This window comes from Furipterus horrens, unplaced genomic scaffold, assembly GCF_987537825.1.
Source record: "Furipterus horrens unplaced genomic scaffold, mFurHor1.1.pri manual_scaffold_2, whole genome shotgun sequence".
Taxonomy (NCBI): Eukaryota; Metazoa; Chordata; class Mammalia; order Chiroptera; family Furipteridae; genus Furipterus; species Furipterus horrens.
The window spans coordinates 29280663-29424841 of record NW_028327172.1 but is presented as its reverse complement, the minus strand read 5'-3'; the positions used below and the strand labels follow the sequence as shown (position 1 = coordinate 29424841).

Here is a 144179-nt window from a genome sequence, read left to right as displayed (position 1 = left end):
GAGAGGAGATCCATGCGGTTTCCAGGAAGAAGGCAGTTTACAAGGAGCCTGAGAATCCAGGCAGTTCTGCATTGAGAGCTGGAGGGCACCACAGCACAGAAAGGACCTCCCCAATCCGAACTGAGTTATTGGCGGCTGCTGGTAAAGCTGAACTGTGCCTAGGAAGTAGGGAGACAGTGTTTCTGACTTTCCTAAGACTGGCGGGGTCTGGGAGGGGGAGGCAGGACTATGTGTAAATAAACAGTTCTTTTTCTTTTCACTAAACTCTGGTATTGAGAGTTATAATTCTGGCAGCGGGCAATCGGGCCCTTAACTAAACAGTCTGTGGGTTCTGTTTCAATCGGAGCATCCCAGGGGTTCTGTTACAACATGGGCATGTAACGTGTAAAACAAATAAAAATGGCTCAGAGGTAATGCCAGTGTGAATGTACAGTAACGACCTCCAAAAATTTGCCCTTTTATAAAAGCAGCAAAATAAATGACAAAATTTATCAGAATGAACTTATAAGAATACTGGAAATTAAGCAAAGGTTTGCAGCAACATAGAAAGCATTTATTTATTCAAAAGAGACAACTGAATCCTGATTTTAAAAACCAACAAGAACGAGAAACAGCTTTGCGGTATTTTAACTTGCTCTGGTTCCATCCCTTGCTCCTTCGCATAGCTTTGAAAAATACCAAGTGAGCATTCCTGATGCTAGAAGAAGCAGAATAAAGCCAGAGCTCTTTTGAAGCCTCATTCCCAAAAATTATCATTATTTTACTTGTCAGTAATTGCCGGGAAGATCCCACTTGAAAGGCTTTTTGTATTTGAACTGACACAGAGTTTACCCAGCCTAGAAGACCCATCCTAGGGGGCATTTACGTGCAAGTGCTTTAACATTGTATCTGCCTTTGGTGATGCTAAAACTTAGGGCAAACAATAGAATAGTCCAGAAACTTAAAAGGAAAAGCTGAGGGTGAATGAGAAGCTCTTACAGACTTGTAAATCTCCAATTACTCCAGGGAATCTAGAAGGCCTTGTACATTCTTGAGACTATACACACATGCAAGGATGACCTGGAAGGGCCTGAATTCTTAACTCTGGCTGTCCTTGGGGCTTTTTGAAAGCAGAAACTGAAGGCTAAGGCAGCATTTAAACTGCCTGGCTAATTTTTTTTTTAACTGTACTTTTTGTTCCAATCCCATTTAGCTCCCTTATACCCCCGCCCCTGCAGTCATCACACAGTTGTCCGTGTCCATGAGTGCTTTTTCCTTTTTGCTTGACCCCTCCACTCCCTCACGTCCCCCCTCCAGACCTGTCATCCTGCTCTTCATCTATAAGTCTGTCTCTATTTTGCTTGTTAGTTCAGTTTGTTCATTAGATTCAACAAACGAGTGAAATCCTATGGGATTTGTCTTTCTCTGACTGGCTTATTTCACTCAGCATAATGTTCTCCAGGTTCATCGATGCTGTTGCAAAGGGTAAAAATTTCTTCTTTTTTCATGGCCGAGTAGTATTTCTTTGTGTAAACTGCCTGGCTAATTGGTGAAGGCTTGTCTCAACACATACCCAAAACCCCTCAGCAAGAACTACAAGATTTATTAGTTTAAAGCATTTAAGGTAAAGGAAAGCAGAGTTTTTGCAACCCCAGAACATGCCTCTGGGGTATCTGAATTAGTATTTTAGTTACCTATTGCTCACAATGGATCATGCAATTTAATGCCTTAAAGCAACAAAAATTATTTATCATTCTTCACAGTTTCTAAATGTCAGGAACACAGGCAGCTCAAATGGAACATGCTGACTCAGAGTCTCCCATAATATTGTCTTTAGATGTCAGCTGGTTACTACAGTCATATTACCACTTGACTGAAATGGAGAATCCTTTTCTAAGCTGACTCACTCACAAGGCAGACAAGTTGATCCTGGCTGTTAGTTAGGCGTCCCAGTTTCTTTCTATAAGGGCCTTTCCACAGGGTTTCTTGAGTGTCCTCACAATATGGTAGCTGGCTTTCCCCAGAGTTAGCTACCCAAGAGCCCAAGGCCAAGGATGCAATGACTTTTAAAACCTAATCAATAAACCTTAGAGGTTGAAGAGGAGTAGAGTTAACCACCTCAAAATATGACTCCTTGGGATACTGATTATTATAAACTGGTTGTTTTGAAGAAACCAAAGACTCGGGAAAGCCTTTGACCATCCTTCTAACTGCCTAAAAAAATTTAGATAGAGGATCTGCTCCAAAAAAAGAAGAGATCATCACAGATAACTATAGTTTAATATAAACTAGTGTGTGATAAATAGGGACATTAGCAAGGACATTTGATCTATGTCCCCTCTGTGCCCCATTGTTAAAGATGGCAAACAAATGTTTGTTACCAAACATTTTGCTTTTACAACTCCAAGTGGATTGCCTTCCTGACCTTTGAAGTCCTAAACTACAACCCCCACGCCCCACCTTCTCCTTAGCTCCAGAATGGCAGGGAAACTTCAACTGCCCAATGCCTCCTTGGGTCTCATTCTTCTGGCAACCTTGAATGTACCTCTGTAATAAATTATAGACATTTTCTTCTGTTAATCTGGCTCATGTTAATTTGACTATTAGCCCAGCCAAAAGAACTTAGAAAGGTAGAAGGAAAATTATTTTTATGCCCCCACAAAACCACACACACCATCACTTCTTCCATATTTTATAGGTCACACAGGTTCATCCCTAATTCAGTGTGGGAGAGAACCATTTAAGGAGATAAGTACCAGAAGGCGAAAACACTTGGGAGCCATCTAGAAGGTGGACTGCCACAGTTGGGTTTCTGTTATTGCATATAGAGTCCTGTCTAAATTCACAAGTTGCCTGATTATAATATAAATTGTCATATGTACTCTAATAAAACATCTGAAAAAAAAAAAAACCAAAAACACATCTGAAGATCTATGAGAGAACAGAGTATAACCAACCAGCTCCATTAAAGAAGGCTCTAGGGAAGAAGCATACCTGAACACGGGCTTAAAAATTGTTTACCTTATTCATTCTTTGGGTAAAGAAGGCATTTCAGGTAGAGTTAGGGAGGGGCAATGGGAAGTCTGTTATGGCTGATGTGGGCAGAGGGATGCCAACGGAAGGAAATTCAGTCAACAACTGATAGAACCAGCTTGTGGAAGGGCTCTCTACGTCTATTTAAAAGAACTTACATTTAATTCAGTAGCAGTTTATCCTTAAGAATATAAGCAGTATTTAAATAAAGAAAAAAAGAAAGAGTGGGTCCAGCCCCTGCTATCTGTACCCACATTGCTAAACTCAGACTTACCAATTTTCCAGTAAAAAGGTTGTTGGCATTTTACATATTTTTTTGCAAAGTCTCCATGGGCCTAAGACCTGATCCTCATCTTCTTAATGTCAAAAGTTATCTTTTATTAATTTATTCAAGGTTGATCAGATTCTAGAGGACTAGCTGATGCCAATCAAACTCACTAGAGATTGATTAGTAACTTGAGAACTATTTTTTTAATTTATAATGAAAAACGTTACTGCTTCTTCACAGACCAAAATTTTGAAGTCAAATAAATTTTTTTTTCTAGTAGGCATGCTTTCTCGGGAACTGAATTAATATGTAAAAGTTGCCTGGTAAGTATAGAGATAAAGAAAAATAAATATGATAATCTTAATGAATTCATAAGCAATTGCTTTCTCTTTTGTATGTTTATAGCATTTGACTGACTTGTTCATTCTACGGACATTTACTATCTCCTGTGTGTCTCGCTTCATCTTAGCTGCTGAGGACTTTAAAATGCATCTAACCTAGCCTCTGCTATGAGTCGAAGGAATAATGTGAAATCAACATTAATCAAGGTCTTGGTATGTGCCAGACCTTATACTGGGTGATTTATATGCGTATCTCATTGGATCACTATAATTTCTCCATAAGGAATTTAAATTTTATTTCTTCCCTCAAAGATGAAAAATCTTAAAAATAAAAAATGAAGGGCTAAGTGGAGAAGGCAACATTGCCTGCCATCCTGGAGTTGATGGGCTTTTTAAATACATCATGTAGTGGGAAGAAAGATGTAAGTCATTTTGAAAGATTTTATATTGGCTATAGATAAAGAGAACTAGTTCTGGGAGAGGTGTGTTGTCTGTAAGGTAGTAGTGTTTGCTCTTTTGGATGAGTTGTGAGCCATAGCCTGGAAGGTTCATGCGTCAGTAGGATGCAGTGATATCTAGTGGATGGTGGTGCATTGTGGTTGGTGGTGCTTGGCTAGTCCCTTTAGATAATTGCAGAAATTGCCACCTGGAACTTAATTCAGAGTTTCGACATATATTCAGGAATGTAAGCAATCTTTTCTTGATTTTGCCCTGCAGTTGTTAACTGATTAACCTCTCGTCTCTTCCTTCCACCCTCCAACCTACTCTAATTTGATTTAGGACACCTCAGAATTTTCTCCCAGAAAACTGATACATCTGCCAAGATCATAACTGTTGAAGAAAGGTCCCTACTACTAGGAAACATCCAATAAACCTAAGGAAGCATATCACTGAATTCAATCTAAAAATATCTGTTGAGTTGCTAGATGGTGTTAAGTACTATTTTAGGTGCTGGGAATACATCCTTACACAAGGAAGACATAAATCATTGCCTCATAGAATTTTCATGCTAGTAGGGATAAGAGGGTCACAGATGATAAACATAAAAACAAAAGACAGAACAAGTAGGATCAGGAACACTGGAGTAGACCAGGTAGGCATCATTTATAAGAGAACAATCTCAGCAAAAATATGAAGGAAGTAATGAAGTAAGTCACGAAGATATGAGCAAGGCAGGAAAAGAGCACTCCAAGTAGAGGAAGCAGTCAATGCAAAGTCCCAAGAGATGGAAATTTTCCTAGCATGTTTAAGGAACAAGAAAAAGGTCAATGTGTTTGTTGCTAAGTTAGTAGGAAAAAATTAACAAAAGAGATAATGGGACTAGATTAGGTTGGGCCATCGGGGAAGATATTGTAACAACTTGGCTTTTGCTGTGAGTAGGTAGAACAGTCATTTCAGGGCTTTGAACTAAGATCACACTGGCTGCTCATTAAAAACAAAGGATGGAGAGTAGAGTGGAGGCAACTGATAAGAAGCAATATTCTAGGTGAAAGAAGATAAAGGCTTGGGGTTCCTTAGTAACAGTACATATGAAGAATTCTGGAGGCATAATTAGTAGTACCAAAGGATTTTCTGACCAATCAGCTATGTGAGTAAAAAGAATCAAGAATAACCCCACAGATTTTTGGCTTTAACAATTGGAATGTTGATTTTCTGAGGGGGGGGTTGATTGCAAATAGATGCTTTGGGGAAAATATTTAGTTCATGTTGGCATCTCAAATTTAAGATGAATATTAGAAATCCAAGAGGGTATATTGAATAGGCAACTGGAAATAAAATTCTAGAGATTATGAGAGAAATTCAAGCCAGTCATACAAATTTAGGGTTCATTACCATAAATCTGATTTCACACAAAGGTATCATGTGTTTTAAGACTGCCCTATGTCCTCAACTTCTCTTTCTACCCCTCCCCACTGTTGTATAAAAAACAAAGAGGTAAGTGAAATAAAGGACCAAAAGCTCACTATACACCCATTCCCATACTATAGCTTTTATTTGGGGGGCATGGGCAGGCGAAGGGGGAATCTCACCTTTGAAGCAAGATTGAAACGTTCAATTACTAGCTTGGACAGGACAATCTAATTTCTAAATTAGAGCTGCATTTGCAACTTTAAGGAGTTATAAATCTAATTTATTACCTGAGTGTAAGGAGTAAAGTGATGGGAAATGTGCAAGTTTCGATCCAAGGTCATGGGATTATTTCCCTCGGTGAGTACGGTTGGAAAGGACATTGAGACAAAAAACCAAGTTGCTAGTCACTATTACAAGCACAGCAATTACATTAACAATTAGTATTATCATTTATGTCATGTATCCAATTAAGTTAATACTTCTTTCCACAACCATATAAAGACAGACCCTATTAGTGTTTTATTGCAAAATGTTTCCAATTATGAAGGAGTTTGCTAAAAGATAAAACTTTTATGAATGTGTGAATGGGTGAAGTTTAAGATTCCTGCAAACTTCTTGCTTTACACTGAGCAAATTCTAATAACCAATTGCTCTCTATTGATAGTTTCAGTTTTACTGCAACCATGGGAAATAAATGCTCTTGATTAGTTGTTGGAAAAGTAGATTCTGATAAGGCAAGCTGCTTAGAAAGGTATTTGACTAGCTTTGATTCGTACTCTTGTGCAGCTCATCAGCTCAACTGATAAGTTTCAGCACCAAGCTGTGGGTTGAAATGTCACGATGCTATACAGCTTACCCGATGGCTTGAAAGCTCCTGGACTTCAGTTACTCAGTTTTCTCTTTCTGTAGCAGAGCTCTCTTCTGAAAACACATATCACGCTTTTATGAAAACTGTATTAGAGAGGGCAATTATGCATTTACAAACCATTCAGAGAAAGAAAGCATCAGGTGTTGAGATTTTTAAAGGGCTGTCGGGATGATTTTGCATTAACTAGTGTTGTGGCTGCTTGAAGGAGCCTAAAAATATTCACCAGCACGTAAGTCCAACTGCCCAGACACACATAAAAGGATAAAGCAGAGCCAGGGGCCAGCTATTTGTTATTTAAATAGAACATTAATGTAATAGAAGGTATTTGCTTGTTTCAGCAAGATTAGTATCATAAACTTTACAGAGTAATACCTTTCCTTTAATAGCACAGTCCAGAAGTCATTAAGGGCAGCAGCAACAATATATATGTCCAGTACAGCAATGGATGACAGTTCAGGCAAGAATTTCCCACCCCACATTACCACTTCTAGAAGTTTTTAAAGGTGATCTGAAATGCTAAAAGCCTCAGATATCAGGCACTATACTATAGCACTTTGAGCGGCTCAAAAATAGATTGAGAGCAGCAGAAGTGATGTATGTACTTATCCAGGATACTGTCCAACTGCTAAACCAGCCAAAGTTCCCAGGGGCTGGCCAGGATTTAGCTGTTCAGCCCCGTCTCTCTTTGGTCTCTGATTATAGAAGGTGAGGCAAGCCATTTCTTTCAAGAGACCTTAATTTTTGCTTATTGTAAATCAAAGGTAAACATGTGCAGGTGTAGAAGTCTCAAACAGGAAGTCAGCCTGGATAACACTGTATTCTGAAAGGCACACTGACTGTTATGCCAACTTGGTCCACTAGAATTTTTCTCTCTCTTTTTCTCTCTGTTTAATTCTTTACATTTTAAATTAGCACATTTTCCTTGTAGACAACATAAAGAAAAAAAATTAAGTTTCCCATAATGTCTCCAACACAAAAAGATGTTGGCATATTTTCCCAGTATATAAATGAGAGCATATGATACTGTGAATATGTACATATATTTGTATGTGTATATATATGTAGATATATGAATATATATGTAATAAAATTAAGACAGCACTGTGGATTTTTTCTAACTTATCCACATTAAATATTAAACATAATAATTTTAAATGTTTATATGACATTACATTATATCATGTTTTTGTCCAGCCAATCTTTAAATGTTGCACATTTATATTTCTCTCAATTTTTTACAGTAAAAATAATGTAATAAATATCCTTGTATGTATATAAACTATTGTTCAAATTTCTGATGATTCCCTCACAGTCCTATAAATTAAATCTTACATCATAAAGTACAAGTTATCTTAATCACATAGACATATATTCCTGACTTGCTTTCCAGCAGTACTTTAATAATCTTTCTAATAGCAATATATAAGAGGAGTTACAACATCACCTCTCAACTAGCAATGAGTGTCATCTTAAAAAAAATTTTTTTGTAAAGTTAATAAATTAACAAGGCATATTGTTTTCTTTTAAAATATATTTATTTGATTACTAATAAGTTGACTTTTTAATAATATATTTAATATAGATAAGCACCAGAATTTTTGACTGTTAATAGTTATATAAGGTCCATTCAGTCAAATATATCTCTATGACAATATGTGGAAGGTTTCTTTCATTTGGAACTTTATGAAAAGAAAAATAGTAAATGAAGAACAAATTAATCTGCACTATGTAGTATGAATTATATTTATATGATTGTACAATAGCTAATGAAAACTACTAAAAATAAAATCTGAAGTCTATGAGTGGGTGTAACTATAAAATTCTATTAAGAAAGAAGTTGGGCGTGTTTGAGGAATTAAAATACTTATATCCAATATGAAGTTTAGTCCCCTCCCTTGTTCTACTACTTATCTGATGTTCTCAGTCTTTGATTATGAATTGCTTAATTTCTTTACCTAGTTATGATGTTGAAAATTGGTCTTTGTGGAATGTTACTCTTCCAACTTTGGTCTTCTGCTTTTTCAGATAGTTTTACAAAACTGCCATTCTCTCTCTAACCTGATAAAGCTTTCTGGTCTGTACACCTGAATCCTGTAAATGTTCTGTAGTATTTGATGACAGGAGGGCCATTTTAGATCTTAAACGTCATTCCTTTACTGTATTGGAATCCTAAGTGAGAAGGTCTTTTGATCATTATGTAGCACCACAATACTTTTCTATATCATGTTCTATAAGTAACCACTCAAGAATATTTCTCCTTCATTCCTCTATGCCTTGTGACTGGCTACCTAGGTTCTGCTTTTAAACAAATATGAAATGTAATAACATTTTTACAAATGAGAAAACTTAGATTTGTAAGTTTCCAAGGTCATATTGCTAGGTAAATGGTAGACCTAAGTTTATGGACACAAATATGTCTTACTTTAAGATACATGCTTTTAGTTACTATGTTTTATTATCTCTTTGTGAGGTATGTTTAATTACCAATTTAGAGCACAGAAACTGAGGATCAGATTTATTAAATAACATAGACAAGGACATTCAAACCCAGATCTTTTTTGTGTCAAAGCTCTATTTTACCCAGTCTCAATGGAAGAGAATAAACATTCAGTTGTTAAGAATAAATTTCTTGGGTCTGAAAATATGGATGGCTACAGAAAAAGTTATTAAGCAATGTTAATTAATTAAATAGAAAAGGAGCCTCTGATTACTCTTCCAGTTAAGAAAAGCAAAGGTCCTCATCAATTTGAAATTGTAAAAAGTACGTTTCTCTATTCAAAAAGACCAGTTCTGTAAAACACCTACTCTTTAGGTCAGGATGTTAAATGTAATTGATTCTCTCTGCTTCAGTGTGAACAATTAGAATACACACTCACCAGCGGGGCAAGCCACTTCAAACAAATAAGTTGTAAATGTCAACAAAACGAGGAGGAATTTCTGCTCAGAAATATCAAACCCTATTACAAGTGGTGGCTTCACAATGGAAATTCTGATTTACAGATTTTAGGACAGCTCAGTGTAAATATATGCCAAACTATCTCTTTTGATTCAAAAAATACTCTGTCAAAAGGACTTTACAAAGAACAATAATATTGTTATCCCACTTCGACACCTTTCACAGAGTTCTGTATGTAGTCATTTTGCAATATACATTTCTTAAATCATAACTGTCATAATGTTATTTAAATGTATTTTGTGCTAAGTTAATTTAAATGTTACAGTTTTAAAATAATGATCCTAGCTAGAAATAAGGTAATGAGTCACATTAAAAAAAAAAATTCATTCTTATTACCTAAAACATTAGCCCACTCCAAAAAAAAAATCCAAAAAAAAAAACCAAAAAAACAAAACCAAAACAAACAAACAAAAAATACACAAAGAAAGAAAGAAAAGCAAAAGAAAGAGTTATGGCTATAAGATTGAGAAACACTGATATAAGTTTATCTAGCAAGTCATATCTTGCTTTTCAGGATTCATAACAGCTAAAGTGTTCATGCATGGGGAAGAAAAGGCAATTGCTCTACTGAAATGCTTTATTTAAATAAATAAAATATATATTGCTTTCTGAGATTTAAACCTATAACTTATATGGTCTACATCATCGGTATAGAGATGAAAATATAAGAATAGCTTCCGTGATTGCTTTATTCCCTTTTTTTAGCTGGCCCTCTTCCCCTTCTCTTTTATCTTCTCATTCTCTTTTGTCTCTTCACTTCCTTCGTCCCTCCCTCCCTCCCTTCCTCCCTCCCACCCTTCTTTCCTTCCCTCTTTTTCTTTCTTTTATTTGAATCAGAAAAATTGTGACTATGAATAAAATCACTATAGGAACTCGCTTTTGTAAAGTTGAGATCATTACAATTTGTGCATTAAATCAAAGAAATTGGAGTGACAAAGCCGCTTATCAACTGATTGTTAAGTAAAATGGCAACAAATGAATTACTGCATCTGCTCATCCTTCTTAGAAGTCTTGCCAAGAATGAATCACGGATGCTGATGCTGAACCTCCTGGTGAGACATAACGAAGTATTCCGTGCAGGAAGTGAATTCACTGCCAGCAAAGCCAGAGTAGAGGCAACATATTGGAGGAAGAAAACACAGACAAATGACATTGCTCAGAGAATCACCTGGGAATGGCCTTACTCTTCCTTCCTTCCATGGACATCACAATGTCATGATCCTTTCATAATGACAACAATCACCTTTATTTTTCTGTATGTTCGTGAAAAAGAAGTTCTAATAGGAAATTATGATGAAATTTAGTTTTACCTTGAAATGAGTTAGCTTGAAGTGATTTTAGGATGTGTACTAAAATGGCTGTGTTACAATTAGAGAATTATCTTTCCCTGGAAGTCTTCTAAGGCAGACACAGTGTAGATATAATTACAGATTGTCAGGACCAAGTTTTGCTACAATTTAACATAATTAAAAGTAGGTCTCCCAAATTTAATGTCATCTTATGTAGCAAGAATAATTTAATGCCTTCCTCCTGTGGTTACAAAACTACAAATCTAATGGGACATTTCTGTCTGCGAATTTAAATGCCATGTTTGTCAAAGATATATGTAAATTCAATTCCAAGGCTTTCATTAGCTGTGCCATGACAATTAAATAACAGCTTCACAATTTAGGAGGCAAGCAAATTACCACATTTTGAATGGAATTTCTAAATAATTGAAATCTTAAAAGACATGACCTACATAGTTGCTCATGTACTGTGTAGGATTATATCACCTGAAAGATTTTATCACCCTAAGAAATTTCAGTTCAACTTTACAACAGTTCCAGTAATGGTTATAAAACCAGGGTTCAAAAATTTGTTGGAAGGTATTTCATTCTATTTTTGGAAAGTTCAGATGTAATTCTTCCCTCTCTGTGTCCCCACATTCTTTATTTTTTTTCTTTCTTATCACAGTATTTATTAAATGTTAATAAATGATAAGTTCTGTGTTAGATCTATGGATATGATAAGGAAAAAGATGCAGCCCCTAACTTCAAGTAGCTTACAGTCTAGCTTACAGTAAGGTAAAAAGATAATACAGTATGAAAGTGCCGAGACAGATAAACTCAGGCACACTGAGAGGAGAAATCAGCAAATCTTACCTAGCATGTGCTATGTTTAGAGCCAGGGAGCTCACAATATAAATCTTACTTACAGTAAGGCAAAATCTGCATCTTTGTAATTTAATTCAGTTGATCTAGTTCTGCCCTCTAAAAATATGCATAATAATTCTAATCCTTTTGCCATGTTCAATAGTCTTGTCAAAGAATAGTTTTTCTTCTCCTTTCCTTGGCAGGCACTCAAGATCAAACTCAGATTGTGTATGATTATTACTGAAGTGACTCTCCAAAATTTTCCTATTATGGAAAAATATAGAGGGAGAGCTTGCTTGGAAATTTCCACCTTTGTTAATGTCAGTGGTGAAAACAAAGCACTAAAAACCGTGGTCCTTCCCAATTTCACTTTCCCAGAGTGTGTCCTACAAACAGTGGCACTGATGAGTCATCCTCACCATCACTGCCACAGTGGAAAGTGCTCAGATCAGTATTCCAGTCTGCACTGGCACTTCAAATGGTAGAAAATGCCAGGTCCATAGAGGACCAATGTTAACAAAGTTGAATTTTCTAGATGCTGTATAATGGAGACTTTAGTTTATCATCATTTTCTTTCTTTTGGTAAACTATTTTTAAAGCATGATAAGGAATTTAGGATTTGGTATATAAATTGTTAAGAAATGTGAATTTACTGAATAAGCCATGGCTTAAATCAAAAGCCATAAATTCTTTTCCTAGTTCTACCACTAATTAGCCATGTGACCTTGAGAAAGTCATTTAATTATTCCAAGTCTGATATCTTCAACTGACTATTGATAAGGGGAACCTAACATTCCCTAGCACCACTTTCTATGACTTTGAACTTCTCAGATTTTGAAAGAATTTTATCAAAGGTATAGGTAGGAAGTCTGAGAATCAAATGAAAAATGATCCGGGATCTACCATGTAGAGTTGTGAATCTTAGTTTCTGAGAACCCATCTTCTTATCTGAAATAATAATGATAGCTAATATTAAATATTTAATATTTCAAGCACTCCTCTAAATACTTTATATCTCGTCGGCAGCCGTCCATCTCGAGAGACGATGGTGTAGCTTCTTAAGAGTCTATCTGCACCGCCGAGAATGGCTGTGCAGTCCGACTCGGGAGTGACACGGTATCTGTCTCCTCCCATGTTCCGTCTCGAGAGACGATGGTGTAGCTTCTTAAGAGTCTATCTGCACCGCCGAGAATGGCTGTGCAGTCCGACTCGGGAGTGACACGGTATCTGTCTCCTCCCATGTTCCGTCTCGAGAGACGATGGTGTAGCTTCTTAAGAGTCTATCTGCACCGCCGAGAATGGCTGTGCAGTCCGACTCGGGAGTGACACGGTATCTGTCTCCTCCCATGTTCCGTCTCGAGAGACGATGGTGTAGCTTCTTAAGAGTCTATCTGCACCGCCGAGAATGGCTGTGCAGTCCGACTCGGGAGTGACACGGTATCTGTCTCCTCCCATGTTCCGTCTCGAGAGACGATGGTGTAGCTTCTTAAGAGTCTATCTGCACCGCCGAGAATGGCTGTGCAGTCCGACTCGGGAGTGACACGGTATCTGTCTCCTCCCATGTTCCGTCTCGAGAGACGATGGTGTAGCTTCTTAAGAGTCTATCTGCACCGCCGAGAATGGCTGTGCAGTCCGACTCGGGAGTGACACGGTATCTGTCTCCTCCCATGTTCCGTCTCGAGAGACGATGGTGTAGCTTCTTAAGAGTCTATCTGCACCGCCGAGAATGGCTGTGCAGTCCGACTCGGGAGTGACACGGTATCTGTCTCCTCCCATGTTCCGTCTCGAGAGACGATGGTGTAGCTTCTTAAGAGTCTATCTGCACCGCCGAGAATGGCTGTGCAGTCCGACTCGGGAGTGACACGGTATCTGTCTCCTCCCGTGTTGAATCGACATCTTGCGATGACGCTGGAGTGTCCTCTCCAGTGAAGCTGAAGCTACAGAGCCTGGGCAGGGTGATATGGAGGGTCTGCTGTTGCCCATGCAGCAGACCCCCCCTCTCTTCGCAGCTGAAGGGTCCAAGGGAAAGACGAAGTCAATACAGCTTGGCTTCAGGTGCGCCGCAGGAGTTGCCGGTGTTGACTACAACGTCAAACCGCCTTAGGGACTCCGGCTCCGGATTTTCTGTCGGGGTTTACTCCCTTAGCCTTTCCCCTGAAGAGGTATGCCGCAAGGCAGCGGAGGTTTTTTGGGGTCAGAGTTTTCCTTCTCTGATGTGCCCTGACTGGAAGATCGAACCAGCGACACTTAGCTCGCAGGCCGATGCTCAATCCACTGAGCCAAACCAGCCAGGGACTTTATATCTATTAACTCAATAATCACCACAACAGCCCCATGCTAGATACTCTCTTCCCCATTTAATCTGAGTTGAGAGAAACAGAAACATAGACGTGAAGAATAAGATTAAGTAAAATTCCAAGATCACAGCTAATATGAAATAGAGTCAGAATTGGAACACAGGCAATCTTTGCCCAGAGTTCACACTCATAATTGCAATGACACGGGAATAATATAGCACCTATCAGAGGGTCCCAAGTGGTGGTGACAGTGGTCAGAGAAGTTGTATCCGTTTTCACTTCAAAAAAATAACTTCAGTTCTCTGGTGTTCAGTTTTCCTACCCTACTCATTTCACTGGAGTTATTGGGATATACAAATGAAATAATTCAAAAAATGTAAGTGTACTCTATAAATTATTGTTGTTTTATTAACATTGTTATATGGTGAAGGACTTCTCAGTCTTTCTACTCCTAATAAATATTTGCACTTTTAATTTCTGCATGAACCACTATAATCAATGTCAACAAATCCTGACCAGGATTTTAAACCTGCCACAGATAACAGACATTGCAAACAATTCAGCAGATAGAATCCCAGGCCAAAACAAACAAAGAAAAAAAAAACATGTTTTTTTTAAGTTATAGAGTTATCATTATGAAAAAAACTGCAATTTCTACTAGATTTTTAAAAATTGAAGGAGAGTAGACAAAACCCACATTATTGTCTTATGGATCCCAGCTTGAGAATTATTATGTGGTTTGGTAGAGAGACTCAGCTGAGAGGAACTTACCCCCACCCATCCTCCCCATAGACTCAAAGATACCAAATAGCCTTTAATTCACCCAGGAAAGGTTTTACTTCCTGCTTTCTAAGTTTTCTGCAATCAGTACTTATATTTGTTTTTGTCAATCACTCCTATAATGGCTGCTTTCTCCTTTGACTCAGGAGTTATAAAATCTTGCTGTGGATCTATCTTGACTGATGACCCAAAACAAATGAGTGACATTCTTCAAGTGGGAAGTTTGAAGGCTGCTGGCACAAACAGTCCAAGGCAGAGAATTAAATATGGTAAAGCTCTCTTCTGAAAGGCAAATACTATTATGACCTTGTATAGAGAGTGGTTTAGGGGCCATGGGGAGAGATATCACTCAAATAAAATTTAAAATAGACTGTAGGAACATGCTCAGGAGTTTCTTTGTTACAACAATGAGGACTATCACTCTGGTATCTATGAGCTCTAGAGTCTTGAACGTATTCTAAGGACTGCCAGCCACCTTGACCAGTGTGGTTCAGTGGGTTGAGCACTGTCCCACTAACCAAAAGATGGCTTGTTTGATTCCTGCTCAGGGCACATGCCTGGGTTGCAGGCCAGGTCCTTAGTTGGGGGACTGCAAGAGGCAATCAGTCAATGTTTCTCACACAGATTGATGCTTCTCTCCTTCTCTCACCTTCTCCCTTCCCCTCTCTCTAAAAATAAATAAAACTTGTTTAAAAAAAAAAAAGAAAGAAAAGAAAAAGACTGCCAGCCACTGTTTGCTTGGGAGAATATTGGAAAATTGCATTGATCTTATAGTATTCCCCACACTTTAGGGAGTGAATCAGTATCTTCTTGGATCCAGCCTAACTCAGACAAAAGTATTATTAAAGATTTTATAATTTTTAAAATTACAACAAATTTCCAAGTCCCTTCTAGTTAATATTCCCTTCTCAACATAATCACAGATGTAGTTGGGGCAGGGGGTGTGAGAGCAAGGGGTGTGAGTGAAGAAACACTAGTTACTATAACAATTACCCTTATTCTAAGAGGCTTTATCTCACCTTGTAAAATCCCAACTAAGCTATTACCTGAACTCTTTGCAGCTTGTGCTAAACATCGAAAACCCAATGTTCTATATTTTTGTTTTCCAAATTGTGGCAAAGAGATAGTCTTCACCTTTCTACCTCTAATTTTGTTTATAGAGGGTTGTGTCTCAGTTCAAAGTGTGAAGGCCTATTTGTTTAATAGTTGAAATATAACGTGATTTTCAGTGAAGGAGAGGAACAAAGGAAAGCCAGTACTCAACAATGTAATCATTTAATGCTGTGCGGCATAAAGATAAAAATTTCATTCCCCTCTAAGTTCACTAATAACTCTATCATTAGGAAAAGTCAGAGACTTCCGGCCAAGATGGAGGCTTAGACGGACACGCTCTTTCTCCCTCTACAACTAAGTAGGAATACAACTACCTGAAAACCAAAGATAACCAGAAATTCCAGAAAATAAAACTACATGGAAGCGCAACGTATGAAGTTATAAAACAGTGGTGCTCATCTGGATGGGTAGGAGGGGCGAAATCGGAATTGGGACGGAAAGGTTGGGCTGTGCTGTTCGTGGTAGCAGCAAGGATAGTGGCGGGACTATGAGAAATGCCAGGGGAGCAATTCTGGCTGCAGTTGAGACCCGGCAGCTCGCGATTCCAATGCTGGGGAAGGCAGACCCCCCCCATTGCCTTGGATGGTGAGGCCGTGGGGTAGGAGCCTCCCGGTCTCTCAGCGGAGAGTAACGGCAGGGATCCATCTTGGACCCCCACCCCCACACAAAGCGCCACAGAGCAGTGAAAAAGGTCGCTGGTCACCGGGTAGTGACGAGTGCACAGGGCTCTGCCCCCTACAGCCTGCCCAGAAAGCAAAGGTAAACAGAAAACTGTCAGAATGAAGAAGACCATGATTGAAATCCCAGTGACACAGCTCATCAGGCAGCAGATGAGGGACCTAACCGATGAGCAAATAAGAAATCTTTCTGAGGCTCAGTTCAGAGCTATAGTCATAAGCCTATGGAACTAACAAAAGATTTGGAACAAGACGGGGAAGGAATGAAAGATAGTCATACTGAAATGAACAAAAACACATAGGAGACTAGTGGTGAGGAAATGAAAACCAGAGATCAAATCGACAAATTGGAACATAGGGAAGGAACAAACAGTCAACCACTGCAGAAAGAGGAAACAGAAAGGGAGGAACATGAAGAGAGGCTCAGAAACCTCTGGGACAGCTATAAGCGAACAAACATTCGGATTATAGGATTGTCAGAGGGCGAAGAAGAAGAACTAGAAATAGAAAAATTATGTGAAAAAATAATGAAGCAGAACTTCTCGAACTTGGGGAAGGAAATAGGCTTACAGGTCCAGGAAACACAGAGAGTTCCAGAAAAACTGGACCCAGGGAGAACCACACCAAGGCACATTATAATCAAATTGTCAAAAATTAAAGATAAAGAGAAAATCTTAAAAGCAGCAAGAGAAAAGAAAAGAATCATGTACAAAGGGGTCCCAATAAGACTCTCAGCTGATTTCTCAAAGGAGACCCTGCAGGCAAGAAGGGACTGGCAAGAAATATTCAAAGTAATGAAAATCAAAAACCTACAGCCACAAATACTTTATCCAGCAAAACTGTCATTCAGAATAGAAGGGCAGAGAAAGTGCTTCCAGGACAAAGTAAAAGTGAAGGAGTTCATTAGATCCAAACCACTGTTATATGAAATGTTAAAAGGACTGGTTTAGAAGAAGGAGAATCAAAACTATGAACGTTAAAATGAAAACTGCATCACAACAACCAACAACAGAAGCTAAGGAATTGAAACAAAGGTAGGCTAAGTAGGCAACAAGAGTGGGAAAAGAATTATAGGTATGGGGAACATATTGAGGGGAGGTCAGCAGGGACGGGGGAAAGGGGGAAGGGAGGGAGATGGTACAGGAATTAAGAAGCATAATAGGAGGGAATGGAGTAGACAGGAAGATGTTGAGAAGAACTATATGCACAACCAATGGACATGGACTAAAAGGGGGTGACAATTGGAGGGAGGGGGGCCACTGGGTGGAGGGGAGCAGAAGGAAAAGAAAGTGGGACAACTGTAACAGTATAATCAATAAAACATATTAAAAAATAATAATAACTCTATCATTAGATTTCAATATGCTTAACTATAACTAAACAATAGTCTATTCCAAAATAGTAGCTGCCCATTTTTTTTTCTAAAAGAACCAACTGTGAATATGGAAGTTGATGGCACAGAGGGGGGTGGTTATTAGACTTCTGTTTAGAAATAATAATAACATCAACAATGGCTTCTTTTTTTCTTTCTTGCTTGCAGAACTCTCTCTTCCTCCAAACAACAGTAAAACCAAAGGTCAATGAGCCAAACAAGGTTAAACCAGCTTTGCCATAAGATCGACACATACTTGGATAAAAATGTCATTCTTTCTAAGGATAGGATGCATCATTCTCAAAATTTTGGAAAAGGATAGAAGGTTTCTGAAGAACCAAATCTTTAATTTTATCCTGTATTTTCAAAGTGAAGGAAAAAAATGACAAAGAAAAAGTTAATTTATTTTTGGCAAATGCTGATGAGCAATAACTGAACCAACTAGGAAAAAATGAGAAGGGGAAGGGAAATCAGACCTAAAGTTGCCTCTATTTTCATCTCCGCTCTCTTTACATTTCTGAAGCAGAGCTTCCCAAACCAGTGTTCCCTAGACCTCTGCAGTGCCACCACCGCTGGCTGAGGTCTGCCCTGATACTGGTGATCCTCACAGCCTTCTTCATGGCCATGCGAGGCCTGGGCCAGTCAGAGCTGTTCATTTCTTATACAATCATATTCATTAATTTTCCCCAATGTGTCTACATATATTATCTTTTACAAATGCCATTGTGAAATAAAAGTTAAAATGTACTTGCTTATGGGAATCCTACTAAGCCTTTTCCATAGAACAGACATACTAAGCTATTTCTGTGTACGTGTGTATTTATTAGTTTCCAGAATTAGTCTAAACATCCTTAACATTTATTGAGGGCAGCAAATCAACATTATAAAATTTTGCAATGGCATGGTGCATAGTAATTGCTCCACTCATAGTAAGACTGGAATAATAAAATTTTGGTTGACGTAAGTCCATTTTGTGTAAAAATGATTATGGCAGACCACATGACCCACTCACTCACTGAGTAATCATTCAGACAAATCCAGCTGAGGGAGTGATTCTTACTTTCAGCATTTAAGCTACTCTATATGCTGATTTAAGTTCCAGAAACGACTTTGCATTCAGTGTTTCCAATGGTATACATGATGATTGGCATCACAATATTTTATTAGACAAGAAAAAGCAAGGGTTGGTACATAAGATAAACTCAAATTGTTAGCCAGACAGCTGGAAGCTGGTTGCTGAACCTCAAAATTGCTTTATATTTTTTTCCATGTATAAATGTTTAAAAATCTAGTCCTTTAGTTTTAAGCCACACAGTCTGTGAGTTCCCCCTGCTGGTTCTTTAACTGTTAGAATCAGAAGCAAAAAACACTTATGATACCTGTACACTGAAAGCCACCTTCAGATAGAGGGGAAGTATCAGAAGGGTACCTGGCACTGAAAGATCCTCCTGTGGAAGGACAGAGAGATATAAAGATCAGGCTAAGTCTCTTTAAGCCAAGAACCAGTGAAGCTTAGCCCATTCTGTTTGACATGTTCATCCCCTTAATATTTTTATGAATTGATTTACTGTATTTAAAATCTAGGTTTATAGTTTCCCTTGAAAGGCTGACAATAGGGAGCCTTATGTGGAGCATCCCCACTAGAGTCTGCCATAGTTACCACTGGTATTTCCTCATCAACACTGACCAGATGTCAGCTGCCTGTTATCATCAGGTATGAGCAGGGTTGTTTTGTATATTTGGTCCATTTCACTTATCGCTCTTTTGGGCCCTAATTCTACAGGGTATTTGAGTCATAGAATTTTGCTTTGACATATAATTCAAGAACTATTTCTCTAAAATCTACAGTTTATTGCTCCACATCCTCTCACATCAACAACCCCTTTCAAGCTCAGATTTTGTTGTTATTTTGACATAAAAAGGATTAGCTTACCTGGGGAAATGTATTCTATAAAAACTGTAGTTCAGCACTTAACTGCTTATAATGAGAGAGCTCTTGAGTTTAAACATGAGAAGTGTACATATAGAGAATTCCCTTAATGAAGAAAAACTATCAAAAGAATATAGTTTAGAATTATTGTTTCATTTCTGAATCCATTTCTACGTTTATAGCAAGGGAGAAAAGAAAGGGCAATATTCAGAAAACTTTATCCGTTAAATAGCAGAACTAAGAATGCACTATGACTGAGAAAGGGATGAAAGGAATATTTGAGGACTTTCAAGAAAAGACCATATAATCTTATCAAGACCTGCCCAAGACAGGCTGGAATTTAAGAAACCCAAACCTCCTTCTACACTGCATTTGGATAAAAAAACAAATCTTTTTTGCTCTGTTATTATGTGCCCTCAGGAAACTTGAACTGGCCATCTGGGCTCACTGCTCCTCCAGGTGGTTCACCAAAGCTGTCACTGTTTACTCTGTTTATATATTTGACATAAAAAGAGCTGAATTTTTTAATTTTTTTTTGTCTTTTGTTTTTCTTAACTGGAACAGTTAAGTAATGGTTTTCTGGGGACTTTCTGTTATAATGTCCTATCAAGTTCAGTTTCTTTCTTTCATCTACATTTCACTGCAAATACCTAGTTTCCCACATCTCAGTAGTTCTTTTGTTAAGAAATAACAACATGTAGCAATATACAGATTCCTGCCCTGGCTTTAGGATATCTGGGTCCAAATCACAGCTCTGTCACTTAACAGTTTCTGGGCTGGTTTCTCCCATTGGCAAAATACAGAATGTAGGATATAAGACAATGCATTTTGCTTTTCTTGGTGACTACTATATAATTAGACAATTATGCTCATGTGCTCATCTAGTTTAAGAGTTTTATTTGAAAACAGAGGTGTGTCAAAAGGCCCACAGTTAATGTACGAAAATTATATATGACCCAAATATGAGTAAAGTGCTTATGGAAGCCTTATTCACATCTATTTTCCCTTTGGCAGGAATCTTTCATAAGGATCCCTGTTGTTTTATGATGAAATGTTAGTAAAATGAAATCTGAACAGCTCACACTATATAATGAATTACTATCAGCATCAAATAAAATAGCTCGCTTATCCAAGCCACTCAGCCTGATTCCTGGGTAGTTAGTCTCCCAGTTGGTTAGGTCCCAATGGCTCCAAAGATCATGAGTGATAATCATATTTGAAATAAAAACTCTACAAGTCCCCAGAGCCAAGTAGGCCATATTTGGCTCTCAGGTGAATTGTGGATGCCAGATATTTGGTGATTATTAGTATTGCTTCACATGCTAATATTCCTTCTGGCCCTTCTTGCTAAAGCAATATTTTTCAAAAGGTAGTCCATGGGGATTTCACTTGGTGTTCTAAGAAAAACTAGGCAAGGGAATAGGAAAAGTGGGGGGATTCTATATCTATTTCAGACAAGCTGAATAGAACAAAAATATTTTTAAAAAGGAATTCTTCTCAGAGTCTTACTATACCAACATACAATATGCCTTTTAATTTGCATAAGGAGATAGCTATATTTGTTCTGCATGAGATTTGGGACCTCCCATAAAGGGTCATTTAAAAATGTATTTAATTATTAAGAAGGCTGAGAATCTCCACTTACATTTAAAGGCCAGGTAGCATGGATGCTAAATGTCCTGCAATGCTTGGGATGATCCCACATGATGAAGAATTGTTTGGGCCTAAATGCTAGTAGCTTCTCATTGACATTGGCAGAGAGTTTCCCAAAGGAATTTGACCACACAGCCTTTAATTTAGAAAGCAACTTGTGAGACTAGTATTTTCTGGGATCTATTTTGGGCTAGTCAGTCTAAGATATATACTTAGACTTAGATTATAGCACTAACCAGACCTCCCACACCCTCACTCCATTTATGAATTTTCTCTCCTTTTAAAAAATGGAAGTATAATTGATATATAACATCGCATTTAGTTTCAGGTGTATGACATAACGAGAGGATATTTGTATATATTGCAAAATGATCACCACAATAAGTCTAGTAAACATCGGTCACCAAACACAGCTACTTTTTTTTTTTCTTGTGATGAGAACTTTCAAGTATGCAACACAGAATTTCTCTTTTTAACTGGGACTTGGGTAAGGCAAGTTATTTCAGCCCCTTTAAGCAGGGCGAAATGGAGGTCATGGGTGGGAGATGGATATTTATGGGTAGAAATCTTGTCTTGAATCCATGGAGTCAGGAAGCCAGTCTGGGCTCTGGAGTATTCATGGCCCACTCCTTTTTCCCTCAGCTGTTGGGATGGCTTTATAATCAAAGCCTTTCCCCACTGCAGGGCAAATTGCTGAAGTGGAAAAGAACCGCTGTCTACTTGCTGGAACTGATGTCAGGACTTCCACCAAGTAAGAGAAGATACAGAATTAGAAATGTGCTGGGAAAAAAACAAGCAAACAAAAACTGAGTCTTTTAAGTCCCTACACAATCAGCTGTAGCTCTTCCCTTCCTCTGCCCCCATACACTTCCACACAAACCTTCTCAAGTTATCACCCCTTTTTAGATTTTCCTCCACCCTAACTGCTGCTTGCATAGTGTTCTTCAATTGACTTCATTTTTAAAAGTTGAAAGAACTTCCAGGAGAGTAGCAGTGGAGATAAACTAGAGATATGATGGCTATTTTCTTTATACTTCCTTCTAAAATAATGGCCATTAGCTTCCTTACTCACTACAAAAACACTTAGGTGGGTCATCTTGGGCAAATCATTAATACTTCCGGAGTCTTGCTTTCTCTGTTTCTGAAATACAGTGACTAAAAATACCTACTTCACAAGGATGTTGTATAAACGAAATGAGATCATGTAGCAGAAGTCCTTTGCCTTGGCGTATAGTTAAATGCTCGATAGATGGCAAAACTGTTACTTTAATTATTCATAAAAATAAAGCAGGTCTTGGGACTCTTGGGCCACAGGCATCTGGTGCTGCACCCCTAGAGAGCTGCTCCTGCTCCCGGATACAGCTAAGAAGGAGCTTCATGCAGCTGGGGCAGTGCTGGTGCAGGCAGACAGCAGGTGCAGCCCACAAGCCCAGCTTCTCGCTCACCTGCCCAGGCTCCCTTTCCTCATTCCCTTACCATCATCTACAAATACAGTCAGGAAGGCACACAGCAGCAGGAGCCACCACATTAACAACTTCAGTATTCAGTTCTGTGGGATTTACTACTCCCTTTTCCATCTGAACTGATCCCCAGGGCAATTTCTAAGTGCCATTTTATTTTTTAATCTTTATTAGCTGACCCATTTGGCAGCCTGTGGGTAATTTTGGCATTACAGGCCTCCGTATGGGAGAATAAAGGGATCCACAGTCAGCAGAATGGACTGGCGCTATATCACTGTCCACATTTTTACAAAGGGGAAATCAAGGCCTGGAGGGTCAGTCACATGCCTGGGCCTCACAGCGGGTACAATGCAGAATACAAACTGGAATCTGGTCCTCCTAGTTCCTTCAAACACAGAGAATACCATTTTAGCTTAATGCCTCCCACAGCCATAAACCAAAAAAGAAGAACACTTCAGTTGTAGGACTCTTAATAAACAGCAATGTATGTAGCTTAAATTCATAATGCAATTATGTCACATCAGGGATCCTAAGAGCACTGTATTAAATAATGTTATCTCAACAAAATAAAATTTAGACCCACCAAGAGTGTTCCTCAGAAGAACATCCAGAAGAGGAATTTGTCTAAGAGGTCCTGTGGCTCATCTTCCCCTTGGAATGGGATGGGGAGAATGTTTCTTAATCAGATCCCCACAGGGATCCTGCCCTCAAGCTCTGCTCTGTCTCTTACATCACCTCCTGTTGAACAATTTAGTTTAAAAAGGCAAAGATTATCCTTTGCTATATATGGAGATGGGGGCAAAAAATCGGAATTATCTTCTGGAGGGTGGGCCCCTTGTAGTACAGATTTCCCCTACTGAGTGAGTAGTCTAGGAATCCATCTGTATCAGTGTACCAGCTGGCATTGTTGTGAGAGGCTACATTCAGCTTCAGTGAATATTTTTTATGACTCTTTCAAAGCATTTGCCCATCCCATGATGTGTGATTTACAAGTATCCCTGCCCACACTGCACTGAGTGTTCAGCAGTTTTGATAAAAAATGACATGACCCCCATGCCCCACCTTCCTTATTCACCCTGTCTCATCCTGAGCAATTTGTCTTGGTTTCCCCAGATGAAAAAAGTCCTCAAAGGGCAATGTTTTGCTGATGTGGAAGAGGTGAAAACAAACAAACAAACAAACAAAATGGCAGAAGCACTAAAAAACATCAACATTGATGAGTTCAAAAATTGTTTTGAGCAGTGGAAAAACATGTGTCAATAGGCGTAGTGCATCAAATGGAGAGTATTTTGAAGGTGACTGAAGCTTAAACATATAAGGATAAATACACAATTTTTTATGAGTAAATTCTTGTTTTGCCCCCCCCGCCCCCCACGTACCTAACACAAGGGAGACATGGGGAGGAAGTTTTCAGGTCCTTAACTACACAGAGGAAAGGAAAGAACAGCGAGTCTCCCCTGGGCCTTGTCACACACCCTGCTCCTGAGGGCTTTGTTGCCTCTCCAGGGTGCTTCCGGGGACTGGATCACCACAGCCTCAGTACCCACTCATATTCCTGTTTGTTTTGTTTTTGCTTTAGGCAATGAAATCATACCCAGAGACTGATTTTATCTTTTCCAGCCCCTTATTTAACACAGGTTTGCTCTGGGAATTATAATAATTTTACAAGCCAAGAGCATATAAGCAGATATATCTTAATAAGCCAAATAAAGAAAAAAAAAATACCCCAAACAAATGACAGATTAACCATAATGTTATTCCAGGCAGGGGGAAATGAAAGGACTAAAGTCCAAATTTAACAGAGGTTTATCTTTTATTATGAATTTGATTTCTAAGGGGAGAGGTCTTGACCAACTGCAGGCTGACTTCCAGGTATCAGCGCCAAAAAACAAATAAAAATTCTTGTTGCTAGAACACATTGCTAGGAATGAAGGAGCCAGTGCAGGCAGGCAGACCGAGGCTGCTCTGAGGGTCGTCACTCAGGGACTGTTGCAAGGATTAGCACCACTGCCCAGCCAAGAATCACCTTGGCCCCAGCAAGACTAAATATCTCAAGATCTTTGGAGAGTTGGTCAGCAAAGGGTGCCTTGCCCAGAATGAAACTCTTCAACAGGTCTCACAAACTCTCAGTATTTATAGTCTAAATATCTTCATGCCATCATCGCTTCTCCACAAGTTCTTGCAGAAAAGCCTGCAGCAGGGCACCCCCCACCCCCATCAGCTAAACTACTAAGTGTTGATCAGTGACAACAGATGAGATGATGATATCCTGGCACACCTGACTTCATGCTTACATCAGAACAACTTTACTTCTAAAAGCCACATTTTTTCTTTGTTATATACAAGCAGATTAAAACAACTTCACTTAAGTCATAAACAAATGAATTTGAAATCACATGAAATCAATTTGCAAGGCACTACCTTCCTTTTAGCCTGGGACTAAGGGAATCCTATCCCTGTATTCCATTTCTCCCATTCTCTTTGCCTTTCATCAGATTCTAGCCCTTCTATTCATTTTTCTCAACTGACTTTGGTGGCTCATTAAACTCAGATCCTAATTTATTCCTCTTTCTTTGAGGGAAGAGGTGATTTAATCTTCAAACCATCCAGGGGGTACAGAGAAAAAATTTACATTCAATTCTTGTAGGTTAGCAAACAAAGGCAAGAAAAGCAAACCAATTAAATTTCTATTTTAAGATTATCTGAATATTTATAGTCTGTTCCAATTGCAAGTGCTAGGAAGGTGGAGGGGGGCATGAATTCTAATCCAAATTTCTCACTCTGCCAAAGCTAAGTAGCTCTCTGCTCCTGATACCTGATATCTTTGATGGGGTTTCTAACCGGTAAAAGCCTTCCTCTTGTTTAATATTTAGTCTATTGGTTTTTGTATTCCTTCTTCAATTATCAATTCCAATTCTGGGGAGGTTACAGTAGGAAAAAATGGGGAAATGGGGAACAATCCCTGATGTAATCTAGGGCAATACAATAATCAGAGCATTATCTTCTGTAATAATAGGTTAAATGTATAGATAATTATGAAGATTAAAAGGAGATACTTCATATGAAGTAGTTAGCACAGCCCTTGGCACATAAATGTGTCCAATAGCTATTTACTATTATTATATTTTTATAATAGAATTTCCCCCAGAAAGTAACCGTATGGTTCCTCCCAGTGAAAAAGCTAACCTCCAAAGTACATGCCCCTCCTGGTTTCATTAGGTATTTGCTTTGGTCCCACAATAGGACAAAGTAAGCAAAGTTCTTGAGATCAGAAATTGACAATATCACTAGAAAACTAATCACCCTTACGCTGGTATTTTTTGGGGAGAGGGGGGTTAATGGAAGTTTACTTTCCCCCTTCATTTATATTTGTATTTAGCGAACTTCTAGGGAAAGTATTATTTATAAGACTTACTTCCTTAGTGTCTTTTGCCAAGAATGTGGCTTCCTGTTATTTCACTGATTCAGGAAATAATCACCAAATAGTGATTCATGTTCTTACTGATTCTCAAATGCTCTCATCTGAATGGAAATACCCTAAACTATAAGGTTCCTGAACCATTGGACATTTCCCCCAAAATGTGTTTTTACTAAAAACTTGTATCAGACAATTGCTCCCCAAAATATCACTATACTAAGAAGGCCATTCAAGCAAAACTTTCTGAATATCACTGAGCACTTGCATATCCTTCAGGAGATTTATATGCATAATCATTATATAAAGTTTTATGTAAAATAGCTATGTAAAATTTATATTTTATTAAATGGTCATTGCCCATGTAAATAAGAAAAATAATGATGAAATATATCTCCAAACACTCAGCTATAGCTACAGTACCATGGTAAAGGAAGCTCCAAAAGAAAACAATAAATTCAAAGAGAGTTCATAGAAAGAAAATCCTCACTATATATATACTATATTATGAGGAAGAAACAAGGGAGGTGTCCAGAAAACCCAGCTGAGGTTTACACAGAGCATTCTAATGAGTTCTCATTTTGCAAACAAGTACAGAAAAGAGGAATCTTAAAGGAAATAATCAGAAGTTGTTCTTATTCAATACCATTACCGGCAATAAGGGAGACACCACAGACCAAATCTGGGCATCCAACTTCTAGAAGAAAAAGAGCTACAGAATTTTTAAGAGCTAGGTGGGGACTAGGCTATCTGTCTTTGCTAACTGGCCTTAGTCAAAGGAAAAGTAAACTTTCTTGCACCTTCACGGCAGAAGATAGTTTTACAGTTTGGAGCAAGGGATCAGCTGAAGTAAGTCTCCTCCCATCTTACAGAAGTGGGGAGATGGAAGTCTTTTCTTCCTTGTAAGTACATTTGGAAGAGATGATTCCCAAGACCTTGAGAAAATCATTGTTTGGGTTACAAAGCGAGCAATAAGCTTTTTAAAAGATTTACATGTCAAAGGGTCAGGGAGTTGGGATTACACGTTTTCTAAAGTAAATACTCCAAGAAATTAAAGGTCAGGGACCTAGAGGCAGGAAGAAGCGTGTCTGAAGTTGAGTCAAGCTGAGGGAACTCTAAGACTTTCTTGGCCAGGGGTCAGTCTTTTGCACTTAGGAAAACACATGTGAGGAAGCTGAGCATAGTGTTTGAAGGGCTAAATCCCAGACAGAGACACCATATGTCCACCACAGAAAGACAGCGAATATAGTGGAAATACGTTTGACAAGTTGCAACAGGAACAGGGTAACATCCTGTACTTAGATCTGAAAAATGAACACACAGTGTCATGAATATAGAAATTTTACCTAACATTATTTCAGGTAAATAAAACTTAGACTTTCAGTGGACTCAAACTCACTATAAGCCAAGAGTTACACTTGCCTCCTGAAATAACTAAATCCTCATTAAGTGAATGGAGAGATAAAGTGAAACCTACCCTAAACTGCAGCTGAATTCTGTGGCCATGCCTGAAGCGGCACCAAATCCTAGGGGAAGCAGACTTGCTGAAGTTCCCTCAAACACAATGAGCAAAACCACAGAAAGGAAAGACATGTTTGGGATTCCTCAACAATGTTTTAAGTAATCGGTGCTTACATCTGACTCAGTGTCACCCACAGTTCAGCTGGTAGCATCCATCTACCAAGTGATGACGGAGCAACCAGTATATCCAGACTCTTCTTATTTATAGAACTTTATTTTCTCGAGATGCTTACATGTATTGGGTGGACACAAACAAAAACCAAGTATATGAGGATATATGAAACATTTCTAAGTGCTCAATTAAGGGAGGACAAAGAAAAAGAGAAGGACAGAGATAAAAATGACAGGGAGCGGGCAGAACCCCACTAGGCTCTTTTCCACAGTTCGCCCAAGGTGGATGCTCCATACTGCCTTCATCACAATAAACATACACGTGTCATATTCCATTTGCTCTCTTGACAAGTGAATTTTTTTGCCATAATAATAAAAGGTGTACTTAGACTGAAAGGTTAATTGAGTAGATAATTTAAAAGTGATCAATAGTCTGCTATTTAGCAGTGAAACTGATGAAGCCTTAGGCAAATTTAAAAACAAAGACAATGACTTTTCACTCCTGTAATGCTGATTCGTAACAATTTTTATTACATACTTTGTGGATTTGCCTTTAATGCCGCTTTCTTTGGAAGTCAGCTCTTTCAAAAACTGAGTTTTTTGCTTGAAAGTAGAAGCTCTACTCAAAGCTTGCATTTATCTAGGAATTTTCCTTTGAGATAATATAAACAATAATACTTATATTGCTTTTCTATATTAGTATAGCTATACTCACTTTTATTTATACGAATATGTAATACTACATATTTTGAAACTACTTTTCTAGTTATTAATTTTCTAGTTATTGATTCATTCTTATAACAACCCTATAAAGAATTACTATCCCAATTTTACAAAGGAGATAAATAAAAGTCACTGAAAATAATGCCTGAAATCCGATCCCTAGCAACTGACAGAGCTACTAAGAGCAAAATAGAAAAATCATTTTGAGTCTTGGATTGGAGAGACGTCCATCTTTACAGTACTCTCTTTTCCAATTTAGAAATGAGGAGTTAATTGATGTTTAGGTTCCTTTTAGCTCTATATTCGTGGTTTTGCTTTGGTGGTTTTTGTAATTACAACTCCAGCTCTGTGTCCATATGTTACACGGTATTGTGTGATATTGTTTATGTGATCAAAAGTCTTTCTGAAGGCAGAGTTGTCTATCAGATGAAAAACTTAACTCCTGTGTTCCCCTTTTGTGAAATTAGAAGGCTGGATGGTGGTAATACATCTAAGATTTTTTTTCATTTCTAGTATTCTACAAAGTGTTTTGTATAACTGCATTTTTTTGCAGAATTTTGTAATTTTCATTGTACAGTGTTTTGTTTTCCTCATCTCTTTCTACTGTAAGTATGCTTATTGATATTTGTGTAATTTTTTCTGTAAATTCACAAGAAAATCTGTTTGCATCCCTCAAGTACACATGCACAGATCACTTCAGAGGCTCAGAAGCAGCCCATCTGAGTCCCCAACTAACAATGAAGATCTGCCTTTACTGGACAGGCTGACTTAAATAGAGCTGATTCAAGAATATTAAAGTGTTCCTTGCCCAACTTCAAGTGACATTTCATTCATCTCACTGAAAATGTATTTTCTAACCAAGGTCACAAATAAAACCACATTTACGTGGTTATGCTCTATGGAAGGTGTTGTACCTATTCTGCATGTACCCTGAAGAACTTGACAAAATTTCCAGACCCTTCAGCACTGAGAATTGATTTGTGGTGGGATTATATAACACCACAGTGATTGGTCAAACTTCGTACCCTGCTCTTACTTACTTTCAATAGAAAAATAAATTTATAATACACAGCTAAAGAAGCAAGGCAAAACGGAGAGAAGAAACTCTACAACTCAGCTGAATTGATGTCCTATAGATTAGGATCTTGGTGTGGAAGCCCTGGAGCAGAGGAGGAGAGTGCATTTCACACAGTCCCTTTGTGCTGTGGGGCAAGTCACAGCTGCTCTCTGGGACCCCAGTTTCTCATCTGTAAAAGGGGCGGGGTGGTCATGCTAGCTCGGTGGTTCCTAAACCCAGCCAGGAAGGGGAAGATTAACACACACTGATATATCCCCACAGTTTACCACAATTCATTGGATCAGACACAGGGAAAGGAAGTAATTAGCTGTGAAAGAGGCATTAGTCAACTGTAAACGCATCCTGCTTCCTGCAGTTCCACCCCAACCCACTGCCCTTCACCTTCTGCCCCGCTGCCAAGAATCAGTGTTCTCTCAAAGCATACTGGTCTACAACCCCTCCACCACTCACCCCCACCCCTTCACAGGCAAAAGCAGCAGCCCACCCACACTGGTGTATCTTTGGCTTTACAGTTGTCTCTCCCTTCCATAATTGCTCTGTAATTATCTCTTTCCTTCTAATCCTAGGAACACTCCCATTCCACTCAGGTAAGAATTTCTTGGCGGTAATTAATAAAGCATTTGATTCAGTTAGCATAACGGTTAAGAGCCAGGTTTGGGAATCAGACAAACTACTCTGCCACTTACTGTCTGACATTAAATAAATCACTTCCCCTACCTAAGTCTTACTTTCTTTGTTTGTAAAATGAGTATAATATTACATTTTTTCACTGGGGTTTTGTGAGTACATAGTTTCTACCCAATAAATATTGCTTTTGCTTTTCTTGCTCGAACTTTAAAAAGAGAAAATTCTCCCAGAACAAAATAATCTGTAGGGAAAAAAATCACACCCAATGATTTTCAGTTGGATGAAACCATGATAAAAAATATATGAGTTCATCCAACTGAGTATTGGAAGGAACCTGATGTCAGCTTATAGCTTATTGTGTAACCTTTGGCAAGTCCCTTAACCTTTCAGATAGTAAAATAACCTATCATGCAGCTTTAAGCGTTTGCCAGTTATCAACCTATTTCTTCTCAGATCTAAATGCATAATTTAGTATTGCCTGCTATGTGAAAATGGAACTGGGACCTTGAAGCGTCTTTTCTCTGCCAGCTGGCACAACACGAAGCTGCATCAATAGAGGGCGCTGGAGAAACACTGCTGAGGGAAGGGATTTCCCTCCTGGTTACGCTGCGCTTGCTTAGCGGGTTTCTGCAGCCCATGGGGCTTCACCAGCACCTGCTCCTGCAGCCGGTGTGGCTTCCCCAGATCCCGGTTCCAGCAGGGAAGGGTGCAGAGCAGCACCCCGTGGGCAGCAGCTTCCCCCAGAACCCTCTCACCCAGACGTTTGGCCCGTAAGTGCTTCAGGTAACATAACTTTCTGTGAATGGCCAGCTCCTAGAGGATGCGTCCCCACTAAGTTCCACTCGTGAGACACCACAGTCACTTCTCTACCATCCAGTGAGTCACAGCAGAGCCTTCAACAAGGTCTGGATCTCAGCTCCAGGGTCGAGGGGATGATCTCCTTTGTTGCTGTTTCAACAGGAGACATGCCAGCTACTCCTCTAATCTGCTTTTTCTGTACTCCCAGACCTCTCTTTACTACTTAGTCACCAAACCCCTCATTGCTCCAATTCTGTTACAGGTAATTATTCATTAAATCAAATTTTTCCTATTAAATACTGTGTAGTTTTTGTCTTCTGATTGGGCATTGACTGATACATGGCTCTAAGACTTTTAAACCTGGAAATACTGATTTCAGAGGTGATGTTATTAGGTACGAGGTCTTCTAATCTCACTGCTCAGCCTCCCCGAGGGGCACTGGTCCTGAAATGAGCTGTCAGCAGAGAGATACAAGGTTTTTCATAAGAGGAGAACTACATTTGAAGGACAGACAAACCTTCATTTAGGATACAGAGGAAATAAGCCTTCTAAGAGTCCAAAATCATCTGAATAATCAAGAGGGGACATTCAAGAGCTTTGATTTAGTTCTGCACAGCCAGGGGTTAGCCACACTGTGAGGTTAAAGCACAGTTCTCCAGACTGCCAAGTCTGCCTGAGACTTCTGACACCAACTGCAGGTTTGGGGGTTCCCCAAACCACCCTTGGGTTAGATAATACACTAGAAAGAGTCACAGAACTCACTATTATACTTAAGCTCACATTTATTACAGAGAAATGATACAAATTAGAACCAGCCAAAGGAGTGGAAGCACGGGGTAAAGTCTACAAGGGGCAGACATAGAGCTTCCGGTCATCCTATCCCCATTGACTTGTGGCCGTGATGTATGGCCATATGCACAGGTATTGCTGACCGGGGCAACTTACACCAACTTTGACATCCAGAGTTTTTATTGGGATTCATTACGTAGGCCTGATTGATTGAATCATTGCCTTATGTGATTGAACTGTCTCCAGTACCCACATCCTCCTTGGAGATTGGGCTAACATTCCATGGGCCAGAGGGGCCCAGGAGCCTACCGTGAATGACAAAGATACTGCTTTCACTCAGAAAATTCCAAGGGTTTAGAAATTACCTCCCAGAAATCTGGAATGAAGACCAGACCTCTCTTGAAGCAGGTCAAATTCCTTACCACACATACATCAACTACACAGAAGAGCTGAAATAAAAGAAGCTATAGTAATTATTACACCAAAGACAGATTTTATTGCTTATATAAGGCCAGTCTCATGAAAAGGATAACACATTGCAGATAAAAAAGAAGAGGGAACAGCAAAATGCTGTAAGATTTGCTACATCATTTTTCACCTGTTCTTTCAGCTTTAAAATCCAAGATTTCATGCAATGGCATAAAAAATTGATTTAGAAGTGAAATTAGTCACATTAAATCCCTTTTCCTTCCTTTTACATAACAACATTTTCATTTATATACACGAGCATGATTCATCTTGTAGGTTTGCTCCTGAAAGCATGAAGAAGCCATTCTATCCATTTTTCATCCCTCCCCAACCCCAGAAAGGGTTAATATGCAAATCAGAATGTCACTGCCCCATTAAATTCTGTGGTCCTGTAGTCTTGTCTGTCTTACTTTTTTTTTCCCTAAGTGTTTTTACAGTCCACATGACTAGATCACTGTTTTACATTTGTACTTATCTGATTATATCCAGGGTTCTAGGGAATTTCAAAAGGTTATTATATATAGTCAGAGAAGGAAAACTCTGATTCCAAAAAACCTCCGCTGCCTTGCGGCATACCTCTTCAGGGGAAAGGCTAAGGGAGTAAACCCCGACAGAAAATCCGGAGCCGGAGTCCCTAAGGCGGTTTGACGTTGTAGTCAACACCGGCAACTCCTGCGGCGCACCTGAAGCCAAGCTGTATGGACTCCGTCTTTCCCTTGGACCCTTCAGCTGCGAAGAGAGGGGGGGTCTGCTGCATGGGCAACAGCAGACCCTCCATATCACCCTGCCCAGGCTCTGTAGCTTCAGCTCCACTGGAGAGCACACTCCAGCGTCATCGCAAGATGTCGATTCAACACGGGAGGAGACAGATACTGCGTCACTCCCGAGTCGGACTGCACAGCCATTCTCGGCGGTGCAGATAGACTCTTGGGAAGCTACACCATCGTCTCTCGAGACGGACGGCTGCCGACGACGACGATATTATATATAGTGAATGGGCAGAACACCATGCAGACTGTTTGAAATAGACATATAATTTATTTTCATGGTTGCCTTCTTATTACATTTGTGCCAGCTAAACTGTCTGTGGTAAAAGGCAATATAAAATTAAGGTGAGTCAGGCAAGGAAAGCAGATTGGCTACCCATAAATTTATGGTACCCTACCTTGACATACACTCAACTCTGCCAGTCCAACCTTCTAGATTTGTCTGGTCAACTCAGTTCTCTTCTATTATCCTGATCTACTAATTTTACCTTAAATCTCAACCTCACCCCTTCTCATTCTTAAAATTAAGCAGATGGTATCACCATTTACTTTACAGATAGAGTACAAGAATGATGCATATATATGCACACACACACACACACACACACACACACACACACAAATGTCTCCTTCACTTGCCACCAAATACTCGGACTCACTTTATATAATAAATTTGCTAACACTGCTTCTCTTTGGTTAAAACGAGTGGAAAGGCCCTTTGCCTGTCTAAGGGTAGCATCTCCCTAAATGTTCTCAATTTCATCACCTTTACGTATCTCCAGAAAATTGCATTATTGATTATTCCTTTTCTTTCTTATATATTGCAACACTTTTTCTGAATTATTCCACTGGTGTTCAAACATACTCAAGTGTTGCCTGTTTAAAAATTTTAAATCTTTCCCTCAATGCTACATCCTACATTAATCAGCAGCCTATCTCTAAGGCCAAACTTAAATTAAAAAAAAATAAGTTTCAACTCACCTTGAACTCACTCCTCCAACTACACTACTCTAGGGTTTGTCCTCTATCATTTTACTGAAACCGGGCACTCAAAACCTCTTGTTGCTAAATCCAGTGGATATTCACAGGAATCACTTACTTAACTTCTCAGCATTGTTTGAGTATGCTGAGCACTCCTTCCTTCTTGAAATAGTTTCTTTCCCATCATCCCAGGACATAATCATAATACTCTCTTGCTTTGGTTACAGCAATGGCTGCTTACTTTAAATTCTTTTGCCTTCTTTATTTAGCTTTTTAATGTTGAAGTTCCTGAAAGTTTTATCAAAGACATTATATTGTCACTTTTCACTTTCTTTCTTGGAACCATCACCTATGTTAATCTCTCCGTTGCTCTTAAACACAAATGATTCCCAAATCTATACCTCCTGCTCAGATAGTTCTTTGTGCCTTAAGTATAAATTTGTAATAGTCAACTTGACAAATTGTCTCAAAACTCTTCAGATATAACACAGCCAAATCACACTCATGACTCCCCCTCTTTCACCAAGAGTTTTATCCTGTCATAATCCACATCTCATCCACTCAATTAAATAAGACAGAAATCAGGGGGGGTTATTCCTTCCTCTCCAATATACCATATATTTAATCCATCAGCAAGTTAAGACAGCTTTATCCCTTAAGAATTTTTATCTCCATAGACACATCCAAGTTCCAGGGATCATATTCTCTCTACCAGACATCAACAAGTCACACATGTATCCCTGTCCATGTTTCTACTTCTCACCCACCCCATCCTAATACACTCACCATGCTATAGGCAGAGTGCTCTGCTACTGCTTCTCCTTAAAACAGTTTAATAGCTTTCTATTTCTCTTAAGATATAGATCAAAATGTTGGAACACTTTACAAGGCTCTTTGCCCTGACCCCTACTGATTCCATTCCTCCCCTGCACCTTGCTTCCTTTACTTTAGCCCCACTGACCATTTTCAAATATTTGAATTGCTATGCTGCTTCTTGCCCTGTGTTCTGCATGAAATACTTCTTTGCTTTACCCAGGTAATTCCTAACCTATCATTCAATCTCTCTTCTCTCATCACCTCGCCTAGAAAGCCTTCCTGATTTTCCTGTCTAGACCAAATTTTCCTATCATATGTTCTCATGCTAACATGTAGATCCCCCTCATTACATGTATAACTGTCACAATGTTATATTTACTTATGTAATTATTTCCTTATGTAATTATTTCCTTTTTCTCCCCTACAGGATTTATGGAGGACAGGAAATAATTTAATTTTTTGTACCCCTAGAATCTAGCATATTATCTGGTTATCATTAAGTATTTCTGAAGTACATAAATAAATGAAAGAGATTTTACTAGTTTTTGAAATACAAAATCACACAGAGCAGACTTTCTGCATTTGGGGGTAACATTTAACCACTTATGGGGAAGAGATATTTTGTAAATTTCCTTTTTGCTGCCCTTATTGATCAAAATGTGTTCTTCAAGAACTTGGGAAGCATCAGAGATGATCCGGATGTGAATGAGGAGGTCAACAGGAGGGGAGATTAAATGGCAGGGAACTGAAACCCCTCCCAAGCTCTTTGCTCCACTTGAAGCAGATTAACTTTGATTTCCCTGCATTTACATTAGATTCCATGGAGTATTTTGTTTGAAGAAGGGCCTACTCCTCCTCTTCTCCCTCAGAATGGTTTGAAAATTGATACTAACAATGCATACTAAAGAAAAATGAAGCCCGCATTAAATGAGTGAAATAACACCCGAACTGCAGAAATGGCTAGTACAGAATCTCTATATTAGATTAAAAAATGAGAGATTCTCAAGAGGAGGAAAATTCCCAGGAAAAAATGCAGTAATCCTCTGAAAACAAAGAGAAATTGTCCCTTTCCCTCTGCTCTTTTCTCCTCGCTGGGCATTCCTTTTTCCTCTTACTGCTATTATTCTCACAAGTTTTTCCACATTACTAAAAAACTGACTTCATAGGTTGAACGTGAATATTTCATTTTGTGACTTTGTAAAGGAGAGCCACTGGTAACTAAGTTTTCCAGGCAATTTTCATTTTCATTTGCCAGATGGAAATACCGGGTATTTTCAAATGTCAGAACTCTCCCAAAGTAACTATAGATTGTAAGTTATTTTTATTTCTGAAGTAAATTTGAATGTATTCAAACATTATCTCAATCTGTATAGATACAATTCATCAGTGCCAAGGAAGTCCAGTAAGCAGAAGTTATCCCTTTCTTGCAACCACTGGAGGGCAGTAACTACTGAAATAGAAGTCAGGAATTTTACAATGTGTACTTAAATAGATTTTCTCACTAGAGGGAGCAAAGGGAAAGTTAAGTTGAAATAATATACTAAATACACTCCAGAAAGAGAATCTCTGAATAGAATATATATACTTCCTTAAGAGAAGGGAACACATTATTTTAAACTAAAGAAACACATTACTATCAGGATGATTATAATAAAAATCAACCAGAAAATATAATATCTCAGGAATCTTAAAGTGATGGAAAACATGTGTCTATAGCATATATATATAAAATATATAACTTATATATTACATACATCACTGCTATCCTCTCTCTCCTGTCTCTCTCCTCCCTTCCTTCTTCCATCCCTCTATTTATATTTCCATCTCTAGCTTTCTACCTTTAGATATGTAATATTTATATCAATTAAATATAGATATATATTATATAAAGCAAATAATATAAACTCTAACATTTCAATAGAAAATTCAGAAAGGCATAAAAATAGAATTCACAGAAGTAACATGGCAAAAAATGTCTAGGAAAAAATGTTCATCTATAATAAGAATTCAACAATGTAATATAAAACAAAAACAAAATTATAGTGTTCAATGCTACTAAGTATATAGCAAAATAGCACTCATACAACACCATTGTAGAAGTAACAACTGGTTAAAAAATATCTTCCAGAAAGCAATGTGGAAATGCATGTTTGTAGGTAGGTAGGTAGACAGATAGATAGATTTTTAACCTCTTTTAATTTACCTTAATAAAATCATGGGGTATGTAAAATATAAATGTACGATAACATTTGTCAGAGGAGTATAATAGTAAAAAAGCATAAATAAACTTAATGTAAAGAGAAAGGTAAAATATAGCTTTCATTTCATTTTAAAAATATAATGCTTAAATTAAAATTTAGGTCTTCAAAAATTATTAAATAAAATTTGATAGCATCATGCTATATTGGTAAATTATTTTTAAAAAATAAAATAAAATTATATACACAGCATGTTCCTAATGCATTTTTTAAGGTTCCTTTATTAATGGTGGTTAGATTACATAGCAGGGTTACAGATATTTTAAATTTTCTTTTTAAATTTTCCATGCATTCTAAATTTTCTAGAATGGGCAACATACCAATCTTCTAAAAATAATATATTTATTGATTTTAGAGAGCGGAAGGAAGATCGATGTGAGAGAGTAACACCAATTGGTTGCCTCCCTTATGCACCCTGACCAGGGATCCAACCTGCAACCTTTCAGTGTACAGGATGATGCTCCAACCATCTGAGCCACACCGGCCAGGGCATAACACACCAATCTTATGGTTACAGGGTAAAAACATTTTTTAATTTTATGTTGAAAAAAATAAAAGTTTCTAAAAAGATGCAAAAATAGTAAAAACATCTCTTAATAGGGTAAGTTTAAAGAGCTAATACTTTTCAGGTTAAAGGATATTTTGCTATTTATCTATCTGCCCATCCATTTATCCAGACACACACATGTGAATGTATGAGAGAACCGATTCTACTATGTATTTACCAGCATCCTTATTTTGAAAACTATAAGCCAGTTATTTTGTAGAGTGCCTCTTAACAATCTGTAGGGTTTTTCCTTATAATTCAGTTCTGGTTATACATTTTTGTCTGGAATATGAATGAAGTAATGTTTTTTTTCCTCAATAAGTCACATCAGATGTCCTGTTTGTAGTGACTAAGGAGTTATTTCTGGGAAGATGCTTTGAGATAATGTACATATCCTGTATCTCATCAAAATTTATACTAGAGTGTCATCATCCTTTGATTATTCATGCCTGAATCACAAGATGGTGACTTCCTAAGCATCATTTCATCTACTTTCAATGGTTGGCTTTCTATTTTTTTAAGTTTTCTTTTCTTCCCAATTTACTCATTAGCAGTATGGGCACAAGGACTTTTCTTTTAGTTAATGAGTTACAAGCCACTATTATTTTTTATTTTGGTATTGCAGTGCTCCCACATTTGGTCATGGGAAATCACTTCAGGCTATCCCCTTTGTCCTTTTGCTGTGCCCCCATTATTATTATTATCATCATCATCATTATTTTGAGCACTTCCTTACTTTGTGACACCATATAATGTTTTAAGATCATCTTGTACTTTTCCTGTCTCAACTCTGGAAAATTCCAATCTAACACGACAGGGTTTTTTCTGGACTTCCTCTATTCCATTTTTGTATCTTTCTTCTCTAAGAGTGAAAACACTAGCTCTGAACATCATTGGTGTCTTTACTCATGCACTCCATCCTGTAATACACAGAAAGTAGTTTCAGAATTGCTCCATGCATGCTACTGTGAAATGCAAACTTACCAGGTAGAATTCAAGATTAGTTCACAGTCTTTTTGTCTTTAGAATAAGATATAGCTTGAGTTATTTGGTTTTAAAAATATTTTAAAAAGATATTTGGTTAGCTCTTTTATTCTTCTTAGTGTGGTGCTGTTATTTCAAAAATTAATTTTAAATTAAATTAAGCTTACATGAATAAGCTAATTTGAAGATTCTGCTGGATTTATTAATGCATTTCAATTCAATGTGAAATTAAAAATATTTTCACTTGCTTCGTTTTTTACAACATTTATTTTTTCTGAGGATGAAAAGCATCATATAACCAAAAGTATAAAATAAATATCATTGAGGCCACTGTTACAAGTAAATGAGTAAGTAAATAAATGTGGGCAAGAGACAAACCTCCCAAGCAGAAGGATTTTAAGTAATTTATGTATTTTGACCTCAAGGAGGTGGAGCTCAGCCCCTTACTCCTTACGTGTGTGTTGTATATCATGACCTTCTTAAAAAGTACAGTGTGAAAAGGAGGCAAAAAGAGTAACTTTACAGTAAAGCAATCTACCAAACACTCTCATGCAGGTTCTCAAGGTGAACATCAAGGATGATGTCATATTAATAGTGCTTAGCCTTGAAATGATGGAATGAAAATGACATTTTACCTTTGTGGTCTTCCTCCTCAAAATATATTACCCCAATCTAATCATAAGAAAAACATCAGAAAAATCCCATTTGAGTAACATTCTAATAAATACTTGACCACCACTCCTCAAAATGCTTTAGGTCTTTGTAAAGAAGAAAAAAATGAGAAAATACCATAGCCAAAAAGGAGCTTATGGGAACATGATCTACTAAAGATAATATGGAATTCTGGGTGTGATCTTGGAACTGAAATAGTATATTAGGTAAAAAATAGGGAAATTTGAACCAGTATGAACTTTAGTTAATGACAATGTATCAATGTAATGTAATAAATGTCCTATTCTAATGTAATATGTTAATAACAGAGGAAATTGCTTCTGGGTATAATGTGAACTCTCCCTACTATCTTTATAATACTTCTGTATATCTAAAGATTTTCTAAAATAAAAGGTTTACTTTAAAAATTGGTACAGAATATTTAGAAAATGTAAGACATATAAAGAGAAAAACTTAATCCTTTGTATCATTCCTACATAAATACCTTTAATATTTTAAGCATATTTCTCTCTCACTTTTTCAATCCCTGTCATTGTCTTTCTCTCACTCTTTCTTTCTTTCCCCCCTTTTCCTCTCTCCTGTCTTTCTTCCCTCCTTAGTTATCCCTCTGTTTCTATCTTGATCTCTTTCAATATTTTTAGTATACTTTTCTTTTTCTCTCTCACTTGCACTGACTCTCTTTGGGTAAGTGTATGTGTGATTTGGCCAGGACCCCCAAATAAAATAGATGTGGAATTTTAATTGGCTCTTGAGGGCCTCAATCAAATCGAGCACACGGAAGGGTTGGCGAGTAGGTGGAAGAAGCGGTAAAAAGCTGTGTTTGTAGTGTGAGTTCTCACTTCACCCCAGGTAAAACTTTATTTGAAGCTTCTCAAGGCAGGTGAGTTCTCATTGGACCACCCACAAGACTTAAAATGGGTTTCTGCAACTAAGAAGCCTTGAGGACCAGTAACTAATGTGTGTGTCTGAGAATGCCAGTGTAGCCTGGCAGCAAAGCACAGGTTTGGCCTCTCAGGCTTTGCTGAAGCAAGGGAAATGAGAAATAGTTCCCATGAACCAGAAGCAAACCATGCAGGATCAAAGGGCAGTAATGGGTTAACTAGGTCCTGGCTAACAAAGCTGTCTAGGAGGGCAGAGGAACCCTAGATGCTAAAAGCTGGATATGGCCAGTAGATTCTTGGAGGCTAATGAAATGAGCTATAAGCAACCAGTTGGAAACTGGAAGCATCTACCCAGGTCAAGGGAGTTTCAGTAGAGAGATGCTCATCAATGCCTCTGTGTCTGTTATGGGCTAAGTGTTTGTGTCCTCTGAAATTCATATGCTGAAGCTCTAACTCCCAGTGTGACTGTGTGGGAAGGGGAGACCTTTGGGAGGTGATTAGTTTTAAATTAGGTCATGAGAGTGACCTTATATGAAGAGGAGGATCCCTCCCCTCCCCTCTCCCCTCTTCTCTGTCTTCTTCCCTTTGTCCCTCCCTCTCTCCACTGCACACATTGAGGAAAGGCTATATGAGGACACAGTGAGAAGGCAGCTACCTACACTCAGGAAGAGAGCCTGCACCAAGAGTTGAACTGTCTGGGACCTTTATCCTGGACTTCCCAGTCTCCAGAACTATGAGAAATAAATATCTGCTTTTAAGCCACCTGTCTATGGCATTTTTAAAAATAGCAGCCCAAGCTAAGACAGTGCCTTTCCTACTTTTACTTCCTTTCTTCTCTCTTTGCCTCTAGGAGCCAGAAACATCAGCTAGCAAGCGGGTACTAAGGAAGTCCTTATTCTGATAAACCATCTAGTGTCTGGGAAAGAGATAAAAAAGCAGGTCAACAAATTTAAATGACCATTTTAAAGGGTTACAAGAACAACAATAAAGTGAAGTGATACAGAATTATTGAGTTGAAGGCATGAGAGAGGTTACTTGGTATGTGTTTACATAGGGATGTCTAGGAAGGCTTCTTTGGGAAGCTGATCTTTAAGCCAAGGACTGAATGATAAGGACAAACTACTTGCAAAGAATTAAAGATGTATTCAAGCCCAGGAGAGAGACCAGTGCAAAGGGAACATAGCGAGACGGGTGTGAATAACAGGAAAGGGGGTTTGAGGGGGAAGTAGGGGTTCTCCTGTTAGTGTGTAATGTGTCACTTGCAGATGTTTGAATTTTCTCTTTTACTTTTCATGGAATGTCTTCCCCCACTCCTTTCTGTGTCTCTGGATTTCAACCTTCTTAATTAGGAAGAATCTAGTTGAATAGATTACTTATCACCTTAGTTGCTTGTGTTAATTAATAGCATGTTTACTCCTCTGACAGCCCTCAAAATCTCAGTGACTTAACACTGGGTAGCAGAGAAGTGTTTCTTACTCTATTGATGAGTGTTGGACAGCAAGCTTGAAGATGTCAGAGGCAAACAGCCCTACTCCCGAGGCTGATGAGCCATTAAAGACTTGGAATTCGTATTCCAGTTTTTGCGTGACTTGTTACTGTTTCCAATGCCATAAGGAAGGAAGTTCACGTCTCCCTGTCTTGGTGGGATATTAGTTAATGGAAACTTTAAAAGGTGTAGCTACTGGGATTTGGCTCAGTTCAACCACAGTGTTTGGGTTGATAATGGAAAGGGTGTGATTTGGTGGTTGCATCAGCCCTGTAAAGGAGGTCTCAGGAAAGTGCCAGCATCCACTTACATCATTGTTTGTTTTACACAGGTAGAGGCTAAAAGCAGGCCTAATGCAAAAGGGAAGAGGCCAATTGCAGGTAAGGAAGGAAGCCAAGGATAATGACAGAGGAAATAAAGAGTGAATTAGATTTGAGAGATGAATTCAAGGTTAGAAACAGAGAACAAAATGGTATTGGAAATTAAGTGTGGTATGTCAGATATATAGGTGACAGTGTATTTGTTTGCTAGAGCTTCTATAACGGAACATCGCTGACTGGGTGGTTTAACAGAAATTTATTTTTTTCCCAGTTCTGGAGGCTGGAAGTCCAAGATCAAGGTGTCAGCAATTTCAGTTCAGTTTCTCCTGAGGCCCTCCTCCTTGGCTTGCAGATGGCCTTTTTTTTTTTTTTTTCCCTCTGTCCTTATACGGTCCTCCCTCTGAGTGTGCATACCCTGGTGTTTCTTTGTGTATCCAAAGTTCCTGTTCCTATTGGCTTAGGAACCACTTAACAGCCTCATTTAAACTTAATTTCTTTAAAAACCCTATCTTTAAATGCAGTCACATCATGACATACTGAGGGTTAGGGCTTTAATGTGAATTTGGAGGCAGAAACAACTCAGCCAACAACAGATATACAGGGTGGGGAAAAAGTAGGCTTATAGTTCTGTGTATAGAAAATGATACCATAATAAATAATAATACAAGAAAAATTCTTAGAAAAATGCCTGCCAATCAACACTGAAGATGCTCATTGATATTTGTTGAATAAATGAATGAAGGAGGAGAGAAAAAAGGGAGAGAAAAGAGAAAAAGAGAGAAATGGTTAAATGCCCAAGAAAATCACTAATATAATTAAAATAAACTTTCCTAAGTCCTTAGTATATCTCTTCTTTGTTTTAGTAAAGAATCTAATATATACTATACTGTGCTGTACTATACTATACTATTAAAGAATAATACTCTTTCAAATTAGTTATTTGTATTTTTTAATGTATCTCATACAGTAACTGGCACATTTCACAAGAGAATATTTAATTCACATCGAGGATACCAGAAAATGCTTGAGAAGATTTCACAGTTTGAGGGCAGAGACTGGACAATTAACCGTTTTTGGGTTGCAGCGACAGAAGCGGAATTAGTGAAAGACTATCAAGGCTCAGAGAGCCAACATTACACGGGAGGGTGAGACTTAGGAATGAGACAGAAATCAAAGTAATTTCAAAGGGCCCAGGAACAGGAAAAACAATAACCATCATATGGCAGGAATGGTATAGCTAGAACACTGTGCCAATCTAAATACTGTCACTGCTATCACGGCAAGCCTGAGCATGGTCCCTCTGTTATACTCCACGTACCACCATAGTGAATGAGTTAGGATCTTCATTTTTGTTTCATTTGCTCACAGTTCAAAGAACTCAATGCGCGTTATCTGATTGGCAAAGTCTAGGTCATGTGACTGCCCCTTAGCTGCTACTCCATCAGTCACTGTATTAGGAGGTGGGGAATACCCCGAACGAGAGACACATTCCAGCAAACAGTACTTATCAAGACACCAAAGCTTGAGCCTACATAGTGAGTAGTTGTATGTTCTCAACTGAGGTCAAAGTGAGGGGAAGGGCAGAGTTGTGAGCACAGTAAAAAAGGCTATGGTCCAGTGTGCCAGTCTCAGAAATTTGAGCTTTAGCCACCAGAAATGTGCATGTTATTTTTCTAACCGGATCATAAGTTTCTTGAAGGTTTAAAGGAGAAAACAGTTGTCTTACTACCCAAGCTCCGCTCCACACTGCCAAATACATACACAGCAGCAAGCATAGTGCTTTGTACATCACAACTAATAAAGTTTTTTTTTTTTCAAGTAAAGCAGAGTATAGGGGATAACAAGTTAACGTGAATTCATAATAAAAGAATATAAATAAAAAGTAAAGGAGCAGGGCAACCTTATAAAATTGGAAAGAGGACTATTTTTCTCCATTCTCTCCTAGTTCCCTTTTCAGGACCCTGGATACACATCTTCCCATTCTTTTCCCCTTCCCTAAAAGGTACCCAGGTTAATGGAGGGAATAGCTCTTAAACTTGGGATCATTTAAGCACAATTTCTGATCCACGCTCTACTGTTTACCAGCAATGTGACCATGGGCAAGTCCTTAACCTCTGATGTTCGGTTTCCTCATTCACAAACTGGAACTCATGGTTAACAACCTCGCTGTTGTGACAGTTTAACCTAACAGGAAAGCTTCTTTCCTTCTCCAACACCTTCCTCTTACAGAGGCACCAAATCCTGGCCAGACCTCTCAGCACTTCTCCAGTACTCCAGGATCCATTTCTCTCCTTCTCCTCTCCCCATGCTCAGCTTTATGTTCTCATCCACCATAAACATCTTAAAGAAGGTAACTTGTGATGCAAATAAATGAAACTTTAATGGTGCAATTAGAGGCAGTTGAAGCGCTATCAATGTCAGGGCATCCCCCAGGGGCATTCCATAACAATAATTGGTCATCACTTTTGCCTGCATACACCTGCGAGGTAGTAGGTTTTCAGCTAATGTATACAATTAATAAACCATTAGGACTTAGAATAGCACAGAGAGTAACAGCATGATCTCTAGAACTTGTCTCCTTGAAAATCCTGGCTCCCCCACTTACCTGATGTGTGGCTTTGGGCAAGTTACTAAAACCCCCTGTCCTCTGTGCCTTGATTTTGTCATCTGAAAGAGAGGGAGAATAGCATCTGTTGTATGAGGTTGTTATAATGATTGAATGAATTAATGTGTGTGAAGTCCTTAGAACAGTGCCAGTGTTGAAACTCTAATCAGTTGATTAAAATAACTAAAAGGAAGACCCCTAAAGAAAACGATACATATTCCTGTGCTATAAATTATCTTTTATTCAAATAGCTAAACCTGTAGTATGTGTAGACTTGCAAACTCTGACTCAGAGATAAACACCTCATGCTTCACCAAATGAAGGCTAGGTACACAAAGATTTATGAAGTGTGACACATACTAGTGACTTATTCATCCATTAACAAGAAAAATAGATAACCCAAGCCAGATACAGACAGCTTTAGCCACCCCCTTTACACACACATACAACTTAGGTGTGCATGCACATGCATGCACACACATTTTTTTTTCTGTCTCATACACTAACTCCATATTTTAGTGTCCGGAGGACTATTATTTTTTATACAAGTTGAATTTAAAGTCTAAATTTAAAAAAACTGTCGTATAGTATAGTAGTTATGAGCATTAGCTCTGAGCCATACTTAATTTCTTTATCTGTTTTGCAGATAAGCAGATTGAGAAAAGAAGACGTTAATATACTTGCACAAGATGATTGGGAGCTACTTTTACTAAGTATCTGTAATGGGCTAGAGACTTAAGTTCTCAGCTCACCTAATCTCCACAATGACCCTCCAAAAAGGGCAGGATGTTCAGTTCACAACTGAGGAAACTGAGATCCAAGAAGAATTAGAAGCTTATGAAGTCGTAAGTAGCAGAGCTATGATTTAAACTTGTTTCCCCCACACAAAAAGCTAAGGATTTTCTTGGTTTCTCACCCCTTATTACTCTCCAATAGTTAGATGGAACTGTATAAAATTAATGTGAAATTTATAGGACAAATATAGTCAAATTTGTGAATTTCATATAATTCAGTGTATACTTAAAGATGTGCTGTGCAGAAGTAATCACAAATCCTTATTACCACTCTTGCTTCCCTATCTTTCCCTTTACTTTCTCGAATTTACATGTTACCGTCCTATAGCTATTGACACTGATTTGAATGGAACATCACTGGGAAAGATTTTGGAGGAATATAAGATACCGTCTCTGCTACCAGATGACACAAGTTAGTTGGCAAGATAACAGAATCACAAAAGAAGCTATCAGAGAGTAAAACAACAGAGAGATAACTGGCTGTCAGTCAGTGAATATTCATATGTCAAGCCCTGTACTTGCTCTGGCTGATACAGTGATGAGTAAGAAACATGGTATGAGACATGGTTCATGTCTTCATGGAGCAATAAAGGGGAGAATGGTGAACAAATAATTAAATAATCACAAATGTATAGGGTTGGGCAGAAAGTCCATATGTTTTTTTTTTTCCCCACAAAAGACACATTTTTCATTTTCTCCAATAACTTTATTGATTTGGATATTTTGAGTATGTCAGCTATCTCCTCCATGGAATAACATTGACTTTTCTCAATTAATGTCTCAATTTGATCGCTATTAACTACCCGACCATGGGACATCATCCAGTGAGAAATCTCAAGCACAAAACTCCACAAACCACTTTTGACACATTCGATCAGTCACAGGACCTTCCCCGTACATCGCACAAATCTTTTTTGTGTGTGTTTCAGTTATGTTTTTACCTTTCTTGAAATAATGAAATATGCCAAAATGTTGCTTATTTTCTTCCATCTTCAGTATTAAAATGGCTACACAAAAATTCACCAATTTTGATGGTTTTTTTAAATGCACGCTTATATAACAGCTGTCATAATACAATCTAACAAAATTGTTTCGAATGAAGTTAAAGACAACTAAGTGCTATTAGTGCCATCTTACGGAAAAAAACTGAGTGAACTTTTTGGCCCATTCAATAAAATATTCTCAGTGGCCATCAGGTATTTTCTCTTCTGGCTAAACTCCCTACTTGGATAAGCCTGGGTTCTGCAGACCCTGCCCTGGGGCTCATCTGCAGGGTCTTCTCTAACTTCAATGGAGTGGATGTTGATCAGTTCATTTTGGAAATGGTCTGTTTTTATTTTACAGACTCCCATTTCTTCGTCTTTGAAGCTGACTTTTCTGGCAATTCAAGATTAGAGCCATCCCTTAATGTAAAATAAAGCAACTATGTAATTAAGCAGGGTGGGCTCCTTTTTCTCTGAGTGACTGCTTGCAACTACAAATAAGTTTTTAGCTTGGGGGAACTAAATAAAGAATGTGATTAACAACTTTCTCCTTAAAACATGACATTACACACCACAGCAGGCTTAGATACAAGTATGCTCATGAGTTAGGGGGAGTCAAATATGTTCTTGATGCTTCTTATGCTACTGGTGGAAACCATGGAGCCACTGGGTGGAGTACAGGGAAGAGGATTTAATTAGGTAGAGAAAACCCCAGATGTAACTACTGAGGCACTGGAACTCTCTAATTGCATTTTCTTTGTATTCGTGGTTGAAATTATAACCAAATTAGATACTCTGAAAATAGACTATATTTTCATAAACATATTTTATAAAAGGCTTGACCAATTTTAGTGTACATAATTGTATGCTTTCACTAACTTGAAGCTTCTGTATTTCAATTTTTTGGTTTTGTATTTAACCCAAGTTTTAAGGTCTTTTAGAATTTCAGTAATGGGTATATTTTAGGCAACATAAATTGGCAGACAGCATGTCTGAATCCAAATGTTAAATCATCTTTTAACGGGAACCTACTATTTCTCGGAAGCTTTTATTTCATTGCCACAGACCTAAAAAAATCTGAATGTATATAATGGAGCTCTTTAATCAATATGTGAATCCATTGGGACTTAAGAGTTCCTTCCATTACTTCAAGCAATATTTGTATTGACATTTTTATGCATCGTGTACTTGATTTCAAAGTTGACTAGAATTATTACAGACTAATAAATATATATTCTGTCATGAAAATTAAAGGAATGAATATAGTTGACCATAAAAGGCTTCTTTACCACTTAAAATCAATTCAACAACAATAACAACAAATGCAATAAAATTAAAATAGCATCTTATGGTTTAATATTTGAACAAGTAAAAACATAGGAGTTCTTAAATTTATTGTACCAAACAATACATAAGGAAACTGAGGCTCAGAAAGGGTGAGCCTCACCAAATACCATACAGTTAGGAACTAAGAGAGCTCAAAATTGAAATCAGTTTCATCATATTCCAAAACCAACATACTCATCTATAAACGATATTGCCTGATGGGAAGGAAGAAAATCAACTACAAGGTGGTTGTAGGAATCAAAGAGGGAGGTGGTAAAGTGACAACTGCAGGCAATTACCCATCATGGCTTCCAGCTACAGGAAATCACATTCAATAACTGATGAGTGAGACATTTCAAAAGAAGAAATGACAGAAAACTGGACACTTAGATCTATTTATAAAAATATTGAACAAAATCAAAGCTGATTTTAATTTGCATATTGCAAACTCATATGGTGATTAAGAATATGAAGTGAAGATACAGCTCTTCAGGATCCAAGGTTTTGCTCTGTCTTTGAATAGCTGTACAATTCAGGACATTAATCAGTTTAGCCTTAGTTTCCTAAATGATTTTTTAATGTACATAAATGATAAATTTTAATGTATACATTAGGAACATTAAGAGATTAACAATAACTAATAAGATAGAACAATTATAATGATACACTGTAATGAAGTTATGTGAATGTGGTCTCTCTCTCTCTGAAAAAAAACCTTACTGTCACCAACCCTCACTTGCAGTAAATGTCTTGGTGTCACTTGTCTCAGGGGATCCCTTGTTGAAGGGGATCCCTTCTAGGCTCAACGCTTTCTAATGCAGCATGTTGCCATCAATCAGAACACATTTTACATTCGGATCTTCCACTCACAAATGTAATGCCTTTTCCATTTAATCTAGGGCACTTATCACGCACCTATAGCCGTAACATTTGCATTGTGAGGTGCGACAGTAAAGCTAGCATTACTTTCTTTTTCTTTCTTCACAATTTCACAGATAAAAGATTTGTTTTTTACCAGAGATCTAAGTTCATTTCAGCATACAGTTTTCTTCTTTCATTACTACGTCCAGAACATACACCTTTTCACTCACAGGACACATGTTCTGACTTCTCTTTAGCATGTTTGAATTGCCAACATCACTGACCTTGAGCTTTGGGGACATTTTTTTTTAACACTACTCCCAAGAGACTTAGTTAGGTATTCATTTTTTTAAATTAATTAATTTGTTTGTCTATTTATTTTATTTTTAGAGAGAGGGGAAAGGAGAAAGGGAGAGAAACATCATTGTGTGGTTGCCTCTCACTCACACTCCCAGCTGGGAACCTGACGTGCAACCTAGTAATGTGCCCTGACTGGGAATCGAACCAGCGACGCTTGGCTCGCAGGCTGACGCTCAGTCCACTGAGCCACAGCAGCCAGGGCTTGGGGACATTCTTAAGTAGCATAAGGGTGACTTGAACCCAGCACTGCCATACCACTTGAGTCTACCCAGATGACCAAGATGGCTGCTAAGTGACTAACAGGCAGGTGTTGGGCAGTCAGGCAATTCACGTCCCACGAGAGAAGGTGCAAGATTTCTTCATGCTGCTCAGAACAGCTTGCAGTTTAAAACTTAGTAATTGTTTATTTTGGAAAATTTATATTTAATATTCTTGAACCCTGGTTGATGGTGGTAACTGAAACTGGGGAAAGCAAAACTACAGATAAGAGGGACCGCCGCACTTAACCATGTGTTCAATTACATTAAGAGAATGTGTATTCATTACTTAGAATATAATTCTCAAAATGTGTAGTTGAAGGTTGTGTCTAAAGAGGCAGGGTGTAGTGATAAAGAACATGAAGAGGTCCTAAAATTATAAATGGATAAGCAACATAAAATAGTACAGTGATAAGACTACAGAGAAAGTTTCTAAAGGGTTGTGGATAAAAATACAGACCTTTATCTAAAGCACACAGGGAGTGTTCAACTTTTTGTTAAAAAAGTTTACAGAAAGTTGATAAACTATCAGCCAATTCAGCATCAAAATATTTCATTTAATTCTGTGCAGAATCAAGAGCATTAAATGTCTTCTCATATATGTCACTTCAAATATGGTGCAGAATCAAGAAATATAAAACTGATAGTCATATAAAACTGATAGTCATATAAAACTATAGAAGAATAATTTTGTTGTGTTTGCTTTTATTTAATTTATGCAAAGAAAAGATTGCCCTCATCTGTTGAATCACAATATGCACAGCACCTAGCAGAGTACCCCATATACAGGAAGAACACGAAACAAATCTTGTTATAAACATTTTATTAGAATCAAACAATGCTTAGTAATCAGGAGGGAAAAAACTAAAAACTTGCATCATAACTAGAAATTTATTGTAATTATATGTACGTCCATTGTTTGATTTCAAACACAATTCAAAAATGCTTCAAGTAGGGAACTGCTTGTCACAAATCACTTGACCAGAACTAATATATTCCTAGAGTTTTAAAAGAGTTCAGCAGCAAGATATAGGGGGAAAAAAAACGTGATTTCCAGTTCCACAGTTAACCATGACCTTCACCAAAACACTACTGCCTAGGCCTTTTTCCTTATCTGTTAATGGTAATTCTTAGTTCTAAACAGTCAATAGAAAAGGGGGAAAATAGAAACAAGTAAGAAAAAAAGGGCAAGTCTTCCTTGGTCATCTCCTCCTTATTCTTAAATCATTCCATCTCTGCCCCAAACTAAAAAGTCACAGTAATCCTCAATACCCTCAAGGCCTTCCAGATCTCACCTCTACTTCACGCTGAGTTAATCATTGCTCATGTATTTTTCACCCATTAGACAGTAATTCTGCATATCTCCCAGTTACTGGGGAGCTGGCAGCTGTTAGGGTCCCAACAACATAGAACAAATTCAGAGGAGCCTGTGAAAAGTGGGACCCATTCACTCTGCTTGAGGCTGAAGTGCTGAAGGCGCTGAGACACTTTGAGTTGGGGCAGACCTCAAAATAATAGGAGTTAGTTTTGATAGAGGCTAATTTTTAACACATTATGCCGGCACTCTACACTGTACTCCTCACAACATCCTTAGGAGATGGGCCTGTTACCATTCCGTTTTAAAGATAGGGATGCTGAAGCTTTCAGAAAGTTGGCCAACGCCACTCAACTTTTAGGGGCTGAGCATGAATGCGAATTCAGGACAAAAAAATGTGTGACCTTTCCCCAACCTCATTTGGCAGAGATCCGAGAGGTTCCCTGTCCAGAAGTCGCACCTGCTAGAAGCAAAGTTAATAGCCACGCACGGGGAGGTGGGGGTGGGGGGCAGGAGGCAGGGGATGCTGGAATCTTGGAGGGTGCTGGCCTTAATGGGAAGGGTCACCTTAAGAAAAGGGGGCTTTCAACCGACAAAATAAATAAACGGGGAGGGGGTTCTCTCCGAGTGCCATCACTTAAGGCAGAGGGCTAGGCGGATGGAAGAGGACCAAGACAACTGGCTAAGGGAGCAGCTGGCCAGTCGGCGGGGATCCGAGGAGGAGGGTTGGGAGAGAGGAGGGGTGTCAACCCCGAAGAACCGGGAGTCCTGGACGTGGACCGACCCGGTGGGATGGGACAATCAAGGCCCGTTGAGAATGGAGCCGACAGGGCAAGAGGCAGTGGACTCCGAGGGGGGACGGGGGACGGTGGTCACCAACGAGGGAGAGGAAGTGACCATACCCGAGGAGAGGGCAGAGCCAGGGCCAAGCGCCCCAGTCTGCCCGAGCGGGGAGGAGGTCAGCCCCCCGCCCATGCGGTCCGGGGGCGGGGAGATGGAGGCCCCAGAGGGCGGGGCGACGGTGGGTCTTGAGGTTGCGGGGAGGAGTGAGAGGCTGGGAAAGAAGGACGGAGCAGGCGGGCCAGAGGAAGGGCAGCAGGAGAGCGAGAGTGGAAAGGCCCCGGGGAAGCTCAAGGGCGAGGAGAGGGAGCCCGGAGACTGGCACCCCGCCACGTCCCGGGAGAGGTCCCAGGAGCGCTACAGGGAGAGGGCGGCGAAGCGGCCGGCCCCGATCACGGGGCAGGTCGAGTGGCAGTATCCGTTGAAGAAGAAGAAGCCCAACTGGCTGGCTATCCCGGGGACCGCGAAGAGGCAGAAGCACGAGATCCGCGTAGAAGAGAGGAAGGAAACCGCCCCCTCTACGGAGCTCCCAGTCCAGCGGCCCACGTTAAAATTCAGTTTCTGCCCGAGCACTGGCCACCGTTCGCTGTGTTCTGTCCCTTCGTTTAGTGTCATTAACGAGCTGGCGAAGATGGGTGACCCGAACGTCCTGGAAATGGTGCAGGAGGAAGGTAGGAGCCCGCGGAATGGCGCGGCAGAAGTGTCGGGCTCCGCGCTCATACCCGGGCACCGCAGGCGCAGGGATCCCGGGGGACGTTGGCGGCCCTGCGTCCTGAAGCCTGGGGACGTTCGCCGGGTGGCATGCCCTGCACGAGGCAGGGGCGGCAAGAGGAACAGACCCTCCCCGGGTGGGTGGGGGCAGGCGCCCCATGATTTTCTCTGCTGGTGCGGCAAGCCCCCAGCCTCGGTCCTGTGATCCCCTGCTCTGCCGAGACCAACCTCCTTTGTTTCTGCGTCGGCAGCGGAGCCCGGGAACCAAAAGGCTGGGAGGCGAGGCGAGCGCGCTGGGCGTGTGAGTTTCAGTGCCCAGGCAGGCGGAACACAGTCTCCTACAGAGGGCTGAGCTTAGGATGCACGGCAGCGGACCCACGAGTGGGAGCTGCAGTTTGAACGCTTTGGCCTCTCTTTGTTCGCCAATTACTGCTCAAGCTCTGAGATCGTGGTTAATTAGGGGACCCTAAGGGTTCATTCTTGTGCACTTGGGAACGAACGCTGCTGTACTGCCAGTTTTCACTGAATCTTAAGTTGAGACATATTTGCTCATTCTTTGTTAAGGCCTTTTCACAGACTATATACTCTGTGGATTTATTTTAGTACACGCATTTTTTTAAATGCACCTGTTTTTCTCTGGCTGTCTCCAGGACCCTCAGTGACGCTCAGTTCCATGAATAACACTTTTCTTGGCTTGTTAGTATTAGATTTAAACCTGGAAACAATTCTTTTAAGTGATAAAAGATCTAGGCAGCCTGAGTAGTCAATCTTCAAAGGCATCAAGAAATGCAGTACATTATTTCATGCTCCTCTTTTATTCTCTTAACCGTTTTATTGCTATAATTTGCATACTATAAAAGTCACCCATTTAAAGTGTACAATTAAGTGGTTTTCAGTATACTTAGACTTTTGCAGTCATCACCACAATCTAATTTTAGAACATTTTCATCACCCCAAATAGAAACCTCTTAGTAATCACTTCCCATCCACCTTCCTCCTAGTCCCTACTCCCAGCTGTGAGCAGCCAGTCATTTGTTTACTACATAAAATACCTGTTTTGGACACTTCATATAAACAGACTCCTATAATATGTGGTCGTTTGTAACTGACTTCTTTCTCTTAGCATAATGATTTTGAAGTTCACCCATGTTATAACTTGTATCAGTGCATTATTCCTTTTTAGTGCCATATAATATTTCATTATATTATACACACACACACACCACACTTTATGCATTTAGGTTGCTTCCACACTTTTTTTTTTTTTTTTTTTTTTTTGCTTTCATGGATGCTGCTGCTATCAATATTCATGTACAGGTTTTTGTGTGAAATTATGTTTCTACTTTTCTTGGGTATATGCCTAGGAGTGGGATTGCTGGATCAGATTGTAGCTCTACAGTGAAAATTTTGAAAAACTGCCAAACTGTTTTCCAAGTGTCTGCATTTTGTAGTCCCACTAGCACTTTATAGGAGTTTTAATTTTTCCACATCTTCACTAACATTTTTTATTATCTGTCCTAGTTATCACCATCAAAGTGTTTATTAAGTGGTATCTCAATGTGGTTTAGATTTGCATTTTACCAGTGACTGTTCCCTGTCATGGCTATTGTAAATAATGCTGCAATGAACACAGGGATGCATATATTCTTTTAAATAGTGTTTTGGATTTCTTTGGCTATATACTCAGAAGTGGAATCACTGACCAGGTCATAAGTCAGTTCCATTTTTAAGTTTTTGAGGAACCTATACTATCTTCCACAGTGGCTACAACACTTACACTCCCACCAACAGTGCACTAGGATTCCCTTTCCTCCACATTCTTGTCACACTTGTTATTTGCTAATTTATTGATGATAGCCTTTCTGACAGGTGTGAAGTGATATCTCACTGTGGTTTTAAATTTGCATTTCTCTGATGATTAGTGACATTGAGCATCTTTTCAATGTCTACTGGCCACTGTATGTCCTCTTTGGAGAAGTGTCTATTCAGGTCCTTTGCCAATGTTTTAATTGAAAAAAAAATTTTTTTTGATGTTGAGTTCTATGAGTTCTTTGTAAATTTTGGATATTAAGCACTTTTCAGATGTATCACTGGCGAATATGTTCTCCCATTCAGTGGGTTGTCTTTTCATGTTGTTGGTGGTTTCTTTATTGTACAAAAACTTTAGTTCTCTGTAGTCTCATTTGTTTATTTTTTCTTTTGTTTCCCTTACACAAGGAGATATATCAGAAAATAAATATTGCTACGAGCAACGTCCAAGATTTTACCTCCTATGTTTTCTTCTAGGAGTTTTATGGTTTCAAGTCTTACGTTTAAGTCTAATCCATTTTGAATTTATTCCCGAAAAGCTACTAGAACTGATAAATTCAGTAAAGTAGCAGGGTACAAAATAAACATCCAGAAATCAGTTGAATTTTTATACACCAAAAATGAACTCTCAGAAAGGGAAACTAATAAAACAATCCCACTTATAATTGCGTCAGAAAAAGATAAAATAAAAGACCTATGAATAAATTTAACCGAGGAGGATGTGATTTTAACATCAACAATTCAGTGGGTTTTTGGAAGACTTGTATTAAATATATAGTTTCTTCTTGGCGTTTGATGACGCAGTTATGAAAACAAAAGTGTTGGGACTTCTGGTCAAGATGGCGGCACAGGCAGACATGGCTCACCTCTTTACACAACGACATCAAAATTACAACTAAAATATAGAACAATCGTCACTCAGAACTGTCCAAAATTAAGTTGAATGGAAGTCTGGTAACTGTGGAATTAAAGAAACCACGTCCATCCAGACTGGTAGGAGGGGCCCAGATGCAGAACCGGCCAGTCCCACACACACGTGTGGTGGATAAAAATTTGGAAGGGATGTCTCAGGAGTGAGAAGTCCCAGCCCCACACCAGGCCCCCAGCCCAGGGGTCCAGAGCCAGGAAGTTAAGTCCCCACAACTTCTGGCTGCAAAAACCAGCAAGGACTGAGAGAGTGGAAGACACTGCTGGAGACTCAAACAATTCCTCTTAAAGAACCCACACATAGACTCACCTACTCATATTCACCCCCTCTGAGCTCCAGCACCAGGCTAGCAGCTTGAAAAGGGCACCAGTAAGATACTGGAAGAAATCAAAGTGTCTGGCATCAAAGTGAGCAGAGGCCATTGTCCCTTTTCTAAACCCTCCCCTCACAGAGCCACACAGCCAGCAAGCTGGTGCATATCTGAGGCTTTATCAAGCTGGCTAACAGTGTCTGACTCACCTTGGAGATTCCCAGAGACTCTGCACCACCCAACTTACCTGCCCACCCAAGCTGCTTTTCCATATGAATGGCTGGTCTTGGCTCCTGCTTCACAACTTCCGGAATCTTCTCAAACAAGCAACAGCTGGCTTCAGTGAGCCCCAGGCCTAGCACTAGCAGCAGCTAGCCTAAATTCACAGCTTGGCTTTGCCTGGGAATCTCCAAGCCCAGCACATATAGCAGCCAGATTGCTTTATAGTTCTGTCAGGGTGGCCCTGGGCAAAACACTGGTGGGGGCTGACCTTGACCTGCACCACCTAGGAAACCCCAGAGCCTGTACACCCAGGGGACAGCTACAGATCACGTTGGAGCACCACCACCCTGCCCCTGCACAGCTGATCCTCCATGGAGGGCGGAACTTGGTTAGTGGTTATAGCCAATCCTTGCAGTTGACTGGCCTGGGTAAATTCCTCCCATTGATCTACCAACAGCAACCAAGGCTCAACTACAAGAGGAGAGTGTACTCAGTCCACACAAAGGTTCATCAAGGACCCAGCTTGGGTGATAGGGAAGCTGTGCCATTGGATCCTATAGAACACCTACTACAATAGGCCACACTCCAAGACAGGGAGTCATAGCAGTTCTACCTAATACATAGAAACAAACACATTTTGGAGGCTGCCAAAATGAGGAGACAAACAAACATGGCCCAACTGAAAGAACAGATCAAAACTCCAAAAAAAGACCTAAACAAAAAGGAGATAAGCAGTCTATCAGATGCAGAGTTCAAACACTTCAAACACTGGTTATAAGGATGTTGAAGGGTCTTAGTGAGAACCTCAACAGCATAAAAAAGATCCAATCAGAAATGAAGGATTCACTAACTGAAATACAGAACAATTTACAGGGAAACAACAGTAAAGTGGATGAAGCTGAGAATCAAATCAATGATATGTAACATAAGGAAGCAAATGATAGGCAATCAAAACAGCAAGAAGAAAAAAGAATCCCAAAATATGAGAATAGTGTAAGCAGCCTCTGCGACAACTTCAAGAGGTCCAACATTCTCAATAGAGGTGCCAGAAGGAGAAGAAAAAAAGAAAGAGATTGGAAATCTATTTGAAAAAATAATGAAAGAAAACTTCCCTAATTTGGTGCAGGAAATAGACATGCAAGTCCAAGAAGCACAGAGTCGCAAACAAGATGGATGCAAAGAGGTCCACTCCATGACACATCATAATTAAATAGCCAAAGGTTAAAAATAAAGAGAGAATCTTAAAAACAGCAAGAGGAAAGAGGTTAGTTACCTATAGCGTAGTTCCCGTAAGATTATCGGGTGATTTCTTAAAAGAAACTTTGCAGGCTAGAATGGATTGCCAAGAAATATTCAATGTCATGAAAAACAGGGGCCTACAGCCAAGATTGCTCTATCCAGCACACTTATCATTTAGAATTGGAGGGCAGATAAAGAGCTTCCCAGACATGTAAAAACTAAAGGAGGTCATCATCAAACCATTATTATGTGGAATGTTAAAGGGACTCATCAAGAAAAAGAAGAAGATAAAAACTGTGAACAACAAAATGACACAAAATACAAATCTATCAACAATTGAATCTAAAAAACAAACTAAGCAAATAAGATAAAAGGATGCAGAATCATAGACACAGAGTGATATGATGGTTGCCAGATGGGAGGGGCTATGGGAGGATGGGTAGAGAGGCGAGGGGATTAAGAAGTACAAGTGGGTAGTTACAGAATAGCCCTGGGAATGTAAAGTACAGTACAGGAAATGGAGTAGCCAAAGAAGTTATACACATGACCCATGGACATGAACAATGGTGGGGGGAATTGTCTGAGGGAGTCGGGGGGTACTGGGTAGAAGGAAGCAAAAGGGGAAATATCAGGACAACTGTAATAGCATAATCAATAAAATGTAATTTAAAAAAGGAAGAAAAGAAAGCAAAAGTGTTGGTTGGCCCTGGCCGGTGTGCCTCAGTTAGTTGGAGTGTCGTCTAGTAACCGAAAGATTGTGGGTTCAATTCCTGGTGAGGGCCCATACAGGAGTGGCAACCAGTAGATGCTACTCTCTCTCATCAATGTTTCTCTATTCTTCTCTCTCTCAAAGCAATGAAGAAACTGTCTGAGGGTGAGGGTAAAAAAAAATTGTTGGTTGAAGAAGGCTGAAAAATACTGGGTTACACGGTATCAAATTTTAGAAGCTACTCCTATTTCTGTGTTTTAAAATATAAACAGATTTCGTAGAGAAAATTTACTGAAACAGGAAAGCCTGGATCTTATGTATTGTATTTCCTAAATCACATTCAAAAAGTAAATATGAGAAAGGCAGACAATTGATTTACATGTGATAAGATTTCTTCCCAATAGAGAACGTTAACATTTTGTCTGTTGACATCATAGTTAATATTTCTTGGCTATGTTACATTTTCTGTTTGTCTTGATAATTGAACACATTAAGCAATAGTAATCTCCAATTGCTGTTTTCACACTATCTAATCATTTTTTAAATGAAATTCCAAGAGCAAAAGGTTATAGAGCACTTAAATGGTTATGGAAACAAATACTGCCATTAAAACATCAGTGTTGCTGAAATTGAACTGTGGACTGGTTGACAAAGAAAGAATGTTCTGATTTGAAACATTTATTCTTCAGCTGATGTACCGTACTTTCAGCATCGGAAAAGTCAGTTTAAGTGTTTAACAATGGAAAAAGGCAGTTTTGAAGTTGAATATAAAGTTGTTAGCATCTTTACAACCATGTTAAGCACCGTATTAACCAAACCACCTACCCTTTGGTAATACGAATATTTGATTGCATATACATTTGATTCTTGAACCACACAGGTTCAAACTTGTGCGTACACTTATACGTGGATTTTTTTTCAATAAATATTGTGAATGTTATTTTCCTTCTGAGTTTCCTAATAAATATAACATGCAAAGTATGTGTTGATATGTGTCGATAGACTTCCTATCAACAGTAGGCTATTAGTAGAAGAGCTCTTGGTCAGTCAAAAGTTATATGAAGACTTTTGATTGTGGGGGGCGGGTGGGTGTCAGTGCCCCTAGTCCCTGCATTGTTTAAGGGTCAAGTGTACTTTCATTTTATGCTGCTTGGAAGAGTGTAAACTGAGAAGGTCATTTGGTAAATGCAGGGGCTATTTTGGGGCTCTGGGTTTACTAGTGTGTATTCTTAGTAATGTGCTTCCAGTGAAAACTTAAAGCTCAGTCTTTGGGCTGACTTTACTTTTAGTTGATATTTTATGATTCTCCACCATGATTGTCATTAAGCCCTTCATATGTGAAAATTAGCAAGAGTTGGCCTAGGAAGAACATAATTGTTAGTTTAGGCAAGGGAGGCAGCAAAGCATAAGAGAACTGGTAGGCAGAGGAGATAATCTGGAGGGAAAATGCCCCTTTTCCACATTCTGATATAAACACCTTGCATCAAGTTCCAATAGCAATTTCAAAATATTTTTTAACTATATGTTAAATTTTGCACACACAAAAAATATATATATATGGAGGTTCTTGAAACACTTTCTCTTCTAAAAAAGAAATATAAAATACTGTTTGTCAGCTGATGGCGGTTGGCACCAGTTTGGTGCCAATAGGAATCTCCAGTTTGGGGTGCCGTAAAGAAGGAAACTTGATTCAGTGACACAGCATGGCTATGGAATAGCTCAATAGTGTTACAGCTCAATTACGAAGCAGCCCTGCTGTGGAACAGCGTGGCTGCAAGGTGGCCCGGGGGCCAAGCGACCTTGGGGCCAGGACCCTCTGCTCTGCTCTGCTCCACCTGCTTCCGTGTCATTCACACCACTCTGCTCCAAGAGACACCATTTGTGTCTCATCTTTGGTGTTTCAACTCCAGCCAGGGAATGCAGTCTTCAGTCTGTGCTGGAAAGGGCAAGTGCAGTCTCTGAGCCAGATGGGAGCTGGCTTATATAGACAAAAGTCTCCGCCCTTGGTCCCTGATTGGTCCATCATGCAAATGAGGTCTCCAAATCCTCACAGTCTGATGCAAAACACACTGTCCTGATTGGTCAGAATGGAGGTGCTCTGATTGGTTGGTGAAGATACTGATGGGGTATGACTACACAGTTCCACTTGGACGGAGAAAGTTTCAGTCCTATTGGTTGAAATACATTTCCAGAAACTCCTTTAAAAGGGCTGCTTCTGATGGCAGAAACACAATTCAGGAAGGCAGTTTGGTGTAGGAGGTGGGCAGCTTAGTGCAGGGTTTTCCGAAAGTGCAATTTTCGTGGGAGTCCAATATACAGAAATGGCTGGGTTTTTTGTTGTTGTTATTGTTTGTTTAATGTGCCAGAAGCCTTTATTTGTAGGCATCATTTTTCTCACTGTCAGTATCTATAAGCCCTAACCTAAGACTTGAACTTGTTAGCTCTGTACGTGGAACTCTATGTAGTTATTCTGTGTAATAGTGACTGTTTTTGTCCTGGAGAATAATGAAAACCTCCTTTAAGTCAGTTCTCAAGTACCATACATTGAGAGACAAAGCATGTATTTTTTAGAATCCAATTTTGTTTTCCTCATTATAAGAGTTTGCTAGGTTGGTGTCTCTTTCACTGAGCTGTCCAGTGAGTGATATAGCAGTAGGCACAGTCTGTTTTTATAACTATTAACTTTTAAAATAACAGATCCTGTAACAAAAAGATCTATGAAAGAAATCCTTTTATCTTTATTCTGACACTCTAAAATTTATCCCAAAGAATTTAAAAGTTTTAAAAATCAACGGAATATACCATATCCTGATAATAAGAACAATATCAACCAGAATAGCTAACATTCATTGACCTCCTCTGTGACCCTGACTATGTGAAGCACTTTGCATGCATTATTTCAGACTTTATGAGGTGTACATTAATGCCACTTAAATGATATTTGATAATTTTTAATTTACGTTGTATTCTTAAGTTGATTTACTAGCAAACAGTTTGGGTCAACTTCAGAAAACATGCTGATAGGATATTAAATCTCACAGTAAGTACTAAGACATAGCGAAGGACATCACCACTGGATATTTTCCTCTCAGCCACAGTTTTGTGGCTATGTATTTAATAACTGCATTTATCTGAATTATTTGTTTCTTGTTGCGATTTATATCCTACATATTAGTAGTTGATACTTTTCTTCTAATTATGGACAGTTTTGGTACTGACTTCTTTTGGAGGCTTTTTTGAACAGCTTAGCTCCAGGAAGATCTTGGGCATTCTCTTCCAGTATATTTTTCCTTTGAACTTTTTTGAATTTTTGAATTATTATTTTCTCTATATGCAGACTCAACATATTCTGATCAGTTGGCCATTTTAACATGTTTTTTTCTTTCTTATTTAATTTAGAAAGAAAAACCAATAGGGAAGCAGACTACATTTTTGACATGAATGAGGTAAGTTAAATATAAACTTTCTTTCTATAAGTCAGAGCAAAAAATAGAGACTAGGTCAGAAATTTGCTTCATATGAATACTTAAGTCTTTGTAATTATACCGCATTCTTTCTGTTTTGTTCTCTAACCTATTCATTTTTTAGTAAGTAAAGCAAATTCCATATTTCGTGCAGATTTAATGTTGGGTCTTTCTAGATTCTATAAGGGAGCAAACAAACATAAGCTTGGATTTGTTTTCAGGTTCCCTGTGAAAATAAACTCAGAATGCTAAGACTTCATATGCAAGATAATAGTATTTTTCTTAACACTGTGCTAAAGTTAATGCAGGTGTAATATGTGACAGCTTTTTATGTTGCAGTTATTAGTATGTGATTAGTGCTTATTGATGACTATGCCAGGGTTCAAGTGACTCAACCTTAGTTAAGTAAACATATTAAATAAAATTAAATACTACCTATAAAGACACATAATTTTCTTAACTAAAGGCCTTGTTTTATTTATATAAATTTGCAAAAAGATAACAGGATTTCTTATACACAGCATGTAAGTATTCTGAAGGTATTTCAGCTAAAATAATTTTTCTGTTAGGCTCTAATTGACTGGAAGTAGTACTTACAGAGGTATTTGTCTTTGAATTGGATTGGGGTATTCAGCAAGATTAAAAAAAAAAAAAAAGATTCTTTAAAAATAGGTTTATAGGGATGAGTGAAATTTCCACCTGGGAAAGAATGCCTATCAGAGTAGATTGGCTGTGTGCTAGTTAGCTGGATAAACTGGCTGAATAAGCTGGTTGACTTAAGAGTCCCAGAAGTTCTGTGTTTCCTTTAAAAGCTCAATGACCAAAATGCTGAGAGAAACAGAATATGAGAACTGAATGGACCGTGAAAATTATATAGTCCTATAATTTTTACAGTGTAATTTGTAGGCCAGCTGAATAAAATTAAATGAAAAGTGTCTTTAAAATGCGGACTCTTGGGTCCAACCTCAGATTACTAATCAGTACCATTCAGGATAAAGGTAAGGAGTCATAATTTAAAAGAAAACACCCAGGTTACTCTTACTGCTATTCATTAAAGTTGGAAAACCACTGTCATAAAGTAGAGTCTCCACAACTAAAATGATGTGACACAGAGAACATATTTATTAAGCGAATCAAGACAATTAGCTAGAAAGTAAAGAACATGAAAAATTAAAGTTTTCATGTCTTTAGAGCAGACTGAGGGAAGATTTATCTTACGAGATTGAACCAATTCAAATTATTATGTATATAGTCATTTTGAGTTTGTTTATATTGACATCATAATAATATATGCCTGACAGATCTTTATATATATTTCTCAAGTTAACTTCAATTACAGTTCACATTCTGTGCTTCTGTGTGTGTATTTCTTATTTATATATAGTCTGACCCTTATAACAGAAAAATTATTTCATGTCATATTTATGCTATTCTTTATCCCTTTGCGTATTTCAAGAACAATGGATATTGGTCTTCATTTCAAACAATTTTGTTCAGATTTTTAAAGCTTTCCATTTGGCTTGCCAAACTCAGAGAAATTCAACTATAGTATTTTAGTAATATCATGTGTCATAGTTTTGTGGCGTTTTGTTTTCAGTGGTGCTGAAATCAAACTATTCACTGGTTGCCATAGTAAAATATTCTGATTTGAAATATCCATTCTTTAGCTGATTTACAATATATTCAGCATTGCAAAAGGCAGCTTAAGGAATTTAACAACAGAAAAGGCAAGTCCTATGAAAATATGTCTCTCCTACATACTCATCTGTGTGGAGTCAGTGGAGAACATGTGGGCAGCTTAGACTTTTCACTCATCAGTAGTAACAAGGTGCTCAGTTCTTTTCTGAGGGATTGTTGTCAGACTTAACCTGGTGGAAAGCCCAGAGTTTCTCCACTTTCTAGAAGTGGAGAAGCTACCCCACTCCACTCCCTGCCATGGTGACAGTGGAGGCCATGTAGGGGCAGTAAGGAGGCTCCCATGCACTTTCCAGTCAGGCTGGGATCAGTGCAGGCCTAATGGTAAGACTGAACTTTTACCCCTACCCAGCAGTAATGAGAAACCCTTCAACACCCCCCCACCCCTTCATATCCACAGAGGCTGAGTGAGAGACGTGGAATTCTGCCCCCACCAGATTGTAAGGCAACACTCTGTAAGTCTTCTATTTTAATGAAACAGAAGATTTAAATAAAATCTAGAGTCTTGTAACACAATAGCTTACAAATTTAGATTTTTTGTAGAAAATCACATATAATACCAAGAACCAGAATAATATAAACTCGAATGAGAAAAGACAATCAACACATACCAACGCTAAGGTGACAGATATTAGAATATTAGGATTTTAAAGCATTAATTGTACAAATGCTTCAGTGAGAAATTGTGAACATTCTTGAAACATAAGAGCAATAGAAAGCCTTAGCAAAAATATAACAAGTTTTAAAGAAGAACATATTGGAAATTTTAGAATTGAAAAATAGGGTAACTGAAATTTTTAAAAAAATGCAACAGCAGGTGGGATGGATAGAGGAAGGAATCACTGATGTTGGAGATAGAATAGAAATTACCCGGTCTAAACAGAAAAAAAAAAAGAAAACAAACAAAATAAATTAACAGAGCCTCAGGCCCCTGTGGGACTCTAACAAAAGGCCTTGTATTTGTGTTATTGAAGTCTTGGAATAGAGAAAATGGGCTAAAATAACTTGAAGAAATAATAGCTGAAAATATCTCAATTTGTCAAAGTACACAAACCTACAGCTTCAAGAAGCTGAGGGGACCACAAAAAATATAAACCCAAAGAAATTTATATCAATTGAACTACACTAGTTCGGAAAACTAAAGGCAAAAAATAAAATAAATAAGTAAAAAGTCTTGAAAACAGTGAGAGAGAAAAATACTTTAGAGAAAAAAGTACAATAATTAAAATGACAGAGTTTTCTCTCAGAAACCTGGAGAAGTAGTACGGTTGTTTCAAGTGGTCAAAAAAAAACAAAACAAACCAATTCAGATTTGTGTAGCCAGTGAAAATATCCTTTGGGAATAAACAGAAAAGACATTTTTAAATGAAGGAATGCAAAAGAAAAACTTTACCAGTACATCCACCCTAAAAGATTGGCTAAAAGAAGTTCTTAACAGAAAAAAAATGATAAAATAAGAAATTTTGTAACATGGGGAAGGAGGGAAAATAAACAGTAAAAATATGAGCAAATGTGATAGACTTTCTTTCTCTTCTGACTTTTCATAATTATGTTTGACAACTGAAGTAAAAATTTTAATAATTTCTGATATTCTCAATGTGTGCAAAGAAATATTTAAGAAAATTATAAACAGGTTTGGGGTTTTAAATTGGAGTAAGGATTATATATTTCATTTGACAGATAAAATATACACATTGTAGGTTGTGATAAGTAATGTATATATAATGTAATATCAAAATTCACATAGAGATACTGTATACTCAAAAATTATTTAGATAAATCAAATGCAATTATAAAAATAGTTCCAGTAACCTACAGGAAATCATTAAAAATAAAACAAAGAAACATAACAGAGGGAACAAACAGGAAACAAAACAAAAAATAAAATGGCAGGATTAATGCCTAATACATCAATAATTATATGAAATATACATAGTCTAAACACACCAATTGAAAGGTAGTTCTGCACAGTGTATTAAAAATATGAAAGTAAAAGGATTAAAAATACATATTATGGCTGAAAATATATGCAAACATTAATAGAAAGTAGGAATATTAAATTAATATATGAAGTACACTTCGTAGCAAAGAAAATTACCATGGACAGAGCAGGACATTATATGATGATTAAATGTTCACCCTAGATTAAGGTATAGCATTGTTAAAGTTGCATGCGCCAAATAACAACATTATAATATATGAAGCAAAAAATGACAGGATGGAAAAGGCTAATACACAAATCTATAATTACACTTGGAGACTTCATTCCTTTCTCGACAACGGATGGCACGACTAAAAAGAAAACCAGCAAGGATATACATCAACCAACAGGATGTAATTGACATTTGTAAACTAATCCACTTGATAATAAGAGAATACACATTTATTTCTAGGACTCATGGAACATCTGCCAAGAGAGACCGTATTCTGGGCCATAAAACAAGCCTCTACAAATTTAAAATAATTGAAATCGTAGAGTGTATTATTCAGCTACATGGAGTCAAACTAATCAGTACTAGAATGATAACAGGAACATCTCCAGCAATTGGAAACTACAAAACATACTTCTAAACAATCCATGAAAGAAAGTCTCAAGGAAAAAACAAAGCAAAGCACTGTACTGAGTAAAAGTGAAAATGCAACACATTGAACTTGGAGGACTGTAGCCAAAACAATGCTGAGAGAGAAATTTGTATTACTCAATGTTGATGTCACTAAAGAGAAAAAGTCTAAATCAAGAATATGCTTCCATCTCAAGAAATAACAGAAAAATAAAGCTAAGAGCAGGCATCAATTAATTTAAAACAGAAAAATATTAGAGAAAATTATTGAAACAAATAACTTTTCTATGAAAAGTTATGATAGGGCTGACACAAAAGGAGAGAGGGGAAGAAGGGAGAGGCAGGGAGGGGAGAGGAAGGAAAAGACGGAAGAGAGGAAAGGCCAGGTAGCCAATGTCAGCAATAAAACGAAGCGTGTCACTATAGACTGTAGATGTAAAAATGTAACAAAGGAACACTAAGAATACACAAAACCCATTTAAGATGAAATAAGCAATTATTAGGAAATCGAATGTATGATTTAAAAATTGTCCCCAAAGAAATCTTTAGGTGCAAATCATTTCACTGGAGAATTCTACCAAGTGTTTAAAGAATAATAAATACCAGTTTTATACAATCTTTTTCAGAAAATATAATAGAAATAAGCACCTCCCAATTTATTTTAGAATTCATTTTAGAGGCTTCTGTCACCCTGGTACTAAACCAAACAGAGTACAAAAAAAGAAAACCAATATCCCTCATGATCATAGACACACAAATCCTTAGTAAAATCGTCGTCGTCGGCAGCCGTCCGTCTCGAGAGACGATGGTGTAGCTTCTTAAGAGTCTATCTGCACAGCCGAGAATGGCTGTGCAGTCCGACTCGGGAGTGACACGGTATCTGTCTCCTCCCGTGTTGAATCGACATCTTGCGATGACGCTGGAGTGTCCTCTCCAGTGAAGCTGAAGCTACAGAGCCTGGGCAGGGTGATATGGAGGGTCTGCTGTTGCCCATGCAGCAGACCCCCCCTCTCTTCGCAGCTGAAGGATCCAAGGGAAAGACGGAGTCAATACAGCTTGGCTTCAGGTGCGCCGCAGGAGTTGCCGGTGTTGACTACAACGTCAAACCGCCTTAGGGACTCCGGCTCCGGATTTTCTGTCGGGGTTTACTCCCTTAGCCTTTCCCCTGAAGAGGTATGCCGCAAGGCAGCGGAGGTTTTTTGGAATCAGAGTTTTCCTTCTCTCCTTAGTAAAATATTAACTAATAAAATATGAAAAGAATTTAGTGCCATGAACAAGTGGAGATTATTTCAATGAAGGAAGGGTCCTTTATTATTCAAAAATCAGTTGAGGTACTTCATCATATTAAAAGATTAAAAAATAAAAATCACATGATTTTATCTATGTTTCAGGGGAAAAAATCTAAATTCAATGCCTATAACTACACAGATGTTTAGAACCTAGAAATAGAAAGACACTCCCTTACGTGATAAAGAACATCTACAAAACACCGACCGTAACATCATATTTAATGTGAGAGAATGCTCTCCTCCCTGTGGTCAGGGACATGGCAAGGCTGTCTTCACTTACCACTCCTATTACATATAGTACTGAAAATTCTTGCAGTAAGGCAAGAAAATGAAAGGATTATGAATCTATAGAGTATATGAAACTTTTCCTATTTGCAGATGACATGAAAATTCCAAGAAACCTACAAAAAACAAAACAACAAAAACCACACAACAAAAACCCTAGCTCTCCTAACACTAAGAAGTGAATTTCATACAGAAATTAATTGCATTTCTAGTTATGAGCAGTGAACATGTGGAAGCTCAGAATGTATATTGGTTAATGTAATTCCTATCAAAATCTCAGCAAGACTGTTTGTTGATATAGACAAGGTTTTTCTAAAATGTATATGAAAGGGGAAGGGACTAGTCAAAAAACATGTATAAATGACCCATGGACATGGACATGGGGTGGGGATTGACTGTGGGAGAAGGGGTGAACTGGGTGGAGGAGGGAAAAGGGGGAAAAATTGGGACAACTGTAATTTAATAAGAATAAGAAAAATAAAATGTATATGGAACTGTAAAGGAAGTAGAATGGCTAAAATAATTTTGAAAAGAGAAAGTGGAAAGAATCACTCTACCCATTTTAAAGACTTGTTTATTAGCTGCATTATTTATTTTTTAATTTTTTCAATTACAGTTTACATGCAATATTGTTTTAGTTTCAAGTATACAGCTTCCGATGGGTGTGAGGTGATATCTCATTGTGGTTTTAATTTTCATTTCTCTAATCAGGACTGTGGTATTTGCAGAGATAGACTCATAGGTTAATTAGCATAAAGACAGCAGAAATAGTCACACAGAAGTACAGCCAAATGAATTTTGGACAAATGTGCAAAAAGCACTTCAGTGGAGAAAGGTATATATAGTCTTTTCAACAAATGGTGCTGGAGCATTTGAGTATCAGAGGCAAAATCATAAGCCTCACACCTTATATAAAAATTAATTCAATGTGATAATAGATTAAAACTATAACATGTTTTAAAGAAAAAAAATAGGAGAAAATCTGTAGAAACTAGGTCTTGGTGAAGAATTCTTAGGCATGACACAAAGGCATGATCCTATTAAGAACAAACAAGCTACTGACTGGCAGTAAATATCTGACAAAGGACTCATATCCATGGTATATAAAAAAAAAAAAAATCAAAGTCCAATAGTGTTAAAAAACAACCAACCCAAGTGAGTAGAATACATGCTGAGATATTTCTCTAAAGGGGATATATGAATGGCAAGTAAACATGGCACAATGTTCAATATCACTAGGCATTAGGTAATTGCAAAATTGGACCAAAGTGAGGTATCATTGAAATCCCCTCTTAGAACAGCTGAAATGGAAAATAGTGGCAATATCAAATACTGGCGAGGATGCCGAGAAGCTGGATCCCTCATACATTGCTGGTGGGGATGACAATGGTACAGTCACTCTGGAAAACTGTGGGGCAGTTTCTTCAGAAACTAAACATACGCTTACTCATATAACCTAGTAATCACACTCCCGGGCATATATCACGCAGAAATGAAAACTTACATTCACACAAAAACCTGTGCACAAATGTTAATAATAGCTTTATTTGTACAACCCAACTGTCCTACAGTAGCTGACTGGTTACACTGTGGCACCTAATTGTGGAATACTACTCACCCATGAAAAGGAAGAACCTAGATACACACAGCGACTTGAATGGGCGTCCAGAGCATTATGCTGGGTGAAGGAAACAAAAGATCTCGAGGACCATATACTGTATGATTCTTTGCTTACAGCATTCTTGAAATACAAAGATAGAGAACAAATGAGCAATTGCTAGGGGTTATGGATGTGGAGGGGAAGGAAAGTAGACGTAACTTTAAAGGGGCAGCATAAGGGAGATCTTTGTGATGGAATAGCTCTATATCTTAATTGGGCTGCTTCTTACTTGAATGTATATGTGATACAGTGACAGACCTATACACATACATTGTGCTCATGTCAGTTTCCTGGTGTTGACATTGTACTATAGTTATAGAAGGTGTAAACATTGGGGGAAACTGGGTGAAAGGTATGTAGGATCTATCTGTATTATCTTTGCAGATTCCTGTGAATCTATAATTATTTTAAAATAAAAAGAAAAGTGGATACAACTCATTTTTCATTCTTCAATGCCAACTTCATGTTCTTTTAGTCACGCTCAAATGATGGAATAAAAACTACCTTGCAGTCAATTTTTTAAAAAAGGCATATAGATAACAGAATGTGCATTCAACCTTTGGGTTGAGGCAGAGATGACTAGAATCATTAAATTTAGTCCATTAACAAATTTAGAGTTATGATGACTATTGGGGTCTTTTTACAAGACAAGAATATGTAGAAATTCTAGACTCACTAATTTAAAATTGTTTTATACTTTCAAAAGATATTTTGTACTTTCATGATTGCTTAAACTTTAAAAGGACTAAATTCTAGAGTGTTATCATTGACTTATAATTAATGTAGGTCAACATTGAACATTGTTACAGTCTTTTGGAGAACACAAAATTAATGTGAATTAAAAATTTATGATAAATATACTTATATGATCTCACTAGAAATTAACTTTCAAAAGCCAACATTTATTGAGAACTTCCCATGTGTTACCTTATTTAATCTCACTGTACAGAAATTGTGGCATAGAATGGTTAACTCGCTCAAGTTCACATGTATAAAGTAATCAGTCTTGCCTAATTAAAAAAAAAGGTTATGAAGAGTCTATAAAGTGAGACTATAATTTGGTTTATTGTTATATCTACTAAATGTTGGTGCTGGGATTCTGAACCCAGGCAATCTGATTCTAGAGCATGTTCTCTTAATCACTCTGCAGTATTACTTCTTTTAAGAATATTGTTTTAAGAGCCCTGTCTAGAAGTTTTTTTTGTTTTGTTTTTTTCTGAATTTCAATTTCCAAATCATTGCTTCATATGTTTACAATATTCAGGATGACTACTCACTGTCTATGGTGATTCATAGATTTTCTGTATATTTGCATGTTCTGATATTAGTGGACGTTTGTGTCATTCATTGATCCATTTACTCACTTTGTTACATTTCGTACCATTTCATTCAATTCCTTAATGGTTGGGGTCAGGGAAAGAGGCACCCTGAGACAAGGTCACTGAGGAGGAAAATGTAGAATTGAGAACAGCATAGATTTTTCTTTCCCTGAGACTAAGGTCAGTGAGAAATGAAGCAATGAAATACTCAGCAAAAAGTCTAAAGGAACCTACGTTATTTTATTTTACATTTTGCTAACAGAAGACCACAGCTTTTGATTGGGAAGTCACAACGAACTCCTTTTTCCTAAAGTGAGAAATTACAAAGTGCCTAGCCTGATTGCTTTTGGAAGATTTAATATATGTTTTTCTGTACCCTCCTATAAGTAAAACGCCTGACTGTTCTCTAGCATAATTGAAAACACTACATTATAATGAGTCAATATAATACGAAGCTATAAAACATTTATATATTTTATTTATTTTAAAGTATATTTTATTGATTTTGCTGTTAGTTATCCCACATGTTTTCCCTTTTCACCCTTCTGCCCAGTACCTCCCCCACCCCTTAGTTCAGGTGCACGTAAGTTCTTTGGCTTCTCCATTTCTTACACTATTCCTAACATCTCCCTATCTACTGTGTTCCTACCAATTATGCTTCCTGATCCCTGCACCATTTCCCCCATTCTACTCTTTCCCAGCTGATAACCCTCCCAATGATCCCCATACCAATGATTCTGTTCCTGTTCTGGTTTGTTTATTTGTTTTTGTTTTTGGTTTTTAGATTCAGTTGTTGATAGTTGTGTTTGTTGTCATTTTAATTTTCATAGTTTTGATCTTCCTCTTTTTCTTAAAGAAGTCCCTTTGACATTTCATGTAATAATGGCTTGGTGATGAACTGCTTTAGCTTTATCTTGTCTGGAAAGCACTTTATCTGCCCTTCCATTCTAAATAGTATCTTTGCTGGTAGAGTAATCTAGGTTGTAGGTCGTTGCTTTTCATCACTTTGGATACTTCTTGCCAGCCCCTTCTTGCCTGCAAAGTTTCTTTTGAGAAATCAGCTGATAGTTGTATGGAAATTCCTTTGTAGGTAACTAACTGCTTTTCTCTTGCTGCTTTTAAGATTATCTCTTTATCTTTAACCTTTGGCATTTTAATTATGATGGGTCTTTGTGCAGTCCTCTTTGGGTCCAACTTGTTCGGGACTCTCTGCGTCCTGGACTTGTGTGTTTACTTCCTTCGCCAAAACAGGGAAGTTGATTTAAATCCTGGGTTCCTTCCCATCGCTGTTGGTTCCCTGTATATTTTTCTTTATCTCACTTTGTATACCCTTCACATCTTCCTTATTTTGTGACCATGCTCAATCATTTCTCTGAGCATCCTGATCACCAGTGATTTGAATTCTGCATCTGATAGGTTGGCTATTTCCATTTTGTTCTTTTTCTGGGGTTCTGTTCTGTTCTTTCATTGGGCCATGTTTCTTTGCCTCCTCAATTTGGCAGCCTCCCTGTGTTTGTTTCTGTGTATTGGGTAGAGCTGCTTTGACTCTGTGTCTTGGTAGTGTAACCTATGTAGTAGGTGTCCTGTAGGGTCCAGTGGCACCGCCTCCCCTTTCACCCAAGCTGGGTACTTTAGGTGCGCCCTCATGTGAGCTGAGTATACCTTCCTCTTGTTGTTGAGCCTTGGTTGCTGTTGGCAGGTCAATGGAAGGGATTTATCCAGGCTGGTCAGCTGCAAGGACTGGCTGTAACCACTGACCACAAACCTCTGTCCTCCACAGAGGATCAGCTGTGCAGAGGCAGGGTGGTGGAGCTCTCATGTGATCTCTAGCTCTCCACTGGGTGCACTGGCCCTGGGGTTTCCCAGGTGGTGCAGGTCAAGGTCAGCCCCAACGTGTGTTTTACCCAGAACTCCTTGCCTGAACTATAGAGCAGTCTGAGATGGCTGCTCCTTGTGCTGGGGGCTTGGAGATTCCCAAGCGAAGCCAAGCTGTGAATCTAGGTTGGCTGCTGCTCGTGCGGGCTCTGAACTCACTGAGGCCAGCTGTTGCTTTTTTGATAGGATTTAGGAAGTTGTGAAACAAGAGCCAGGATCACCCATTCAGAAAAGCAGCTTGGGTGAGCCCATAAGTTGGGAGGGGCAGAGTCTCTGTGGATCTCCAAGGTGGGCTAAACAGTGTTAGCCAAGTTGTTGTAGCCTCAGATATGTGACCAGCTTGCCGGCTCCATCTCGAAGGATGCGGTTTCTTTAATTCTGTAGTAATCAGACTTCCATTCAACTCTATTTCCAACAGTTCTTTCTGGCTGATGGTTTTCTATATTTTAATTGTAATTTTTGATGTGGTTGTGCGAAGAGTTGAGCCATGTCTATCTGTGCCGCCATCTTGACCTGATCCCCCAAACTTATATATTGTCTTAAAGGCAGAAGTGTGCATGCACAATTTATTATCAGAAGCTGCTATTTCAGAATTAAATGCTCAAGGTGTTCATTAGCTTTATTTGATATATGCCTGTTACAGGTGAGTTAATGCAATTCTTTCAAGATCCACAGACAACTAGAATCACGAATCAGTGAAACAGAACTTTTAGCATTTATTTACTCATAGACTCAGTTTTCTCATAGTTCTCGCCATTGTTTTAGTATAACATTAATGCCATCAAATGTTTGAAAGGCCTAAAATAATTAATTCTTCCCTTTGTTTTGGTCCTTTCGAGGATTTAGCATCATTAAGAATGGAGATCCTTGCTATTTCTCTGTAATATATTAGTTCTTAACCGTTTATTATATCTCAGATTTTTTTACGATTTGATAAAGCTACCTCCAAAATTTTTATTCTCTCAAGCTGTCTCGCTCTTCACACATACACATAAACATATGTATATCCACACTTGCAGGAATACACATGTACACATATACACATCTGTACACACAGTTTTGCATTTTGTTTCAGGTGTTTCGTAGCTTCCCTGAATTGCAGGCGTAGTATTTCTGCATAGAGAAGCTAGGGCTTTGGTTGTTGAAAGTTATATCCTCTCCACATGCATTATTATTAACAGCATTGTATCTTCCCCATGGTGCTATTAGCAGAGCCTGAGCAGCAGAGAGACCAGCTTCCTCATCAAGGAAGAACCAATGGTGAGCAGCAATCAGTGCTATTTTTTTCTCTTTTTAAATAACGTTTATTGGGGTGACATTGGTTAATAAAATTATATAGGTTTCAAGTGTAGATTTCTGTGATACGTGATTTGTATGTTGCATTGTGTGCCCACCACCCTAAGTCAAATCATTTTCCGTCACCACATATTAGATCCTTTTTACCCTTTCCTACCCCTCCCCTTCCGTCTGAGAACTGCCATACTCTTGTCTGTGTGTTTCAGTTTTATATCCCACATATCAGTAAAATCATATGGTCCTTAGCTTTTTCTGATTGACTTGTTTCTCTTAGTGTAATATTCATAAGGTTCATCAATGTTGTTGCAAAACAAAAACCAAGAAAATGATTAAATGAAAGTAAACATTGTGCCCCATTACTATTCAAGGTGTGTTAGTTCTTGGTGAAACTGATTGCTGAGTTTAGAACTTGAACTTTTGATTTCTTCTGGCCATGTAAGACCTGGCATCATTTTGGGGAGGCATTCTTTTCATAAATTGAAATTTATTTTTGTATGAGAATATTTATTTCTTTGAATTCATTTGTACATGGTTAACAGCATTGCTAAAATTTCTATGTACTGGTCTTCAAGGGACAGTCTTAAAGCTTGGTGTTTTACTCTGCATTCTTCAAGGTTTATTGCAGGTATTTGCAAAATGTCTGGTTATTCATTTAATACTTCATATTAGAAAAATAGAAATTTCACACAGCTATTATTATTTATTTTGAAGCTACAGTTTAATCATAGGAATATGTAGACCACAGAGGCTGAGAATATGACATGCACTCAGAGCAGACTTCAAGACAGTTACACACACACCGCCAAAGAGGACGGCTACTGCTGAATCCGCAGACATTGGCATATCAGGATCTGGTCACACATAACTGAGGATTCTCCAAATTAAATTTTGTTCACTAAATTGAAATTTATATATAAATTATTAAAACTCAAGGGAAGCTCAGCAGTTGTGTAGGACTAGGACACAATTTTTTTTTTTTTCAGGAAGGAGCATTTTATCAATGATGTTTAGAATTTTCTGATAACTGACTTTTGTTGGCTTTATTATTTTACTTTTGCTTGCACAAAGAATGCACTTCCCCTAGTACTCAGCCCTTGGTGCCTGTTATATGTCTTCATCACCATCATTTAATGGTTAAGAGGATCAACCAGGCAACATTAAACGGAGTACACTGTTTCACATAAATCAAGATGCACTAGCTGCTATTTAATTGCTGTGGTTTTGTTGAAATTTAGAACTTGTGTAAGGCTCACTCAGTAAGTAGATTTTATAGTTTGTAGATTATTATATACATCCTTAACATGGAGGGTTAATGTAATTTTTAATACGAAACCCAAATACCAAGAGCAGTTAGACTTTTTTTGCTTAAAAAATTAAGAACATTGACTGGGTTGTGGTATGCCGCCATGAATTATATTGATTTCCATTCTCTTAAAATATACGGCAGGGAAATGTCTATGACACTGGACTTTTTTTCGCTCTAATCTCTCACTACTGTTCTAGTAGCCGAGAAAGGAGCTGGATGGAGTCAGCCACCTATTCACTGGGGAACACAATTTTTGTTGAGTTAGATATGACACTTGTTTTTGACTAACTTTTGGCATCTGAATCGAAAAATGACCCCAGCTTTTCTCTAACACGTCAACATTTTAAGGTACAGGATACCCTCCCTTTGTCCCAAAACTCATACAAAATGTACAAAGGAAAATAAAAAATTACCTGAACATACTGTTTATTTAGACTATTTTATTTATATAAAGGCTATATGTTGTTACCGTAAGACAAATTGTGTACAAGTAGTAAAGTCCTGCTACCAAACATACATATTAAGGTATTTTATCTTTTCAAATGACAGGCTATGAAATGCCAAAATGAGACACTTGAAACAGTCTACTTCAGTTGGCAAAGCTTTAACAAATTGCTTCATGAGATGTGCAGAAGTGGGAATATAATGTTCTTTCTGTCAACAAGTGGCTCATGTAGAGTGTTTGGATCACCAGGTTTGAGGTCAGATCTTGGGGGCCTATTTGACTCCACCCAATGCTTCTCATGAGCTCTGCTGTCCCACATACACAGAAAACAGGGATACTTGGTGTATCTGCATTGCTGACCAAGAAGGAAGCAGACCATTTTAAGGTCAACACAGATGATCCAGTTGTGCTTGTGATATTGCAACAGATCAATGACTCTCTTTATGTCTTCATATTCTTCATGAAAACAAACTGAATGGCCCATTGGGACTGCACCAAATAAATTGCCATTGTGGAGGAGGACACACTTCAAGCTCCTCTTTGAGCTATCGAGGAATAATTGCCATTCAGTTGTGTTCTAGATTGGAATTCCCAATTCCTCCATGAGACCATGTATGTTATGGCAATACACAAAGCCACCATCACTTCGAAAGTACTGCAGAAATGCACTTTCTCTTGATAGAACATAGAATGCCTTCGCTCCTTTTTCAAGCAAGATTTTCCTCATGCAGTCTTGATTCTAGGAGTTCTGAAGCCTTTTTGGATAGTCCCAAATCTCGTGCCAAATCATTCAACTCATGCTGATCAAATCCCTTTTGAACTGAGTCATCTTCAATTTCAAAATCTTCATTGTTGCTCTCATTTATTTCTTCACCATACTCCTGTTTTTCGAAAGAGGGTAGTTCAATGAAAACTGGCATTAGAATTTCAGCTGAAAGAAGCACTGGGCATATAGCTGATGGTAGACTAGGATACTCTATTTTACATTTATTTTTATTGTTATAACCTGACTTTTTCACTATACAAAGTCACAGTCACTTGAATGATCTCTGGGCTCTCGCCAAAGCATTGATATACCAAATGGCAATTGATCACATGTTCCCTTCGTCGGCATCCATAAACTCATGACACACTGCTTGCACACCTTGTGAGGGGTCCAAGACTTATCTTGATCACCAAGTTTTACTTTAAAATATGCAAAATAGGCTTGCCTGACAAATGCACTGATGTTTGTCCTTTGACTAGGAATGGTAAAACTGCCACAGATAGAACAAAATGAATCGGGGTTGTTTAGGCACTTACGATGAGAAATGGCAGAGGCAGACAGGATCTGAAGGAAAGGAAAGAAGTATGTATGTAAATAAAAATAAATAAATTCTGCTAACTCCTCGTATACAGACAAGAACTCGGACTACACTTCGGAATACGATTCACTATATAGAGCAGCACACAACCTCTCACCACACTGTCTCATGTGTAACTGAATAGCCTAGACAAGTATGAACCTGTCGCTGGTCTCCAAGGTCATCCCCCACCCCTCCCCACTCAAGGGAGGTTTGCTCTCAGCCAATAGGAGAGCACTAGTGCTTCCCTCAATCCAGGCTGAATCCAGCCTAGAGTGGTTGCATTAAGATAAGCTGTAGAGAAAAACTTGACGTGATAGAAGAAAACTAACTGCATTTTTGAAATCAGCATGCCTATGTAAGTCAAAAACAGCTGAAAAATTGAACTCAACAGGAATTATGTTAAAAATTGTCCCCCTGTGTTATAAACTGCCTGCTACTACTTCACTAAATAGTGCCTGTATTGGTCAGTGGCTGACCTGTTGAACATATCAAAGATGGCCAAGGAAGGGTGTGAGAAAAAAAGGAGTACATAAAGGGAAAAGAATATAGAGGGGTGACAAAATTGTATTTAATAACAGGACGATGCGATTGACAACTCCTACCGTGTAGCACAAATAATAGATTTACAGCTCTCTTCCTTGAGAAAGGACTCTAAATTATCTTCTTACAAACAAATTGGATTAAAGTTAATGAATTGAAATTATATAAATAAAATTACGTTTCTGAAAAGTGTAAAATACATGAAAATGTATTCTAATATTGTGGCAGTATGAAAAGGCAAGAAATACGTGTACATTAAATGTAATCGCTTTTTGGAGAAGATACAAGGTACAAGAAACATTGTACATAGGACAACGATGCCTCAGTCCCCTTCAAACTAGGCTCCTTGGGACCTCACATACTTCTCCCAGTTGCCACCAGCTACCCTTTTGTATTTTCCTGAATCTCAAGGAAGGTCTAAAATCTCTTCCCTTTCCAAGGTAATTTTAGTTTTGGGAAAAGCCAGAAGTTGAAGGGTGCCGACTCTGGGCTGAGTCACCAGGTGATTTGATGTTTCATCAGAAAATACTGCATGAGTTGTGATAACCAGATGTGTTGTCATGATGAAGCTGCCAATCACCAGTCGCCCATAGCTGCAGCCTTCTCAATCATCCAAATAGTTTCCATGAAAGAATGTTCAAGCTTAAGGCAAAATTTGATGCAGATTCGTTGTTCTACTCAGTCATTTTGAATGTGACGGCCACACAGTACACATGCTCACTCAATGGCATCTACTGCCCCACTGACTAGTACAGTGATGTCGTCACTGTTCCTGCATGTGCATTCCAGTCCACTCTCCTTGGCTGCCAGGTGTGTCATGCAAACAGTTCTCATTTTATTAACAGTGGCTGGACTTTTTCTGAACATAGTGTATGTGTACACACACACATACAAACACACACACATTTTTTAAAGGGAGGAAGGGGCCCGCGAAGGCAAATAGGAAGGACCTAATGAAAGTATAATGTGGGTCTGCATGGCCCCTTCCTGTACAACTTTCATTTCCCTTAACAATTCTGTAGCAAATTTAGGGAAGACATCTGAGAAAAACAGGAACTTGTGAAAGATCCCAAGAAAACCAAAGGGCTGAAGTGATGAATTTTAGCAGAAGAATATAGTTTAAAATGTGCTTTATACAATGACCATCTAGCATGTATCTGTTGTGGTTTTAATAGCAGCAGTATTTACTCAGCTATACATAGTCACTCATCGCTTTACAGAGCAGGGATTTTTGCTTCCAGCTGTCACCAGCTGCTCTGCTCTGTAGCCTATGCTGAGAAAATAAGTCTGATATGCTGGGAAAATAACAGTCTGAGCAAAACTTTTAATGATGAGACTGAAACTATTGATAATTTTATTAGATTATTTATCATTTCTGTATATTCTAAAATGCATGCATTTTTGTGCCATAGGTTTGGTCTTCTTTCCAATGTTATTGGTTATCCCAGATATTTTTTAGGTAATCACCTTGCTGTTTTAAAAAAATGGCCATGGTAACTGATGATGGAAGACAACTTATTTAAATAATTGGATGACTTTTCCTTTTTTCCCCCCAGTATTTTGAGAGACTGAAATATTTTACACTATAGGGTCAACTTTCAATACCATATACAGTCTGAGTATAATTGCTTGGTATATAACTAGGCACACTCACCAGAATACCTATTTTACTTTACCATTACTCCAGTGTTTTTCTTCATCATTGTTTTATTTCTCTCCTTCCTTTAATTCAGTTCCACAAATATGTATTATTTAACGTTACTGTATAAAGGACTTAAGGAAATTTACTTTGAGGTCTTCTTTTTTTCCTTAATTCTTCTTTTTCTTTACTCTTTTCTATTTTTGTTATTTCCTTCTTTCTAACTTCTCCCACCCTTCAACTTTACATATCACATACATGTACACATTCACCTGATTGATGGTACTGGGAGTTTGTTTGTGTGTCTGTTCATTGGAAATGTTTTCTTTCTTTCTTTTATATTCTTTGACCCTTAAATTTTAATTTCTCTTAGCATGTAGGATGAGGAAAGGCTGTACTTTGTTGCTTGGGAGTCTGTACACTTAGACCAAATTTGTATTAGTATTGTCAGTTTGGCAACTGAGTGAAAAAATGGTAATATGCTGTTAGACTTTTTTATTCCTTTTTAAAAAAAATTTTATTGAATTTTTGGGGTGACATTGGTTAATAATATTATATAGGTTTCAAGTGTACAATTCTGTAATACATCGTCTGTATAGTGTGTTGTGTGTTCGCTACCCACCCCCTTTCCCTCTGGTAATCACCATACTGTTGTCCGTGTCTATGAGGTTTGGTGGTTTATTTGTTTGTGTTCTTTTTTATTTTTTGTTTTGGTTTAATCCCTTTGTCTTTTTCACCCATTAGTCTGTTCTCTGTATCTGTGAATCTGTTTCAATTTTGTTTATTTATTCTGTTCATCAGAGTCCACATGTAAGTGAAATCATATGCTACCTGTCTTTCTCTGACTGGCTTATGTTACTTAGCATAATACTCTCCAGCTTCATCCATTTTTTTTGTTAATCTTTTATTTAATCCTGCCCAGGATTTGCTAACTCTCTATTGATTGCTTCACAGCCTGCAAAGAGATACAATTTGTTCCTGAGGCGTCGTCTTATGGTAAAAGCAGTGCTGAATGCTGCTGCTTATGCTCTGGATGGCTGCAGTGATAGTCTGAGTCAATTTTATTCCAATGAATAGTGTTTATTTGAGGGGGGAAGGTCTTTGTTAATGATTGCTATTTCCCAGCAACTGAGGTTTTAGAATGGTGATTTTTAATGTTTTTTTTTAACCTGGTTAAAGATTTGGAATCTCTTCCTAAAAAATGTGTATGTGTATATGTATCATACATGCACATATATACACGTACACATATACACACATACAATTTACATATAATTTCAGAGGTTTATGAACCCTCATCAGGAATCTAAGTCTATGAACTTCAGAATAACTACCTCATTCAAGGAAAAGGCATCCTGATATTTGGCTCATATACAGGCATTTCTAATAGCAAATCAAATATAAATACAAACACATACTTGTACACACAATGCAAAATATGATTTTAATGTCATGTCTTGGGCAAAACAAAAGAATGATGGGTTTTAATATTATTTAGGTATTTGTAACAAAATGATCAAGTTATTCTGCCCCAGTGGCTTCAATCAGTTTTTGTTAACAGTCCTGACATATACCTCACGGTGATTTACAAGGCTACCAGTGATTTTTTTCATATTTAAAAAAATTTTACGGTTTATAGTTAGTGCACAGAATAACAACAGAACTTTGTTGGCTTTCAGGAGAAGGGTAGTATATAAATATACCCATTTTGACTGAACCCTCAGGAAAATAATTAAAGTCACTATTCTTATAGCTATTTTATTTATTCCTTAATAGTCAAACACACTGAGTGTGATTTTTATTGATTTCCATGTGCACATCTTCTGTTACCAGAACTCTCTGTAGACCTAGATTTAGTTTATCCAGATAGTAAGAGCACTTGTAAATATGTTATTTTTTAATAAAATGCCCTGCAAAATATAGCTGTCACAGATTGAGAGAAAAAGGATTATTGTTTTTTTCTATTATTTGCTTTGATTACATTTAGTCTAATTAGTGTTTTTTTTCTACCCCATTTGGCTTCTACAAGTTTTAGTGAATTTCGTATGTTAAAACTGTGATCAGTTACAAGAGAGCTCAAATAATTTGTTATGTTTACTTTTATGTTTTTTAGTGATTGACAATCAAGGTATAAGATAACAGTTTGAATTTTCTCAGGTTCTTTCACTTTCTTTTAGGAAAAGGGAGATGATTATGTAATCCTCTGGGGGTACAGATAACTCAGACATATCATTTGATTTATTATATTTCGATATTTACTCCTCAGACTCCCTAAATATTTTTTGTTTCTTCATTTTCCCATCCATTTCCTTCTGTGCATTGGGAGCTACTTCTTTCTCAGACACATCAGCTTTGTGTTCATTTAGATAAAATGCAGTTACTCAGTTCATAGGCCACAGATCATACATGAGATTTCTGTCTTATTTGTATGTGACTGATCTACATTTATTCTTTTTTATGGGAGCACTGCCTGGCCTGACTTGGGTGGAAAACAGCACAGAGCACCATGAAAGAAGCTCATAAAAGATATGCATACCAGTTATGAAAATTTAAATATCTAATTCTTCATTCAGTGTTTAGATACAACAATTGGAAAGTTGTCTATATTTTAACTTCGCATCACAGGATTAGAGAACACTGACATCCACCGCATTATCTATTTGCCTCATTCTAAGTGTTATGTGGGGGCTATTACAAGTATAAAGTATTATATATTACATTTAAACTATGAGGAAGACCAAGTTAGTCAAACATGAAATCCCTTCTTTCTGATGCTCTCTGGTGTTTTACAGTTCTGAAAGAGAATGCATTACTAAACTACACAACATGTGAAAGATGAATATGAAACTTTAATTACTGAGAACTGATAATAGAAATTTAAACAAGGATTGATTCAAGCTCACCTAAGAAATTGACGTGGAAAGGAGATTTGCATGAGACTTTGCTTGTACTGAAGCCAGCGGCAAGCTATCTGCTTCCTAATTTTCAACTGCACCTTGATTTTATTTTAACCCTTAAAAGTTGAATTAGAAAGTGATAATTTATGAAATCATAAGATAGGCATTAATCATAAGTTTATTTTTGATAAATTCATTAATTGGTCTTTAATTGAATACTTCTAAAGCAGTGTGTGACCCTTAATTCTTTGTTGAACTAATTGGCATGTTGTTTAATGAAGATAACAAGTCTCTTTTTGATATGCATTGTGGGTTCAATGTACTCCTATATTACTTTTATATTTGAGTATAATTTTGTCATTTTTGTTGTGCATGTTGTTAATATACTTAGTTTCATCTTGAGTCTTTATTGTTTAATATATATCTCCTTTATGGAACTTCATTTTCTAAAACAAACACAAATTTCTGTTGATGAAAACTCTGGTTATTTGTCTTCACCTGTCATTTTAGGACTGAGAAAAAATGAGATGGTGACCAATGTTTAGCTAAGAAGGAGATCATGTTTTTGCCATTTGAAAATAAAAACATAATTTTAAGTTTGTCATTCTTGTCTCCTACAGTTTCAAAAAGATAAACAAAGCAAAGACTCTATCTTCTTCCGAGATGGGATTAGGCAAATTGACTTTGTGCTTTCTTATGTTGATGATATAAAGAAAGAAGCAGACTTAAAGATGGTAAGTACTGCCCTGGGTGGTGTGGCTCAGTGGATTGAGTGCCAGCCTGAGAACCAAGGGGCCGCTGGTTAGATTCCCGGTCCGGGCTCATGCCTGGGTTGCAGGCCAAGTCTCCAGTTGGGGATGCGTGTGAGGCAAACACACACTGGTGTTTCTCTCCCCTTTTCTCCCTCCCTTCGCCTATCTCTAAAAATAAATAAATAAAATATATATAAAAAAAGAAAGATGGTAAGATTTATGTGAAAGAAATGGGAATAATAAAAAAAAAGTAATTCGACAGGGAGGTTCCCAATGAATTTTATCATAAAAGACAGAAGCCTTGAAGTATTACTGAACGCTGAAACTGAGTAAGAAGACTACAAAATAGGCAGCCTAAAAAATGGATGTATAATATCAATCTTATTTTTTGGACACTAAATTCTTTTTTTTCTTCCAAGTTATTGATATATTTTTATGTAGTTTACCTTAAATGTTAAAGTGACCTCTAAAATTTGAGTTGTATATTAAATATAATATATATCTTTTGTATGCAGTTTTCATTTAAATTTTCATTAATCCCCTGTATCTGAAATAGCCTTTAGATTATTCTCTGTTCCTTATCTTATTTTCTTTTCATAATAACATTTCCCTTTGTGAAGTTATTTATTTATTGTGTCAAACACCATAAATAAACTTCATAACACCAAGGACTTAGTTTTGTTCATTGCTGCATACCAAAATGCCTAGAACAGAGGTTGGAACATAATGAATGCTCAATAAATATTAGATATTTCAAACAGTGAATTAATACTTTGTTCCATATGTGTCAGTATATACACGCCTTTACTAATATACTCACATAAGAAAGAAATGTTCTATAAAATAAAAACAAAAAAACTGTAGATATTATCCCCTAAGACCTTGTCCATACCCATTTCTGGCCCTTTCTTCCCCCTTTTCCCTGGAAACCCTTCCACTAGGCCTCTGAAATGTATTCACTATCATCATTTTCATTTCTGCCCTGAATGTCTCCTTTACACCTGCCTCTTCAGTGAGGTTGCTTGCCTTCCCCAACAGTCCTCTCAAGTAGTGATTGTGTGTTCCTTACAGACCCGTTTTCTAGGGATGAGTACATGCCTACCCTGCTTGTGGCTTATTGATGATTACAGTCCATTCTCCCCAAAACTCCTGAGCTTTAAATCTTATCTGAGGTGTCACTACCATGCATTGGTGCTGTCATGAGTCTCTCCCTGGGTCTTCCCTTTATTTCGTAACAATTTTAGCCCCTGGTTCACTATCACAGTCTCCACCAATATTTCTTTTTAAAATTATTGATCGTCTCAATGCACATACAGATGATTATTTTGGCATCCTAACGTCTCTGTTCCTTGAACTCCCTTTTCTAATTTTCTTAGTCTCTAACTCAGCCATTCAGTCCCCTAGACTGCATCATTAGTGATAACTGCAGCTCTTCACAATCTCATTCCAGACATTCATTGGGCTGACCAGCCCCTCAAATCTTTCTGACCAATACCTTTCTGTTTTCAATTACACCAGATAAGATACAATTACCTTAACCATCTTTTTACTGCTGCTCCATATTCACCTCTTTTCTATGCTTATCCAGCTTAAGTCTTATGTCAAAAAATCTAATTACTTTATTATTAGACCATCAAATTTCTTGCCCCTCTCAATTATATTTACTTGGAAAAACAACAACTTTATTTAAACCAAACTGTCCACCTACTATATGCCAGAAGCATGCAGAAAGAAAGACATACAGTTTAGTGACTGATTTTTCCTTATATTTGTGCCCTTGGACCTCAACTAGGTCCTTAGTACTGCCTAGCAATCATACTTTACATCCTTTTACTATTTTGCTCTCCACTCTTTTGAATGACTGTTTTATTACTTTTTCTCTCTCCTCACACCTCCTAATACCTCCTCCCCATTTTCAAGCTTAGCTGGCCATACTTTTCTGCTTCACTGGGAAAACAGAAGTAAGTAGAAGAGAAAGTCAATTTCCATCACCACATCCATGCATTTGCCAGCATCTTCACCTGTATAAGCCACCATTCTTCCCATGACCATAGAAAACCTATTTTTCTGCCGAAAGCCCATGACCCCACTTGTGCCCTCGGTCCCATTTCTTTTTGCCTACTGTTGAGGAGTCACCAAGACCACCCCTAGGTTTGGTCATGCATTGAAAGGACTCACAGGGCACTGCATGTAGTCATACTCAGTAATCAGCAAAAGGGAAAGACGTGTAGGGCAAAGTCCAGAGGAAACCAGAGCAAGCTTACAAGAGGTTCTTTTCAGTGAAGTCCCACTCTCACCTAGATCACAGCACCTGAGCTGCTAGCTCTCTTGACAACACAGGACAGTGTGTTAATTCCTCTGGTAATGTGAAGTGTAGTCTACCAGGGAAGACCATTAAAGACTCAGTGCCCTAGGATGTTATTGAGGGCTGATTGATCACCTTCTGTCTAGCACACACCAACATGTCATAGTCCCAGAAGAAAAGCAGATGTTTAGCATAAACTACATTGTTTGTACAAACAGTTAAGGTAAAGTGAATGACCTCTATCACTTATGGGAGTTGTGGGAACCCTCTGGAAAACCAGGTTCCCAGATACCAGCCCCCCTCTTGCAGGCAGGCCTTTCTAAGGATAGTTTCAAACCTGTAACATTGTTTTCAATATGCCTGCATCGGAATATTGCTCTTACAAGTCTTTCCTCTCTCCCTTAACTTATATTTTGTGTTGTTCTTTACTGGGCCATTTCTTTGAACAAACAAATATGCTGTTATTTCTTCCACATTAAACAAACAACAACAACAAAAAAGAAAGAAATAAAGAAAACCGCCTTTTGATCTCAATTTTCCTGTAAGCTACTGTTTATTTTTCAAATTCTTTTCTGACCAATTTTCTCTTAAAATCATTTTTATCACACCTTCAGCTCAGTTACTCTGCTGATCTTCATATTAATGAATTCAGTGATGAAGTCACAACGCTGATATTACCTGACCGATGAGCAGAATTTGCCAGTTTATCATTCCCTTCTCTGCTACGTGTGTTCTTCACCTGGCGTCCAGGACTGCACATTCTCTTAGTTTTTGTATTTCATTCGTTGTTCCTTCTCTATCTTTTCTTCTCCCTGATCCTGTATTGTGCCTTGGGGTCCAGTTCTTAATCTTCTTTTCTCAGCCTACATTGATTTCTTTGATAATACATCCTGTCTTGCAATTTTCAAACCGTATCTGTGCGAATGCCAGAGTTTACTTTTCCATCCCCTCCTTCTCTCCCATGTTACTGTTCTGCATCTCTCCTTAGATGTCTCATGGACATCTCAGACTTGGCAGGTCTCACATGAATTCCTGAACTTCTCCCAAAATCCTTATCCATCTGGAAGTCTTCCCCATCTACTATATTCATTATCAATTTCAATAGTTGCAAAGGATAGAATTTACACAATCCTGTAAATGGTCTGGTTAAATTACTTTTTAGCATTTATCCACAAAAAGTAAATACAGTGGAAATTTGACACCGACCATTGTTCATTTAAAAAAAAATTATATGAAGATGCCAGACCCATGTGGCTCAGTTGGTTGGGTGGTGTCACACAGAGCGAGGGCTCCCCAGTTTGATTCCTGGTGGGGGCACATGCCTGGGTCGCAGGTTTTGTTCCTGGTCAGGGCGCATTTGAGGGATGGTAGATTAATGTTCCTCTCTCACATTGATGTTTCTCTCCCTTTCTCCCCCTCTTCCCCTCTCTCTAAAATTAAATAAATTAAGAAAAAATAAATTATATGAAGAAACCCTTAACACTTGAAATTTTACATTATTTATTTTTCTTCTTCACCCAAAACTTCTATTCCATGTTTTTTACATAAATTTTTCCTAATGTAAATGTTTTCTCTTTGATAGTCTTATTTTTGTTCAGTCATGTTAACTACAGCTAATATATGCATTCACATTAAAATGTCTTTATTTTCTTTAGCTATAGTAGCCTAATCTTTAAGCCTTTTCTTTTGAGTTTTTTACAGTTGTACAAGTGTATAATCGATGAAACATCATAAATATATTACAAAATTTGACAAGTCATTATCAAACAAAAAGTAAACTCATCATAAATGAATCAATTAACAAGATGGGCAGTGTGGCTTTAAGAAATGCTTTTTTCGTAGATGAGTAAGAATTATTCTTAGAATGAGATGGCTCAGCTTCAAATATATTCCTGTTTTGTTTATATATATATTATTGTGAATTAACCTTGTTCAGACAACTAAGTATATTAGAATAGAAAGAGTATTGTTTTAGAAGTTTTAATCTTTTTTGAAATCCTGAATTATAAAAATTACAAAAGGATTTACCATAGAAGTATCATTTCGCAGTCTATGAACTAACAATTTTATTATCTCTGCTTTCAATTTGTTGAACTCAGAGAACTGGTGACTGTATGACTTGCAAAAGCATTTCTTGCTATAAGGAGAAAAGTTACTCATTTTTAAAATACTGATACAGTGTTTTTAATGCTCCCCCTTTATTGATTTCCTGTCTGCCTTAGTTTGGTAGCATAGGCGAAGGCAGCGATGGAAGGGTAGCTGAGGGAGGAGACCTTGCACCACTGTCATAGGCCTGTTCTCAGACGTGGTGAACATTGGAAGAGGAGGAAAAGAACACATGAAAATTATCTTTTTTTATTTGTAAAGTTTTAATGTATCTTAAGGTAGACTGTTTGAAGATGAGTGTCCTCTAACGTTTTAACGAAACCTTCCAAAATTTCATTTATTAGGAAATTTTTCACAATTAAATCATACTTAAAGCCAAACTTTTTTCAGCAGTCAGTACATAGTTTGGAAGCCTACAAGTAATGATTATTTGCACTTACTTTAGTTTTACTTTTTCTAAGAGAAGCTATTCTATTCTTCAAGAACAAAAAGTCATGATAATATTTTGGCTTGAAACTGTATTAAGTGTCTCGGTTATTTGAAGGGTACTGATAGCTTTGTCTTCCCGAATAGCATGATCTGTTTCTCTGTTTATTTGGGTTTTTTTAAGTGTTGTTTAGTTACGTTTTGTACATTTTTTTTCAAGTAGAGATCCTGCACTTTTCCTGGAGATTATTCCTAAATATATTGGGTTTTTCTAGTTATATCGTGAAATTTTAGTCCAGGTGAAAAGCAGTACATGGCACTAGGATGGGGGTAATACAGAGAGTACGTTTATGTGGAACCATGGGAGGGACAGGACCATCAGCAGCACAGTCACCTTGTAACAAGCCTATTTATTAATGTGTAAGTAAAAGTGTTCTGCATACTTGTGTTGGTTTGTGTTTCCATAGGAAAGGAGAAAAGAGTTTGAAGAAAATCTCAGAAAAACAGGTCTTGAGTTGGAAATTGAAGACAAAATGGTAAAAATAGTTGATAATATATACCAGAATCTTGGCATTTCAAGTGTTGTTTTCTTCTACTCTGGTCTTTGAATAGATAAACTTTGTGCTTGGGTGTCATACAGTAGTTTTTTGGGGGGATGGGGGGGCTCCAGATGTGTGTTCTGGGAATGGTAATGTCTATGGTTGTTCGGGTAAGTTGGTCTTTGCTCTGTGAGACGATGAGTAGAACACTTTAAAAACAGATGCAAATAATTCTTTTGAGGATTCAAAGAACGTGAAGACATGTATTTTGTTTCATAGCTGTCTCATTGTGAAGGCTGCCTGTGACTCGGCACCCAGTCTTGTTAACTTGGCTGCCTCGTAGCACAGCCAATATTTAAGCCAAGGAACTTCTGCTCATGAATTTGATAAGTTCGTTTTTTATTCTTTTTTAACCCCCTGCTATTTACAGGTTTTATAGAATTCCCTTCAAAAATTTTTGAAGCTATATTTATAATTATACTCTGTCTATGAAAGTCTAATATTCTCTAGTTTTGTGAACAGTCTTTAATCATTATTTATCTTTGTTTTTACTGAATTAATAAATGTGTATTATACCACACAATCTATAATGCAATTATACTCCTGTTTAATGAACTATTACTCTCTAAAAGTCTTCCTCTAGGTTTGGCTATACATAGAAGCTAGGTGAAAAGAGTGAGTGCATCTTATACTTTGCATGTATCCTGCATATACCCTGAGCACTGAGCTCATGGCTAGTTGCCAAACACTTAAGAGATTGCCTAGAACACCTATGTACCTATGTATCTGTGGATTTTAGGCTAGTATATGTTCACCCTGAAATCGATTTTTAAAAATATCCTCTCTTTGCCTTCCTTTCTTTCTCTCACACACATCCACACAACATGTACATACATGCATATATTTACAGGATATAACTGTTTTGGGCCTTTGCTCTTCTAAAAGTTTTGCTAAAAATTTGTAATCAGTTGATAATGCTGTGACATCTTTAATTTGTTTGTCATTTTATATAATTTTGTTTCTTTTCCTTAATTAACTCAGTAGCAAACAGATCAGTAAGCTTTCTGTTACTTTGCCTCCTCCTCATACAGAACTCTGAAGATGGAAGAACTTACTTTGTCAAGATCCATGCTCCTTGGGAGGTGCTAGTTACCTACGCTGAAGTGTTGGGAATCAAAATGCCCATTAAGGAGAGTGATATCCCTCGACCCGAGAAAATCCCCTTCAGCTTTCTGCTTGGGCCTCTGAAGCTGGCAAGGAATGTGAAGCACCCTCATCCTGAATATTTCACTGCCCAGTTCACCAGGCATCGCCAGGAACTCTTCCTCATTGATGACCAGTCAAGCTTCTTTCCCTCCTCAGCAAGAAACAGAATTGTAGGTAGAAAAGACCTTTGCTCATATCCCTTCTAGTAAGGGATGTGTACCCATGCTTTCTTTCATATATGTGCATGTGCTGTGCTATGTCTGCAGGGTGTTTCTGTATAAAGTTGGTGTTTGTTTAGTGGCATTGGGCAGGTTAGAAAGTCTGCTTGGACCACTCAACTTTGTTCACCTCCCCATTTGTTTAAAAATGAACAGTTGGTGTTGTGGACTAAGGAAAGAAAGAAGCATCATGTAATACTGGGGAAAGGATTTAACTGAGAGATAGAACTTGGATTTTATAAGATCTCTGCAAAATGGTTTTATGACCTTAGGGTTTGGTTTCTTAAATTCAGTGTGTAGTAGGACGCCTGTTGGTCATTCCAAATGGAAATGGAATGTTTCAATTTCTGTATATGTAGATAGCTTTTGAGAAACCTCAGAACTTTCTGTTTTCATTTAAAATCATTTTCAGTCTTTTGAATAGTATTTCCTCGCCATTTGTAGTCCTGGGATCTTTAAGTTTAGCATTAAAAAACCTCTCTCTTAAAGAATTGCTGTTTCTGTACCATAGTTTCTTTGTGTTAAGATAGGAGTGGTATCTGTGGTATCTACCTCATAGGTTACCCTGAGAGTTAATTGAGTTTAGGTACGAAAGGCTTTGAATAGCTTCTGGAACATACAAAGTAAATGCTCAATAAGTTAGATATTATTGATGTGATTTTAGAGGGAAAAATTCAGGATCTTTGTTGCTCTTACCCCTTCTATCTGTTGCTTATTAATGAAATTACCAGGGTTCTAACAATCACAAGACCCTTGCTCTTGATTTTACTTTACTCTAGATCCTGGGGCAGTTCGACACTTCATTCCCTTTAGGTTCAGTACTCTTAACTGTCTTAGAAGGATTTTAAAATATTTTTTTTCTACTTTCTACATCTGTTTTTTTAAACTCACTGACAGGAATGTTAAACTGAATGCAATGCCTAGAATTAATGTATAAAAATGTGAACCTTCAGACTAAAAATTGTCTCCCTTTTCTTACCAGGGTTAAAACACAACAACCCAAGAGGCAACTCTAAGGGAATAAAGAGCACATGATATGGAATCAGAAAACCTGGTTTCAAGCCCTATCTCTGCTTCTTTCTAAATAAGATAACCTCTCTTAAAATAGAGATAATGATAATGCTGAATTATTGGGAGGATGAAATGAAAGCATTGTATATGAGACCCTCTGCAAACTGTAAATTATTTCAGATATCCTTGTTACATTAAAAAGTAATGAAAGGCCAGTCAACCTGTAGAAACAAATGAGGAACTTGATCACGAACAGAAATGTCAATATTCGTTTATCATTACTTGTTCTTTGTAAAGCGTGTCAATACCTTATGTTACTTTAGCGTTAAAACTCAACAGTTTTCAAGCCCTGGATGCTGTGGCTCAGTGGATTGAGCGTCAGCCTGCGAACCAAGTGTTGCTGGTTCGATTCCCAGTCAGGGCACAGAACTAGGTTGCACGTCAGATCCCCAGTTGGGGGCGCGAGTGAGAAGCACTCTCTCCTTTCCCCTCTCTCTAAAAATAAATAAATAAACAAAACTAACAAATAAATAAATTAGTTATTAAAAAAAAAACTCAACAGTTTTCCTTCCTAGACCAATACTATTCTTGCTCTATTGAGGAAGTTATTTGGGAGGCTAATGTAGGAAAGTCCCTTCCATACTATCCTCATCCAGTACACTTTAGTTTATGTAGGTACAATTGAACAGTATTACAAGAAAATTTTACATTGGTATAGAATTTTATACTTTTCAAAGCATATTCACAACCATCATGACATATATTCCTCACAGTGTGCATTTTGTAACATCTTACAAAAATGTAACATAATGTTATTAAACATTTCCATCTCTGACAGCTATTGAGTTTGTTTCCAACTTTCCTGACATTATAAACAGTTCTGCAGTTCACAACATAGTATTTACATATTTCAGCATATATGTACATTTTTCTGTGAAATGGATACCTATATAGAATTTCTGGATCTAAAGGCATGCACATTTAGAATTTTATATATACTTCATGGTCACACTTTATAAAAATATGTATTAATTTAGAGTCTTAGTAATATAAATAGAGACAGACCCACAAGTCATAAGTGTACACCTCACTGAATTATCACAAAATACACAGCCATGTAACCACCACCCTCATCAAGGAAGAAAATCGTTCTAGTGCCCCAGAAGCCCTACTGCGTTCTCCCAATCACTATTCCTGTCCTTTTCAGCAAAGGTCAATTCTAACAGCAGAGATCAGTTTAGCCTGTTTTTAAGTTTTAAAGAATGAATGGACTCATACAGCACTTGGCTCTGCATTTATTTGGGTGATTAATTCAGCTTTCTGTGAGCTTCTGTTCATTCATGTTGCTTCTTATGGAAATTTATTTGTGTTTGTGTTATTGTGGTTTAATTTTTACTTCTCGGATGGAAATGAGGTTGACCTCCTTGTACGTTTATTGGGCATTTAGACATGAACTTGTATGAAATCCCTGCTAAAGTCTTTTGTCTGTTTTTCAAGTAGTTTTTCCCTTGTTGATTTGTAAGAACTGTTTATATATTTTTATATGAGTTCTTTATTTAGTATATATTTTACTGATCTTTTCTAACTTTGTGCTTCCCTTTTCTTGCTTTTAATGGTTTCTTTTGATAAACAGATGTTTTTAATTTTGATGTAGTCTACTTTCTCAAGCCTTTACAAGTAATGCTCTTAAACTTTCCCACCAAGATCATAAAGTTAATTTGTTATATCAGCTTTTAGGAGTTGTGTTATTTTGCTTTTCACATTGAGGACTATCCATCTGGAATTAACTTCTGTGCATGGTGTGAGATGGAGTTCATTTACCCCCCATATGTATAGTAATTTAACTTGCACCAGTTACTGAAAACATTCAGTAGTTTTTAATACTATTTACAATTCTAACCTTAGTTATAACTCAAGTATCTGTATAGTCATGGGTCTCCTGCTGGGCTTGATTCTGTGGCTCTGATCTCTTTGTCTATTTTTATATCAATACTGACTGTGTTGACCCTGGCCAGTGTGGCTCATTGGTTGGAGCATCCTCCCTGTAAAGTGCAGGGTGGCAGCTTCGATTCCCAGTCGGAGTGTGTGCCTCAGTTGCGGGGGTTCCCTGGTCAGGATGCTGGGCACACTGGAGAGGCAACCAATCTGTGTTTCTCTCTCACATGGATGTTTCTCTCCCTCTGTTTCTCCCTTCCTTCCCCTCTTTCTAAAATCAGTAGGCATGTCCTCAAGTGAGAATAAAAAAAATACTAACAACGTTGAACTTTATCTGAGTTCTTTAGTCCTAGAAAACAAGGACATTTAAAGAAATCCCCCACTCTTCTCATTCTGGGAAACTGCTTGCTATAACGAACCAGCCTTTTGCATGTGACTTAAAGGATATTTGTAGATAACCTGCCCGGTCCCAGTCTGGCCTGATGGAACCATTTGCCACAATGTTCGGCCTAAATTCACCTAGTAATTGAAGTGTTCATCTGGGTTAGTTGTCTTTATCCAAAAAATAAACTTTTCATATCTCTATATCAAGCAGATAGCTGCAGTTGGGAGCTGGGGCCCCAGGCTGCACTCCCACAGAAACAGGACGATGGGGATGCTTTCCTTGTTGATGTGGGCATTCAAAAGAGACAGCTCCTAGAACACTTAAGGAAAACCCTCCTAGGTGGTAAAACTGGCAAGAGGCTTAATTAGGTTTTAAAAAGACTTACATGAATCAAAAAGACCGAGAAAGAATTTATAATTACAAGGACGCTATAAGAAATGTCTAGTAAAAGGAGTTGGAGAGACTCTTAATTCCTTTTGGCACCAGGGAAATTTCAGTTCTTCTGCACCTATACGTGCCCTTCTGAGAGCTCCCGTTTGTTATTGCTTTGTATCAGAGTGAAACAGGTCAGACTCAGGCCTCCACATTCCCATTCTTTGTTTCATGAGAGTTTGCTGGAGTTATTCTTCCCCACTGACCAAACTTTAATGAAACTTCTTTTTTCCCCACAGGACCCTAAACTTTGACTTACCCTTAGCCGAGCTAACATTTGCATCTAGAATAGCCCTTCCTTAATACAGTGAGAGACACTCTGTGAACCTGGCTGACTTTTCCTTGTAAAAGGAAAGCCCTTTCTGCCTGATTTTGCAAATGCTCACAGATTTCCCTATTGTGATAGTCCACCTCACCCTCTTACAATAATCTTCAAAAAACAACTTTCCTAAGTCTGGATTTCTTTTTATTTGACAATACCATGCTGAATTTATTACCATAGTTTTATAAGAAGTCTTAATACCTGGTAGAGTAAAAATTTTCATTTTGTTAACACCCCAAGGCAGAGTTTTTATTTTGGTGAATCTTTCCTAAGGGCATAATTCTAAGTATGTAGAATACTTAATTTTTATTACATCATTTATACAAATTAAAGCTACCTTACATAAATTATGATTTATTTACCAAGGTGGAATCTTAAGCCCACCTTTAACCTGAATAACCAGATTAGATAATGGTGATTCAAGGATAACAATCATTCCAGACAATAATTTCTCTAATTATGAAATAAAAAAAGGGGGACGGGAAATACAGTAGTCCCTCTCTGTACCATGGTTCACTTATCGCAGCCTCACTGTATCATGGGATTTTTTTAAATATTATATTTATTTATTACAGATTTTTCAATATATTGCAGGATTTTGCAGTACTATATACGTGTATTGTTAAAGTTATGTAGGTTTAAGAGTGTAGAATATGTTTAAGAACATAAGTAGTGTTTATAAAAGTGTGGAAAAGGTTAATAAGGGAGTGGAAAAGGTTAATAAGAGACTGGGAACAGTTTATAAGTGCGTGGAAAGGGTTTATAAAGCCTTAAAGTATATATAAATACTAAAATAAATGTAAGGTTCCTACTTCATGGATTTTCACCTATCGCAGGGGGGTCTAGAATACCTGCAAAGAGTGAGGGAATACTGTACATCTAAAATAGTACTAAAAAGAACAACTTTAACAATCAGAAAAGGAGAAATTCTGAAAAGTTACTGGAACACAAAAGGCAGGTAAGATTGCATTGACAGAAATAACAAGAGCTGAGGACACCAGTGCGTCAATTATATGGAGGAGAAAACTCATATTAAGATATAAATGACTACAAAATAATTATAGAGGTATGATAATCTTGAATTAATAAATGTGGGTATCAAGAAAATTCCCTGTGTAAATAAATGGCAGAGTAAACAATAGAAGAGTTATTCAGACAACTTGCCCCAAGTGTCAATTCTACTCCACATTCCCCTAATTGAATTGTTAGTTGTGATCTTAGACTCCAACTTGAAGCCCTAATTGTAGTAGGAATTCGGGCACAAAAGACTCATGGAAGAGCTTGGCCCAGGAGAAGCAAAATACATTATGATTCATGCTCCACTCTCCCCAACGGAATGTTGGGTTCTCACACCCAGGAGCAGAAATACCTGCAAACTCCACGTAGCTTCACCCTCTACATCTTCCCCCAAACCACAAAGGGAAAGTTTCTACTGTAATCAGAGTCCCTGCCTACATTCAGACAAAGCAGATATTGTTAAATCGTGATTGAAAAAAATGTAGAAAGCATAAATTTAAGAAATGTGTGTCTCTATTATTACCTTGTAGGTTTATTATATTCTCTCACGGTGTCCTTTTGGCATAGAAGATGGGAAGAAAAGGTTTGGGATTGAAAGACTACTAACTTCTCACACTTATTCATCTGCCTATCCACTCCATGATGTGAGTATTAGCTTGGTTTCTCTTTTTTGCTAGGTTGTTTAATTCGTTCACATGTTGGGAAAATCCCCAAAGGCTCCCTAGTTGCAATCTGAGAGCTTTAGCAGCAATGCTGAAACATATACTTAATACATCTTCACACCGAGGTTTTAATGGAAATTTATTTGGGGAAAATTATTACATTTACACATGATTTTTCTTTAGGATCCATATTGAAAATAGCAGTTTTAGACCCCTAATAGCCTCAGCAGTCTTGAGAAAGAAGAAAAAAGTAGGAGGGATCAGAATGCCTGATATCAAACAATACCACATGGCCACTATAATCAAAACAGTCTGGTACTGGCATAAAAACAGACACATAGATCAATGGAATAGAGTAGAGAGCGCAGAAATAAACCCAGGTCTATATGGTCAATTAATATTTGACAAATGGGGAAGAAGCATAAAATGGAGTAAAAATCGCCTCTTCAACAAATGGTGTTGGGAGAACTGGACAGGGACATGCAAAAAAATGAAACTAGCCCACCAACTTACACCACACACCAGAATAAACTCAAGATTGACCAAAGACTTAAACATAAGCTGTGACACCATTAAAGTCCTAGAGGAAAACATAGGCAGTAAAATTTCAAATATACCATGCAGCAATATTTTTGCAGATATATCCTCTAGGGCAAGGGAAATAAAGAAAAGAATAAACAAATCAGCCAACATCAAATTAAAAAGCTCCTGCATGGCTAAAGAAAACATGATCAAAATGAAAAGGAAACCAACTGTATGGGAAAATATATTTGCCAATGTATCAAACCCTCAGACAAGGGTTTGATCTCCAAAATATATAAAGAACACATACAAATCAACCCCTGGAAAAACAAACAATCCAATTTAAAGGTGGGCAAAGGACCTGAACAGACACTGCTCCAAGGAGGACATACAGAGGGTCCATAGACATATGAAAGGATGCTCGACATCACTAGCCTTTGGAGAGATGCAAATAAAAACCACAGTGAGATACCACCTCACACCAGTCAGAATGGCCATCAATAACAAACCAACAAATAAGTGCTGGCGAGGATGTGGAGAAAAGGGAACCCTAGTGCACTGTTGCTGGGAATGCAGACTGGTGCAGCCACTGTGGAAAACAGTATGGAATTTCCTCAAAAAACTAAAAATGGAACTACCTTATGATCCAGAAATCCACTGCTAGGATTATACCCGAAGAACCCTGAAACACCAATTCAGAACAACCTATGCACCCCTATATTCATTGCAGCACTGTTTACAATAGCTAAGTGCTGGAAACAGCCTAAGTGCCCATCCATAGATGAGTGGATAAAAAAACTGTGGTACATTTACACAATGGAATACTATACAGCAGAAAGAAGAAGGAACTCCTACCTTTCAGGGCAGCATGGGTGGGACTAGAGAGTATTATGCTAAGTGAAATAAGCCAGGTTGCAAAAGACAAATACCATGTGATCTCACCTATAAGAGGAACCTAATAAACAAATGAGCAAAATAGAACCAGAGGCATGGAAACAAGGAACAGACTGAGAAGGGAAAGTGTCTAGTCAAGGAACTAGTATGAATGACCCATGGATATGGACAGTGGGGTGGGGAGTGACTGTGGGAATGGAAGGTGGGTGGGGCAGGGGAGATCAAAGGGGGGAAATTGGGACAGCTGTAAATAAAAAAAGGATAGAAAATAGCAGTTTTAGTAAAAGAACATTTTAGAACATAATATTTGGAATTTCTGTCTGAATTCATCAGGTAACTTCTCATTTATAAAGTTTTAAAGCTGTAAAGGATTTAAATTACATGCATGAATTAAATGCATTCATGCATTCATTCATCAAAGACATAATTTGTTTTAATTATATGTAATGCATTTTGTTAGGTATTATTGGAACACATCCATTAATCACTCACAGACTAGGAATTTCTTGGATAAAGTATGCATTAAACTCCAAAACAAGCTATAGACTTCAATCCATAAGAAAGATTCAGACAAATAACTGATTCAGAAGAGTGATTCTTTAAGGCTGTCAGATCATTGTATAAAACTATTGAGCTTCATAAGTTTAACAAAGAAGTGACATTTTATATGATGCATCCATTCAACCAAACCTGAAAGCTTGATGGCCTAGTTTCTGGGGCTTTCTGAAGGAAACTTTTTCTTTTGTCTATTACATTTCTAAATCTCGCTACCCATTGGCAGTAGACATCGGATGGCTAAACATATATCAACTATATTGAGATCACTCCTCCCTTGGAACTTCTGTTTCTTGTATTCCTGTTTTATTCTTCCATACTTACAGTAGACTTTTTGATGACGTGCTCTCTTTTTGAGAAACAATTTCTTAGGAATATAGAAGAACAAGTATTTCCATTTAAACAAGTGGCATCTAAATCATTGCTTGTTTTTTTTTTTTTTTTTTTTTTTTTAAAGGTAATGCTGTTGTAGTATCCAAAAGCCCAAAGCCAAACTCTTTTCCAGGACTGAAATATTGGGCCAGACTTCTTCTGTCAATATTTATTCAACAGTATGGTAATTGACTGTAGTCAGTTCAACACTGATTAGTTGATTATCCTTGATGTTTCCCATAAGGGAACTGCAGAATTTTCCAAAGTGAATAGCAGTTTTCAACAGGAGTATCAATTTAGGTGAAACCGTCCTCTCTGCTCCTCCCACCCCTGCTCCATCCCTACCCCCCATATTTTTTTCTCTGGGGCAAAAGAATTTCTAAAAGATTATAGACTAAAAAATGTCACTGGCCTAAAATAGAGAAGTCTATGGTGTTAATAAACATTGGCAACACATTCTTTGTCAGTCTTTTTTCATAAACAGGCTCATTCAGTTTTTGAAGATTTTGAGGATTGTTTGTTTTTAGGGCATTAGTTCTCTTCTTCCTGTTACCAGGTCATGAAGCCAAACTATAAAGAGACCAAATATCCTCAGTCACCAGAAATTTAATCCATACATCTAGTGTTCCACGAGAATCCTTCAAGCTTATTAGAAAATCAGTGTTACTGAGATGTTGTTAGAGGGAGCTTTAATTTAATGTTAGTTTTTCTTTTTTTCCCTTTCTTTTCCCCTGAATTTCAGTTTAGATACTTGATTTTCCCTTATGTGCTTTAAAGAATTATTTTTTTCTGATACACAAATAGACTGCTTTTTTTTCTTTCTATTTCAATTGTCAAGGTTCAGGGGATTAGCTATAGAAGAAGAAAACTGTTGGAATCTGGAAGACTAAAATCTTATATCTTATCATATACAGATTTTCACATGTGCTTAATTTTAAATTGAATATGTATTCAATATTGTCTGTTGCCATTCCCTTGTCCAGGTGATCAGTTAAAAAGAATGTATTGAACAACTATGTATCATCAGTGCTTTGCTAGGCCCTGAAGAGATGTTCATAACAGTACTTAGTCGTGGGGAAAGAACCTGGGCATGAAGCAGTACTGAGGCTCCTGAGTGCTCATGTTTTTGTATATATTTTAAGTTCGTTGGGAAATGGATATCCGTGAGGATAGGTTCCCTAGAGGAAATTCTTGTCATAGCAGTAGGACTTTGGATCATTCACTTAACTTCTCTTGGGGTTTATTTTTCAGTCTCTACAATAACAATGTTGGGTTATTTCTGAAGTCTCAGCCAGTTCTATAGTTATATGAATCCCTGAGCTGCGAATACTATGTTAGATCTGAGTAGAGAAGAAAGAGCATTTTGGGTGAAATGAACAGCTTGAGTAACGCCAAAGCTTCAAACTTTAAACTTGCATTTTAAAATAATTGGGTGTAAGAAGTTAAAAAATAAGTCACTATTATTATGGTTCATTATAGATTTTAGTAAACAATTTCACATCAGTGGAATATAAAAGTCCAACTGTAGAAGTAAAAGAGAGCATTCGCCCCTCTCACTAACCTCATAAAAAGCACTGTTGGTTTACTTTGCACTCCTGCCTTTTGCTTTGTCCTTCACGTACTTTCTTCTTGACTCTCTGTAGGGTCAGTATTGGAAGCCGTCAGAACCTCCTAATCCTGCCAATGAGAGGTACATACTTTTCCAGAACTGGGCTCGGTTTTCGTACTTTTATAAGGAGCAGCCTTTAGATTTGATTAGGTAAGTTTCTTACATAGGATCATACCAATGATTAAAATATGATGTGATTTTCATTTACAATGGCATCATATTCCATTTTCTAAAATTTAATCTGTATTGTATTTTTCCATTACCATTTAGTCCCCTTATACAATGACCACACTATTGTCCGTGTCTATGAGTCCTCTTTCCTTTTTGCTCAGTCTCCCCACCCCCAATCTCCCCACCCCCTCGCTAGCTATTATCTTCTCTCCATCTATGAGTCTTTCTCTGTTTTGCTTGTTAGTTCAGTTCATTAGATTCCACATATGAGTGAAATCATATGATATTTATCTTTCTCTGACTGGCTTATTTCATTTAGCATAATGTTCTCCATTCTTTTTACAACTGTTCTTATCCACTACATTTTACATCTTCCCAGTTTTGTATCCACACTATAATTTAGTTGTTAATTTGAAACATGGTGCTGTTCAGAATGCTCTTAACCACCTTGCAGAGATAGCTCAGTGGTTCAGAGGTTGGTCCTTGGTACTTTGGTAGTCTGGGTTCAAATCCAAGTTCTTCCTCCTAGAAGCTATCTAAACTTTTTCAAGTTACTTAACCTTTAGGAGGCTCATCTGTAAAATGGGAGTAACAATAGCACTTTCCTTATGGGGTTATTTGATTATTAAATGAGATATACATTTTTCAGCATAGGAGCTAGCACTTACTGCTTAATACATAATACTTTTGTTTTCCTCTCAATCCAGGAATTTAGAAGATAGCAGAAAGGTTGTATGTGGGTGTGCACGTATGTGTGTGTTGATCTCAAAGAACTGTGAAGACAATTGTTTTATAACCTCAGTTATTTTTTTTATTTTATCTTTGGGCTCAGGCAATTAATAAGGTTAGTGTCTGAGCCTGTCTGAGTTCCATGCTCTCAGACAATTCCTTAGACAGTTTTATTAGCTAAGTAAGAAAACTATGGCTGTAGGCTTCTGCTTTGAACCATTACAATACTACATACATACAGACTGTTAGGAGACTCCTGCTATGATTTCAGTAAAGTAATAATCAGAACTATTCACTTGGTGATTTATTTTTCTACTGTGATGCTTGCACAGCATCACAGCATCCTTTTTAGGAGATTGATTTTGATGCATAAATTCAAATCAACTGAAATGTTACCTCAACAGTTTTGTTCAAGACAAATAAGGGGAAAGTTCTAAGAATACAAGGCAGCTGGGTATATAAGCTTTCTCTGAATTATTATATGGATTCTTTGTTGGATGGATGTTTTAATTGTTCTGAGTAATGGTCATTTAATTTTTTAAATTATAAAATAGCACATTTATCAAAAAGTTTAATAAAGAGATGTGCAAAGTTTTAAGTTAAATTTCACTTCCATTGAATTCTGCGTAAGTGACTACTATTGATTTGGTAATATCCATTCAGTCTTCTTTTTATGGGCATGCATAATAAAACACATTTTTTTCACCTAGAGCAAGGGTATCATTATTTGTTTTTTTTTTGAGGTGTTTTTTTTTTTTTTAACTAAATAATATATTATTGGTACCCATCCCTGTGAATGTACACAAATATATTTCATGCCTTTTAAAAGGACACAGAGTGCCATATTAAAATTTTTGCATAATTCATTTATCTATTTTTCTATTGAAAAACATTAGACTGTCTCAGATTTTTCTACTGTAAGATCAAGGCTGCCAAGAACATCTGCAGACATTGTTTCTTTGGAGAATGTTTTCATAGCATATTTTCAAAGAAGTGAAGTTGTCAGAATGAAGGTTCACATATTTTACGTTGAAAATATATTAAGAATATCCATCTAACATTTAAAAATTGTCTACAGGTGTTGCTGCTGTAAATTTTCCCCAAAGGTTTTTATTTATAACCCTAGATATACACAAACACATTACATCTCAGGTCATTGCAGGTATATCGGTAATACCTTGTTAGAACTTGCTAATTTCTTTTTGCAACAAAGTAGGAGTTCAGATATTTCATCAGATGATAGTGTCAAGCTTAAATTTAAGGACTTTTTAAGGTTTTTTTTTATCCTAGTAACTTTTCACTTATAGCAAGTTATACTCCTTATTTATTTCAATAGTGAGATAATTTTTAAATAAATTAAATTTTTTAACAAAATTTAATGTAAAGAATTGGTAATATAAAGTTTTAAACTAAGGAACTCTAAAGGCAAAAGAGAAAACACTGTGTTATCACAGAGGTAGCAATTGCAAAAAAATAGCTATGATCTCTAGGGTTTCTTTTCAGTGGTTATATATTTCTTTTTCTTAGTAAGAGACAAAGAAATTTTTAGGGTTAGAGGGCCATGCTATGTTCAACCAATGTACTCTCAAATGGTTCAGAAAGAGACTATATATATATATAAAATACACATATGAAGAGAAAGTGCAAATGGAATAATATTTTTACAATAAAATAATTAAAGAGTATGTAGATATTATTTGAATCATTCTGACAGCTTTTTGTATGGTTGAAGTTCTTTCCAAATAAGACCTTTAATAAAAGGGGAGTCCAGAAATAGACCCATTTATGTAGTCAATTGATTTTCAACAAAGGTGCCTGGTTACTCTTTGGAGAAAGGATAGTCTTTTCAAGGAAAATGCCATGGCAAATGGATATCTATATGAAGTACATGAATCTTGGTCCTTTGCTGTACAAAAACTTAAACTAGTATGAAATGGATCAGAGAACTAAGTGTAAGGGCTAAAACTATAAAGGAAGAATATATAGGACAAAAATAATGTTACCTGGAGTTAGGTATCGACTTTTCAAATAAGACATAAAAAGCACAATTTAAGGAAAGGATAAATTTGACTTTATTGAAATTAAAAATGTGTGTATTTTAAAAGATACTGTTATAAAAATAAAAAGGCAGACCACAAACTGAAGAACATACTTGCAACATATATATCAATAAAGGACTCTTATCTAAAATATTTAAGGAACTCTTACAACTCAATAATAAGACAAAATGAATGAAAGATGCAAGCAGTGAGATGTCTGTTTAATTAGAAATTATTGGATTAGAAATTTTGAAAATAAAGAATGAGAGGTTGAGTAAAATTAATATGTAATATGAAAAAAAATTAAATCCTCTTATTGGGAAATTAAGCTTATTCCCTTTATGTTCAGAGTTGCATAGTTTTGAAATTACACTTCAATATTATGTGCTGTAATAGATTTATATATAACATGGTATTAGGAAACTGGAAAGAATTTTTGGATTTGGTGAGCTGCTCTACATTCTCTAGTTCCTTTCTTTTCTTTTTTTTTTTTCTAGTTTCTTGAGGGATTCCTTACGGGGTACTACTGGGTATAAATAGCCACAACAAGAACTTGCTTTAAGACTTGAACATTTATGCCAATCAATGCTGTCACTTTTTACCTCTTTGTAAACAAGAGCTGAGCTGTGTATTTTGTAGAACTTTTACTAAGCAGTCACCTTTAATTCCTTGGTGTGCTTCCTACCTCACAGTTCCATAAGTATTTATCAGAGATCCCAACTTGGTGGGAGATGGAGCTTCATAACGACAACCGCTCTTGCCTAATGTGGTCAGAGTGCCTTCCTCAATTTTAGAAACAAAGATAAAGCATAAGTCTGCGCAGATTGTGCATGTAATTTTGATTTGTTAAATTAACTGCTAGAAGTTACATTACAGAGTGTTCTCCAGTTTATTTCAAACATGTAAATTCTTTAAATTTAGAAAAATTTTAAATTACTGCATTATTTCAAAATTAAAACTTTCACTCAGTTGGCTTTCTACTTAGATGTGTTATCCCTTTTACTCCTTACAGCAATTCTTTGGATAAGCATCGTCCTGCATTTTATGGTGTGGAAACTGAAGTTTAGAGAGTTTAGTAATGTTACCAAAATTATACGTCTAGAAAGCAGTGTAGCCAAGATTAGAATACAGGTTTGTCTGAATGCAAAACAAGGCTGTCTGGACTGTATCATTTTTCCAGCCTCTGATTCTATCTTTGTCCTCTTTTATAGGAACTATTATGGAGAAAAAATTGGCATGTATTTTGTCTTTCTCGGATTCTACACAGAAATGCTGTTCCTTGCAGCTGTAGTTGGCTTGGCTTGTTTTATTTATGGCTTATTATCAATGCACGGCAGCACTAGCAGGTAAGTGCAGTGAGTTACTCAATAGAGAAAATGTCTTGATCTCTTGCTGGTTGAAACTGGTGTTATTATTTTTCCTGACATCAGTTTCAGAATATTTCTTTGTGGCAGCATAGGTAATTGATAGTTCTGAAAAAGAAATATCAGAAAAGCTGCTGCCCCCCACCTGGTGCTTTATGGGAAATCTGTTTTAAACAATTAGTTCTAAAAATTCTGTTCTTCAAAGCATGACTTGACCTACAAATTGCTGCTGCATTCCCCCTTCGGCCGGATGTGAAGCTCTATAAACAGCTGTTCTGTAAGAATAGCTTTGGGCACATGTCACTTTTAAAGTCACTTTGCTGTTCCCTCTGCAGCACGGAAATCTGCGACCCTGAGATTGGAGGTCAGATTATCATGTGCCCACTCTGTGATGTGGTGTGTGATTATTGGAGACTAAATTCTACATGTTTGGCTTCAAAGGTATGTATGGATTTTGGTAGGCTGAAAAGACTTCGAATTTCCCTCCTTTTGTATTGCATTTCCAACTAAACAGTCCTGTGATGTTATTTTTGTTGTTACAGGTCTCCCATTTGTTTGATAACGAGTCAACAGTGTTTTTTGCAATATTTATGGGAATTTGGGGTGAGTTCATAGGGACATAAAAAACAACTTTCTCCGTGTTGTATGTGATATGGCCCATCTGTAGAACATGGCAACGGCGATTTTAGATCATTGTGTCTAGCGTCAATACACTGACGGCATACACGTCAGTGGCCTTTGGTTCTTGGTCCAAAAAAGGTTTCTGTGAATGTCTCATTTCTCTAAGAGACTGCGTAACTTTGGAACTTTCATATATATTCAGCTCACACTGTCTCCCAGCTATGGTAAAAAGCGAGGTCAAAGCCCTGGCTGCTGTGGCTCAGTGGATTGAGCATTGGCCTGCGAGCCAAGTGTCACTGGTTCGATTCCCAGTCAGGGCACATAACTAGGTTGCATGTCAGGTCCCCAGTTGGGAGCGTGAGTGAGAGGCAACCACACAGTGATGTTTCTCTCCCTCTCTTTCTCCTTTCCCCTCTCTCTAAAAATAAAACAAACAAACAAATAAATAATTTTTTTTAAAAAGCAAGGTCAAAAGTAATTAATTCAGGAGAGAATAAACATAAGTATTTGGTGGCTGGAGAAAATCGAGTCATGGATACAAAGTGGAATAAGAATTTTAAAAAGTTAGAGGGTTAACTAACTTTTGAGTCAGTTTGAGTTAGTTTCGGTATTTGAGTCTAAGTTCCCTCTGTCTAATTCTAGTGCCAGCTTCCAGTTCTATTTGATAAAACATTTCCATATAAAGTGGAAGGGCCCTTAATTTTGGAAATGTTCCATGATTTCATCCTTTTCATTTCACATGGGAAGCAGAAGTGTCACGAAGTTGCTCCTACCATCAGATAGGAAGATATTTTCTATAAGAGTAACTCAGAGGAGACCTATGGACTTCTAAAACATGTTCCAAAATTTGGGGAAAAAATAGATTTTTTTTTTCTTTACAATTAAAAAAGAATTTTTAGCAAACACAAATATGTGCATTTAAAAACTGGACAAAGTATAAGGGTAGCTTGATCCAGGCAAAGAGACAACGAAATTTGTTGATGTGTATGTGAAGCAGAAGGATTTAAGGGTTCCTGCCACCGCTGCCTGGCTGCTGCGGTCTAAAGAGAGAAGCCCGACCAGATTCAGAGAGAAAAGAGACTAGAGAAATCTTAGTAACAATTCTCTAGCAACCCCAGCTTTGGTAGTTGGTGTACGGACTCTCTTTGTGATGTGGCGGCCATACCCTGCCTCAGTCATTAATTGGAATGAGAAGTGAATGATAGGTGCACAAATTAAAATATACGTCGTAGTTTTCAGTTGTGCCTTTTGAGAGAGTGTTCACCAACACACCAGCTCTGTATTTCATCACAAATAGAGGAGCAACCACATGTGGAACTTAACTCCCAGCAACACTGTGAGTATTCTGAGGAGGTGCCATCATCAGTTAGTTCTTTCAGAAAAGTTTATGGTACCAGTGAGTTTATTTAGTTTTAGTTTTTGAGGAACTTGGCCAAATTCTATGAACACAAAACTTCAAGGATATTTGTTTTAGTACAAGTATAATTATCAGTGAAGCTGAATCAAAGGATGAGTTGGCAGCACAGGTGGGAAGAAACAACACTTATCCAAGGGATTAAGACCTGAATAATGTATACTGTCCTTTGTACTGAAGGGTAAAAATGCTTTAAAAATATATATATATCGCTTGTTTATAATGAAAATATATACCCATCTTTGGAAGTTCAAGCAGAATAATGAAACAGGAAAAAAAAATATTAAAGTTACCAGAACCATTATGCAACCAAATTGATATTAGCCAGATGGCTTAGTTGATTGGAGTATCGTCCCATACACCAAAAGTCTGTAGGTTTATTCCCAGCCAGGGCACATACCTAGCTTGTGGGTTCGATCCCCGACTGGGATGCATATGGGAGACAACTGATTGGTGTTTTCTCATCCACGTTTCTTCACATCCATGTCTCTGTGTGTGTGTGTGTGTGTGTGTGTGTGTGTGTGTGTCTCAAATCAATAAACATATCTTTGGGTGAAGACTTTAACAATGATTTAAAAATAGAAGAAACCTACTTGATTTGGGGTGGTGAACACACAATACAAGATATAGTTGATGTATTATAGAATTATACACCTGAAACCTATATAATTTTATTAACCAATGTCACCCCAATAAGTTCAATGAAAGGTAAATAAATGAATAAATAAAAATAGAGGAACACTTGGTTATTTTCTTATTCACTTTATTTCTCCATCTCCTGATTATGTTCGTTTTTATACATTTATTTCTCGATAGTCACATTGTTTTTGGAGTTTTGGAAACAGCATCAAGCCAGACTGGAATACGAATGGGACCTGGTGGACTTTGAAGAGGAGCAGCAGCAGCTTCAGCTGAGACCTGAATTTGAAGCTATGTGTAAACAAAGGAAAATGAACCCAGTGACTAAGGTAGGTTAGAAAACTGAAATGGGCAGCGTATCTCAGTGGACATGCTACTGTCGGTAGTCTCTCAAGTAATGATGTGTGTTTTAATTTGCCTTTAAAATACTCCCCAACATATAAATCATATAAACTTCTTTACATACTTTTATGACATATTTCAAACACATACAAAAGTAAATAGAAAAGTATCCTGAATCCCAGGAAGGACCCATCACCCAGCTTCAATTAATATTAATTCATGGACAGTCTTGTTTTATTTCTACACCTACTCCTCCCTGCCAGTGGATTATTTTGAAATAAACCCAAGGCTATGGGCTTTAAATATGTAGTATATAAATATGTGGAAATGAAAGCAGAGTTAATATGCAAAATTAAATTAGTATTATATTAAGAGAATGGGCTTATGAGTGATTGTTTTACTAGATCAAATTTTATTCAACTTCTCCCTTTAATTGATTATAATGGAAAAATTATTGAAGTGCTACCTGGGGCGAAAGTCTATATTTTGGAATCCTCACTGGCAAACCAGCTGTATGTTGACTGAGTAATTTGACTTCTTGGTACCTCAGCTTTTTTCATGTGAAAATGGAAAGTGCTTTGCCATCAAACACCAGACTCTTGATTGCATGTTCTTAGAGTTTCTACATTTCCATAATCTATCACCACCTTGTTAATGGATGCTGTTAAAGGGAGAATGGAATATGTCTCTAACACAGTCCCTTCAGTAGAATTCCCCATTCAGTTCCAGATACTATTCTTGCAATATAATGTTCAATATTCTTTACACAGTTTAGGCATTCATATAACATTGACTAAATTGCATTGAAACATTACAAAATTCAGTAAATGTATAAAGGGGGACAAACATCTCAGAAAATACGTTAACAACTTGGGTGAAATCAACAGTTTGAAATTACAAAGTTGTTGAAGAGATATTGTCATACTAATGACATTATGTGTATCTATTCATATTTCATGGGATAAAAAAGAAAATAAAAGCAGGCCTATTGGCTTTGCCAAAAAATATTAATATAAAACCCATGTGTACTAAATGATTACTTTTGAAACCAAGTGATGAAACAGTATGTATTGATTCCCTATGAATTATCCACTTAGCTGTAATGGTTTCAAAATCAGGAGATATTTTTACTTATTTGCTGTGCTTCATTAGTGGTTAATACAACCAAAGCTCTCACATTTGAGTCCATATTGTGAACACAAACATCCATATGTGGACACTCACACATGTTCACACACCAATATGAACACACACATATACACACATATACACCTGTTCGTAATCACATATATACACACATCCTGGGGTTCGATAGAGCTCTAGGACAGTCTACTCTACCTGTTGAGTTCTGTTTCTACACAGTCTGCCCTGAAAAGGCACAAAATGTGAAACTTCATGTTTTAGATAGACTTATATGATTTAGATTTATGCTTATAGCTATTTTTTACTGTGTGACAGTGTTTTTTATGTAGCTAAGAATGACAGCTGCTACAATTAATATCTTCCTTTAATGACTTCAAAAGTGTGAAAATGGACAAGCCTGAGCTCCTGACCTCTGTGGAAGAACACAATCCTATAAATATAAGAAGGCATCCTATTTAATATCATGCTGAGCAATTACAGAGCAATGCAATTCGACTCAGTTCAATTGAATTAGAATGGAATTATAACATCATTAAAACATATCTACTTAAGCAACTGCCCTCCTGTCTACCAGGCCAATACCGCTCCAATTCAACATTCAGGAAATAGCATGTACCCGTTATATCTCAACTAAGAACCCTGAAGCTTTCTACCTAAAGGGAATGAATCTGCTATAATGTAGCTTTCCCTGAGCTGTGGTGGACCCTTTTGGGAGGTTTCTTATTTACCTGGGCTTTGTGATTTTGACTATTGCTTGGAGTCCCAACTTTGACGGTAGATTTTGAATTTTGCTATGATTTCTTCAAAATTACAGGAGATGGAACCTCACATGCCTCTCTATAGTCGGATCCCATGGTACTTTTTATCAGGAGCCACAGTGACATTATGGGTGAGCATTTTTAAAAAACTTCTCTCTTTGACATGCAGTCATATTAGGATTAACTCAACAGCTTTATCACAAGCAACTCTGGAGTCCTTTTCTTCCTCCTCCCTCTCCACTCTTTTTATCTTGAATAGAACTCTTATATAAAATAAACCATAATTTACATGGATGCACCATAATTCAACCTTGGAAAAATAGCTGGGGTGAGGGAGAGGTGCTTTATCTTAGAGCCTGTCCCTCCCGCTCTCCCAGCTCTTCATTAATTAGGTGAAAACTTGAAACCAGACCAGCTTAAACTATTCCATTGTAAATTATTTGGTTAGTTTTTAAAAAATAATTTATTTGTCTTTATCTCCATTTAAAACATCTACACAAAGAGAATAAAAAGCCCTTATACCATTAAACTTCATTATCTTGCTGAGGTGAACAGGGGAATGTCTACTTGAAGAATTTAATTATCATATCGCATTATGAGGGAGTCAGGTTTCTCCATGCCTTTTAGCTAACAGATTCCTGGGTCACCGTGATCTCCCTCCTGCCCTCTCTTTTCCAAATGTGTGTCTCTTAAGTTGGACTTTAATTTTAGGGAAAGAAGTATGTTAACCTCTGAGACTTTAGCGTTTTGAAGTATAAAAAATTAGCAATTGTAGACTACAGCTTAGTCTCACCAGTCCATATTGTCCTGTAATCTCTTATCTTTAACATTACTTGTTAAATATATTGATTTTTCAGTTTTAAATATGCATTTCTTAGGTGATATAAAAATCTAAATAAGAAAAGAGGATTAAAATAAAGGGAATAACAATCAATTTCTTCTTGAGAAATTTTACAGAGTATAGTCCCAGAAAGATTATTCTGTTTTATTTCTAGTATTCATTCAATTTGATTCAGTTCCTCAACTTTCAGAATAAAATTCTCCAGTCATTGAAATAAAGCTATCCTTAGATCTTTGTGTTTTTGCAATATGGGAAGTATATAAAACTTATACCAATTCCATACAAATATCTAAACTATCAGGTATATCAAGCCACTAATGGCAGCATTCTAAGGGGAAATAACAATGTTTAAATGTGTTTTTCTTGGGAAAGTAAGTCATCTTCACACTCTACATGTCTAACTACAATCGAGGGCAGAGGCTGGCAAACATTTTTTTTTTTTTTTTTTTTGTGAAGAGGCCAGATGTATTTTAGGTTTTGTGGGTCACAGATAATTGTCTTTATTTTTCTTTACAACCTTGGAAAATGTAAAACACATTCTTAATTCGAAGGCCATGCCAGAAATGGTAAGGCCACAGGCAGGCTTTGGCTTTCTGATTAGTTTTCTTAACTCTTGCCAGGGGATGGGCCGTGAGTGCTTTTCTGTGTTAGATTTACCCAGCTGCTTCATAGGCCTCGTCTCTAACGTGGACCCTACCAGTGTTCATTTCCTGCTCTCGGTGGTGAGAGAGACTGACTTGGTTTTCTTTCCATGGCAGAGCTGCTGAACGGAATAGAATGAGATCAAGAGAACAGTATGTTCCGGAAATGTATGCAGCCCAGAGATGCAGGGACCAGAGTGACCAGTCCTGTGTTTTCCTTCTACAGATGGCTCTTGTCATTGCGTGTATGGTAGCTGTGATTGTCTACCGCCTGTCGGTCTTCGCTACGTTCGCCAGCTTCATGGAAAGCGAAGCATCCTTAAAGCATGTCAAAAGTTTCCTCACTCCTCAGATCACCACATCGCTCACAGGGTCATGCTTGAACTTCATTGTCATCTTGATCTTGAATTTCTTTTATGAAAGAATATCTGCTTGGATTACAAAAATGGGTAAGCTGGACAAATTGTCAGTACGACTTTGAAAAAGGGTTCCTGCCAATGCTACACATCTATTTTTAGATCATCCTTCAGAAAGTTAATTTTTTAAAGGCACATTTAAAGGCAGTTTTGCTCTCTGTGTGGACCCAATATCCTAGTACTTCAGAATCCCCTCACAACTACCTTCAAGCCAATGTAGTGGAAGCAGGAGGAAGAGCTAAAAAGAAGAACTGGGACTCTATAGATCTTTCTGAGTATTCTTACCTTAATTGTTCCTTGATGGGGCAAATTGAATCCTAAGTAAAATTCTTACTTTTCTCAAGGCACAGATAATTTTTATTTTGTGTGTATGGTGTTTAGGAGGTATTTGGCTTTGAAAGCCATCATGAGAAAAATAGATCAGCTTCTCTTTAATAAATTTAAAATTTAGCGCCTCTCTTTTCAGCGGCAATGTCTTTGAATCTAGATTACTTTCTTTTTAAGATATTAAAAGTTGTCCTAAAGCCATGAAAGAGGGTGAAGTGGGAGGATGAGCCAGGGAGAGGAGTGCCAAGCAGAGCCGCTTCCAGTCTTGCCTCCAGCCAGCAGATCAGAGGCTCGGCTCAGGGCCCCCGCTTTTCTCTTCAGGAGCCCTGCCTCTGACTCTCTGCCCCAGCAGGCTCACTGTGCCCAAAAGAACATTTTTCACTCAGCACTGGAGTGAGCACTCGGAAGCACCTTTCATTAAATATTAGCCTCTGATTCGGAGTTCTTCTCTCAATTTATATTTTTCTGCTAGCAACAACAAAAACATCAGAGCAGATAACACCCAAAAGTGAAGTACTTTAAAAATCGCAGCTTTCTTTGGTGAGAAAAACCCCTTGTACAGTGGTACCTCGGTACTCGCCGTTCTGTCATTCTGGAGCTTTTGATGAGTGCCGAAAGTGACGCGTACCCAGTACCAAACCATGAAGCATTTTCTCTTGCGGGGCGACCTCGGGACTCATACAAGTTCTAGCAAGTTCATCGAGTCCCGAGCAAGCGCTGCATGCTGAAACTGATTTTTCTCATCAAAGTGGGATGAGTACGGGGTTTGCCGCGTTCTGAAGCCGATGAGAACTGAGGAACGACCATTCGCTTTTGAGATTTTGTAAGAATGCAGTTAAATGTCACTAAAATGGACGTGTTATCTGTGTCTTTAGAATAATGTGTGTTAATATTTCAGTATCACTGAAAATGCCATGGATTTGATTGGACCAGGAGGTCAGAAAAACATGCTCTTTTACTCTTATGCCTCATGACGCTTTACTGCGGTGTGAAGAGAACCTAGTGTTTTCTTATCCTTGGAATCCATTAAATGAGAGATCATAAGGAGAGGAAAGTGTGGACTATTGCTGCCACCGTTTGTGTAGCGTGGCTTTAAAAATGTATAATGATCATTTAATTCATGAGAGAAAAAACACCATTTGTTTTGGAAATTATCCTCTGCCCTTGGTATAAGTTTACTTTGTTTAAACCTCATTGGAAACAGATGAGAGATCAGATGTGTTTACAGGATATCATATAGGGTGTGGGGGTGGGCATGGGGCTCTTCAGTCTGATAGGGGTGCCAGTTCCATACTCTGTGCGATTCCAGGCAAGTATCTCCCCCCTGTAATGTAACACAGACTGCTTCCTGGGCTTCTCCAGTGATTAGATTAACAGAGTCTGCAGTAGAAAGCCTAGCACAAATCTATCGTTAACTTACTATTGCTCTATTTTGAGCAGAGTGGGAAACATTTCAACAGGCTCTCAGAATAATAAGACTAGATACCCATTTGTCCCAGGGAGTGAAAAATTTTAAGAAGAAACAGGAAGGTGCATTATTAAACCTGGGTGTTTTTTACTTACCAGAAATTCCTCGAACTTACCAGGAGTATGAAAGCAGTCTGACCTTGAAAATGTTCCTGTTCCAGTTTGTAAATTTTTACTCGTCCTGCTTCTACGTAGCTTTCTTTAAAGGGAAGTTTGTTGGCTATCCTGGAAAGTACACATATTTGTTTAATGTGTGGCGAAGTGAAGAGGTAAGAACTCTCTTGAGAGGTGAGATTTATGGTTTCAATAACTCAGTGTTAATACCATTTTTTTTTGCCCGGCACAAATTCAGATTTATTCATATTGCAAGAGAAGTCTCTAAGACACTGACTCTGTCCATAGAGAATATTGGTCTTAGAATCCTGTCATCGGACAGACATTCCAGTTCCTTTTGGGCAGGAAGCTATTTGGTGCTTATTGTTGGTAGCAAAATGTGAGCTGTGAAATGGAATAAATGAGTTCTGTGTTCCAGAAGTCTGCCAGCAAAGGGAGAATAACTTTTTCTTAAGTATAGCAGACAGGGCTCCACCATGGGTAAGAGTAAGACCAGATCAATGGTTTCCAAACCTGGTTGTGTATCTAAATCATATGGAAGAAATAACAACTTCCAGCCCAAACCCAGACATAAAGATGCAGAATTTTCAAAGAGTAAGATCTAGAAATCTCTTGTTAACACATCCCAGCACCGAATTTGATGCATCTAGCCTGACATTGGTCTGCGGTCATGCTTGGCCTGTTGAGCTAAATACCCCTTTATATCCACTTAGTATCCATGTCAACCCAAATCATTACATTCTGCTCTTCTGGTTTGGGATTTCTTTAGTTGCAGAAGTCCCATCTTTCACCATCTACTTCTTTTTTTCCTTCTTGCTTCTGACTAGTGTGACCCTGGAGGCTGTCTGATAGAATTGACAACCCAGCTGACCATAATAATGACTGGGAAACAGATTTTTGGAAACATTAAAGAAGCCATTTATCCGTATGTATAACTTAGCAGTTTTTGCTTGATTTAAATAACCATGAGAGATTTCCTCTGAAAGAAGATGAAATTCTTTTATTATCATGGTGTCTTTGTTAGCAAATATTTCAATCAATGAAAAAAAAAACCTTCACATTTAATCAACAGTCGAGTACGTAAGGAAATATAGTTTTTAAAATATGCATCTCTGCTGCTTGAGTGATGTTGGGGGAAGGCAAATCATCCCCCTCTTTTTGGAATAATCCACTGAGATATAGAAATATTGCATCCTCTGTAGATTATTCTGCATGTCGCATATTCTCAAGATAACAAAAATTAAACTGTAAAAGTATCCATTTTTCGTGGACACGTTTAGGCACAAAAATTGACCATGGATGAAATACTGACACATGAGAGGTTTGCTCTCTGTTCAAAAAGGACAGCAATGATGGATACCTTATAAAAAGAGAAAATCAAAATAACAATTGATCTCAAATGTAAGATGAAAGTTCCCCTGGATAAAGAGAGAAAGAACCATAATCCTGAAGTCTTGCAAGGGTCCTAGTTAGGAAATGATAGTGTCAATCTTGTTTAGCACCTGCAGTATAAAGTGGGCTGAAAGTACTCCGTTTAACCCTTTGAGTGCCAGCATCACTGTGAGTGACGCTGACAAATTTTCCCAAAAGTGCCAGCGTCGCTTCAAGTGACTCTTTTTTTCGATGGCTATAAATGTAAATAACAATGGAATAATTCGTATTTTATGTTTTGTTCTTGTTTTTGTAGCTCAGGTTATACATTGATATAATTTTTTCTTGTGTTGATCCAAATTTCAAATTATGCATGGCACTCAAAGGGTGAAGACAGGTGGCTGTCCGAACTAACTACAGTGTGGGCAGAAGTAGGTTTACAGTTGTTTATATGGAAAATAATACAATAATTAGTAAATAATACAAGAATAAACCGTTTTGCAATACTCACAACTGTAACCCTCCTTTTGCCCACCCTTGTATATTTTAACTCAGAGAAGGAGTTTATTTTCCCTTATTCATGAAAGAAGTTTCTCCCATCGTCCCCCAGTTTCAAAGTGCTCCTAGTGTTCTAGTTTGTGTACCAACAAAGGAGGAACACAGACTTATCCTTTCAAATAGCATTTGATAACCACATCCCTAATATTGCCACAGAGAAATCACTCCAAACTGTTATTTTAAGACCTAGCTCTAGATTGAGTACCTGGTCACTGGTTCAATTCCTGGTCAGGGCACATACCCTGGTTCCGGGCCAGGTCCTCAGTTGAGGGTGTGCAAGAGGCAACTGATCAATGTTTCTCTCCACATGGATGTTTCTCTCCCTCTCTCCCCCTCTCTCTAAAAATAAATGAATAAAATCTTTAAAAAAACAACAACCTATGTTTTATGAGTTAAAGGAATGAAATATATTGATATACTCTAATAGTTAATTCTAATATTTTTTTGTCTACTTCCATTTGGATTTTCTGTGTAGGCAATTGAATCACATTATTGTTAATAATTATAGATTACACCTTCATTTCCATTTTTTTTTTTATATTTTCTCTTTCATCTTAATATGCTAAGATCTCTAGTAGAGTCTTAAATGTGATTATATACAATCTTAATTTGTTTTTGGTTCTAAAGGGAATGCTTCTAACTTTTCGCTATTAAGAATGATACTTGCTCAAAATTTTGCTAGATGCTTTTGATCAGATTTAGGTAATGTCCTTCTTTCTCTACCTTTCTGTAATAAATAGGTGCTTGAAATACTTGAGTGGGTATATTTTTCTGCAAATGACACAATTTTATATTTTTTCCTTAAATCTGTTGATGTGGTCTGTTACATTGTTTGATTTTCTAATAAAATTTTTTAAAAAAACCTTTTTGGTCCTTAAAGTAATCCAGCATTATCATGATATTTTATTTTTTATATAATATGGAGTTTAGTTAGGTGATATTTTCTTTAGGATTGTTGCATTTATTTTTATGTGTTAGGTAAGCCCTTGTATTTTTGTTGTCATGCATTTTCTATTGTAATCAATTTTTCATTTCCTTCGTGTCCTTTGTATCATGACACCTTACAAGTTAGTAAATTAAATAGAAAAAAAAAACATCCTATAGTGACCCTCTCCTCCACTTGTTCTTTAAAGGAACTGTCTCTAGGTAAATATATTTCTGTGGGGAGATTCAGGGTTGTCATATTTTCTTAATCAGCCCAATAAAAAACTTTTGAACTTGGCATGTATAATGAAAAGAACACCATATAGCTCTGCTTGCTCTGTGATCTTGTTACTTAACCTCTCTTACTGCCAATTTGTAGATATAACACCAATTCTGTAACCCTTTTTAAAAACTACTTTATGTATTTACTTTTATAACTTCCAACAGGTTGGTTCTAAATTGGTGGAGACGTCGAAAAGCTCGGACCAACTCTGAAAAGCTGTACAGTAGATGGGAGCAGGACCATGACCTTGAAACATTTGGATCTCTTGGGCTATTCTATGAATACTTAGAAACAGGTAATTTTCAACCACTTGTCTTGAAACGTAAAATAAGGCTGAGTAAAATACATGTTTTTTCAGCTCTTAGTATTTTTTTCTGCCTTGGACATAGCAGATGTTCAATAAATCATTAGCCAGTAGATGAAAAGATAGGTGGATGAATATAGAAATGGCTTTACTCTGCAAATAAAATATAGAATGAAATTTAGTTTCAAAACGTCAATCTTAAATATATTTTTCTTATTAATTGAGTGTTAATATTGAATCAAATAAAAAAGGACCACTTTTTAATACCTGATTCAAATGAGCTTAAATAGCTATTTCTCCTTTTGTTTGCTCCAAGTGACAGCTCAGAGAGAGAATAAGTTGAGAAACATTTTCAGCTACTGACATAACATTTAGTGTTTCCTTTATTTCATGCCTAAAAAAAAAATGGTTAAAAGCAGTTATTCAAGGGAAACCCAAGTTGGACACAATAAATCCATAAAGCAGTCAAGGGTTGAACAGGGAAGAGATGCTGAAGTGAAACTTTAGGAGAAGGATGGAGACTGCCTGTATCATCTACTTGGAGTGTTTGCTTTAAGTAATGGAGCTCTGCTTCTCTGGTGAAATTAAGGAGGATGATTTTTTGAACTTATTCTTAAGGCCCATAAAATCACTGTGGAATGACTGAGATGGCCTGAAATTGCTACTGATTCTCCACTGTAGTACATACATATGATACCTGGATTGCAATAGGTAAATTTAGGACATAGAGAAAGAAGTCTACTTTATTGATATATAGCTATCTGTAAAATTAGGTAGTCCTTGCTTTAAGGGGTGATAAGGCTAATTTTTGATTATATAAGTTTTGAATTAATTTGTATATAAATACATCAGAGAAATGATCACCGAAACTAAAAGATGAAATGAAGGTTAATAAAATTGACTACCATTTATTGAGACACGACTATGTTAATTTATTCTGGATGCTTTACATACATCATCTCTAATCTGAAAACATGCTACAGAGTAGTCATTATTCACTGCATTTTATTTTAGAGGATACTGAAATGTGTATAGGTTAATTAATTTCCCATGGGTCACAAAGATTTTAGGTAAAGCTCTAGAATTTGTACATGGAAAATTTAAGCTGTTTCTATATACTACTTCCCCTTAATTTCTTATTTCTTGGGTCAGTAGACAAGGCAGGAAATTAAGCTACTTGTTCACTTGGCTTAGTAGATGACAAGGCTGATTTTTATGAGAAACTTTTTAAAAGAAAAGCTGAAATCCAGAAATACTCATGATCCACCTAAAAATAGAGGACCACTATCTTTCATTATTATTTTATTACTCATGTGGAAAGCCTAGACCAACAGTTGCGTGAATTTTTTTATTCCAACCATGTTTGAAACAAAAAAACAAGTGGTGAGAGAAGACAGGTTACACAGGTATTAGATCTTAATGAGAGTAAAACTGATTTAGAAGGATGTCAGGATATCACAAAGGATCAGAACCTTAACAAATACTTTATTCTAGGAAATGTGGGTTTCCTCTGCCCACATATGATCTAGTATATATATTTCTGATGCTTTAGTAATTCATTTTCTGGTTTACTCTCAAATATATCTTGTTTTGCACTGCCTTTTTATCTGTTAGCCTCTTCAAATCTTAAATAATGCATTCATTCATAAAGTTTATAGTTAAGTACTTGTATATACCCAGCACATGCTGTCTATTGGAAGGATGCAAATGAATCAGTCATTATCCCTGTTCTCAAAAAGTGCACAGATCTGCAAGACAAACACACTCGATTACCCCACTACTGTGGCAGTGCCAGTGTCAAGGCTAGACCAGCATAGACCTAAACATAGACTATAAAAAAAGACATTGTTTTAAGAAGAATATCTTATCTAACAAGAATAGATGCTTCTTTAGATAAGCAGATCTCAAAAGAAACAGCAAGAATGCAACTGAGCTATGCATGCCCTATTTCTCCTTCCTATGTACAAATAAGTCACTGCTTTTTATGGGAGGAGGAAGTGGGCAGATGGAAAGAGACCGGCGTGTTTTGCTGGCGTAAATCCTTCCAAAATGCAGGAAGTGACAGGAGTTGGGCAGTGTTCCCTCTTTTCCCCTCCACAATAATGAGTTTGCAATTTTTTCTTTTTCCCTTGCAGTAATCCAGTTTGGATTTGTTACACTATTTGTGGCCTCTTTTCCTTTGGCGCCTCTTCTTGCTCTCTTGAATAATGTTATAGAGATCCGAGTGGATGCCTGGAAGCTCACTACTCAGTACAGGAGACCCGTGGCTGCTAAAGCTCATAGCATAGGTGTCTGGCAAGACATTCTTTATGGAATGGCTGTTATTTCTGTGGCGACTAATGTAAGTGGACTTATTTCGGAGTGTGACTTTGTATTTTGTTTTCTTGGGGATTGGGAGATGTGACTAATGCTTAACTCAATCTTTATTGAAGTTGATTTCATCATGGTGACAGTCCATAAAGATAAAAGATCCCTAAACTTTTATGTACTAAATACCACAGAGAAATCTGTGACATGGAAACTCAGAAAAACAAGGACAATTTTAAGATCATCCACAAGGAAAATTGTAGAGTCACCCTCATTAAAATACCACAATACAGTTTCATGGCATGTGACAAAGTAGATGGGAAACAAGTAATAGTGTAAAGGATTTGAGTAGTACAATTAAATCTTGATTATACATGAAGTTGTATACAACAAACAATATACAGCATTTACCTGTTATGCCTATGGAGAACTAAAAATAAAAATAAAAGTAAATTCTTCAAAGCATAAGTTTTACAGTGCATGTTCATCTAAAATAATATTATGAAAATTAAAGTTGGTAATGAGGTACTCTAAAAGAACAGTTGAACACTTAAAATTCATACTTCTAAGTCAACTTCATTATATAAAGAGGAAATGAAATTATAAGAATAATTAATTAAAATGAAAATCTATAGGAATCAACTAAAATCAGAGGTACAGAGAATTTATAGGGATAAATGCTTTTATTATTAAAAAAGAAGAAACTAACTTAAGAAACTAAGGAAAAATGTAATGTAACCTAATTAATAGAAAGTAGTAAGAAAATTAATAAAGATATAAACAGCAATAATCAAGTTAGAAAACAAACAAAAAGCAATGTAATTGCTAAGTAAATCAAGAACTGGCTCTTTGAAAAGACAAATAAAATAACCAAAAGTCCAAAAATCTCAAACAAGAAAAAGAGTTACAAGGTATAGTTGAGAAAATTGAGGGACTGCTATGTACCTGTGTATTCCAATACATTTTAAAATCTATTGGAAATTTTTTTGGAAAATAAGAAGTGCTAAAATTTGTTCAGTGATAGAAAAGCTGAATAGACCCATAGCTGTAGAAGTAATATTAAAAGGTTTTTAAAATTCTGCCACTAAAACTGTAGATGTCAGAGCCAGGTGGTTTTAAATCAACTTATCTAACCTAAAGGAAACACATTATTTATACTATTTAGAGCTCAGGAAAGGATGGGAAAATACCCTTCCTATGAAATCAAATACTGAAATTAATGGCACTGACCGGTGTGAAATTTTCTAGCTCTTGGCCTTCTCTCTCTGTTCCCTCCCCACCAATCTCCTCTCTCCCTCTCTCTCTCCCCCCGCCCGCCCCCCAGCATATGGAGTTGGTGCAGGCAAATGAAGCTCATTAAAGATAGTGGAACAGTGTATGAAACAATAAGAAATGTAGAAATCGAAAGGTGTGGTGGAAAGATCATGGTTTGGGGAGACAGATACACTTAGGTTCAATTTTCAGCTTAGTCACTTTCTAGCTATGAAATCTTGGACTACTAGTTATATACTGTGAATGAGGTATTTCATATTTTAGGCCAAAGACTCATATAGTAACATGATTAATAATAGCATTTTAATCATTTTGCACCCATATAGCATATGAAACTGAGTGATACAAGTCAGGCATTTATAAAACCAGATTGTTAGCTCATGATCTCTTTCTTGCTTTATCCTTTTTAGGCTTTCATTGTTGCATTTACATCAGACATCATTCCTCGTTTAGTTTACTTCTATGCCTACTCACCAAATGCCAGTGAGCCTTTGAAAGGATATGTCAATAACAGCCTGTCCATATTCCTGGTAGCTGATTTACCAAACCACACTGCGCCCTCGGAAAAACGAGACTTCACCACTTGCAGGTTTTCTCTTGTTTTCTTAGGCTTTAGTTTTGCCCTTTAAATATATTTCTCAAGTTCTTTATTTCCTTCATGCCTTACAATGTAAAGGATTTGCTTTGGTCAGGAAAACGCTTGGATAAATAAAGTGCATCAATTCTAGAATTCACACATTGTAAGATTTTTACTTGGAAGCATAGAATGTCCCAAAGTAAGAGAATATTATGGGTAAAGATAACATCAATTTTGAATTGTCTCGTATTTTCTAAATATATTGGAAATATTTCTCAGCAACAAATGCCCCCAAATTATAATACCTATAGATTATACAGCATATTTGTATTATATATGCATGTAATCTACTTGAACTTAATTATATGTCCTCAAAAAAAATAATGAAAAGGAAATAAAAATATGATCAGTTCACCATCCACCCCACTTGAAGGGTTTCTTTCATGCAATGAGTGTGAAATTGGATTTCTAAACCTACTCTTTCCCTACTTAGCATCTCATGTACTGTGAAGATTATTTTATCTAGGATGTAAAGATTTTACATACATAAAAGATCTGTATATAATGTGTATATAATTATTATATTATGATAGATGATATATAGATAGAAAGAAAGAATGAGTGTCAAAGCCCCTTAACTTAAATCTTAAACTAATGGCTTCATCTTGGATACCGACAAAGACGCAGCAAAACGCTGCAACACAAGTAGACAGAAGTGTTGCTATAGTTCATAATTGCGTCTAGAGGAATCAGCATAGTCTTTAAGAGCATGGACACTTGTAACATATTTCTTGATGTCATCACTGGATTAAACTTTTGAAGAATATAAATCTCTAGGGACTTTGTAGGAAACAATAAGCTCACAAAGTTGAGCACTAAGAACACTCCACAGGATAGTTAAAAAAATAAAATAAAAAGGAGTGTCAGATAAGCCAAGAGAAAATAGAATTTCAAGAAAATAGAAATTGTCAACAGTGTTAAGTTCTATTCTCAAAAGGTCAAATGAGGACCAAAATGTTCCTTCAATTAAATAACAGGAGACAACTGGTGTCACTGGGGTGATGGATAGAACTGTGTTAAGGGGCAGGAAGAGAGGGAATGGAGATAGCAACCATTGTCTTCGAAGGGCAAGAGAAAAGTTGCACTTGTGTCTCCTGCTACATCTATACTACACATAAGCAACATATGGCCATGATTTTTTTAAAATGATTTTATTTATTTATTTTTGAAGGGAAATGGAAGGAGAAAGAGAGGGAAAGAAGCGTCAATGTGTGGTTGCCTCTCAATCCTCCCAACCGGGGATTGGGCCCGCAACCCAGGCATGTGCCCTGATTGGGAATCGAACTGGTGACCCTTGGTTCACAGGCCAGCGCTCAATCCAAAGAGCCATACCAGCCAGGGCTGGCCATGATTTTTATCTGTACAAGAAAGAGAAATGTTTTAAGGTAGCAATTGTCTTACTGTGATTTGACTTTGGAGGTTTACTAAAAGGAGTAATAAAAATTTATGCTAGATCTCTCTGAAGCTCCAGCTAATTTTTGTATTTCTATTTTTCAGGTATAGAGATTACAGATATCCTCCTGATCATGAGCTGAAATACTTTCATAATATGCAGTTCTGGCACGTCCTCGCTGCCAAGATGACCTTCATCATAGTTATGGAGGTAAGCCCTTCTTAACATTCATTCCAGTTAGTCTCTCTGCTCCCTTTAGCCATATGTTTCTAAAGGTATCTGCTCAACAAAAAATTAGCATTATCTCAATAAACTGTTCTGACATATTTGTCGTCATAAAAAGCAACATAGGGGTATTTTCAATATAATCAATGCTTATTAGTCACTTACTATTGTTGAAGATATCAAAGTGACAGGAAAAATTAAATATGGTCTCCTCCCTTGAGGATCAAAAAATGGACAGAGGACCCACTGATTTTACTGAATGCCAATTATATATTGGTTCCAGAAGCTATAAGAATAGTCTTATAATTTACACTTGATTATTAACCCTTTAAGAATGAATCTCAGACTTAGCAAAATGAGGCATTTGGTTTAAAGATAATCAGCTAATATTAAACCTGGGTTTTAATGACAGATGTCTCACTCCCAAGTGTTTGCTCTGTCCATTATATATTATGTTTCTCCCTTGTGGAATTTTTAGTACAATTATAGATATAAGACATGCAATAAAAAAGAACAAATACAGAGATGGCATTTGACTAAGATAGAAATTGAGTGTTACAAGCCATAAAACATGAAAGCCAATGAGGGAGAAATAAATCAATGTAAGGCACTTTTCCACTCTACAGTAAATTCCAATAATGGAAAAGCCTAATGCAAGCACACGAAGTCTAATCAGTTTTTCTTTATTTTATTTTTATACATAAAAGTAACTTAAAAATTCTTATAATTTTACACGATAAAAGGAAAGACAGCAGTCTTATGTAATATTCATCTACGTGTTTTTCCTCTTCCTTCCTCTCCCACTGTTTCTCTCTCTTTCTCTCTCAGTATTTCATATATCACTCTTTTATTCCCACATTTTTCATTACCTTTCTATCTGGTAAATTACACAAGGAGTCTTTTGATTTTTTGCTTGTTTGTTTATTCTGTTGAGAAAAATTATGGGCCATCAATGTTTGAAAACTTGTATATTAAAAATGTTTTTTCTTTCCTTATAGATGATTAATTGGTATACAATTCAGGATTGAAGGCCCTTTTTCCTGAAAATTTTTCAGCCAGCTTTATTTAGGCATTCCTGAAATTTCTTAAGACATTGTTCAATTTGTTGTCAACTTCCAGTGTAGTTACAAAATGCAATGCCATTCTGATTCCCCAGTCTCTGATCTTTTTATATGTCAATAATCTTTGGGAATTCTCTCAATAGTCTTTCTTTTATGAAATTTCACAAGACACTTTCTTTATATGGGACCATACTCATTGTTCCGGACATTCACAAAACCCAGTAGGTCTGAAAATATATTTACCCTTCAAGTTGTGAGAAAAATTGCTTGTCTTGTTTCTTTGACAATTTCCTTTTTTTCCCTCTGTTCTATGTTTCTAGGACATCTGTTATTCACATATTATATTATCTATTTTGAAATTTTGCTTATCATTTTTTTCTTTCCAGTGAATAGATGGGTTTATATCTTTGTCTTTTTATTCTACCATTCTTTTGCTCTGTTCGTTACTCTTTTTCCTCCTAGTTCCTACTTTTTGTGTTTCAGTCTTTTTCTTTCATGTTAGATTCTTGCTTATATATTTATTTGGTGGTTCTTGACGATCTGTTCATATTTAAGAATGAACCAATGAGAGATCATTATAAACTTTGTGTTCATACACGAGGAATGTCGCTTCGTGGGTTTCAATGTAGTGTGATAAGATAGCGAGGGGACCTCTCCACTTGAGACCTATAAAATTTTGATATCTGTGGTTCTAATTTCACAGACTATTTTCCCAAGGTACAAATCCTCCAGCCTCCTGTCTGTGGAGCTGTTTTATTGCTGGCTATATTCTGACATCTGGGCAAAGCAGAAGGAGTAGGGACCTCAGAATTCAGTATGCCGAATTTCACTTAGCTACCCGTTTTCAGTGGCCCTACACCTCCATTAACAGCTGTCTCTGAGTCCAAAGCTTTCTGTTTTAATTTCAGTTGCTTCTAGAGAGTAGAGAGAAGTAATACCTGGACACGTATGGTAGAGAGATTCCGGAAATTCAACTGCTCCTTATACAAATTTTTAACTAATCCTCCTGTTTTCAATTCCACTTCTTTTTCCTGAGCTTTTCTAATGGTCTGAAACAAAATTGGCTTTTGTCTTATGGCTTTCTACCATCACCATATCACCGACTGCATGTTTAAGTGCTGGCTTGTTTACTCTGCAGTCTATTATCATTGTCCCTGCCCTTTCTTTTTGTCTTTGTGAGTTATATCATTTTTTAAAAATTCATTTTCAGATCTTTTATTGGTTTTCAGAAGGGAGCATAGGTAAAGAGTAAATTCAATAACCATGTTCAACTTCAATTCCTGTATTACATATTTTAGAATATATTTATTTGTTCACTATTGGTCTTTAGAGGAAAGTTTCAGGACAGGGACCATCTTTTTTTATTTTCTTTGTACCTCCTGTGTAAAGCACAGTTTTTTGAATGATGAAATAATCTGTAAGAAGTTCTTACTGGATATATTACAATTCTAACACGTTTTTATTTTTATTTTTTATGTTTTCTCTAGCACATTGTGTTTTTAGTTAAGTTTTTGTTGGCCTGGATGATCCCTGATGTTCCAAAAGATGTTCTGGAGAGAATCAAGCGAGAAAAGCTAATGACTATCAAGATTCTCCATGATTTTGAGCTTAAAAAATTAAAAGAGAACTTGACAGTTGATTCTAATGAATTTGCCAAGGAAGTCATGATTCAGGAAAACAAAGCACAGCTGGCTAAATCAACAATCTAGTTAAGAAATGAGTAAGCAGCTGGTTATCTGTCTGGTGTCACATTTTGCCTGGGTTAGGGCCAGAGGCCAGAAGCCATGTGTCAATTTTACCCCTTCTCCTTGTTCTTCTTTTTCTTATTTTTAACTCAATGTTTTTGTACACTTTTCTAGAAGCTAACTTTGTGAGGTCAGAAGAGTACTATTTGTCTGCTCCGTTGGCTGGGCCCTTCCTAAGTATTATTTTCTGGGATTCTATAAATGATTGTCAAAAGTGCATATGGAATCAAAATATGGAAAAATCATGGAATATTGCAGTTTGTAATTAAACACTGGACTCGGTCTGTCCCATCACCTTCCAGAGAATCTGCACATTTTCATGGTCTTCCCCTGAGTTGTTTTATATCTCTTTCCCATCAGGAAAAATGTTGGGACAAAAAGAAAAATAGTGAAGGGGCCTAATGAGCCACATTTATCCTGCCATTTTAGACTATGCAAATGAAAAACCAAAATCAGATGACATAAGAAAAGTCACATTTTAAATATACTGGGTAAATACCATGGCGAGGGCTTGTTTCTAAAGTTGACCTGAATAAGTTAAGCTTCCATCAGAATCCCAGATAGCCCTTCCAGGTAAATGCAAAAATTACTTTTCAAGAGACTGAACATTTGTGTTTCAACAAAAGACTAACAGCTCAGTTCTTTAAAGATAACATTTTGGGAAAAATAATTTCAAGACTGGATTGTCTTATCTGGTAAAGAGCATTAAGAAATTATTAGATTGTTTCAGGTCTTTGAGTAGATGAAAGCTATTATATAGCAGTAAATGTCTCTTCTTAGTAGTTAAGGAATGTGAGACGATGTATATTGTTAATTTATTGACCTTAATGTAAAAAAATTGTTAAATTATTTAAAAAAGTATTTGTCTTCTACAATGCCTTTTTGCATCAAGTAGCTTGTTTGAGCATTAGCTATTTGTATAAGTTAGGTACAAGTTGTTTATGAAATTTTATTTCTTTGTTTAAAGCAATCTCAAATCTTTTAATGTGTTTACAGTCTTTTGTAAAGATTCATCCCTTTATACAATGCCCTGTGCCTTGTCCCTATGCCTTTGACTCATAAGCGGCTATTGATTTGATGTGATGTAACATCTCAAATGTTAGCCTGCTTTAGAGAAATTGTCAATTTAACATCAATTACAGAGTTTAACACCAAAAGTGGATGAACTAAGTAAGAATGAGGTGATGGATTTGATTGCTAAGTTTAGAAAAAATGTTGAATTATTTCCCTCATGCTTAGGCCAATGACACAAGTATGCTAGTTCTTATTCTTCTCTCCCTTAAAAAATGCTTTATATATATTTTTTAACATTATAGAGTGAGAGATATAGTTCAATTATATATTATTTGAATCTCTAGTTTTAAATTACATTTCAGTTCCAAAAGAATAGTGTTTTTTAATCGTACATGTAAAAAAGAAACTGTTGCAATATTTTAAAAGTACTGTTTCGTTATTTGATGCTAATATATTTTTATGGGATTGTTGATATTAAGTATATGGCATGTAGTATCAACTAATGATCAATATTAAGTGTTTAGTGAGGGTTATGAATTTTATAAAACCATGAGACAGTTAGTTACCCCAATATTGGCAATAATGATGTGTCATCCATCGATTTCAGAGATCTTTTGAACATTTTGTGTAATTTGAAATGATCTCATTGAAGTATGATTTCACTCGGGAAGAAGATACTTTTCTTGCTTGAGAAAACCACTCAGTGTTGCTATGAAATAAACCACAGATGTAGTGTGTTTGGCCTGTTCGATGAAACGCTGCATTACTATGACTTATCCATTGTGCACAGCTCATACTGCTTCCTTTTTGGGTGCTAATAAAAATAAGAATGTGGAAATAGGTTTCCCGTAGCTTTTAACTTTTATGGCCTGTCACTATTTATAGAGCTAGATTATAAGAAAATAAAAACATTTATCTCACTAAGTTGTCTATACATTGCAATCTTAAGCCAACTCAAGTGTTGGAATTTTAGGATGTATGGAGGACAAGAGAGGAAATAGTAATTTTAAAATAAATTAATAGTTCTTCTGATTGGTAGTTATTTTTTTCCTTTTAAAATACTGTTGATAAATACTTTTTATTCATGTTTTTTCTACCAAGACATTTCTCCTAACTTCATAGATTTTAAAATTAAATACAAATATCCATCACTTTTCTAAAAGTTTGTTAGTCTTAAGTCCAAAGCTAAATTGATTCAGATAGGATTTGTCTTATCTAATTAAACCCACTTGTTATTATGGGAGGGCTGAATTAAGAGCATCTGACTATCAAATGTAAGTTGATATTTATGTGCATGGAAGATGTTTTTATCATTCAATCAAACCTATAGTTACTTTTTCAGAAATGTTCCAAGAAATATTTGAGACTGTATTTGAAATAATTTTTAAGTGAAAACTTGAAAATTACATAACTCTTTCAAATGTAGTCTCTTATCCTTGCCTTCATCAGTTTTTCTTTGAATACAAGAAGCAGAATCCACTTCAAAACATTTGTTTTACAGTAATCCATCAAAAAAAGGAATATCTTAATTAAATGGAATGCTGTCGTCTTATGCTGCACCTCATGACTCCTGGATTTCACAGTCTTCTTTTATCTAAACCATTAAGCAAGCTATCAATGTGAAAGAAAGAAAGAAGAAGATGGTAAAGAGGAGAGGGAAGAAGAAGGAGTAGATTAAGTGTTCTCTCCTTACGAACCTGTGCATGTTTCCATGAGGAGAGAGGTGACATCAGGTGTCATGGTGCAGCTATTGGGGGGAGTAAGAGGAAGGTCTCTTTTCTAAGCTGTGCAATGAAGATGAAAGAAAAGCCAAAGAAATTTCAAATTGGAAACTATTATGTGTCAAAAGTAAAACTGATTCCAAGTGATTTTTGCAGTACCAGATGCTGTGTGTAGCCCTGGGTCTCTGTTGATTGACTCCAGTTGAGGGTAAGGAATTTGTACCACACATTCAAAAGGTGAATCAATTGTTTTTAACAATAGTTGTTATCTCATCAAATAAAGTTATTAAGAAAAATAACATTGACAGAAATGCCATTGACCAGGCTTATAAGTCTGCTACCATGATTCACTATGTTTCTTTTTTTTCTAGACAAATTATTACTCTTCTCCTTTATGTATAATAATTTAAGTATGTCAGGTATTCTATCATTATGTAAAAATCCATGATAATATTTTTTTAAATAACACAGTTTAATGTGCGTGAGGTACCTGCTTTCATCCCAAAAAAATATTTGATGAGGTATGCCATGCTGTTAACCAAGAAAATAAGTTTGCTTTTTCTTTTCTTTCTTCCAATTTGTGTGTGTGTGTGTGTGCACGTGTGCACACGTGCAAAGAAGTGGGTGTGCCAGTGTGCAGGCAAAGTTGCTCCTAAGTCATAAATCTTATGAGCTCCACATTCACTCAGTGAATAAAGTAATACGTAAACTAGATTTTGACATGAACTCAATTTGTTCTTAGAGTAAAATATAATATAATTTTTCTGAATTTCAGTGTTCTAAGAATTTTTAAGTCTTTTTTTTGTTTAGAAACATTAAAATGCATTATATGTAACATGTTTAATTCACAAAATTATGCATTTCTTATATTTAAAGATGTAAATTCATTGGGATAAAAGTTGGATGGCCCAGAAAAACTGGTTTTGGTGGTAGTTTTGTCTTACCTCTTTTTTTTCCCCTCTTCCATTTTGTGAGGTGATAGAGGTGAATAGAAAGACCCAAGGACATAAAGAGTATGTGGAAATATTTTCTGAATTTTTTCTAGTCCTGCCTTGTCCCAAAAGAAATATGCAACCACCTTCATTGGACTTATCTGGGCCATTTGTGAGAAATGAATATCCTTGGGTCCTATCCTAGGTCTCTAGGAACAGAAGGAACCTCTGGAAGAGGAGCTTCAAGGGGATGGGGGAAAGAAGGGAGAGGGTCTAGTTGAGGAACTAGTATGAAGGACCCATGGACATGGGCAACAGGATGAGGATGGACTGAGGGAGAAGGGGTGAGCAGGTTAGGGGGAGAATAATGGGGGGGAGTGGGACAACTGTAATAGAAAAATACATAAATATTTCTTAAAATCTTCAGGATTACCTTTTGGGAGCATAAGACTGATGAGTATGTCATAAAAATTCCAAATTCCCTAGCTTCAAGCATTTTTTGTGATAAAGTTACCAAACAGCAATTGTGGTCCTGCTGCCTGCCGCGACCCTCTAAGCAAAATTCCAGAGGCAAAGGTTTGGTGATAAAGGAAAAAAGTCTGAATTTATTCAAAAGCAGTCACTTAAGCCTACCAATTAAGGCTAAACTCTAACACCAGGACTCTCCTATCATTCTCCCTGTTAGTTTTTAGTTGTCTTATTTTTATAGGGTTAGTTTACAAACTAAAACAACATAATATTCAAAAGGTACACAATTCTGGAAGAATGGCAGACTTCTGCCTCAGAGCCTGTTCTTACTAGAACACCCAAAGAATAAACCTGCCACCCTCTGCCAAACCAGCCCAATCCTAGGCTGTGCCCGGAATTCCTTCCCATCCACAATACCATCCATTGGTAAACACAGGCAGCTGCAGCACAATTACCCAGGCATCCTTGAGGACGAAGAGAGCCAGAGAGAGCCTGCATCCCTCCAGGAGCCTTCCTTTCATTCCAAATCTCACCCATGATGCCAGGTGCTCTGGAGGCATTCAACTTCTCAGCCAGTCCTGTCCTAGGCTGTTTACCATTGCCTTGGGCAACAACTTCCTACAACCCCTCCCTACTTCACCCAATGATGTGATCCAATCTCTATCGATAAAGTCCAACATTCATTTACCATTCAGCCCACTAGGGAAGATGCCAACTTCTGTAGATTCAGGATTCCCAAATTTGTAGAAGTCCTCTAACCCTGCAGTGTGCAGAAGTAATCAAAATGTTATGCCTTAAGAACCCTAAGTCTGTAGTTTCTACTTCATTAAATAGAGAAGACAAAACATTCAAGTAAAGAAAAGTACATACAGGCGAGAAATTAAAGTGAATACATTACAGTCTTAGTATTTAAGAGAACAAATAGATTCTTAGGATTTAATCAGGACAGCAAAGCTACTGTGAATACTGTAGAAAAATGCTATGTTATAGAAAAGAGGTCTTCTGAAATCGTGGCAGAAACTAGGAAGTAAGACTTGAAGGGTCAGAGAAAAGACACCTCAGCTCTCGAGAAACACTGCCACACATGTACAAATTGAGCCGACACATTCAAGTGTGGGAAGGAAAGCTGTTGAAGAAGTCTGTGGAGAGCTGTGGCTTCTGTGTAGCTGCTGCTACTGTGAGTTTGCAGCCACACCTCAGTCATGGGTTGGGGCCACTGCTCTTCAGGAAGACCTGGACATTGAGTGGAAAAGAGTGACAACAAGCTAGTGCTCATTGGAGGTGCTCTTTGGTATGATATGAGGTCAGATATGACCTCAAAGACCTTCAAAGAGAAATAGCTGAAGCTTCACTTCTGTTTTCCTCTTGCAAATCTAACCTAACACCATATAGGAAAAAATACTACTGGTAAGTGCAACTCTAGCTTAACCAAGTGGACACAGTACAAACTACCACATAGAAAGACAAAATTTTTTTGACTGTTATTTGAACAACATGATTAAAATAGACCATTTGCCTTCTTGGAATGTTGTACTGAACTGAAGAATAAGATTTTTTTTTCCAGGCACATTCTAAACATTTACAAAATCTGGCCAAATACCAGGCCATTAAAAAACAAAACCCCCCAAAACTAGCTAATTTCAAATGACTAAAATAATCAGATCATTTTCTCTGACCACAATCAAATGGAACTGGAAAACAAGAAGATAGCCAGGAAAATGTAGCAAATTTTGAAATAGAATATCAAAAAAGTAATCAAAATGAAATTTCAAAAATAATTTAAATTACATTTTATCAAATATACTGTGTAGCTCAAATTTTATAGGTGCACTGAACAGTTCTTGGGGGTTGTTTTTAGGGGGAATGGGTAGTTTTTAAGTTCTTAGAAAAAAAGATTAAGCATCAGAAGAAGTTAGAGAAAAGCAGTGTAAATAAGAAAAAAGCTAAGAAAACAATTTTAAGAGGAGAAATTCATGGAAAGCATCAGAAAACATTGTTCTCAATGGAACATGTTAGATTCATCACTTTTATAACTAGAAACAAGAAATTACACTTCCAGAACTAATACCCTGAGCTTTGTTCAGACGTGAACAAACTAGAAAGATTGACTATAATGTTTTTAAAAATTGGTTGAAAGTATCAGAAAATTATAAGGCACAGGAATACCTGTGGCCATATATTGAGTTGACCCACAAGTTTGGTTTTTTTCTGTAAGATGGCTCTAGTAGTGCTCAGCTGCCTTTAACTTCATTAGAAACGATTTTGTTAGATTGTATTGTAACTGCTGTCTTCTCAACATTGCATTAAAAAAACATCAAAATTGGTCAATGTGTAGCCATTTTGATATTAAAGATGGAAAAAATATGAACATTTACAGCATATTATGCTTTATTATTTCAAGAAAGGTAAAACCGCAACTGAAATGCAAAGAAAAGAAAAGAAAGAAAGATTTGTATAGTGTGTGGAAAAGCTGCTGTGACTGATTGAATGTGTCTAAAGTGGTTTGCAAAGTTTTGTGCTGGAGATTTCTCATTGGACAATGCTCCATGTTTGGTCGTGTAGACCTGTTAAAGTAGACAGTGATCAAATTGAGACATTAATTAAGAACGGTCGATGTTATAGCACAGAGGAGATAGCTAACATACTCAAAATATGCAAATCAATAAAGTTATTGGTGAAAATGAATTATTGCGTCTTTTATGGAAAAAAATAAAATGGACTTTTTAGCCAATGCAATAGAGCCAATATCTAGGAAAGGAGAGAAAAACAGAGGTAAGCCTGCATTTGTGGCTGTAAAATAAACACTTAGAAAAGTACTTATAATCATTAGTAATCAGGGAAATACAGATAAAAATCACAATGAGATACCTTTGCCCACTTTCTAGAATAGCTTAAGTAAAATAAAGCTCCATAACAAAGGTAGGCAAAGATGGAGCTACTGAAACTCCCATATGTGATTGGTGGGAATATAATTGCCATCGCTTTGAAAACAGGTTGGCAATTTGTTTTAAAAGTTAAATTTAGATACTTGCCATGTGACCAGCAATCCCACAAAAATAAGAACATATACTTCAAAGACTCATACTCAAATATTTATAGTAGCATTATTCATAATGGCCAAAAACTGTAAATAACTTCAAGGTCCAACAACAATAAATGGATAAACAAACTGGCATATACATGCAATGGAATAGAATAAAAAGGAATTAATTACTAATAACAACATGGATAAATATCAGAACTATTATTCTGAGTGAAAGAGGTCATATACTACAGTACATATTGTATGATTCCAATAATATGAAATTCTAAAACAGGCTAAATGGATCAAAGACACAGGGCTAGGTATAGAGACAGACAAAAGGAATGAGGAAAGATTTAGGAATGAAGGAAATGTTCTACTCTTGATCACAGTTGTGGTTACATGGGTATTCATTTGTCAACAACCAACCATCTCAATACTTGAAATGAGTGACATCTATAAATTATATGTCAGTGGTACTAAAATTTTCAAAATGCTGATGTAGATACCATCCATATCATGGAGCATTAAATATATAGTCATAGGTCTCCTCGCTAGTATTTGGCCAAGCTAGGGTTCAAATCTGTGTTTCTGATTCTTAAATTGGTACTCCTAACCAAAACAATAACCAAGATTAGGGATAGTGTAGATGAATGAAAAATCCTACAGACCCAGTAACTATCCAAATCTATCTTGGCTTCTATAGTAGAATCTGTGGTTCTCATAAAATAACAAGTTGGTTATGCCAGTGTCACAAAACTGGTGCTGCAAAGAACCATGCCAGCTCTATTCCACACATGCCCTAAGGCAACCAAGATGCTCACAGTTTAGGAGACAATTACAGGGCTGCATTCAATACCTTCATGCATCAACATAATTATTTATGTCATCTGTGCTTACCATTAAACACTACATTTCATTCTTATATTATTCCTGTATTTCAATCATTATTAACCCATTGAACTAATGAGGAAATTTAGCCACAGAAGTAAACTCACCATAACTAGGTATTGCTAATAAGTGCCAGAGAGAGGATTTTTTTATTTTTATGAGAATACATTTTTATTCAACCAAAAATCAAAGTATTAATGATGACAATGACATATAATGCCATTTATGCCTATCACTCCATTGTCCACATTACTTTCATATCTTTAATAATGAACAATGGAGTCACCATGTTTTCATTGTTGACTTAACATATCACACAAATACTTGGAATTGACCCTTGAACAACACAGGTTTGAACTGTGTGTGTCTGCTTATATATAGATTTTTTTCAATAAACGTACACTCAGCACTCCATATCCCAGATCAGAAAGAGGATTTAGATTCAGGGCTAAATAAGACTGGTTCATAATTACTATGCTATATTTTCCACTGTGTGCCCACAGATGCAGATTAAGGTTAGTTGAGGCCCTGGACACAGAAGAAAATATTGGGCCCCTTAAAAAAAGAGAGAGAGAGGGAAAGTAAAAATACATGTTAACCATGTTTTATGCAGCGTAGTAATGAAACCAGATTTAGCGTCATTAGAAAAAAGTGTAAAGTTGGGGTTTTGCGGGGCCCTTCAGAAGTTGGGGCCCAGGGCACATGCCCAGTGTGCCCGCTGTTAAATCTGCCACACTTCATGTATTTCAATTGGAGGAATTTCTGAAAAATAAAATGTAGTGATCAAGGTTTAACATTATCTTCTGGTAGAGCAGGTTGTTTCAAGGGATGGCACTTCCTATCCCTGGAAACTTTCTTGGTTTCTATGCTGAGACCCTTTGAGTCTTTTATTGCTATTCTATTTGTCACAAAAATTTCTCAGAATATTTCTTCTAGATGTACTCTAGTACTCTGGCAAAACCTCATCTTTCAGTTAGAAACTCCAGACCCTGGCTGGAGTGGTTCAGTTGATTGGGCGTCACCCCACAAAGTCAGAGGTCACTGTTTCGATGTTCCTTTCCCTCTCTTTCTCCCTCCCTTCCCCTCTCTCTCTAAAAAAAAAAACAAAAACAAAAAAAAAAAACACCCATATTTTTAAAGGAAACATCATTGCTAAGGTAGTGGAGATCAGAAGGGAGAAATATGCTTTTGCTTATATGATGGGCACTATGCTAAATTCATCACTTTACATGTTAAGTACTATTTCTTTTATCTGTCTACAAAATTCTGTAAAACTGGGATTGCTATCTTTATATCATATGTAGAGAAACAGAGGCTCAGAGGGAAAAAGTCATTTCTCCAATATGTAACCATGGAGCCAATGTGTGTTTTTTTTTTCTTCTTCTTTTAAACCTGTTCAGAAGTGAAATGAATTAGCTATCTGCTTAAAAAAAATAGTTTACATAGTTATGGATTACAGTTGCAACACCAATGATTTGTGAAGACTGCCCTGGAAGATTTATGATATAGGTTGACATACTGGGTCAGAAATGATTAATTTTTATTCTCACAAACAGTGAAAGCAAGAGACAGGGTACTAGAGAAAGCAAGTTAAGGAGAAGCAAATATACTAACAGGGGCTATGGCACAGGCGTCTGAAGGTTCCAGATACCAAGAGACACAGTTGCAGCATGCAGGCAGCAAGTGGCCTTGGGAGTCAGATGAATTGTGCATCCTGAGCGAGCAGGACTTGACACGTGTATCACCTGTGTCCTGGCAGCAGGAAGACTCCAGGGTGACGGGAGGCATGGGCTGGAAGCACTGTGTTTTGCTGAGAGTTTCTTGTCTTGGCAAAAAAATGTTCTCTTTGGGAAGACAGAGGTCACCTTGCTTCTTATGAAATCACTAACATGTTGAAAGGGAAAAATTGCAAGGGTTAGCTGCAAGTTTTTAAGTAAGACGACAAATGGGATTTTATTTAAAAACAAGTCAGGTATTGTGTGTTCTTGCTCACTTGCTTTTCATATGGGACCTGCAATTTAGATTAATCTTTTCTTTCTTACATTTTTTATTACTTTTGTTCCTTTATTTTTTTCTCTTACTCTTCTCTTCTTCCTTCCCTTTCTGCCCCCCCCTTGTTTTTCTTTTTCTGCTTTTAATCATCTGATCAGAGCAACCCCATGAAACTTCTCCCCACTGATAACTGTCTCACTACTTGTTTGGAGGAGATATAAGATGTTCTAACCTATTTCCTCTAGGACCAGTTCTGCAGAGTCAGGATATAAAGTTTGGAAGGAACAAAAAAGATGACGTAATCCCTTAGTTATACAGAAATCTGTGCTGCAGCAGAAATTATCCACCAGCTTTTGCATGGTAATTTTTAACCATTTAAAACTATTTTATACCTATAGTTTATCAACATAGACAAGTATAACAGTATCTTTAATCTTATATTTTATTGAAATTTTAACAGGCAACTAATACGAGATAGAATCATAAAAATTTTAGAAAACAGTTCAAAACACAGGTGAATAAAACTTTGTGGGAAAAGAAGACAGGACATGCAAGGAAATTTAAGCTTTGCCATCATCATAAACACTGTCAGCTGCATTATTGGCAGAGAAATGAAGTCACATACTATTGTGTGAGCAAAAAGCAGTTTACATAAAGAGAATGATTAACATGAGCCTGTATAAGTTACGATAGCTACTTAAGTAGGGGATAATGACTTAAAGGTAGACATTTATTGTCTCAGGTAGGCAGTTCCAGGACTTGCTCATTGTTTTAATTATACCAGCAAAACCACCAGCTCATTTTTTCCCTTCTACTCTGTCATCCTTACTGTTGGTTTTAATCCTCATTTTCATCTTTTCATGTTATATCTCTACTACATCTCTAACGGTCTTGGTGGTATTTGAAGCAGCAAGAGGGTGTCTTAGTCAGGAACCTTAGTTGAAAACAATGAATTCACTCATGCCAGTTTAAGCTTGGAAGTAATTCACAGCGTATTCAGCATCTCATGAAACCATTGGGAGGGTTGGGGGGAAGACTCTCAATTCAGCTTCTAGGAGAAAGTTTCAAAATACGACTGCAAAACACACTGGAAACTTCAGTGAGTGCCACTGCTTAGCACTACATTCCAGAAACTTGGTTAACTGAAACTTGAGTTTACCACTAAACCTACATTGACAATGTCACCCTAGCCCATAGGGTAACAAATAATCCAGGTTTGTCGGGTGCCAAGCAGAGTCCTGGAGACACAAGGCTGGTAGTGGCAAATGTGAAAGCCCTGGGCCAGCTGACCAACCACCACTAGGAAACAGCCACTGTTGCCACCCAGGATGCTAAAATCCAGGTACCTCAACCACTGGCATCTACGATAACAAACGGAAACTCCAACAGTGCTGCCTTTCAGGTCGTTCTCAGGAGGGTGGCAGGGAGACAGCCTCAGGGGGTGTGTCCAGTTAACAAGAGCCTCGCTACTGTGTCAGGCAATTTAAAGGATGACAAGCTGTCATACATACAGTCAATGTCTCCTTCACAAAGTGAGGGACAGTGGTTTGCCATGAACGCCACTGGAGGAGTCCACAAGCCGTGTCTGCCACAGGACACAGGTAAATCTGTACCTTTTCTGTGTTGTCACCAAGTGTCGTCTGCAGCATTTTCCTGCTGTTTTTTGTTTGTTATTTTTCTTTCTTCAAGATAAGATCTGCAGATCATCAGCATCAGAATATCCTCGAATTTTACAAAAAGAAAAACTCCTGATATTTAAAATTTAGAATCCTCGACCCACCCTGGAAGTATAAGTCACATACCCTGGGAGTTGAGGCCTGAGGGGAATCTGCCCGCAGAACCCATCCTCCACCCCAGCCCCTGCAGAAGTAGATAAAAAGCGGTGTGATTCATGACTCACTTTAACAGGAAAGTGACGTTTCCGCCGGAGTTTTAAACCAGGTCACTCTGATGGCAAAGCTGTGCCACGGAATTACCACTGTGCTGTAAAGGCAAGGCAGAAATAAATATGGCATGTTCTCCAGTGGACATATTTGCTCCAGAACACCAATTTATTCTTAGAGTAATGAATAATGTTCTTTTAAATTTTGAAGCAGCCTTTATTGTTTGTCTGTTTTTTTCCTAGACGATAGAAAAGCACTTTAAAAGCTACCGAGTCCTGATCAGCTTCTAGCTCTCCCCACTCTAAGGCTTGGCTGCCTGAACACTTCACCGCTAAGGAACCAGACTAGCTCATCCTTGTCTTTTTCACTGCCCTCCCAGAAGCCTTTTCACCAGCTCCAAAAGACCCCTTTAGGGCTAGAAACAAGTTGAATTCTCTGAACCTTTAAAAAAAAATTCTGGTTCTAAGTAGAGTTGTAAAGGTTATAATAGAGGTGATCATTTGGGTCAGTGGTATAAGGCCGCTCTTTCCTTGGGGTTTGTAGCTCCTTTGGCTGCAGAAAAATCTCTAATGAGAACAAAGTCACTGGAACCTACTGAATTGTGACACTGTTCTGTGGCACAGATTGCATTCCTAGATTTGGCCAATAGCCTGGTTCATTCCTTCACTTACCCAACTAGAGACTAAAAAATATATTAATACTAACTAGCAATGTTTAAACACTTAGGATGTGCCAGGCACGGTGAGCGTTGTGTTTTACCTACAGGGTCTCATTTAATCCTCACAACATTTGTATGTGCCTGGCACTGTGAGAGGTGGTTTACATGCATAATTTAATTTATTCTGCTAAAAGTAGCTACAATTAGTTCCATTTAATAGATAAGAAATGAAGGCATGATGAATCTTACTTACATTATCCACAGTTGTTATATATTTCTTCCAATGACAGGGCTGGATCTCCATTTCTGTTGAAGGGGTAAAGGAAAGAACTTCATGAAAGAGAATGCATTTGACCTGGGTCTTGAATGAGGAACAATGTGGACACTGGTGGATGGAGGGGAAGGGAAAAGGCATTAGGATGAGAGTGACGGTGAGCACACAGACAGAAGACCAGGAACTGGGGCTTCTGTGAGTAACAGTGTTCTGATTCATTGGAGTGTGTAGGAGGAAAAGTGGGAAATCAACTTGGAATCATAGTGTAGGAACAATTGTTGGCTAATGAACAGGTGTCAGGAAGAACTAGGAAAATTCCCTGTTACTAAATATTATAAGAAAATATTTTGAAGGTTTTAAAGAAGCGAATACTTTCATATTCTTAATATGTTGTTCTATAATTACTCTTATGTGAACCTATCCCCTTTCCAGTGTTTTTAATTTATATTATAAAACTTGGCTCTGTTTATTCATTTTTGTTTCATTCATACATTTATCCATCCAAATGCATTTTAAGGCGATATATCAAGATTCTCTCAGTTGCAAGTAATGGAAGTTCCAGCTTAAACTGGCTTAAATAATAATTAAAAAGGATTAATTATCTCAGGAATTTGATAAGTCAGTCTAGTTACAGAGCAGGTTTCAGGTGTCATTTGATAGATTTCTGACTCTGTTTTTCCATGATAAATGACTGAAAGAACTGGCACTGAATATCCAAAGAGTCCCAGTGAATGAGCACAGTTTCTCTATGTTACACAGTAAGAATTACCCACTGTGGTTCTCACCACACTGTAATGGTGTCTTGACCATTATAATAACCCCACAGGCAGGCATGAAAACGTGTGCAAGTTGTGGGACAATTTTAAAATACAAATTTATCTGCCATCTTATTTTTATGCTAGTAAAGAAGCCACACATAATATTAATATCATTTGAAACATGTTTACATTTTTTACTTTCAAACAATTTAAATCAATCTGCTTTAGGTCAGCCTTTTCAATGCATAAACAAACAAACAAAAACAAATCTTTTCTTTTTATGACCACTAGATGGCAGCAGTTAGAAAATATTTATAGTCACCATTGTATTTCTTTTTCTTTTTTTGTTATTGTTTTTACTTCTCTAAAATTATAATTAAAGCATGTTATCAGCAGCAAAATATTCTGTGTTATGTAGATGTTTTCAGTCAAGTGGGAGGTTTCAATAATGTTAGGTGCTTTCTGTCAAGGAAGACAGTATTACACAATCTGGAATGACAAACACATGATACCCAGGGTGGCGAAAGCAAACTAGGACTTTATAGGACCCAGAAGTAGACATACATTTCAGTCAAGCATGCTTTCATTAGACCTCCAAAATATTATATATTATTTGTCATTTAATCTATATATCTCTAAAATACCTTTAGTTGTGGTGATCTCTGCCTTGGTCTTTTTCATATTGAAGTATATAGTATTCCGTTTATTCTTTTTACAAAATCGCATTTTTTTCTGTTCTTAATTTTCCCCAATATTTCTTTATACTATCAAACATTTTATTTTAGAAAAGTAGTTTTTGAGATCTAATGCTTTCAAAGCCCTTCTGTAATTTATTACATTATTCTATGTATATAGTGTGGGATTAAGAAATAGAAAAACTTTTTTTGACAGTAAAAACAGTATTTGGTCTTCATTCAATTTAAACCTTGGGTTTTCCCAAGGCACAATAGCATGTAGTGAATAGGGCTTTTTTTTCTCTTTCTTGAGTACAAAAATAAAGAACTGAAATTAAATTCATAAATCTTTCCAATGATAAATTATACAGCATACAATGTGCACAAATATGATACATTGCATATGTATTGCATACATATATTTTTGGAAATAAATATATATTCTTAAGATTACAATGTACATTTACTTAAAACTTCATGCTTCCAGTTTTTTAATCAAACAGATCACAGAGAAATCAGACAATATTTTATGCTAGGTCACTAAATATAGCAATATAAGGATTAGAAGTTATGTGCACAGATGTAGGTAAGACAAACTAAATTATTTCTTCCATCTATGGCCCTGAAGAAATTGTGTAGTGGTAATATCTCTGAGGCTATCTCTCTAAAGTAAAGCTAAATAAAGCTGAACTAAAAACTGTCCCCTTACCTTGATAAGAAAAAAAGAGACAGATGAACCTGAGAGAGCTTATTTGTACAGCCTCAACCTGAAAAAAAAGTGCATTATCAGTAGCATGCACATTGACTTAGAAATTCAAAGTCAAATAAAGCCGTATTGTAAAAAAGCATTTTCAAAACGCTTTTCTCTTTACCAAAACTCTCTACATTTAGTATAAAAGGTATAAAACTCTGCTGAATTAATTAGTTTACTATACCCCAGAAAAGGACCAAACCCACAATAGATGCAAGTATCTCTTGAGTGAATATTTGTTGAAATAGCCATAGCAATCAAACAAGAAGATATAAAAAGCAGCCAAGTTAGAAGTAAAACTCTCTTTAGTTGCAGATGACATGATACTTTACATAAAGAACCCCAAAGTTTCCACCAAGAAACTACTAGAACTGAGAAATGAATTAATTCAGCAAAGTACAGGATACAAAATTAATATCCAGGAATTAGTTGCATTTTTATGTGTCAATATGAACTAATAGAAAGGGAAATTAAGAAATCAATCTTAATCACAAGTGTTTCAAAAAGAATAAGATATTTAGGAATAAATCTAACCAAGGATGTAAAGACTTGTGCTTGGAAAGTTATAAGACACTAAAGAAAGAAATTGAAGATACAAATAAGTGGAAGCACATACCGTGTTCATGAATAGGAAGAATTAACATCATTAAACTGTCCATGCTACCAAAATAAATCTATAGATTCAACACAATTCTTATTAAGATTTCAATGTTGTATGTCACAAAACTAGAATAAATATTTCAAAAACTTATGTGGAACTACAAAAGGCCCCACATAGCAACATCAATCCTGAGAATGAAGAACAAACTTGGAGGAATCATGCTACCTAATATTAAACTATACTATAAAAACAGCATGGTACTGGCATAAAAACAGACACATAGATCACTTCACCAGAAGAGAGCCCAGAAATAAACCCACACTTTTATAGTAAATTAATATTCAACAGAGGAAGCAAGCACATACAATGGGTTAAAGATAGTTTATTCAATAAATGATATTAAGAAAACTGAACAGATATGTGCAGGAAAATGAAACTAGACCATCTTCTTATACCACACACAAGAATAAATTCAAAATGGATTAAAAACTTAAACGTTAGACCCCAACCATAAAAATCCTAGAAGAAAACATAGGCAACGAAATCTCAGATATTGTTCATAGCAATATTTTATTTGATATATCTCCCTAGGAAGGGCAAACAAAAGAAAAAATAAACAAATGGGACTGCATAAAACTAAAAAGTTTTTGCATAGCAAAGGAAACCATCAGCAAATAAAAACACAACCCACAAAATGGGAGAACATATTTGCTGATATATCTGATAAGAGGTTAATATCTAAAATTTATAAAGAACTTACAAAACTTAAAAAAAAAACAAAACAAACATACAAAAAAAAAAAACCAATCCAGTCAAAAAATTGGCAAAGGAACTGAATAAACACTTCTCCAAAGAGGACATACAGATGACCAATAGACATATGAAAAGATGCTTACCAGCGCTGATCATCAGAGAAATGCAAAGTAAAACCACTACAATATATCACCTCACAACTTTCAGAATGGCTATTGTCAATAAATCAACAAACAAATGCTGGTGAGGATGTAGAGAAAGGGGAATGCTTGTACACTGTTGGTGGGAATGCAGATTGGTGAAGACACTGTGGAAAGCAGTATGGAAATACTTCAAAATAAAAATGGATCTGCCTTTAGACCCAATGATCCCACTTCTGAGAACATATCCAAAGGAACCCAAAACACAAATTCTAAAGAACATAAGCACCCCTATGTTCATTGCAGCATTATTTACAATAGCCAAGATATGGAAGCAGCCCAAGTGTCCATCAATAAATGAGCCAGTCAGAGAAAGGAAAGTACCATATGATTTTACTCATATGTGGAATCTAATGAACAAACTGAACTAACAAGCAGAACAGAGTCAGACTCATAGATGGAGAGCAGGATGGCCGCTCTGTGAGAGGGGCGGGTTAGAGGGTGGAGAGGTCAAGCAAACAGGGAAAAGGACTCATGGCCATGGACAACAGTGTGGTGATTGCAGAAGGGAAGGGGGTAAACGAGGTAGTGGAAAAAATATAATAAAAATAAAAACAAATAAAAAATTTTGTATTCAAAATATCTTCAGAATTAGACACCTTGAAATATTCTTTGAAATAAATTTTCCTTAAAAATTTATAAAATGTTAAATAAATTATTTAGCAATAATTTATAAATAACATTAAATATGATGCCTTATATATGTATACACATACACACACTCAGTGACATAAAAGGAAATATTAAATATTTTACTACTTTGAAATATTCATAAAATTATCACAATTCATTCAGTTACAATTAGAAACTTCAACCCATTTTCCCATATGATTACTTTGCTATTTCTAAATTTCAATGGACTGAAGTTTCTTATAATAACTTTGGCTAACTGAGAAATTCTCATAAAAAGAAGTTATTTCTAAAAGCCATTTAGTACTTGGTCAGGCAATAGCAAATATATTGCTCACAATGATACTTTACACATTTGGCTGTAGATTTTAAACAAACAACTATCAAAAAGAAGGTGGAGGAAGGGAGTAGAAAAAAATGAAAAGGAGGTAGGAGAGGGAGAAGGAGAAGAAAGAAAAAGAAAACAGTACCGCAGCTTTAATTATATAATTAAGGACTACAATTGCTTCTAAAATAATAACATATACAGTACTCCCACTAGAGGGCAACATTTGCAAGACATTTAAATGATCTCTCAAAAGTATTTCCTCACACAAAGATGTAAGTAAATGAAAGCCCATCACAGTGCTATTAAGTAATATCTTACATGAATTTCAAAGAATATTATGAGGCTCTTATTGAAACAATTGCATATAAAACTTAACATCTACTCATAGTAAAATAAGCAATAAATTTACTCTTCTTTAAATATATCAGATGATAAAAGTTTGAGAAAGGAGCATGTTTCTCTATACTACTGGCATTTTTCTCAGTTCATTACTAACCATTTAGCTCATGTACAATAGGAAAATCTTAGGGTAGAAGAGACAAAGAAAACAGGATTTTACATCAATGAAGAAATTAATGAAAAAGTCATAGAATTTTATAAGTAGAAGTAGTGAGAGAGATCACTTACTATAAGTGTTAATTTGCACAAATTAGGAAACTGAATTCTGTTAATGTTTAGGGATTGATTCAAAGTTGTAGGAATAATAATCAGCAAAATCAGAACCCAAACCCATGTCAGCTGATTTCACGTTTCGTACTCAACACCATGGATAGTCAAAGTGTGATCCATGGGTAAGTGACCCTGGAAACTCATTAGAATTGCTGAATCTTGGGCTCCGCTGTAGACCTGATGAATCAGAATGTATATTTTGACGTTATTAAATGGTGAGAAAATACTCAACACATGCTTCTTCTTCATCACTGGTAGCATGATGCCAGACAAGTCATTAAATCTCATTTTCCTCTTCAATAAAATCAGAATAAAACTAGTTTATTTCAAAGAATAATTATAAAAAATAGATGAAATCATGTAAGTGAAAATCACTTGTAATCTTTAATATCCTGCACACATTAGTTATAGTCAATGAAACCTAACCCTTTTATTTTTAAGAGTGCTTGGGAAGAGGGAATAATTCTCATATAAGAAGAGGTGTCTAATAATTCAATTTAAGGCACTGTTAAAATTGTATGAAAGATATGGCGGTAATGGAGAGTGTCTAAAGAAGGGAAGGCTTATTCAATATTACTAAATTAATACCATATGTATAACGATCAATATTTCCTCATATAAAGACAAATCTGGTGAACTTAAAATCACAAAAGTACGCATTCAGTGTTTGGGTTTTGGAACTACCCCTGAAGAAAATCTGTTGGATTAGTAAGTAGTGTCTAAATGTATGTCTTTTATATTGGGAGTAGCTATTAATTTAAGAATAGCCTAAACAGCATTCTTGGGTCTCAGGTGGCCTAGTAACAATTCTTGTAATTTTCCACATACAGTATTTTCTATTTGTTTATGACTTTGCTCAAGATGTCCCCTCTGGCTGGAATGTTTCCAAGTACCACCAGTCACCCTGACCCAGTTCCACTAGGCTGCCATCATTTTCATAGGGCTGTTTCTCTTAAAGTATTAAGACAGACAAGGAAACATCACCTCCTAAAGTCTTTTCTCTATACATTCACTCCCAGGCTAGGTTACCTGTCCAGTTTCACCTGTAATTATTTGTAATTTTATTTATGTGTCTGTTTCCCATGTAGCTGTGAGACCTTTCATAGGACATTCCCAGAATTTACTGCAATTCTAGGCACTCAATGAATATTTTTAGAATGAACAAATCAATATTTGCGGTAATTCTGATTCAAGCACTTACCCTGTTACTAAGAGAATGGAGGAGACATACAGATAACATTTATTTCAATAAAAGTGAATGTAATTATTTTACTCCAGAAGCAATGTTCTCATGCTGGATTCCCATTGCTTGGTGTCCTCTCGGGTATATAAAGTGCAGATTTAGCAATTATGTGGTTTAGATTCTAGACATTTGGGGTGAAACTTAAGCAGGAGTTCTTAGGAAAATCATTTTTATATCACCATCCAAGCTTCACAAATATTTATATAACTTCCATTTTTTGCATAACTTCCCAGAATCTTAAAATCATGGGTATCCCTAAATGAATTACATTTAATGAACTTGGTCATTAAAGATTTGAAAAACAGATATTTTGAAAAGCACCCAGATAAGTTGTGTCTTGACTAGCTTGAATCTTTTGTTTGGAAGGAGGTTGTTTAGTGGGCTTTTTTTCTTTCTTATACTTATGTTTGATCACCTTTCGGGATAGATATTCTGAAGTATTCCAGAGCTTTAGAAAAATATAATTCATTGTTTTATAGAAGATATATATTTAATATATGTTTATAAGACAACTATCAAATTTAAAAATGGAAAATAGAATTAGCTACTTTTGATAATTTTTTGCTATCTATTCTATGTATCCATACCTATTGTATTATTTAGCATATTCAGGGAACATTCTTACATGATTTTGTATTTAGATTCATACTTCTGAGATTTGGTCCCAGGATTCCTAAGAAAAATTCTACTCCCCCTGTTGGTTTAAATAAAATTCAAATATTTTGACCTTGAGATTTTGACCTTGAGAATGTGGTTCAAGGTCAAACTATTTTTTAACTATTTGCCTGAATTGCATCTAAGAGGACTGTGATTCATGTCAAATGCATCAATAATTAACATTAAGCTAGCATAGTTTTCTTGCTTTACTTATGAAACAAATTTATTGATGTTATACCTGTATATGTGAAAGCAAATGTCTTACATGAATGTCTATAATTCTGCTTTAGGAGGAAATGTTACAAAATTATAAGTTAAATGAATATAAATAATTTAAAATAAATATTGAAATCATCATCAATAATTACTTATTTACAAACAATGTATATGCACAAATTTAATCAGTATACTGATATTTCAGCAGTGTGCTGTGAATAGTTGAGTGAGGAATCACAAAATTCCAAATAACACATATTAAACTACCTGTTTTCATTTAATCAAGGGCACTGAGGTTGCAAGTATTCTTTTATTTTATTTTTTCTCCTTTCCCTTTCTCTCCTCTCTGTCTCCTGCCACCTTTTCCTTCCTTCTTTCATACTTTCTTATCAAAGGTGAAGACGAAATACATGAACAATATATATAATTATGCACTTTGTGTACATATATTTTATATCCAAAGAATCCCATGTGCCAAAGAATACCACAAACACGAGCAAAATATGCTGTAATCTTCCTTTCTTGCAACAAACAGATTTGTTGTCAGCATGCTGGGTAAAATGTAGACTAGAAATAACTTGTCATTTTTTAATGAAGTCTTCCTCCCTTGCAGAGCCAAATACACCATT

The 144179-nt window shown here is 37.0% G+C and overlaps 1 protein-coding gene across 2 annotated transcripts; it reads left to right on the top strand.

Moving 5' to 3' along the window:
* The first annotated feature begins 51114 nt into the window (after positions 1-51114).
* Positions 51115-126662, top strand: ANO5 (anoctamin 5). Of its 2 annotated transcripts, none has more exons than XM_090263148.1 (22): positions 51115-51967; positions 60624-60670; positions 72582-72632; positions 78899-78940; positions 81462-81575; positions 86898-86966; positions 88061-88345; positions 94026-94139; positions 98144-98259; positions 102260-102394; positions 102748-102853; positions 102955-103015; positions 105264-105415; positions 107386-107460; positions 109038-109260; positions 111121-111290; positions 111963-112060; positions 114436-114566; positions 116711-116916; positions 118565-118743; positions 120289-120394; positions 122958-126662. In XM_090263148.1, exons 1-22 carry the CDS (start codon positions 51115-51117, stop codon positions 123177-123179), a joined length of 3555 nt encoding a protein of 1184 aa, XP_090119274.1. In that variant the 3' UTR covers positions 123180-126662. The 2 variants fall into 2 exon arrangements, with proteins under 2 accessions (XP_090119274.1, XP_090119275.1); XM_090263149.1 differs by having other exon boundaries at positions 51510-51967; positions 72585-72632.
* The last annotated feature ends 17517 nt before the right edge of the window (positions 126663-144179 follow it).

Coding starts and splice junctions, on each gene's coding strand:
- ANO5 (XM_090263148.1), top strand. CDS start 51,115: ATGGAAGAGGACCAAGACAACTGGCTAAGGGAGCAGCTGGCCAGTCGG. Junction 98,260..102,259: donor CAGCCTTTAGATTTGATTAG/GTAAGTTTCTTA, acceptor CCTCTTTTATAG/GAACTATTATGGAGAAAAAA. Junction 111,291..111,962: donor ATGTGTGGCGAAGTGAAGAG/GTAAGAACTCTC, acceptor GCTTCTGACTAG/TGTGACCCTGGAGGCTGTCT.